This window comes from Electrona antarctica (assembly GCF_951216825.1).
Source record: "Electrona antarctica genome assembly, chromosome: 15".
Classification (NCBI taxonomy): domain Eukaryota; kingdom Metazoa; phylum Chordata; class Actinopteri; order Myctophiformes; family Myctophidae; genus Electrona; species Electrona antarctica.
Genome location: NC_136796.1, coordinates 5141168 through 5285346, shown reverse-complemented (window position 1 = coordinate 5285346; position 144179 = coordinate 5141168). Strand labels below are relative to the sequence as shown.

The following is a 144179-nucleotide window of genomic DNA, read 5'->3' as shown; positions in this document are numbered from 1 at the left end:
GTCTGTATCTCCACAGACATAGAAAGGTAGACGCCTCCTTCGGCTCTGGGGCGTCTGTATCTCCATAGACATAGAAAGGTACGCCTCCTTCGGCCCTGGGGCGTCTATCTCCATAGACATAGAAAGGTAGACGCCTCCTTCGGCTCTGGACCGTCTGTATCTCCATACACATAGAAAGGTAGACGCCGCCTTCGGCTCTGGGCCGTCTGTATCTCCACAGACATAGAAAGGTAGACTCGTCCTTCGGCTCTGGGGCGCCTGTATCCCCACAGACATAGAAAGGTAGACGCCTCCTTCGGCCCTGGGGTGTTTGTATCTCCATAGACATAGAAAGGTAGACGCGTCCTTCGGCTCTGGGGCGTCTGTATCTCCACAGACATAGAAAGGTAGACGCCTCCTTCGGCACTGGGGCGTCTGTATCTCCATAGACATAGAAAGGTAGAAGCCTCCTTCGGCTCTGGGCCGTCTGTATCTCCACAGACATAGAAAGGTAGACGCCTCCTTCAGCTCTGGGGCGTCAAGCTGTTCTCGAGAGGAGGCAAAGCTTTCCTGAGATTCCTTGCGAAGCACGAGCGGAAGCTTGCCAAGCTTCTGCGTGCGTCACAGAAGGGGAAGTTCCGTATATGTAGGCCAATCAGAGGCACGACTGACTCCCTCTTTCCCAGCGGCACCAAACGTTTGTTTTCCTGTCATGCAGTGTTGATTTCGTCGACTACCATTTTTCACTGATGAAAACTAAAATAAAAAAAAGTTATGACGACTAAAACTAAGACTAAATATATTGACAATTTCGTCAACAAATAAGAACTAGACTAAAATCATGTGGCCAGGTCAGGTTGTGGCCTCTTGGTGGCGCTATAATAGGCCAATGTGAAAAGGGTGCCATTTTTCCAAAAATGTGTTTTGCAAAAATTCACCTGTTGGTGGCGCTATAACAGGCCAATGTGAAAAGGGTGGGATATATTCCTCAGCCTAGTAGGAAAGTCCATGAAAGATTTCACGTAAAGTGCACGCTGCGTTCATGATTTGAGGCTTTTCGTTTCAAAAAGGCCAATCCTGCAAACTTTGAAAGCCAATGTTAGCCAATTAGGATGGAATATGAAATATCGGACAGATCCATCTTGAACACATGGCTATAGAGATAGTGTGTAACGATTTGCGGGATTTTTGGACAGAATTTGGAGGAGTAATATCAAAAAAATTGTTTTTCAAAAGTCTGCCTCCTGGTGGCGCTATAACAGGCCGTTCTGGAAATGTTGGGGCAGAGGTTCATCATAGGCATTCAGGGAGTGTGTGCAAAATTTGGCATCGACCGGGTCCAGAGACATTACAATTCATATACACATTTTTAAGTCACATTTACTCAAATAATAATTACCCACATAATAGTAATACATCGTACCCAATTTTCCACCAAAGTTGGTGTGTTCCCTACACAAACCCACAGTTGGCATGCTCCCTACATTAGAGTCAATACAATCAACAAACAAACAATATATCACTACATACATCATACAATACATACATTGTACATCAATACAAACAAATATCATTCTCTGCAACATAAAGAACTAGAAAAAGTGCCCTTCTGGGCACAGGTCTCCACCAGGAGGATAGGAGTGTGTGTGTGTGTGTGTGATGTTAGGCAAAATGTTTAGGAGTAATATAAACATTGTGTGTGTGTGTGTGTGTGTGTGTGTGTGTGTGTGTGTGTGTGTGTGTGTGTGTGTCGCATCTTGGCTTGGGCTACTCCTGAAAAGTTTAGAAGCTAATCGTAGCCAATCAGGGTGAATTATGAGAATTGAGAAATCAAACAAACCCGTCTTGATCACATGACTATGGAGAGCATGTGTACGGGGGGGGGGGGGGGGGGGGGGGGGGATACCTAGTCATTGGTTAGACGTGATATTTGGATTGGTAATATTAGAAAACGTGTTTTACATACAGTATGTCGGCCTCCTAATGGCTCTATAAAGAGCAGATGTGAAAAATTCTAGGCAAAGGTTTTTCCTTGGCCTCTAGGGAGTTGGCATACAAAGTTATCCACAGATCCGTGCAGTTAGAGGTAAAAAACACTAATCGGCCAGTTATAGCGCCACCATGAGGCTGAGTTGAAAATGTTCAAGTGGCATTTCTGCCTCGACCTAGTGGGAATGTGCGTGCAAAGTTTCACGGAAATCACACGACGTGTTCATGATTTGCAGCATTTTGTTTGAAACTGAGCACTCCTGCGAACTTTGGAAGCCAATCTCAGCCAATCAGGATGGAGTCTGAAAAATCTGAAAGACCCGTTTCGTTGAATGGCTCTAGAGAGACGGTGTACCAATTTGCGTGATGTTTGGACAAAATCTGTAGGTGTACCGTCCAAAAAATTGTTTTGCACAAAGCGGCCTTCTGGTGGCGCTATAAGAGGCCAATCTCAAAACCTTGGGGCAGAGGTTCAGCTGTGGCATTCAGGGAGTGTGTGCAGAGTATGGCTGCGATCAAGCCAACGGTGCCGGAGATTAGCTGTCCACAGACGGACGGACACACAGACACACAGACACACACGGACGGACGGAGTGCAAAACATACTCTCTCCCCATGCCTTCGGCCTGGTGGAGACAATAATTCAAACTTTAACCCTGTAAAATAACACGTAAACGTATTAAAGGTTGTTAAATTCAGCGTCAGAGGTGGGGTGAACTGCCACAGTGTACGTGTACTGTGTTGTTGTTGTTTTGCCTCAGACGCCTAACACTGACAAAATAGCTTTTCAAATGAACACTCAGCATTTTACTGCGCTAGCAGTTAGAGATGATGTCTTCCATGACCTTAATTCACTCTACCCAGAATGTGGTTGTGAAGGCAGATAACCCTCCTTATCACAGCATCACCGTTCCCCCAGAACAGAGCAACCTGCGTGGGGAAGAGTTCTTTGAAGTACCCTGCTTGAGTTGGGAGTAAGTTGGGAGGCCAATTAAAACAGTGATTCTCGGCCAATTAAATCAGTGATCCTTCTCAGTCCCGTATAGAGCGTCGCAGTCCCGCCCCCTACCATGGACCAGGAAATGAATCCCAATGCATTTTTCCCATAGACATTTCAAAAAGTATTTATTTAAAGACGGTTACGCCGCGGACAAAGCCAACTCGAGTCGTGACAACTCATGACAACACAAACAATATTTTGGACCAAACAAATAATTACAAAGAAGAAAAACAACAAAAAAAGTGTTGTAACCTGCCGTTTTTTTCTTCTTTCTAATTATTTGTTCGGCCCAAAAAATTGTGTTTGTTGTCATGATTTGTCACGACTCGAGTTGTCTTTGTCCGCGGCGTAAACGTCTTTAAATAAATACTTTCTGAAATGTCTATGAGGAAAATGAACGGAGAATCATTTCCTGGTCCATGGTAGGGGGCGGGACTGCGACGCTCTATAGCCGCTCTGCTCCAACCCCAGTGTCAATTTTGACAGAAAGTTATTTTTATTTAGTTTTAGTCATGATCTTTTTAATGAAATTGCATTCAGTTTTAGTCATATTTTAGTTAACTGAAAAGTTTTTGTTTAGTTTTAGTTGACAAAATATAAGGTTTTAGTCGACTAAGTCTAAAGTTGATTTTGTCGACAATTTTGTTTTTGGCAGGCCTTGATGGCTGATTTTAAACTTGGTTGCATGCTGCAACGCGTTGTGAACTTGTAGATAGCCAATTTTCAGAGCGCAACACCAGAGCCTAACCAAACATAAAATGAATGGTCTTTTAGTTCTACTTGATCTCTTCTCCACCAGTCCACCCGATGTAGTATGAATCCACCCATCGAATGCACAGGATTTACTCTAAAAGTCTCCCATCGAATGCGCCCAGATTGGATAATTCGCGCAGTCTGGGAGCTCAGAATTATCCGAATTACTGACAAAAGCCCATGATGGAATGCTCGAGTTCTACTAGTCCCTCCCTAACATTTTAGTCTAGTTTTTATTTGTTGACTAAATTGTCAAAATATTTAGTCTCAGTTTTTAGCTTATAGTTTTTAATTTAGATTTAATTTAGTTTTCTTCAGTGAAAAAAGGTAGTCGACAAACATTTTTCGTCATAGTTTAGTTGATGACATCAACACTGGCTAACAGGGTAGTTCCCATCTTTTCTTCTTATTGAACTTCTTTGATGTTCACTGATCCTTTGTTTGAGAGGCCAGACTCATCATGAAACACTGATGATTCCTATGGAAGCATAAGCCACCTGGCACCACGATAATGTATTCCGGCAAGCAGCTTGGAAACACTACTTAAGTTTCTCTATCAACGTCATATGAAACAGATTTCCATAATCCTCGCCAAACTGTCAACGTGTCAAGTGCACGTCGACTCTTCATTCCATTTGGCAACTTATAATATTCCACAAGTTATGCAGTACTTATAGCAAATAAAGTGTACAACACCAGCTGTTTGAATTTCAACTAATGCATCTACTATAACGAGAAACTATTTAAATAGAAACTTTGATTTACATTTTAGTTGAACCCTCTGATTTTGAGATGCAATTCAACACACACTTATAAGGCCTATTCATACTTAAGTTTCAGGTGATAAGGTGACGGTGGTTAGTAAAAACAGAAAGCTGTGTTCGGGTGAGCGGTAAATGGTGAATAGTGCATTTATATAGCGCCTTCATCCAAGGCGCTTTACATAGATTGTGCATTACAGCATTCACACACACACTCACACACCGATGGCGGAGGAAACCATGCAAGGCACCGATCTGCACATCGGGAGCAATTAGGGGTTCAGAGTCTTGCTCAAGGACTAACTCTGGTGGAGCCCGGGTTGGAACTGGGAACCTTTCGGTTCACATCCGGCCACTGTACCACTGAGCCACTGCCGCCCCCGATCAGTGAGTTATTTGTGGAGCGCTTTTCAAAGCACGAGAGAGAGAGAGGAATATGAAACCCATATTTTGGTTAACTGGACTGTCCCCGATGGTTCATTGGATAATCAAAAATAAATATGGGTCTGTAGTATAAAGGGCTGCACCATATTGGAAGATAAATGTGTAATATGCAGTGTCACTTTGCCGCTTTGCATAATTTCCTTTCAAATGGAGAGTCATATGATGTTGCAGAAAACGACTTGACAAATATGAATGAAAGAAAACAATAATAATAAAATATTCCCCACATTGTTGTATGGATCTTCTCAAGCCCCACATTTTTCCTAATGTCCTTCACCAGGGTTCCACATGTTCCATGTTCCAAACTCTGCTGTCATTTTAACCCATCAAAACTGGTCATATCTTTTTAGTTATAGTGAGGCTATTCAACGTTGAAGCTCTGGGCCCTAGTGGTAACGAGGGAAGGACTGCAGGCGGACCCCGTGGATTCATGACGAGGAAACCCCGTGCAGCTGGGCTTTAACACGTAGGACCATCACTCCCTACGTCACCCCGGACCTCAAATTTGAGGTCCGGAGGAGGTACTTCCGGCAGTCTTCCGGGTGCTTCAAAACGCCACTGAGCAACTCCATCGAAATGAATAGCTTGGGGGCGGGGCTAGTGCTCCAGTTCGGTCTCTATCCTTTATATACTCTATGCCGTTGACACACAGTTCAACAACCCTAATATTTACACTGACTGCAGAGATCACCTCTCTGGAATAGCAAAACCGCGCGCACGCACGCACGCACACGCGCACACCCCGCAACACGCACGCACGCACACACACACACACACACACACACACACACACACACACACACACACACACACACACACACACACACACACACACACACACACACACACACACACACACACACACACACACACACACACACACACACACACACACACACACACACACACACACACACACACCCTTCCAGCTGAATCGTCAGTGAGAAAGCAGGCAGTCGTTGTAATAGTAGTTTTCAAAAAATGCACTACACAATGTCCCGCACACCGTCTGCACTAGCAAAATGAACACTTTTTTTTAAGCAACGATTCAGTCACAGTCCGTCTTCAGGCATCTCAATACAGACCAATATGGATGTGCCCTTTCACATTTTGCACATTAGTTTATTGATGGGAATTCGCCACAAAACATTATTAACCAGTATTTTAAACTTTAGCTATTGAAAAATAGCAGATCTACAAGCTCATAGCCAATTACATATAATTGTTGGGGTCCTTGACATGAAATTTGAGAACTGCTGACGTAGAAACACAGGTTTTTCAGAAAACTCTCATGATTTAGAAGACATTTTGTAGAATCTGCAGGCCTCATAGTCCTAAATTGCATTGGTTAATTCACAGCTTGAAGCGTGAGCTCCATACCAGCCAATCAGAATAAACCTCACTGGCCTCTGATCCTGTCAGTGAGTGACAAGCAGCCCACCTCCGTCCTCAACTCCACCTCATTAAAACAGCCCCCCCCCCCCAGCCCACCTCCGTCCTCAACTCCACCTCATTAAAACAGCCCCCCCCCCCAGCCCACCTCCGTCCTCAACTCCACCTCATTAAAACAGCCCCCCCCCCCAGCCCACCTCCGTCCTCAACTCCACCTCATTAAAACAGCCCCCCCCCCCAGCCCACCTCCGTCCTCAACTCCACCTCATTAAAACAGCCCCCCCCCCAGCCCACCTCCGTCCTCAACTCCACCTCATTAAAACAGCCCCCCCCCCCAGCCCACCTCCGTCCTCAACTCCACCTCATTAAAACAGCCCCCCCCCCAGCCCACCTCCGTCCTCAACTCCACCTCATTAAAACAGCCCCCCCCCCCAGCCCACCTCCGTCCTCAACTCCACCTCATTAAAACAGCCCCCCCCCCAGCCCACCTCCGTCCTCAACTCCACCTCATTAAAACAGCCCCCCCCCCAGCCCACCTCCGTCCTCAACTCCACCTCATTAAAACAGCCCCCCCCCAGCCCACCTCCGTCCTCAACTCCACCTCATTAAAACAGCCCCCCCCCCAGCCCACCTCCGTCCTCAACTCCACCTCATTAAAACAGCCCCCCCCCCCAGCCCACCTCCGTCCTCAACTCCACCTCATTAAAACAGCCCCCCCCCCCCCACCTCCGTCCTCAACTCCACCTCATTAAAACAGCCCCCCCCCCACCTCCGTCCTCAACTCCACCTCATTAAAACAGCCCCCCCCCCCAGCCCACCTCCGTCCTCAACTCCACCTCATTAAAACAGCCCCCCCCCCCCAGCCCACCTCCGTCCTCAACTCCACCTCATTAAAACAGCCCCCCCCCCCCAGCCCACCTCCGTCCTCAACTCCACCTCATTAAAACAGCCCCCCCCCCCAGCCCACCTCCGTCCTCAACTCCACCTCATTAAAACAGCCCCCCCCCCCACCTCCGTCCTCAACTCCACCTCATTAAAACAGCCCCCCACCCCCAGCCCACCTCCGTCCTCAACTCCACCTCATTAAAACAGCCCCCCCCCCAGCCCACCTCCGTCCTCAACTCCACCTCATTAAAACAGCCCCCCCCCCCCAGCCCACCTCCGTCCTCAACTCCACCTCATTAAAACAGCCCACCTCCGTCCTCAACTCCACCTCATTAAAACAGCCCACCTCCGTCCTCAACTCCACCTCATTAAAACAGGCCCCCCCCCCCAGCCCACCTCCGTCCTCAACTCCACCTCATTAAAACAGCCCCCCCCCCAGCCCACCTCCGTCCTCAACTCCACCTCATTAAAACAGCCCCCCCCCCCCAGCCCACCTCCGTCCTCAACTCCACCTCATTAAAACAGCCCCCCCCCCCACCTCCGTCCTCAACTCCACCTCATTAAAACAGCCCCCCCCCCCCCCAGCCCACCTCCGTCCTCAACTCCACCTCATTAAAACAGCCCCCCCCCCAGCCCACCTCCGTCCTCAACTCCACCTCATTAAAACAGCCCCCCCCCAGCCCACCTCCGTCCTCAACTCCATCCTCATTAAAACAGCCCCCCCAGCCCACCTCCGTCCTCAACTCCACCTCATTAAAACAGCCCCCCCCCCCCAGCCCACCTCCGTCCTCAACTCCATCCTCATTAAAACAGCCCCCCCCCCCCAGCCCCCTCCCCCCCCAGCCCACCTCCGTCCTCAACTCCACCTCATTAAAAGGCTCATATTGTCTACAGTTGAGACGGAAGGATGGGTTCATTTGAGCTGCCAAGACGCTGGTGTCTTAAGACGGCGGGGTGGGAGGGGGGGGGGGGGGGTGTCTTAAGACGGCGGGGGGGGGGGGGGGTGTCTTCTACGTTAAATGTTTTGTTTGTATCAACACAATCTCTGTCCTATATCGAAACACTTAACGATCGTTGAACTGTGGATGGAACATGAGAAGGAACAAAAGCTTTGAAAAACAGCCCCCCCCCCCCCCCCCCCCCCGGGCAGGTTGTCAATGTGTCGCCTCTTTTTTACTGGTTGGATGTCAGGTCGTCGGCTCTGTAATTGTGGCCTAAGGGTGGCAATGGAGTGCAGGGTAAAACGAGTATATGTAGGTGGCTACCCAGAGTCTTGCTGTTCACACATTAGCCCCAAACTATTATTAAACAACTGTCAGTCTAATTAGTGGGTGTGGGCAGACGGACACGTGTACGCAGCCACGGGTCCTGCTCTGTCTCCAATGTAGATACATGCAGGCCATTGGATACGAGCCTATGGACACGCACGCACGCACGCACGCACGCACGCACGCACGCACGCACGCACGCACGCACGCGAAACTCGCTAACCCTAACGCAATCAGTGTCCCACACGGTAACAGGTACCGTCACCCATAATCCATCTCGCCCTCGTTTTTTTTACAGCCGACCTCACGCCGACCGCTCGGTTCTTGTATTCTTTATTAGGTTTCACTGAGAATAAGGTTAGAAATAAGTTCAGGGTTAGGCGTAGTTTTACTGGTGTTAAGGTGTTTAGGAATAGGGTTAGGTTTTGGCACCGTTTTACTGAGGCTAAGGTCAGGAATAAGGTTAGGTTTAACTGTTTAATCCATTGAAACCTGGAACGCATCCATGTCACGTTAGCGTTTAACCACATTAACCATTAACCCATTTTGGGGCAGGAACCCCTTTTGGTGTTTTAAACATTGTTATAATTTAGCTATTGAAAAATAGCAGATCTACAAGCTCATAGCGCGCCACCGAGTGGCGCGCTATTCGTTAAAATGTGCCTCAAATCTTTCCGAAAATGATTTAGAAAACTTTTTTTTTTTTATTTCGACGTCAGGCCTGAATGGGTTAAGCATAATTTACTTAGGTTACTTTAGGAATACCAGGCTGAGCAGTTCCGCCGGCTGTACGCGAGATGGTAAAAGGGCGACTTTGTTGGTATTCTCCCACACCATCACACGCAGGTCTTTGTTGGTATTCTCCCACACCATCACACGCAGGTCTTTGTTGGTATTCTCCCACACCATCACACGCAGGTCTTTGTTGGTATTCTCCCACACCATCACACGCAGGTCTTTGTTGGTATTCTCCCACACCATCACACGCAGGTCTTTGTTGGTATTCTCCCACACCATCACACGCAGGTCTTTGTTGGTATTCTCCCACACCATCACACGCAGGTCTTTGTTGGTATTTGTGGTGTATTTTCACACCCTAAAACTCACTAAACCGTAGTAAACTCTAGAGAGATGAACTAGGCTAACGCAAACTGTAGAGTAGTGAAAAACCTCGTCAAAGCATCAGATCGGATCGGAGAAACGCAGACAGAGAGATGAACTGAAGATCCATGTTGACCATTTATTGAAACCAAAGACAAAGGGAGAGAGCGTCCCGCGGCCCTGACCCGCGGGAGCTCCCAGCAGACTGACCGTGGTGGCCAGCCAGCTAACACTGAATGATTTTCACATTTGACAATTGACATGATATACTTTTGCATACTGAGTTGAATACAGGAAGGGTGGAGCTAAGTTTAACATACATCTCAACAAATGGCTCAAATTAGCAGATGGCTGTCCCACTGTGTGTTTTGATTCACACCTGTGACAAGCTTCAAGCAGTATAGAACAAAGGCTTAACCCCAGGGTACTTCATGAGAACTCCTATGTGTTTGCTTCTCAAGAGACCCAACTATTCTGACCAGACAATACGTCTCCACTTAACCTGTAGTACCAAAATGTAGTGTAGTTATTGACAGAATATAGCATTATGGCCATATGGACTATATTTACGATTCCACATATTCTCCCACACCATCACACGCAGGACGCAATGTGTACGAAAAATGGAGCAGATATACAGTACAAGCTTGTAGAACTACAAGCTTTTTGATCTGCTATTTTGAATCCTGAAAAGTCTGTTTTGGGACATACTGTATGAGGTTTCCATGCACTCAACGCTATAGGGTGTACCAAAACTCCTGGAGGGGGCGTCAACATATGTGTCACGTGGTAGCGGCCGCCATACTTGCTGGCTTGTCTGGTTTGTTTACATTGAGCGACTATCCGTGTGCTTGTATACGTTCTTTTTTTAAACTGACCTCACAATGGTGCAGACTTGCTCAGTAAATAAGTGCCACAGCAGGTCACGTCGAGGGAATGAGCCAGAAAAACGGAATTCGATTTTCAGCTTTCCAGCATGGAGACAGCATCAAGGAACCCAGATTGACGAGTTTACAAAAAGACGTAGAATGGCTTGGATCTCGGCTGTACGGCGCACGGGCGCAGAGACATAACGTTCAACAAAGTATCTAAGCACAGCCGTGTTTGTTCACAACATTGTCCTTGTCCTTGTAATGTATTTGGGCCCGACGTTCTTTCTATCCATCCTGGTGTTTGTTCACTAAGTTATCGCCAAGAACGAGCTCAATATTTACAAAAACATACCACTGTCACTCTATTCTGAGTGATGTGGGCTAGAATCTAATGCCCACGAGAGGGCCGTCCCTAGCTTTTCAGACGCCGCCCCCCTCTTGGTGACGTACACGTTTTCACACGCTATACAAACACATGCCATGGTGAGAACAGAGACAGGAGAGTGAAAGGGAGATATGGATAATAATAATATTTATTGTCCCCAAAGGGATATTCTTCACAAGCCTGTTCAACACCATCAAAAACAACACGTACACAAACATATCACCAAGACAATACATAAACATGAGGTCAACTGTAGAACCATCCTATCGGCGGGGCAGTTTGTTTAATGCCGCGGTGGCCGAGCGGACAAAACCCGTACTAAATCTGACCTTTTTCCACTTCAAGGTTCTTTATCTTTGTCCGGGTGGCATGAGGTAGGATGATCAGTGTCATGTGATATTGAAAGTGCTGACCGTGTGATGGCCTAATTGTTCATATCAGACAGTGTGGCTGTGGGAAGTCAGATGATCTTGGAAGCAATACGGTTAATACTGAAAAGCTTGGCATGGAGTATGGTGAAGAAACATGCGGAACAGGTTGAAAAATGCTTTTTGAATAATGCTTTTGTATATACGTATACTGCAACATGACGGATTAGATTACATTAAAAATGGTAAATGGTGCATTTATATAGCGCCTTTATCCAAGGCGCTTTACATAGATTGTGCATTACATTCACCCATTCACACACACATTCATACACCGATTGCGGCGGAAGCCATGCAAGGTACCAACCAGCACATCGGGAGCAATTTGGGGTTCAGTGTCTTGCCCAAGGACACTTCGACATGTAGACAGGAGGAGCCGGGATTCGAACCGCTGACCCATGGATCATTGGACGACCTGCTCTACCACTTGAGCCACAGTCGCATTCATTCATATTAGCGATGAGAACTCCATGCTTGTGCACGTGCCACGTATACCCCGACGGGGTGCACACGCCCCCAAGACAGAGGAAGGGGAAATTAATATAACGGCTGTCCAAGACCTCCTCCCACCTCAGCCCTATAGCTGCTCCAACCCCGGCGGCAATGCAGGCATCATCAATTATAGGCAAGTCTCACACTGTCCACAGAGGCAAAGAGAGACGCGCCACACTTAAGAGGTTAAAAGCCAAGCCTATGTATGGGTGTGGAGGTCCCATGATGTATACAGTACATGTCTATATGGCTGTGGAGGTCCTGTGTCTGTACTGTAAATTTAGAGGCCCTCATTTATGGAATTGCCTAGATGCTTCACTTAAATCCTCATCATCCTTGCCAATATTCAAGAAACATCTAAAGAAATATCTTATTTCTTCCTCTCTCTGTAGATGTGTTATATTTTCTTTTGTGTGTTTGTTGTTGTATTGTTTATTTCCCCTTTTCGTGCAGTCTGTGTTTTTATTTCGGTAACACTTTACTTTAACGGAGCATTCAGTGATTTGGGTGATTTGGAAAAAAACCCGGTCCACCCGGTAACAAGATGTGCACATGCACACGCTCTACAGTGGGGGAAGTACAACAGACCAACAGCACATGCACCAAGGCCTGCCCCACTCGATCATGATTGGAGGAAGGCCCCTCTCATCCTGATTGGATGAAGGCTTTGCCACCCAAAGCCCAAACCGAAACTAGGGTGTTTTGACCCCAGGGGTTAACTGGGGACATGAGGAACTCCTTATACGGTCAGCACACTTTCTAGTAGGGAGGATTATCCAAAAAATAAGAAAAAATAAGTGATATTTGAATTAAGTGAAATCACTGAATATACCTTTAAGGGACAAATTCATACACGTAATTAAGGCTTAATTAAGCCTTAATTGAGCCTATATTAAGGCTTAGGTGATGCATTAGTTATCATGAACTATCATTAATTACTTTTCCTCAATCAATTAATGCTTAAGTAACCCATTACTTAACCATTACTTAACCTCCGTTAATCTATCAGTAGTTAAGCCTGTTACTTAATGTGATGTGTTTGTAGATCTGTTATTATCGGTCAGTTCTATGCCCAGGATGAGTGCTCATAGGCACTTAGTGGATTAGTGAGTTGACTCGGTCTCCGAAACTGGTTCTAAAACTTCTGGGGGTCTCGCATGTTGGGCTGGCTCACCTGGGGGTCGCAGGAGGACCCCCAGGGGTCATTTTTAATCAATTAACTACCAGTTAATTAACGTTTAGTTAAGGGTTAGTTACTAGATGCTTGTCCTCCAAAGTAAAGTCAATTTCATATCATTATTAATTCTACGTGTCTCTCGATGAAAAAAAGCGATGAAAAAAGAGATGAAAAAAGCGATGAAAAAAAGCGATGGTAAAAAGCGATGAAAAAAGCAATGAAAAAAAGCTATAAAAAAAAGCTATAAAAAAAAGCTATAAAAAAAGCTATAAAAAAGCTATAAAAAAGCTATGAAAAAAGCTATGAAAAAAGCTATAAAAAAGCTATGAAAAAAGCTATGAAAAAAAAAGCTATAAAAAAGCTATAAAAAAAGCTATGAAAAAAGCTATGAAAAAAGCTATAAAAAAAGCAATACAAAAGCTATGAAAAAAGCTATGAAAAAGCTATGAAAAAAGCTATGAAAAAGCTTTTTTATAGCTTTTTACAAAAAAGCTATAAAAAAAGTGATGAAAAAAAGCTTCGTCATTGGTCGATTTTCCTTCCTGATTGGTTAGTCATTGCGACCGGGTTTTTTTCTACCAATGACAAAGCTTCTAGGAAAATCTTTGAATGCAGATTGCGGCCCCTAGATGTGTCACAGAGACAATTTCTTGGGGGGGGGGAGAGTTCTACCCATTGCTGGCTGTCTGAATACCAAAAAATAAATAAATAAAAAGGTCCTTACAATTTTGACATATTATTGCTTATAGCAGCTTTAAATACTCTATTACAAGTAAAAGTACGGATTTCAAAATGTACTTGAGTAAAAGTACTAAAGTTTTGTCCTCAATCAAAAAGTAAAAGTACTACTCATTGTATAGAATGTCCCATTTCAGACGGGTATACAAATCATTTGAAAATAGCAGTATAAGTAACTAAAGCCTCTGAGACATAATATGTCTCAGAGGCAAATATTTTACTTTTACTTCTACTCCACTATATTATAGTGGAGTAGAAGTAAAAGTATTGGAAATTGGAAGTACTCAAGTAAAGTACAAATACCTCAAAAGTGCAGCACTTGATTAAAGGTCCAATATTCAGTTCAGTGACCCTAGAGCTAAAGAAGCTTGGGTTCAGTGTTCAGTTCACGTTCACTTCTCCCATTGGAATGAATAGACTCCCCACCTAATTCCGGTCTCCTAAAAAGGCGGCTACCTGCGTCATACGGTCGGGGAAGTATAAACTCGCCGGATTTAGCTCGCTCGTTGGTGCCTCTCGGGCTCAAGCTTGCTTGAGAAGACGCACCTCCGTCGCGGTCAAAACAGTAGCCGTTAAAAAGAAAATATATGCATTTTGTAATGTGTGGACCCCCTTTGAAAACATCCTTCCTAATAAAGAATTTCAATCAGTAGCCATCATCAACCCACAGCATGACGACAAAACACAGACTGAGCTCGTCGGTTAGTATCTCACCTACTTAGACAACAACATTACAATTTACAATTTACAATTTAGGCATTTAGCAGACGCTCTTAATCCAGAGCGATTTACATTAGGCAAGAACAAAAGTATGGGAATACTTGGGAATACATCACATATATAAAATGCATTTATCAAGAAACATGCGTAAGCTAAGAACGTAACTAGAACATATCTATATAATGACACTATACATATTAACTATACATATTATACTATGCTATACATAGTACTATGATGTGCTATGCCTACATACAATGCAATTATAGTGCTGTCTACATGACATGCTATAAGTCTGTTTCAAATGCTATCTAAGTCTAAAAAGTGCTATCTAAGGGGGTAGGATAAGTGCTATGGTCCATGATGGAGTCTGAAAAGGTGGGTCATTAGAAACAATAGTCTGATATAATCTGATAATGTCCCTTTCAGTGCATTGACAGCATCCGAATGGGGTAGTATGATTCGGCCAGAGATTGAACCCTGACCTCCCAGTCTCAGGACTTATACATTCTTAACCACAAGGCCACTGAGCTGGCGTGGTGTGGCGAAATGACTACACTAGTCATTTCATACAGACGCAAGTGGGATGGGAAGTGTGGCACACATACAGGCAACAAGAACCACATATGGCCGACCTTAAGGTGCACCTACATACAAGACTCATATATCGGCGTGACAGCGGAGCTTACACACTGCAGCTCTAGCTCCAGACCATGATGTTAGACAGGAGGGAATGGAGGCCAGCGATCCAGGAGTGCAGAGTTCGAGTCGACCCGAAAAGGTAAGTTGCGCCATCACACTATACTGTACACCACCACTATGTCATCTCAGTCTATTCACAATGTAGGCATTTAGCAGACACTCTTAATCCAGAGCGATTCACTGTAAGCAAGGTAAACGCAAGATATAATACATCAAATGCATAGAGACAGTAAACTAGGATAAACAAAAGAAAGAAAATCTGTACATTGAAACTATACAAACTACTGTATAGGATGCCAGGTCGTTCATTTATGTAAAAAATACACGACATATCCTCCTGGCCAGGACAACAAATTAACTTGGCATCTGTCTACATAACATGCTGCCTAAATTACATTTAACCTTTGCATAAGCCTCCCTGGTCGTCAAGTGCTACGACGTGGGCTAACGTTGAGTCTGACAAGGTGAGTCTTCAGATTACGGAGGATGATCGGGGAGTGAGTCGGCAGTTTCTACAGAAACGGGGGAGTTCGTTCCAAAGTTTCCGTGGCAGTGTAACCAAACATTAAAACAGTATCATCCAAGATATCAATTAAGTGTTCAAAGCTGCATGTTCAAACATTTATCCTACACCAAACAATACCATTTAAGAGAGCCCGTGCAGCACAATGCCGTTTAATTTTTAATTTTCACAGACTGCAACTTCCCGGGGACATCGTTCACAGCAGTATAGCAAATGAAAGGCACATGAAAGATAAATGAGGAAATCAGCGCTTCATTCATATTTTATGTTTGGACTTGAGATGCATTACCCTCCCAACACAAACAAGCCACAGGCTGGCGGTGCGCTTGTGCGTGCGTGTGTGCCTGCCTGCCTGCTCAACTTTTTCTACCCTGGATTTGAACCCGGTTTCATGCGCGAGAGCTGACTACTTTATTTATGAGCTAATATAGAGCCTGCCTGCTTGCTCAGGGGATGAATTGAATCTTCACCATATAGTCAAAATGTGTGTCAGAACCTGTTGTGTCTATAGGTGAGAAGAAGAGAGAGAACATGACCTTTGACACTAATGTCTATAGAGCGCCAAAGTCCTGACATCACTCACGCATCTCCTGGTTCACGGAAGTTTTTCTCTATGGAGAATAAACATGGGGTCATCTTAAAATCGCCTCGTATAAGAATTGTGGTCCAAAAATAAACATACTGTCTCGGCGATATCGCAGAGGAGGGGTCTGTATCGTTTACGACATTCACTAATTTTCGCTATAACAGACTGTATCAAGTGACTGAGTGAAACGGCCAGGATGATTCGTTTATTTTTCAACAGTGAGTACCACAGACGAATAACAGTCTAAGTCCACACTATTGATCCATAATATATAAATGATAGATAAGGGTTCAGGACAACGAGGCCTTTTCGTGGAGGGGTCAGTCTGAAATTTGGACTTAGACTGTTTTTCGTCTGTGGTACTTACTGTACTGTATATGAGGCAATCTAAAATCCCCCTATGGGGATTACAATGCAAATAAAAAGTACACTACCGACATTGACCTGCGAGGTGCGCTATAGAAGAGTAGGGAGACAAAAGACCAATTGTATTAAAACCCATTTTGGGCGGGAACCCCTTTTGGTGTTTTAAACAAAAATAGCAAAAATAGAAGATCTACAAGCTCATAATGCGGCACCGAGTGCCGCTCTATGAACTTGTAGGTTTGCTATTTTTGAAAATTCGTGAAAATGTGCCTCAAATCTTTGAATATATATTATTACAGAGTGAACATTTTAACTCAAATCTTTGCTTCTGGAGGGTCCCTGGAACAACATATTTTCAGATGGGGGGGCGGAGGCATATTACATATAATTTTTGGGGTCCTTTGACGTGAAATATTGAGCACCAATGATACAGAAACAAGATTTTTCAGAAAACTGTCAGGATTTTGAAGACATTTTTTTAATTTCGACGTCAGGCCTAATACTCAATACAGATCGGACAAAATGTAATATTATTCATGAAAAAGTGGGTCCCGCAGCAATGTTTGCTAATTGAGCATCAAATCAGTTTAACCACTATATACATCGACTATTCGAAAGAAAAGCTGATCTAATAAACTCAGACGGCATCACATTTGCATAAATTAGTCACTGGAGAACTGAAATAATAACAGCAATCATAAAATGGTGAAACAAAATGCAATACGGTTGTGGTGGGTTGTCCCTTTTCATTAGGAACACCTGTTGGGTTGTCCCTTTTCATTAGGAACACCTGTTTATAGTCTGTTTATAGGTTGTGGTGGGTTGTCCCTTTTCATTAGGAACACCTGTTTATAGTCTGTTTATAGGTTGTGGTGGGTTGTCCCTTTTCATTAGGAACACCTGTTTATAGTCTGTTTTAGTGCTGTGACACACTTTACCAACCTAGCACTAACATTAATGTTTTTCATGCATACGCGAGCTGGTGACACTAACACACTAACACTCTAACCACAAGGCCACTGAGCTGGTGACACTAACACTCTAACACTCTAACCACAAGGCCACTGAGCTGGTGACACTAACATGCCAACACTCTAACCACAAGGCCACTGAGCTGGTGACACTAACATGCCAACACTCTAACCACAAGGCCACTGAGCTGGTGACACTAACACACTAACACTCTAACCACAAGGCCACTGAGCTGGTGACACTAACACACTAACACTCTAACCACAAGGCCACTGAGCTGGTGACACTAACACACTAACACTCTAACCACAAGGCCACTGAGCTGGTGACACTAACACACTAACACTCTAACCACAAGGCCACTGAGCTGGTGACACTAACACACTAACACTCTAACCACAAGGCCACTGAGCTGGTGACACTAACACACTAACACTCTAACCACAAGGCCACTGAGCTGGTGACACTAACACACCAACACTCTAACCACAAGGCCACTGAGCTGGTGTCACTAACACACCAACACTCTAACCACAAGGCCACTGAGCTGGTGACACTAACACACTAACACTCTAACCACAAGGCCACTGAGCTGGTGACACTAACACACCAACACTCTAACCACAAGACCACTGAGCTGGTGTCACTAACACACCAACACTCTAACCACAAGGCCACTGAGCTGGTGACACTAACATGCCAACACTAACACTCTAACCACAAGGCCACTGAGCTGGTGACACTAACATGCCAACACTAACACTCTAACCACAAGGCCACTGAGCACACTAACACTCTAACCACAAGGCCACTGAGCACACTAACACTCTAACCACAAGGCCACTGAGCTGGTGACACTAACACACCAACACTCTAACCACAAGGCCACTGAGCTGGTGACACTAACACACTAACACTCTAACCACAAGGCCACTGAGCTGGTGACACTAACACACCAACACTCTAACCACAAGGCCACTGAGCTGGTGACACTAACACTCTAACCACAAGGCCACTGAGCTGGTGACACTAACACACTAATACTCTAACCACAAGGCCACTGAGCTGGTGACACTAACACACTAACACTCTAACCACAAGGCCACTGAGCTGGTGACACTAACACTCTAACCACAAGGCCACTGAGCTGGTGACACTAACACACTAATACTCTAACCACAAGGCCACTGAGCTGGTGACACTAACACACCAACACTCTAACCACAAGGCCACTGAGCTGGTGACACTAACACACCAACACTCTAACCACAAGGCCACTGAGCTGGTGACACTAACACACTAACACTCTAACCACAAGGCCACTGAGCTGGTGACACTAACACACTAACACTCTAACCACAAGGCCACTGAGCTGGTGACACTAACACACCAACACTCTAACCACAAGGCCACTGAGCTGGTGACACTAACACACTAACACTCTAACCACAAGGCCACTGAGCTGGTGACACTAACACACTAACACTCTAACCACAAGGCCACTGAGCTGGTGACACTAACACACTAACACTCTAACCACAAGGCCACTGAGCTGGTGACACTAACACACTAACCACAAGGCCACTGAGCTGGTGACACTAACACACTAACACTCTAACCACAAGGCCACTGAGCTGGTGACACTAACACTCTAACCACAAGGCCACTGAGCTGGTGACACTAACATTCTAACCACAAGGCCACTGAGCTGGTGACACTAACACTCTAACCACAAGGCCACTGAGCTGGTGACACTAACACTCTAACCACAAGGCCACTGAGCTGGTGACACTAACACTCTAACCACAAGGCCACTGAGCTGGTGACACTAACACTCTAACCACAAGGCCACTGAGCTGGTGACACTAACACTCTAACCACAAGGCCACTGAGCTGGTGACACTAACACTCTAACCACAAGGCCACTGAGCTGGTGACACTAACACACTAACACTCTAACCACCACTGAGCTGGTGACACTAACATGCCAACACAGGGCGGGAGCTGAAATCCAACCCAGGAACCTCTCTGATTCCCATGTCTGCCTGCTGCAGAAATGAAAAACGCAGGGGGAAAAAAGAAAAAGAAAAAAAATCCAGCTAGATTAATAAGAAGTCGAGCGAAATGTAATTTTTGGAGAGGTAATCAGTCATACCTAGACGTTTAGAAAATTACCTTGCCAGTCATGCTGGCGGCACGGCACGGTATACGGTACACGACGCCAACTCCCCTCCATACACCCCACCCGCCCGCCCGCCCCCACCCCTGCATATGTGACATCGTACAAGGGCCTAAATAATAGCCGTGGCACTTGAGCTTGATGAGAAAGTGGAGCAATGAACGGTACGTGCTGCCAGAAGAGAAAGAAGCTGCCAAGGTCTATGAAAACAAGCCCGAAAGAACAAAGTGACTGTATATAGCAGGCCAAGTTTGACCACTTTGCATTGGAAACAGCAGATCTACAAGCTCACAACGTGTCGCATCCGCAACGCGTTGTGAGCTTGTAGATCTGCTATTTTCAAAAGATATTGAGAAAAGAAAAGTGAATTATATATATTTTTGTCACAAATCTTTGTCACAAAAATAAACTACACTTTAGAAACGACACATGCCCCGGTGTCGTCACACACTGCACACACCAAAAAATAGCCGATGTACAAGCTCACAGTGCGTTGCGGCCGCGACGCGCTGTGAGCTTGTACATCGGCGTGATACGGAGCGCAACATGGAACACACAAGAGTATAAATAAGGTGTTGTTGACACCCACATCCTGAGCGTGGCTCACATGCAGCGCGCTGTCGCTTTGAAGTCCCATTCAGTCAAAAAGAGAAAGGAAACCACACGTCCATGGAGAGCTACAGTACTCAGTACAGCACACAGCGTGCGTCAAGTGACAGCTCGGCTTACGTAAGTCAAATTATGCATTTTTATTTTCCATTTTTAGAGGCCCATATATATGCTCTTAGAACAGCTTACTACTCCCCCCTCCATCTCTCTCTCTCACACGCACGCACGCACAGTCTCTCTCTTGTCATGATACATACTGTACAGTACCATACTATCACTGTGCCTGGTTTAAGTGCAGTTATTATCAATGAGGCCTATTCAATATTTGGTCATATAGAAAAACGGGTGACACTAAAGGGCCTGACCATGGAGGTGACACTATATGTTAAAGGGCCTGACCATGGAGGTGACACTATATGTTAAAGGGCCTGACCATGGAGGTGACACTATATGTTAAAGGGCCTGACCATGGAGGTGACACTATATGGTAAAGAGCCTGACCATGGAGGTGACACTATATGTTAAAGGGCCTGACCATGGAGGTGACACTATATGTTAAAGGGCCTGACCATGGAGGTGACACTATATGTTAAAGGGCCTGACCATGGAGGTGACACTATATGGTAAAGGGCCTGACTATGGAGGTGACACTATATGTTAAAGGGCCTGACCATGGAGGTGACACTATATGGTAAAGGGCCTGACCATGGAGGTGACACTATATGGTAAAGGGCCTGACCATGGAGGTGACACTATATGGTAAAGGGCCTGACTATGGAGGTGACACTATATGTTAAAGGGCCTGACCATGGAGGTGACACTATATGGTAAAGGGCCTGACCATGGAGGTGACACTATATGTTAAAGGGCCTGACCATGGAGCTGTCATTATATGGTAAAGAGCCTGACCATGGAGGTGACACTATATGTTAAAGGGCCTGACCATGGAGGTGACACTATATGGTAAAGGGCCTGACCATGGAGCTGACACTATATGGTAAAGGGCCTGACCATGGAGGTGACACTATATGTTAAAGGGCCTGACCATGGAGCTGACATTATATGGTAAAGAGCCTGACCATGGAGGTGACACTATATGTTAAAGGGCCTGACCATGGAGGTGACACTATATGGTAAAGGGCCTGACCATGGAGCTGACACTATATGGTAAATGGCCTGACCATGGAGGTGACACTATATGTTAAAGGGCCTGACCATGGAGCTGACACTATATGGTAAAGGGCCTGACCATGGAGGTGACAGGTAAAGGGCCTGACCATGGAGGTGACAGGTGTTCCAATCCAACGTGGTGTAGAGCGTCTTCAAATGTTTCAGACCCAGTGAAAATAGCAGTTGTGAGCTTGTAGATCTCCTAATTAGACGCACTGTGGCGCGACCACTTAGCTAACAACACTGTAGGGGCTAGAGCTCAAGAACCTGATGTTACATAGTAATAGGATAGTGTGGAGGGCAGCGATCCAGGAGTCCTGTGAGTTGGTGTTGGCTAGACCACACTCTCGCATCAACATTTGACTATAGTTTGGGTCCCGGCCGGGAGACATAAAATGTCTCTTTTCGGTCACGGGCTAAAACGTTTGGGAACCACTGGTCTACACACGAACACAACTGGCCCGTGTTCGGGGCAGCGAGGCCGGGGCAGGGAGCGTTATATTTGTCGCTGGACGCACTCCTACGTAGCACATTTCAGCAGGGAGCACCGAACTTCCCGGTGGGGGCTCCTCACTGGCAGTCAGTAGGATACAACAGCAGTGACGACAGCACACAGTAATGTGTGTGGGGAGCAGGGGAAGAATGATTTGGCATAACTACTAAATTGAGAGAGAAAGGGGGATAAAAAGAAAATCTTAAAGAAAGAAATTCTTATGTTCTTGGTCTCGTGTGTTTTACACATGAACCCACATGGACCTCTTACACCTATTATACTTATGGGGCTCCCCAGGGCTCTGTATTTGGCACCTTTGGAAACAATGTTACAAGGTGCTGTACAGTGGACAACAATATAAAACAATCAAGTTAAAACAAGACACACAAGAGTAAAAAACAACAAAAAAGTAAGAGCAAAACATTGACCTGCAGAAATGTCAGACAAAATGATTACGAAATAATTATGTTTTATACCATGTTCTCAAAACTGTCAACAGACTAAGCATTTTCTATCACCAAGGGAGGGACGTTCCACAGTGTGGGAGCAACCACTGCAAAGGCCCGCCCCCCCTTATAGTTAGAGTCTGGTCAGGTATTAGCAGGTAAGTACACCAAATGGACTCTTACGGGTCCGTTTGGTCTCATTTTACACCCTCAAGAGTTAAATTATTGTTAAACATCGACATACTGTCCTGGGCCGTGGCTCAGCGGTCCAGGCACCTTGGCTGGTAATCCAGTCTGGCAGTGTGCCACAGGTTCGACTCCCGATCCCGACGGCCTTTACTGCATGTCACCCGCCCCCCCCCCATCTCTCTCCCCATTTCCTGTCAGCCTACAGTCTGTCCCTCCATAAAAAAATATAAAATAAAGGCGAAAGCCACAAAAACATTTAAACTTCGACATACTTAATTTGCAAGAAGTCTACACAATTAGAGAATGTAGAATAATTGTTGGCTGCGTTGTCTACTCTCTGAAATGAAATGAAATGAAATGAAATGAAATGATTACTATATTTACCCAGGGTATCTGGGCTAAGCTCAAGAACTTGTTTCCATCGTAGTGGTTCAATGCCTTGTTGAAGGGCACTTCAGCGGTGGTAATTTTAACGTGTCGGACCGCTGATTCGAACTGGCGACCTTCCGGTATCAAGACCGCTCCGCAATCCGTTCGGCCACCGCTGTGGTCTGTGGCTCAAATGCTAAATATTAAATAATAATAGAGCTTGGAAAAAGGTTGGTTCTACATTGGAGTATCACACCTGTGCTTCACACAGTCTGGTCCACCAGGGGGCAGCAGAGGCGCCTATTTTGAAAGGAGAGTAAAGGGGGTGGGGATGGGAGGGGGAGAGAAAATAAATGAATTAAAGATAAGGGCTGTCAAACGATTAAACAACAGCAATCAGATTAAACACAGTTCCGCTGTGATTAATTATGATTAATCACACCATTCATAATTGTGCCAAAAAATATGCCAATGTTCTCAGTAAATTGTGATATTGGAGGCAGGAGCAGAAAGAAAGAAAGAAAGAAAGAAAGAAAGAAAGAAAGAAGACTGATAAATAATAGTGACGTTTATAAACTAGCCTACTTACAGAATGGAAGAGAGCAGGGATTGTGTGCGTGCGTGGCGTGCGTCCGTGCATCATGCATGTGCGGTGTGCGTGGTCAGTAATGGATCCAGTCTCACAAATTAACTCACGGCTCACCTGCTGTAGAAAAAACACACATACCTGACTTGAGTAGATTAGGTCGATTAAAATATCTGACAAACTGTTAATGCATTAATTCCATGAATTATTCTTCCTGCAGGGTTAATGCACTTCTTTTGACAGCCTTATAAAAATATATTATTCAAATTGTGATACATGAGCATTCAATTACAAAAAAGGCAAACAAGCAAAAAGAAGAAAAATATAGCCGATCTAATATATATTATAGATTATTATTTTGTAATAACTTTAATAAACTTAATAAAAACTAAGCTATGATGACTAAATATTTTGACAATTTCATCAACAAATAAAAACTAGACACACATTTTTTAGATGGACTATAGAGCAGACGAGATCCAGTAGAACTAATATACAAGTCATGTTATGTTTGGTTTCACTCTGAAAATAATATCTACACGCTTGTGAGCTTGAAGATCTGTTTTTTTCCCAGCATGCAGCCAATGTGTAAAAGTGTAAAATCGGGCATTAGGCCTGCCAAAACACATTTTTGTCGACTAAATCAACCATAGATTTTGTCAACTATATATAAATATATGATATTCAGCCTACTAAAACTAAATTAAAACAAAAAAAAATCGAATTTGACTAAAACTAAATTAAACTAAATTAAAATAAAATACAACAATTTGCTGTCAAAATCAACGCTGATAACTTTCTACAAAGAACCAATTCAGAACCACCTCTGCGTGCGTATCTTTTCTTTATTTTTAGGATCACCATAGGATCAGAGGCGTGATGTGTTACACAACAGCGGCAGCGTTTGACAGCAGTTGTTGTTGTGGGCTCGATCGGCAGTGTTTTTTACAACCATGTCCTACGCATTTATTTCAGAAAACACCAACACAATATAGAGTGTGACGCAGAAGCCCCAGTATATCTCTGCCGAAGCATTTTCCTTCCCCGAGTGACATAACATAAAGGCTGTTTTTCCTCAAATAAGTAGAGCATGCTTGTACTGAATAACACCATTCAGTTGTCAAGAAGTTCATTCTAAAGTCACACAACTCCTATTCTCAATTTCCGCTGTCTCACTTCTCCTCTCTCTAGCTCTCTCTCTCGTACACACAGAGATGGAAATTGGATTGGAAACACTGGGCTAGTGAGATGCACCCTCGGAGACATTTATACTTCAAAGCCCAACAGTATTGCGCACAGAGAACAGCTGATATACAAGCTCACATCGCATCGCAGATGTAGTCCATGAGCCAGACCCCCCTAATTTGCGCGTTAATTACGAAATGGGTGGGCAAATTCTTGTTTGAATTTTTGACTAGCTGTACATCTCTTCTTCACATTTTTGTATGATAACAATCGCAGACTAGCAGCTTAGTGGTAGTTATCATGCATTGAGTACATGCACCCCTATATTGCCACATGCAAATTGTGACAACAAATATATGATCAACTTTTGAACCTTACTTTGTGCAGAGACCAATGAAACCACTTTTCTGCATAATTCAAATATGGGGAATTGATTGGAATGGTTATTTTACTTCCACAAAACTTCCATATATGCTTAAATTTAATTTAATGCAGTATTTTGCACACACATCTATGAAATTTAAAATAAGGCTTGCAAATATCCCCATTTTGGAAGTGTGTGCTAAGAACCAACATGTTCCTAATGGCTATAGAAAACTGCTCACCATTCTAAGCTTTAATATGAGCGGTAACATGTGTTTGTACGTTTTGTAACTCTAGAGATACAATCAGAAACACTATTATAGTGTGATAACACGAGCCAGGGCCATAGCTATAGAATCAAATCGGTGGGCAAAGCTGGTGTGATTTTTTTGACTTGTTGTGCATCTCTACTTCACAGTTTGGCATGATAACCATTGCAGACACATAGCTTAGTTAGTGGTCGTTATCATGCATTGAATATATTACCACACACATTCTTACAAAAATATATGATAAACGTTTGAGCCATTATTGTGTAGAGACCTATAATCACACCTTTCTGCATAATTCAAGTATGGGTAATTGACTGGAATAGTCATTTTACTTATTCAATACTTTCATATATGCTTAAAACTCGCTGAAGAAGTTCCTCATGCAGAAGACCCCAACACGGTGTAGTGTCTGGCCCTGAGACTTATTGACAGTCATGCCGAAGCAGGGTCTCACTGGAAACTGGTGGGGCAGAGTGAATGGATAGATGATGTTGGTTGGACACAGGGTGATGCGTGGCCGTGGACTGAGAGTGCATCCCGCATTGACACCAACCACAGATCTTGCAGCTTTAGGCGTGCATCTCGTGCTTTGTCTGACTCAGCTCTCTATGCACGTTGTTGTGCGTCACGCATCCGGTTGCAGTATAGGCTCGGGTACCTTTGGGCATATTGGCATGTAAAAAAAGGTGATCTGTAACTGCCATCTATTAGCCAATTCATCGTTCTGTTGAGCTGGTCAAGTCATGGTGATGTCAGAAGTGATGTCAGCGGTATCACCTTTTATGCCCATCTTTGTCAGGCATGCCCAAATATGGGGTCTATGCAGATGTCAGAAGTCGGTGGGACGAACCCGTATTTAGGCATGCCCAAATATGGAGTTGCAGAGACAGAGGCCTTGTGATGTCAGCTGTGGCCCGGGCAGAGGCCTTTTGTGGCGGTTCTGGACAACCATGGGTCTCGACACCGGGCACTGCACTCCCTGTGGGGGTGTAGAACGTGTGTGTCGAATTTGAAGTAGGTGGGGCGAACGGTTTTGGTGTTACATGTATTACAGACGTACAGCTGTACAGACACAGAGACTTTGCATTTATAGTTAGATGATACATTGGCTACTATATGGACATTGAATATTCCCTCATTTAAAACCTTTGATTTTGACATGTTAACAAAATGAAATAAGAATGTTGACTCTGTCAATACAATATTCAATTGACAGAGTCATGCAAAATCAGGCATATTTTCCTATATAATGCCTATTTTGCATATTTAAATATACAATTTCAGAAAACTTGTAATACAATAAATCATTGTTTTCATGTAATTAATCAACTATAGGCCGTGTTGGGACCCCAGAAAAAGTGCCTAGAAAATGAATTTCGTTCCCGCGTCATGGGCACTACTCATTCAATGCATTTTTTCAAATCAACCTGGGGACCACTATTGTGTTGGGTGGGGATATGGGCTAAGATTAGTGCTTTTGTAACTTAACACTTGCTATGCATCCCATGTGTATACAACATCCCACTGTTTCTCAACCGTTGACTACTACTGGTAAAAATACCTAATAATAATGACTCAACCAGACAATCCGGTGCACTTCCCCTTTCTTGAGATTCTAACTCCCTTTTTCTGTTGAATTTCTTGAACTCCAACTTGTCAGTAAATGACTACATGGATGGACTCATCATAGGTCACCAGCAGGCCCGCGGGAAGTACTTTACACTCGCAGGGGTTGAGCATCTAGTAGGGGGTGCGCGCGCGTGCACGCGTGCACGCGCATCATGCACGCGCATTTTAGCGCATTTTCACTCGCAAACGTGGCCTTTACTTTCCCTCTCCACACGCAAGTTATATGAACGAACTGACACAGGCAATTAACCAGGATAAGGTGCCAATACTGTGATACAGCATATTTATTTATCTTTTTTTTTCCTTCCCCTCCTGTTCGAGGGGGGGCTGTGCCTGGGGGGAGGGGGTGCTACAGCCCCCCCAGCACCCCTACTTCCCTCAGCCATGGTCACCAGGTAATTCACTGCACTTCCCCTTTCTTGAGATTCTAACTCCCTTTTTCTGTTGAATTTCTTGAACTCCAACTTGTCAGTAAATGACTACATGGATGGACTCATCATAGGTCACCAGGTCATTCAGTTCACGGTTTCTCAACTAGTGTTTCTGATTGTGCAACCAATTAAGGGCCTGCAGTCTACCAACATTACATAACTGTGTCAGATACTGTAGAGATTTACTAGACGGTCTCAAAGATTCTGTCAGATAATGTCCAAAGAGCAAGGACAACTGCCGCCACGGATACCTGAGCATTCTATTCCTGGCCAAAACAAATGTAAGGATAATGCCATTGAAAAGTGGGGTGTATCGCATTATAAATCGCATTATAAATTTGACCGAAAGAATAAGGTCGCGAATACAAGCGGCCGAAATGAGTTTTCTTCGACGGGTGGCTGGCATCTCCCTTAGAGATAGGGTGATAAGTTCAGTCACACGAGAGAGACTCGGAGTAGAACCGCTGCTCCTTCGCCTGGAAAGGAGTCAGCTGAGGTGGTTCAGGCATCTGGTTAGGATGCCTCTCGGGCGCCTCCCTAGGGAGGTCCTCGACGCACGTTCCACTGGGAGGAGACCCCGGGGCAGACCAAGGCGCAGTTGGAGTAAATACATCGACTCACTGGCCTTGGAACGTCTCGGAATCCCCCAGGAGGAAGTCACTAATGTTGCTCTGGAGAGGGAAGTCTGGAGCTCTCTGGTGGAGCTGTTGCCCCCGCGACCCGACTACGGATAAGCGGTTGAAGATGGATGGATGGAAAAGATTATTTTTTAAATATAAAAGAAAGTAACCTTAACCCCAAACACAAAACACAATTATTTTTAAGAATGTCAAAAATGTAATGTTCAGAAAAATGTCCACAAAAGTGACCACAGCCTTGTAGATTGGCTATTTTCACTATGTTTTAGAGGGCTTCATTATACAGCCTGTCTGTGTGTGTACATTCGGGTCCCGGGGAGACACCAGATGTCTGGAGCTGAAACGTGTGTGAACCAACTGGCTCTGGATGAAAACGCATCATCTGTCAGCAGCTCATGTTTTAACCCATTTTGGGCCCCCCTTTAGGAACCTCTTTTGGTGTTAGCATTATGTTATGCTTTAGCTATTGAAAAATAGCAGATCTACAAGCTCATAGCGCGCCACCGAGTGGCGTGCTACGAGCTTGTAGGTCTGCTATTTTTGAAAAATCGAAAAACGACTGACATAGAAACACAGCTTTTTCAGAAAACTGGAGGATGTAGAAGACATTTTTAGAATCTGATCTCAGGTCAAAATGGGTTAAAACCATGTTTCACAGCATGCAGGAGATGATGGCCTCACCTGAAATGACGGGCAGAAACCTCGTATGTCCATATTTTAACTTTGTGTGTTTTTATTGGGGGTTTTTTGTGTGCAAATGAACACACTATAATTGATCCTTCTTCGGAACCACACGAACGTATCAAAAGTAGCAGATCCGCAAATCAAGCTCGAAGCGCAGCGCTTGTAGATCTGCTACTCTTGCAATTTCTGAATTTGAACCTTAGAACCTTGATATATTTGCACAGTGTGGGTAGGATAATTATTTTTTGTACTATGAACTGTGTGTGTGTATGTATGTATAACGCTGTCTCTTGGTGCCCAAGACAAATTTCTCCTCGGAGACAATAAGGCTGTCAGTAAATGACATGGATGTGTGTGTGTATGTATGTATAACGCTGTATCTTGGTGCCCAAGACAAATTTCTCCTCGGAGACAATAAGGCTGTCAGTAAATGACATGGATGGACTCATCATAGGTCACCAGGTCATTCAGTTCACGGTTTCTCAACTAGTGGAAAGAACATTTAAAACAAATCAACAAATCCTACATTACTAAATGCATGGTCAGGTTATAATAGTTGTCATTTACTGACAAGTTGGAGTTCAAGAAATTCAACAGAAAAAGGGAGTAAGGCTATTGAATTGAATTAATGTCTAGAATTTGAGCTTCCTCCTTTTTGGCTGTGGGTGAAAGCAGGTCACTCACTCACTCACTCACTCACTCACTCACTCACTCACTCACTCACTCACTCACTCACTCACTCACTCACTCACTCACTCACTCACTCACTCACTCACTCACTCACTCACTCACTCACTCACTCACTCACTCACTCACTCACTCACTCACTCACTCACTCACTCACTCACTCACTCACTCACTCACTCACTCACTCACTCACTCACTCACTCACTCACTCACTCACTCACTCACTCACTCACTCACTCACTCACTCACTCACTCACTCACTCACTCACTCACTCACTCACTCACTCACTCACTCACTCACTCACTCACTCACTCACTCACTCACTCACTCACTCACTCACTCACTCACTCACTCACTCACTCACTCACTCACTCACTCACTCACTCACTCACTCACTCACTCACTCACTCACTCACTCACTCACTCACTCACTCACTCACTCACTCACTCACTCACTCACTCACTCACTCACTCACTCACTCACTCACTCACTCACTCACTCACTCACTCACTCACTCACTCACTCACTCACTCACTCACTCACTCACTCACTCACTCACTCACTCACTCACTACTCTCACACACACACACACACACACACACACACACACACACACACACACACACACACACACACACACACACACACACACACACACACACACACACACACACACACACACACACACACACACACACACACACACACACACACACACACACACACACACACACACACACACAGAAGGTGGGGTAAAGTGGGAGTGGCACACACAGCAGGACTGGTATATAAGTTGAGAACTTTCACAGTAATGTGCATTTATCCTCAAATCTGAGAAGACACCACAACTATTTCTTCACCCGGCCACTTCGAGGACTTTTGAAAGGAGCTGCAATAAAGGTTAGTTTGAGTAAATTTCCTACATTTTCAACTCTCAACATATATTGAACTGCTTGTGCATCTAAACTTTGCAGAAGTAGTACGCTTTTAACAATTAAGTAACTCAAATCACACTATGTCATACATGTTGGTGGTTTGCCAATGGATAGAACCATGTGAATAATTTCGCAAATGAATCGTCTGAAGTATTATTCTAGTCATTATTTTCTAAAATGGTGGCTGTGGGTAAAATTAACCAAATGTCCGGGGGTAAATTGAGCCAATTTTCTAAATGTGAATCACTATTCATATTTTTATTAAGTCTTTGCGACTCAAATTATACTGAATGAACTTTCATTTGGATGTGTATACTCATTGAAAGGGATAGTTCAGATTTTTTTAACTTAAGCTGTATGAAATACTTGCCATTAATATAGTGGTTGCAACTGTATTAATTGATTGCCCGAGTCCCGTGGTGGGAGTTCTGTTCTGGTTTTGGTGAAATATTAAGTAGTTCCGGTCATTCTGTGGGGGGGCACAGGGGGCCACGCATTAAAAGTAAATTAATCCACAAAACTATCGTCATTTGTATTGTTGACCTATTTCTAAAATATTAGCGCAACTTTCGTTCATTTTTGACCCCTCTATCACACAGAACTATGTTTTCTGTGTCCATATCACTACGCCCATAAAATAGTTCCATGTGATAGGGGGGTCAAAGTTGAACGAAAGTTGCGCTAATATTTTAGAAATAGGTCAACAATACAAATGTTAGTTTTGTGAATTCATTTACTTTTACTGCGGTGCACCAAGGTTATAATAGTTAACTAAAACTATATTACATATACACACAAACACCCCCCCCCCCCCCCCCCCACACACGCACACACACACCTAGTGAAAACCTACACCTTCATCCCTGTAGCTCATTAAAATCATGTCTTTGAGCTTAAGTTTAAACATTTTCATGTTTGCACATATTTTTAACTCCACCGTAAAACCATTCCATAACCTCACGCCATAATTTGAAATCCAAAAACCTTTTCTGGTTGTACGCCTAAATTGAACTTTAAAGTTGTGATTTGATTTTCCCCTTAAATTATAATCCCCCTCCTGGTCTCTAAACAGTTTTTGAATGTTACCTAAGCAGTAACATATTGTTAGCTTTGTACATTATTTGTGCTGTTTGATAGTCCACAATGTCAATAAATTTGAGAAGTTTTGACTCTAAAAAAAGCTTGTTAGTATGCTCCTGATAACCCACATTGTGTATTATTCGTATTGCTCTTTTTTGAAGGGTTATTACTGGATTTAAAGATGTCTTGTAGTTATTTCCCCAAACCTCTACACAGTACTGCAAATAGGGCAGGACTAAGGAGCAATATAATGTGTGGAGTGATTTCTGGTCCAATACCTTCCTAGCTTTATTGATAACTGCAATACTTCTTGATATCTTGTTCTGTACATGTTTTATATGTGCTTTCCAGTTCATTTCTTCGTTGATGGTTACCCCCAGAAATTTTATTTCCTTAACTCTTTCAATTTCAATCCCATCAATTTTTACCTTTACTTGTGTGTTTGTCATGTTATTGCCAAATAAAATTATTTTTGTCTTTTTCACGTTTAATGATAACCTGTTTCTGTCAAACCATAATTTTAATTTATTAATTTCTGTATTTATATCCTCCTGTAATTGAATTACAGGAAGGGTATGGGTATTTGTGACATGGGGTGCCGGAGCTAAAGGAAACTATTACTAAAGTACGGCTTTCCCGGTGGATTGTGGAGGCCATCCAACTGGCTTATGCCAGTACAGGGTTGCAGCCTCCTGAAGGCCTGAGGACCCAGGATGCTGCCATACCCTGCGTAGAGCAAAACAACTATATATATATATATATATATATATATATATATATATATACGGACATACGAACAACGTTCACTGGGGTTCACTGCGTTGTTGTGGAGCATTTGCTATAACAAATTAGATAGACTAAACCCCATTAGTGGCATTGCTGTAACTTGGTATCTGCAATGTGATGCTGTTGCTGCATTGTGAACTATGGGTAGTATAGTATAATGCTACCCACCCCAAATCACCACCAAATCACCACTGGAGGGAACACAGGGTCTGTTTTGGATTGAGGGAACATAGGGCTGAGGGAACATAGGGCTGAGGGAACTTGGGTACGGTCCCACAAATAAACTAAAACTAAACTATAACTAAACTAAAACTATTAAAGCATTTCACCAAAATAAAAACTAAATAAAAACTAGCAAACCCGCTCTGAAAACTAACTAAAACTAACTGAATTAGAAGAAAAAAAAGTCAAAACTAACTAAAATTAACTACAATGAAAAAACCAAAACTATTATAACCTTGCGGTGCACTGCATGAACTATGGTCGTATATTTCCGTTGTGAACTTGTGAATCTGGCCCTAGGTGTTCTCGTGAGGTGTTTGAGTGTATTTTATGACCATAAACAAACATTTGGCATTTAATTATTACTCACTGTTTAGATTTTAAACGCTGGAAGGTTGAGGAAGAAATGCCACCCTTTCACATTGGAAATGCAAGCCTAATAAAACTTAGGCACCTTTAGGCTATTGTACTGTGACAGGCTGACAGCCAGCCATACTATTGTAGGCCCAGAGCCATAGAGTAAGAGAGTTACGACATTGAGGGGGCAGAAAAAAGCCTGTTCACGTGGTTCATGTACTCGCACGAGCCCATAGACTCCAATGCATCCGTAAACTTGTCCAGTTGTCCCTATTTGTTGTCGTATAACTCTGTCTTACTCTATGGCTCTGTGTAGGCCTAAGTATGCAGTCAGATTGGAATCAACACAACACAATTATGTTTTATTGTGGGCTCACTCCAGCGAGCCCACACTAGTTATCTACACTTTATGCTTCTTCTTCTTCTTCTAAATTCCAACACTTTTTCACATCCTACTACTTCCACATACTTTATGCATGTTCAACTTTATGCATGCTTGTATTTTTCACTTTACACATTTTTATACTTTATAAACTTAAAAAAAAGAATTAAATTCTTTAAATTCTTTTTTAAATCTTTTTTCTTCAGCTTAATTTTCCACTGTACCTCATATACATCGTGGGTTTTCAGCAAGCCCACGCAGTTTCTGCAGGAACTGCTTTTCTAGTTATAGATAGGGCTACATTTGTCTTCTTAACTAAAGAGAGGTATCGTCATACATTACATGTGAAAGGACCGCGACTGCATGGCTGAATGCAGGGAATGCTGTACATTTTTGTGATGACAAAGACGACTACGTTTATAATGTAATGTATTATGTAATTCAGACACAACTCACCTCTGTTATATACATTGGCAAGGCAGCAGAGCTGGGTTGCAGGACTGATGCAGGGACTGTGAATGGATATTAGAACAGGAGGAAAAAAAACAATGCATTATGCTTTAAGTAGCATGTAACGTGTCAAAATATACGGTAGGGTTTTTCCGTGATACTGCATCCATTCTAAGCATTTGTTTTGCATGTGTGGTCTCGCAATAGTCCATATCTATACAATACAATATTCATAATAATTAGGCTATGCCAATAACAATGTTCAACTAAATTTCGGTCACTATGTGCTTATTCAATGGTTAGTGGGAGAGAAGACATGCATGTCTGGTCAGAATAGCTGGCCTGAAGCTCAACACCTATTCCACCCTGCATTATTTTGACTATGTTTCTAACTGCTTAAAAGTGGATCCAATGTAAGCATTTCACTAGTCTTAACTGTGGAGGTTTGGAGTGACTCATAGGAATAGACTATGTGACAACCAGGTATAGTCTGGTGACCACCGGAGAGACGGGTGACAGCCAGAATGTAGTTCATCTCTCTGCCTGCCTTTTTTCATCTGATGCCATGGTTTTTCACTACTCTGCCTGGTAGTTTTTGACAACATTATTTCATCTCTGGTCTGGTTTCGTTAGTAGGCTATAGCTTAGAATGGTATTTATGCCATTTCTAATTTACGACACATGAAAAACACTCCTTGGGCTACATTTGGCCATCGCCACTTGCTTGTTAACTATAGCTGTGAGTCTGCTAAATCCTGAATCCATTTGTCCCGTCACTCAAAACGACAGGCAGACAAATTCTCAGTTCCTGATTGGTTAGTAATCAGAGAAGTAGTGGAGGGGAACCGCCTCAACTCAGTTTGAATTTAAGCTGTAAAAACTGTTCATTCAGTGTGATTACTACCCCTCGTCATTAATTGGACTCAGACGTGGGCCATCTTCTCCATTTTGTAACATGTGACTTTTTCCATGTCGATTCTGTAAATGGTGTGTTTGTTGGAAATAAAGTGTCCGACTTATTTTCTATCATATGACAAAGTCTGTCCCTGTTTTCATTGAGCAATTCTTACTCCATTTGAACAGAAAACCACATCAGAACCACACAGAGCAACCATGGGTCATGGGTCTTCTAAAGCAAAGGTTAGTGAACCGACGGTCTGAGGACGAAACGTCCACTCTCTGTGTCACTTTTTTGTACTTTTTTCTGTATCAAACTGGAAACCGATCTGATGCTCTCAAAGGTATCGTTCTACTTCTCTACTTTCTCTGCTTCTGATTTTCCAACCCCAGCCAAAGAAGGGAGACATGATTGAGTTCTTCAGAGGTCATCCCGTTAACTTCCAACACTGGGCTGTTTACATTGGGGATGGTGAAGTAGTGCATGTCACCAACGACGACGACCGTGAGTCTGTTATGTACATCAATCAATCAATCAATCAATCACATTTTCTTGTCACAACTGGAGTTGCTCCGATTGATTGGGATCAGTCGATTTTTGTAATTCCTAGATATAATGATCAGGGAATTCCGACAATAATTAAATTCAACAAATCCGATCAATAACATATCCCTGAGCTCTCAGCTGCTACACTCTCCTTTGGTAGATCTATTTTGATGGTAGGCAAATTACTTTGTGACAGGCAGGCAGCATGAAGCAGATGTCTCTCAAAGCATGCACATACTGACATACTGTATAGGCATTCTATGGAAAAAGGGGGTCAACCTCAAACAAATTGTAACAGACTCTTTCAAAAAAAAAGGTTTCATAAATATTAATATGTTCGTAACAACATATAAAAAATCCTAAGACATCCCAGTGGTGGAACATATTGAAAAATGATAAAAATAGGTGATGGTACCAACATATTAAGGCAAAACTCTTATTTTATTTTATATGAATTTAAGTAGCATGTGACATGTCAAACTAGGGGGTTTTCATGATTCTGAATCCATTGCAAGCATATATTTTTTTCACGAAAAACAATCCTTGGGCTAAAAACAGCCATAGCCACTTGCCCAAATGTGATGATACATTGATAACCATCACATTTGCTATGGCCGTTTTTAGCCCAAGGGCACATCCTTATAACCTGACTCCGCCAGATGGGGCAGCAGAGAGTACACTGGGTTCCCCCCTCCTGCTCCCATCTGGGAACTCTCAGGCAGATTTGATGCCCGGCCACAAAACGGCCTGGCCAATCAGTGGCAGCTAGAGGCGGGATCAAGGCAGCACTGTGTATGCCTTGATCCCGCCTCTGCCTGAGAGTTCCCAGATGGGAGCAGGAGGGGGGAACCCAGTGTACTCTCTGCTGCCCCATCTGGCGGAGTCAGGTTAACATCCTTACATGTCTCCCTCAATTCAAATTCTGGTAAATACCAAACAACAATGCATATAAAATAACATTTTATTTCATTTTTATTTCATTGTAATTTGTTTTTCTGCAGGAACATACCATGAATATATTGAAAATATTGTCTCTTTTTAACATTGTAACCACTCATCTGTTTCTCTGTACTTAATTCAGCTAATTCAGGAGAAATTAGTATGGGGATGTCGTCTGTCGGCAACAAAGCTGAGGTAAAGAGAGAGAGACTGGAGAGCGTGGCTGGGGATGACAAGTGGCAAATCAACAATTACCTGGACACGGACAGTAAATTTAAGTTGCGACCAGCAAATTATATTGTCAAAGATGCCCTTGCACGGGTGGGCGAGGAGGTTTCTTACAACCTTGCAACAAATAATTGTGAACACTTTGCCACTGAGCTGCGCTACGGCAAGCGACATTCTCAGCAGGTAGATAGCATTTCATTGTCTTACATAAAATGTCAGTGAACTTTGCATTAGACCTACATTACAGTCAGTGGCGGCCTTATATATGTTTCAATCGTTTCAATTGAAACGGGCATCGAGCCTCCAGGGCCTCCCAATTCTTTTTCCCTTTTTTTGTAAAAAAAAAATAGTTGTAGTAGGCCTAGTAGTAGTAGTAGTAGTAATAATATTGCATTGCATCGCAGCCTTCCAAGCCTTGTCAATTATTCGGCCTCATCCTGTACGTCCACTTACCACTAGTTGGTAGCAGCTAATATTCACTGTCATGACACGTTGACCTGTGTTGTTTGTTTGTAATTGTTCCCACTTCCCAGTGTGTGAACTCACTGCACTAGCAGCGCTGAGAGTTTCGATTGCATCATTATGCTGAATCCCAGTTATACCTTACAGTAATTTCAAGACAAAGTAAAAATTGTTTAATCAAGCTGCTTTTGTATATTTTTGTACTTGGTACTTTGTACTATGCTGTTCATGCTTAATACACACTGACACATACAAATATATATATTACAATTATGACGTCATGAACGGGGCCTCCCGATCCTTACCTCCCTGATTGCAGTGCATGTGCTTGCTAGCCTGCACTCGTGTGCACACAATATAGACATAGAATTCAGTGATATGAATGGTTCATTAATACATTTGACCAACAGGTTGAAATACTGTACTGCACACAAATAGTATGGAGCTGACATTCATGAACTATAGGGAGTCTGTCTGTCTGTCTGTCTGTCTGTCTGTCTGTCTGTCTGTGGTATGAACAGCTGTAATACCAATGGGTGACCTAAAGTGGCACTGTTGATCAGCCTAAAAGGGCGTATTGCTTGATCCCGTCTTATCGCTGCTTGCAGCTATATTATTGTCATTTAATTTAGCTGCCATTACAAATTACAGTACATTTCTACCTACTGCATAAACATGTTGTTACTCTGTCTTCTTTGTTTGTGTGTCAACTTCCTGCAGGTGGATACTGCAGTAGAAGTTGCAGTAGAAGTTGCAGTAGGATTTCGAGGGTGGCTGAAAAATCTTTTTGATCCGATGCCAAAACCCACACCTACACTCGACACATTTTGATTGACTCTGCCTTGTCTTCTTGATCTTTGAAAAAGAAAAAAAGTAAAGAAAATAAATAAATAAATAAAGTGTTTTGAAAATGATGTTTTGCCAAACGTTTTATATAGATTCATAGATTGCCAGATATGTGTATCACTGTATCAATTTACCTTACAGTATATTCAAACTGGGTGTACTTTAGTCTATGTCCTACCGATGGGGGCTCCTCACCGGTAGGTGAAGTGACGACACAGAAAAGTCTGTGGGGAGGAATCTATAGGTGGTATGCACGTGACATCATCATCATACCCGTTACCCGGACCTTATGCGGTAGGCTAACGCCTACTGAGTGGCAAACAACTACCTTCTGGCCTTGACAGCCCATATAGTACATCCAAACAGAATAGTCTGTTTAATCTGATTGCATTAAATGACATTAAGCAACATTAAAACTCCCTTTGCCACTCGGTATACTTCATGCATGCGTATACAACCTATTGGAATAAATTTGGGAGAAAGGTGGTAAAAAACACAAAAAAAAAAGAAAAAAAGTATGAACATTGCATATAAACAAATTAAACATGGAAATTATTATGTCAAATAATTATGATTATCTCAAATAAATAATGACAGTCCGAGTCTAAGTGTAAAAAGTTGAATCTGACAGCACACAACAGGACAAGGCCCTGCTTTTATGTAATGTCATGGCACCATGGTAGCTTTACTCCAGTAGGATGAATAAGGTGCCTGTGTACGAGGCTATTCACAAGGAGGAATTATTCTGACAATACACATAATGGAATCGTGAAATATGACAAAATAAATAAATAAATATGTCTACAAACAAATGCACAATACATAATCTGTACAGCACTTTGCTCAGTAAGAGGTGTTTTTAAATAATACATAAATAAATGGACTTCCTCTCATTCTGTAGGGAAGTGGTATAGGTTTTCGGGTTCTTTGCCGAGTTCTTTTTATGTCACTTTGTAATGCTATACTGACGTTTGCACACAACACTCTTGAAAACAAAGCATTGCACATTGTGGGTTTGCCGGGCCAACAGGTTGGCCTGGGCCGTGGCTCAGCGGTCCAGGCACCTTGGCTGGTAACCCAGTCTGGCAGTGTGCTGCGGGTTCGACTCCCGATCCCGACGGCCTTTACTGCATGTCTTCCCCCCATCTCTCTCCCCATTTCCTGTCAGCCTACTGTCTGTCCCTCCATAAAAAATATAAAATAAAGGCGAAAGCCGCAAAAAGAAACTTGATGTCAATCAATCAAATCACCTTTAAATCAATTGGCAGATGGCGAAAAGATTAGTTTTGTGCTTCTTGTTTATTTAGGGGAATGTCATGTGGGAATGTCACCTCCACAGCCTTTGTGATATTTCTGGGCAGTTAGCCTCGCAGCGGCCAGACGTGAATCTGCCGGCGGCAGTGGCTCAGGGGTAGAGTGACCGGATGGGAAGCGCAAGGTTTCCAGTTGGAACCCGGGCTCCCCCAGAATTATAGTGTCAAAGTGTCCTTGAGCAAGACACTGAACCCCTAATTGCTCCCAATGTGCAGGTTGGTGTACCTTGCATGATTTCCTCCGGCAATGTGAATGTGTGTTTGAATGGGTGAATGAAATGCCCGATCTATGTAAAGCGCCTTGGATAAAGGCGCTATATAAATGCACCATTTACCATTTAGGAAAATAAATTAAAATGACTTTGGTGGTGTGATAGGAGTCTGGCCAAGAAGCCAGTCTAGTAGGCAGGCCAGAAACCTTCAGATTACCAGACAGCCTCTAACTTCACTCAGCCACAGCTGCTATAAGCAATAATACAGTTGGGTGCCACCGATATTGTCCCTTATCATTTGACCCATTTAGGCCTGACCTCAAAATTAAAAAAAAATCCTCCAGTTTTCTGAAATAAATATTTTCACGATTTTTCAAAAATAGCAGACCTACAAGCTCATAGCGCGCCACTCGGTGGCACGCTATGAGCTTGTAGATCAGCTATTTTTCAATAGCTAAATTATAACATAATGTTTAAAACACCAAAAGGGGTTCCCGCCCAAAATGGGTTAACTGTCCTTTTGCGCAGATCACGCAAACCTCAGCAAAAAGAAAAGGACAATATCGATGGCCTCCAACTGTGTGTCAAAATTTGAATGAACTTTTTATTTTTTATGTTTTTGGTATTCAGACAGCCAGCAATGGGTAGAACGCTAGAACGAAAATGTAGTCTCTGTGACACATCTAGGGGCCGCAATCTGCATTCAAAGATTTTCCTAGAAGCTTTGTCATTGGTCGATTTGCCTGTCTGCTTCCTGATTGGTTAGTCACTGCGACCGGGTTTTTTTCCGACCAATGACAAAGCTTCTAGGAACATCTTTGAATGCAGATTGCGGCCCCTAGATGTGTCACAGAGACTAAAATATTTGTGGGAGCGTTCTACTCATTGCTGGCTGTCTGAATACCTACAAAATAAAAAGGTCATTAATATTTTTGACATATTATTGCTTATAGCAGCTTTAACACAGATTCTATAAATTAGAATGGAAATTATTATTGTTTGGGTAGACAGTAGACTGCATTTGGGGCTGATGAGCCCTGTGACCCATGAGCATTTAATAACCTCTCCTTGCTTGACCATCACTAGGCTGGATGTCATGTTATTATGATATAAAATAACATAACATGACATAACTGTTACAGAACACCAGTGATGGAAAAAGCTACTCAAATGTTAAAAGTATCAATACTGCAATATACGTAGAAATACTACAAGTAAAAGCCCAGAATTCAAAATGTACTTGAGTAAAAGTATTTGAACCAAAATGTACTAAAAGTACGAAAAGTAAAATAACTCATTATACAGGAGGTCCCATTTAAAGTTTTCAAATCTATAAAAAATATTTTGAAAATAGCAGATCTGACGCATCGTGAGCTTGTAGATCGGCTATTTTAAAATCATAGATATGGCACAAATGGCCCAGCAGATGGCGTGAGGCCACTGAAAGGAGAAATGCTTGTATATGTCACTCCAACCAACATTACTGTCTGTGTGATGATCCATGCTGGGACTTACTTATCTGGCTATTTAGAGGGGGGGCTAATGAATCTTGGTTTACATAGAAGTCAGTTAATTGGGCTTGTTTTGAGTGGGGGGCTTAGGGGAGCCGTCCCTGGTTGTCCTAGGTTTCCCCCTTGCCAATATAGGCTCCATCTCTTCATGGCGAAGATAGTGCGGCTGGGAACTGTTCCATCCAGTGGCACTTAAAAGTTAAACATATCACTGCACAGGTCTCTACTTCTGACCCGACCAGGACAGCAATGGATTCTTTGGATAATTAAAGTCTAGCGGCGATAGTATATCTGATGATGGGGGCAGGTTAGAATGAACTGGCAGCCTCTCCCTGCACGTCAGCGATACAGGGCTCTATCAGCTGGGATTTGAGTGGCAGCTGATTTCGGCAGACCCCAAAATGACTGATCAGCCCCATTTAGGAGCCACACTGCTCACCCCAAAATTGGGGGAAGGCCTAGAAAAGGTGGCCTAAACATTGCCCCCCCCCCCCACACACACACACGCGCACACACACCTAGTGAAAACCTACACCTTCTTCATCCCTGTAGCTCATTAAAATCATGTCTTTGAGCTTAAGTTTAAACATTTTCATGTTTGCACATATTTTTAACTCCACCGTAAAACCATTCCATAACCTCACGCCAGAATTTGAAATGCAAAAACCTTTTCTGGTTGTACGCCTAAATTGAACTTTAAAGTTGTGATTTGATTTTCCCCTTAAATTATAATCCCCCTCCTGGTCTCTAAACAGTTTTTGAATGTTACCTAAGCAGTAACATATTGTTAGCTTTGTACATTATTTGTGCTGTTTGATAGTCCACAATGTCAATAAATTTGAGAAGTTTTGACTCTAAAAAAAGCTTGTTAGTATGCTCCTGATAACCCACATTGTGTATTATTCGTATTGCTCTTTTTTGAAGGGTTATTACTGGATTTAAAGATGTCTTGTAGTTATTTCCCCAAACCTCTACACAGTACTGCAAATAGGGCAGGACTAAGGAGCAATATAATGTGTGGAGTGATTTCTGGTCCAATACCTTCCTAGCTTTATTGATAACTGCAATACTTCTTGATATCTTGTTCTGTACATGTTTTATATGTGCTTTCCAGTTCATTTTTTTGTTGATGGTTACCCCCAGACATTTTATTTCCTTAACTCTTTCAATTTCAATCCCATAAATTTTTACCTTTACTTGTGTGTTTGTCATGTTATTGCCAAATACAATTATTTTTGTCTTTTTCACGTTTAATGATAACCTGTTTCTGTCAAACCATAATTTTAATTTATTAATTTCTGTATTTATATCCTCCTGTAATTGAATTACAGGAAGGGTATGGGTATTTGTGACATGGGGTGCCGGAGCTAAAGGAAACTATTACTAAAGTACGGCTTTCCCGGTGGATTGTGGAGGCCATCCAACTGGCTTATGCCAGTACAGGGTTGCAGCCTCCTGAAGGCCTGAGGACCCAGGATGCTGCCATACCCTGCGTAGAGCAAAACAACTATATATATATATATATATATATATATATATATATATATACGGACATACGAACAACGTTCACTGGGGTTCACTGCGTTGTTGTGGAGCATTTGCTATAACAAATTAGATAGACTAGACCCCATTAGTGGCATTGCTGTAACTTGGTATCTGCAATGTGATGCTGTTGCTGCATTGTGAACTATGGGTAGCATTATAGTATAATGCTACCCACCCCAAATCACCACCAAATCACCACCAGCCCCTACTGGAGGGAACACAGGGTCTGTTTTGGATTGAGGGAACATAGGGCTGAGGGAACATAGGGCTGAGGGAACTTGGGTACGGTCCCACAAATAAACTAAAACTAAACTATAACTAAACTAAAACTATTAAAGCATTTCACCAAAATAAAAACTAAATAAAAACTAGCAAACCCGCTCTGAAAACTAACTAAAACTAACTGAATTAGAAGAAAAAAAAGTCAAAACGAACTAAAATTAACTACAATGAAAAAACCAAAACTATTATAACCTTGCGGTGCACTGCATGAACTATGGTCGTATATTTCCGTTGTGAACTTGTGAATCTGGCCCTAGGTGTTCTCGTGAGGTGTTTGAGTGTATTTTATGACCATAAACAAACATTTGGCATTTAATTATTACTCACTGTTTAGATTTTAAACGCTGGAAGGTTGAGGAAGAAATGCCACCCTTTCACATTGGAAATGCAAGCCTAATAAAACTTAGGCACCTTTAGGCTATTGTACTGTGACAGGCTGACAGCCAGCCATACTATTGTAGGCCCAGAGCCATAGAGTAAGAGAGTTACGACATTGAGGGGGCAGAAAAAAGCCTGTTCACGTGGTTCATGTACTCGCACGAGCCCATAGACTCCAATGCATCCGTAAACTTCCAGTTGTCCCTATTTGTCTTACTCTATGGCTCTGTGTAGGCCTAAGTATGCAGTCAGATTGGAATCAACACAACACAATTATGTTTTATTGTGGGCTCACTCCAGCGAGCCCACACTAGTTATCTACACTTTATGCTTCTTCTTCTTCTAAATTCCAACACTTTTTCACATCCTACTACTTCCACATACTTTATGCATGTTCAACTTTATGCATGCTTGTATTTTTCACTTTACACATTTTTATACTTTATAAACTTAAAAAAAAGAATTAAATTCTTTAAATTCCTAAATTCTTTTTTAAATCTTTTTTCTTCAGCTTAATTTTCTACTGTACCTCATATACATCGTGGGTTTTCAGCAAGCCCACGCAGTTTCTGCAGGAACTGCTTTTCTAGTTATAGATAGGGCTACATTTGTCTTCTTAACTAAAGAGAGGTATCGTCATACATTACATGTGAAAGGACCGCGACAGGTTCATCTGTCACACACTGCATGGCTGAATGCAGGGAATGCTGTACATTTTTGTGATGACAAAGACGACTAAGTTTATAATGTAATGTATTATGTAATTCAGACACAACTCACCTCTGTTATATACATTGGCAAGGCAGCAGAGCTGGGTTGCAGGACTGATGCAGGGACTGTGAATGGATATTAGAACAGGAGGAAAAAAAACAATGCATTATGCTTTAAGTAGCATGTAACGTGTCAAAATATACGGTAGGGTTTTTCCGTGATACTGCATCCATTCTAAGCATTTGTTTTGCATGTGTGGTCTCGCAATAGTCCATATCTATACAATACAATATTCATAATAATTAGGCTATGCCAATAACAATGTTCAACTACATTTCGGTCACTATGTGCTTATTCAATGGTTAGTGGGAGAGAAGACATGCATGTCTGGTCAGAATAGCTGGCCTGAAGCTCAACACCTATTCCACCCTGCATTATTTTGACTATGTTTCTAACTGCTTAAAAGTGGATCCAATGTAAGCATTTCACTAGTTTTAACTGTGGAGGTTTGGAGTGACTCATAGGAATAGACTATGTGACAACCAGGTATAGTCTGGTGACCACCGGAGAGACGGGTGACAGCCAGAATGTAGTTCATCTCTCTGCCTGCCTTTTTTCATCTGATGCCATGGTTTTTCACTACTCTGCCTGGTAGTTTTTGACAACATTATTTCATCTCTGGTCTGGTTTCGTTAGTAGGCTATAGCTTAGAATGGTATTTATGCCATTTCTAATTTACGACACATGAAAAACACTCCTTGGGCTACATTTGGCCATCGCCACTTGCTTGTTAACTATAGCTGTGAGTCTGCTAAATCCTGAATCCATTTGTCCTGTCACTCAAAACGACAGGCAGACAAATTCTCAGTTCCTGATTGGTTAGTAATCAGAGAAGTAGTGGAGGGGAACCGCCTCAAGTCAGTTTGTATTTAAGCTGTAAAAACTGTTCATTCAGTGTGATTACTACCCCTTGTCATTAATTGGACTCAGACGTGGGCTATCTTCTCCATTTTGTAACATGTGACTTTTTCCATGTCGATTCTGTAAATGGTGTGTTTGTTGGAAATAAAGTGTCCGACTTATTTTCTATCATATGACAAAGTCTGTCCCTGTTTTCATTGAGCAATTCTTACTCCTTTTGAACAGAAAACCACATCAGAACCACACAGAGCAACCATGGGTCATGGGTCTTCTAAAGCAAAGGTTAGTGAACCGACGGTCTGAGGACGAAACGTCCACTCTCTGTGTCACTTTTTTGTACTTTTTTCTGTATCAAACTGGAAACCGATCTGATGCTCTCAAAGGTATCGTTCTACTTCTCTACTTTCTCTGCTTCTGTTTTTCCAACCCCAGAAGCGAGAGCTAAAAGAGGGAGACATGATTGAGTTCTTCAGAGGAAAGTACTACAAACACTGGGCTGTTTACATTGGGGATGGTGAAGTAGTGCATGTCACCAACGCCTGTGAGTCTGTTATGTACATCAATCAATCAATCAATCAATCACATTTTCTTGTCACAACTGGAGTTGCTCCGATTGATTGGGATCAGTCGATTTTTGTAATTCCTAGATATAATGATCAGGGAATTCCGACAATAATTAAATTCAACAAATCCGATCAATAACATATCCCTTGAGCTCTCAGCTGCTACACTCTCCTTTGGTAGATCTATTTTGATGGTAGGCAAATTACTTTGTGACAGGCAGGCAGCATGAAGCAGATGTCTCTCAAAGCATGCACATACTGACATACTGTATAGGCATTCTATGGAAAAAGGCGGTCAACCTCAAACAAATTGTAACAGACTCTTTCAAAAAAAAAAGTTTCAAAAATAATAATATGTTCGTAACAACATATAAAAAATCCTAAGACATCCCAGTGGTGGAACATATTGAAAAATGATAAAAATAGGTGATGGTACCAACATATTAAGGCAAAACTCTTATTTTATTTTATATGAATTTAAGTAGCATGTGACATGTCAAACTAGGGGGTTTTCATGATTCTGAATCCATTGCAAGCATATATTTTTTTCACGAAAAACAATCCTTGGGCTAAAAACAGCCATAGCCACTTGCCCAAATGTGATGATACATTGATAACCATCACATTTGCTATGGCCGTTTTTAGCCCAAGGGCACATCCTTATAACCTGACTCCGCCAGATGGGGCAGCAGAGAGTACACTGGGTTCCCCCCTCCTGCTCCCATCTGGGAACTCTCAGGCAGATTTGATGCCCGGCCACAAAACGGCCTGGCCAATCAGTGGCAGCTAGAGGCGGGATCAAGGCAGCACTGTGTATGCCTTGATCCCGCCTCTGCCTGAGAGTTCCCAGATGGGAGCAGGAGGGGGGAACCCAGTGTACTCTCTGCTGCCCCATCTGGCGGAGTCAGGTTAACATCCTTACATGTCTCCCTCAATTCAAATTCTGGTAAATACCAAACAACAATGCATATAAAATAACATTTTATTTCATTTTTATTTCATTGTAATTTGTTTTTCTGCAGGAACATACCATGAATATATTGAAAATATTGTCTCTTTTTAACATTGTAACCACTCATCTGTTTCTCTGTACTTAATTCAGCTAATTCAGGAGAAATTAGTATGGGGATGTCGTCTGTCGGCACCAAAGCTGAGGTAAAGAGAGAGAGACTGGAGAGCGTGGCTCGGGATGACAAGTGGCAAATCAACAATTACCTGGACACGGACAGTAAATTTAAGTTGCGACCAGCAAATGATATTGTCAAAGATGCCCTTGCACGGGTGGGCGAGGAGGTTTCTTACAACCTTGCAACAAATAATTGTGAACACTTTGCCACTGAGCTGCGCTACGGCAAGCAACATTCTCAGCAGGTAGATAGCATTTCATTGTCTTACATAAAATGTCAGTGAACTTTGCATTAGACCTACATTACAGTCAGTGGCGGCCTTATATATGTTTCAATCGTTTCAATTGAAACGGGCATCGAGCCTCCAGGGCCTCACAATTCTTTTTCCCTTTTTTTGTAAAAAAAAAATAGTTGTAGTAGGCCTAGTAGTAGTAGTAGTAGTAATAATATTGCATTGCATCGCAGCCTTCCAAGCCTTGTCAATTATTCGGCCTCATCCTGTACGTCCACTTACCACTAGTTGGTAGCAGCTAATATTCACTGTCATGACACGTTGACCTGTGTTGTTTGTTTGTAATTGTTCCCACTTCCCAGTGTGTGAACTCACTGCACTAGCAGCGCTGAGAGTTTCGATTGCATCATTATGCTGAATCCCAGTTATACCTTACAGTAATTTCAAGACAAAGTAAAAATTGTTTAATCAAGCTGCTTTTGTATATTTTTGTACTTGGTACTTTGTACTATGCTGTTCATGCTTAATACACACTGACACATACAAATATATATATTACAATTATGACGTCATGAACGGGGCCTCCCGATCCTTACCTCCCTGATTGCAGTGCATGTGCTTGCTAGCCTGCACTCGTGTGCACACAATATAGACATAGAATTCAGTGATATGAATGGTTCATTAATACATTTGACCAACAGGTTGAAATACTGTACTGCACACAAATAGTATGGAGCTGACATTCATGAACTATAGGGAGTCTGTCTGTCTGTCTGTCTGTCTGTCTGTCTGTCTGTCGTATGAACAGCTGTAATACCAATGGGTGACCTAAAGTGGCACTGTTGATCAGCCTAAAAGGGCGTATTGCTTGATCCCGTCTTATCGCTGCTTGCAGCTATATTATTGTAATTTAATTTAGCTGCCATTACAAATTACAGTACATTTCTACCTACTGCATAAACATGTTGTTACTCTGTCTTCTTTGTTTGTGTGTCAACTTCCTGCAGGTGGATACTGCAGTAGAAGGATTTCGAGGGTGGCTGAAAAATCTTTTTGATGCGATTGATGCAAAACCAACACATACACTCGACACATTTTGATTGACTCTGCCTTGTCTTCTTGATCTTTGAAAAAGAAAAAAAGTAAAGAAAATAAATAAATAAATAAAGTGTTTTGAAAATGATGTTTTGCCAAACGTTTTATATAGATTCATAGATTGCCAGATATGTGTATCACTGTATCAATTTACCTTACAGTATATTCAAACTGGGTGTACTTTAGTCTATGTCCTACCGATGGGGGCTCCTCACCGGTAGGTGAAGTGACGACACAGAAAAGTCTGTGGGGAGGAATCTATAGGTGGTATGCACGTGACATCATCATCATACCCGTTACCCGGACCTTATGCGGTAGGCTAACGCCTACTGAGTGGCAAACAACTACCTTCTGGCCTTGACAGCCCATATAGTACATCCAAACAGAATAGTCTGTTTAATCTGATTGCATTAAATGACATTAAGCAACATTAAAACTCCCTTTGCCACTCGGTTTGTCACTCACTTCATGCATGCGTATACAACCTATTGGAATAAATTTGGGAGAAAGGTGGTAAAAAACACAAAAAAAAAAGAAAAAAAGTATGAACATTGCATATAAACAAATTAAACATGGAAATTATTATGTCAAATAATTATGATTATCTCAAATAAATAATGACAGTCCGAGTCTAAGTGTAAAAAGTTGAATCTGACAGCACACAACAGGACAAGGCCCTGCTTTTATGTAATGTCATGGCACCATGGTAGCTTTACTCCAGTAGGATGAATAAGGTGCCTGTGTACGAGGCTATTCACAAGGAGGAATTATTCTGACAATACACATAATGGAATCGTGAAATATGACAAAATAAATAAATAAATAAGTCTACAAACAAATGCACAATACATAATCTGTACAGCACTTTGCTCAGTAAGAGGTGTTTTTAAATAATACATAAATAAATGGACTTCCTCCCATTCTGTAGGGAAGTGGTATAGGTTTTCGGGTTCTTTGCCGAGTTCTTTTTATGTCACTTTGTAATGCTATACTGACGTTTGCACACAACACTCTTGAAAACAAAGCATTGCACATTGTGGGTTTGCCGGGCCAACAGGTTGGCCTGGGCCGTGGCTCAGCGGTCCAGGCACCTTGGCTGGTAACCCAGTCTGGCAGTGTGCTGCGGGTTCGACTCCCGATCCCGACGGCCTTTACTGCATGTCTTCCCCCCATCTCTCTCCCCATTTCCTGTCAGCCTACTGTCTGTCCCTCCATAAAAAATATAAAATAAAGGCGAAAGCCGCAAAAAAAAACTTGATCAATCAATCAAATCACCTTTAAATCAATTGGCAGATGGCGAAAAGATTAGTTTTGTGCTTCTTGTTTATTTAGGGGAATGTCATGTGGGAATGTCACCTCCACAGCCTTTGTGATATTTCTGGGCAGTTAGCCTCGCAGCGGCCAGACGTGAATCTGCCGGCGGCAGTGGCTCAGGGGTAGAGTGACCGGATGGGAAGCGCAAAGTTTCCAGTTGGAACCCGGGCTCCCCCAGAATTATAGTGTCCAAGTGTCCTTGAGCAAGACACTGAACCCCTAATTGCTCCCAATGTGCAGGTTGGTGTACCTTGCATGATTTCCTCCGGCAATGTGAATGTGTGTTTGAATGGGTGAATGAAATGCCCGATCTATGTAAAGCGCCTTGGATAAAGGCGCTATATAAATGCACCATTTACCATTTAGGAAAATAAATTAAAATGACTTTGGTGGTGTGATAGGAGTCTGGCCAAGAAGCCAGTCTAGTAGGCAGGCCAGAAACCTTCAGATTACCAGACAGCCTCTAACTTCACTCAGCCACAGCTGCTATAAGCAATAATACAGTTGGGTGCCACCGATATTGTCCCTTATCATTTGACCCATTTAGGCCTGACCTCAAAATTTAAAAAAAATCCTCCAGTTTTCTGAAATAAATATTTTCACGATTTTTCAAAAATAGCAGACCTACAAGCTCATAGCGCGCCACTCGGTGGCACGCTATGAGCTTGTAGATCAGCTATTTTTCAATAGCTAAATTATAACATAATGTTTAAAACACCAAAAGGGGTTCCCGCCCAAAATGGGTTAACTGTCCTTTTGCGCAGATCACGCAAACCTCAGCAAAAAGAAAAGGACAATATCGATGGCCTCCAACTGTGTGTCAAAATTTGAATGAACTTTTTATTTTTTATGTTTTTGGTATTCAGACAGCCAGCAATGGGTAGAACGCTAGAACGAAAATGTAGTCTCTGTGACACATCTAGGGGCCGCAATCTGCATTCAAAGATTTTCCTAGAAGCTTTGTCATTGGTCGATTTGCCTGTCTGCTTCCTGATTGGTTAGTCACTGCGACCGGGTTTTTTTCCGACCAATGACAAAGCTTCTAGGAACATCTTTGAATGCAGATTGCGGCCCCTAGATGTGTCACAGAGACTAAAATATTTGTGGGAGCGTTCTACTCATTGCTGGCTGTCTGAATACCTACAAAATAAAAAGGTCATTCATATTTTGACATATTATTGCTTATAGCAGCTTTAACACAGATTCTATAAATTAGAATGGAAATTATTATTGTTTGGGTAGACAGTAGACTGCATTTGGGGCTGATGAGCCCTGTGACCCATGAGCATTTAATAACCTCCCCTTGCTTGACCATCACTAGCCTGGATGTCATGTTATTATGATATAAAATAACATAACATGACAGAACTGTTACAGAACACCAGTGGTGGAAAGCTACTCAAATGTTAAAAGTATCAATACTGCAATATACGTAGAAATACTCTGCTACAAGTAAAAGCCCAGAATTCAAAATGTACTTGAGTAAAAGTATTTGAACCAAAATGTACTAAAAGTACGAAAAGTAAAAGAACTCATTATACAGGAGGTCCCATTTAAAGTTTTCAAATCTATAAAAAATATTTTGAAAATAGCAGATCTGACGCATCGTGAGCTTGTAGATCGGCTATTTTAAAATGCCCAATATGTATACTGTAGGGCCGAATGTTAATGTATGTTTTGTAATAATAATACAAATCTACAAAGTAACCATAGCAACTAAAGTTTTCAAATAATATTGTAGTGTAGTAAAAGTACAATAATTGCCTAGAAGTTGAGTAGGAGTACTTTCAACCACTGCATAACATAAAATGAATGACCAGAGAGAAGCAGTAGGCAAAGATTACCCCTCCCCCCCATCAAATACAAGCGTACATTTCTCTACTTCACTTGTAGTAATGTTTTTCTCTAGCTCAGGGGTTCTCAACGTTTTTGGCCGGGGACCCCCGGAAATGCTTTGGCAATATCTCGGGACCCCCGCCCCGCCCCCTCCCGACCCCCAATATAAATTAATTTAGCTAATGAAAAATAGCAGATCTACAAGCTCATAGCGCGCCACCGAGTGGCGCGCTACGAGCTTGTAGGTCTGCTATTTTTGAAAAACCGTAAAAAAAAGAAAAAAAATGAAACATTTTTTTTTTTAAATAATTTGGGGACCCCCTAAAATAATTTGGCGACCCCCCCCGAGGGGTCGCGACCCACGGGTTGAGAACCCCTGCTCTAGCTAGTAAAAAAAATAGGTGTTGTGCCATGTTCACAAACCGCTACTCTTGCTGGCTGCTTGGTGAATGTGGGGGGAGAGAAAGGGGCCATAGAAGGGGCCATAGAAGGGGCCATAGAAGGGGCCATAGAAGGGGCCATAGAAGGGGCCATAGAAGTGAGACACATAATAGTGACAGACTATGTGATAGGCTCCCAAAACAAGGCGATCGAAATACAAACGTACAAATGAGCTGTGCCAAACAAAATACACTTGCAAGAGCACTGCAGCACCTAACACTAAAAGCTCTTGGCTGGCAAGGTGACGTGGGTAAATAATATTACATAGTAGCACATACGCTGAATATCTGCTCCCATAGGAAACTTTTATTGAAGAGTAACAAACAACGTTTCGGGTCAGGTATCCTTTCTCATTGTACGTATTTTTTGTTCAGCACCTGTAGAATCTTTTGAGATGTGCATGCGTTTGAACCTTCCTCTGGGAATTCAGGCACGACTAGTCTAGTCTAAACTTCTAAAACTTTAAACATTTCAAGGGTACTTTTGATCAGAGTTACAGATCAGTGAGCAAATAATCCATTTGGAGCCACTTCAAGGAACCCTGAGGGTCACTAGTGTCGAACTTTGAGAACCACTGCTGTGACGATGAATCACCTTATCTGCTCTGCTCCCCAGTACCGTTCCCCAGTACAGCAGGTATTTATGGGGTAAAAACACAGTAACAAAACACACTACTGTAAATAAATAACAAAATTAGTTTTGCTTTTCTTTATACACTGTCTAATCAAAATTAGACTTGTCATTAACGTGTGTGTGTGTGTGTGTGTGTGTGTGTGTGTGTGTGTGTGTGCGCTCTCTCTCTCTGGTGGGTAAATGGTGCATTTATATAGCACTTTAGAGAGATTGTGCATTACATTCACTCATTTACACACCGATGACAGAGGAAGGCACATCGGGAGCAATTAGGAGTTCAGTGTCTTGCTCAAGGACACTTCGAAACTAACTCTGTGGGAGCCCGGGTTCGAACTGGCAACCTTTCGGTTCCCATCCAGCCACTCTACCCCTGAGCCACCGCCACCCCTTGAGGTGTAGGGTGCCGGGTGTAGTGATGCGTCTAGTGCAGCATGCTAGAGAGACGTTGCATGTTGGGATGCATGTGACCCGACACTCCCTTAGTTCCTACTGCTGGCCAAGGTTTATTAAATCAGGTTAGGAAGCGAAGACCGTACGGTGGACTCCATGTTGCTCCCTGGAAGGAAAGAAACACGTGCAATTGAGACCAGGAAGTTGTACATGCACAAATCATAGATATGGCACAAATGGCCCAGCAGATGGCGTGAGGCCACTGAAAGGAGAAATGCTTGTATATGTCATGTCCGACCAACATTACTGTCTGTGTGATGATCCATGCTGGGACTTACTTATCTGGCTATTTAGAGGGGGGGCTAATGAATCTTGGTTTACATAGAAGTCAGTTAATTGGGCTTGTTTTGAGTGGGGGGCTTAGGGGAGCCGTCCATGGTTGTCCTAGGTTTCCCCCTTGCCTATATAGGCTCCATCTCTTCATGGCGAAGATAGTGCGGCTGGGAACTGTTCCATCCAGTGGCACTTAAAAGTTAAACATATCCCTGCACAGGTCTCTACTTCTGACCCGACCAGGACAGCAATGGATTCTTTGGATAATTAAAGTCTAGCGGCGATAGTATATCTGATGATGGGGGCAGGTTAGAATGAACTGGGAGCCTCTCCCTGCACGTCAGCGATACAGGGCTCTATCAGCTGGGATTTGAGTGGCAGCTGATTTCGGCAGACCCCAAAATGACTGATCAGCCCCATTTAGGAGCCACACTGCTCACCCCAAAATTGGGGGAAGGCCTAGAAAAGGTGGCCTAAACATTGCCCACTGCTATTAAAACCCATTCTGTCAGTGTGCATATTTTAGAAGAACCAAATGAAATGTTGCTCTGTGTCCCCCTATAAAACATAAATAGAACATAAATCAACAAGGCCCAACAAATGTCAAGTCCTCTCTCTCCCTGCCCATGGCCCCCGGGGCCCCAGAATTCTGAGGTGTCGTCTTCAACACATCTTTATACCCGGAGATGCTCTCCCTAAATAGTGATATAATAGATATAATATGAACAGCCTAGATACTATAAGTCAGTCCTCAAACTTTTCAAGCAGTGACCCCCCAAATCATTATTTGAATGGGGTCCACGACCCCGACAACTTCGGATGTAGGAGTTGAGGCATTACACATAGTTTGACTTGAATGCACCGATAAAGGAAGCGATAGGTAAAGGTAATTATTAACTAAGCCGACAGTATTCACAGTAAATGGAAAGTTAAAGCAGATGAAGGATTATAAAAGGATCACACAGATGAAATCTGAAAGAAGAAAGCAACCATGTCTCCAGCAAAGGTTAGTGAACGGATACTCTGAGGACGAAACGTCCACTCTCTGTGTCACTTTTTTTCACCATGTCACCAAGTGTGAGCCTTTTTGTTGTTTACACAGATGCTTTATATTTTTTGTGTAGTATTGATATTTTCTTAATACAGGACATTTTGTAAAAATGTATTTAAATTTGGGCTAACACTGTATTCAAACTGACACCCATTTGATGATTTTAAAAGTATCGTTCTACTCCTTTCTCTGCCTCTGTTTTTCCAACCCCAGAAGCGAGAGCTACAAAAGGGAGACATGATTGAGTTTGTCAGAGGAAAGTACAATCACTGGGCCGTTTACATTGGGGATGGTGAAGTAGTCCATGTCATCAACACCTGTAAGTCTGTCTATGTCCATCAATCAATCACATTTTCTTCTCACAACTGGAGTTGATCCGATTGATTGTCCAGTGATTGGGATCAGTCGATTCTGATAATAATTCAATTCACCAATCCGATCAATAACATATCCCTTGAGCTCTGATGCTGCGCCCTGCTGCTACACTAGGGTAGATCTATTTTAGGCAAATGACTTCATGATATGTATTCTCTCAGTCTCTTAAAGCATGCACATACTGACATATAAATTAGTTTTATGCATTCTATGGAAAAAGGGGGTCAACCTCAAACAAATTGCAACAGAAACTGTTTCAACTGTTCTTTGTTTCATAAATATTTTAGCAACAACATAAATATCCTAAGAAATCCCAGTGGTGGAACATAATGTGATGGTACCATTAAACAACCTATTAAGGCAAATTCTGAAAATGTTATTAATTTAAGTAGCATGTGACGTGCCAATTGGGTTTTCATGATTCTGTATCCATTGCAAGCATTTGGTTTGCATGAAAAACAATCCTTGGGATAAAAACGGCCATAGCCACTTGCCCAAATGTGATAATAACATTATTGGCCATATTGCCGTTTTTAGCCCAATTAAGGATTGAGTTTCTGTTACAAATTGTTTGAGGTTAAACCCTATAATGTCTAGACTAATACTGTAGGAGTAAGGGTGACCATGGTCTCAAGTCATTCAGGCACATATCTCTACATGTCTCCCTCAACTCAAATTCTGGTAAATACCAAACAACAATGAATAGAAAATAACATTAATTTGATTTAATTTATTTGTCATTTGTTTTTCTGCAGGAACATACATGAATATATTTTAAGTACTGTCTTTTTGAGATTCTAACTCCCTTTTCCTGTTGAATTTCTTGAACTCCAACTTGTCAGTAAATGACTACATGGATGGACTCATCATAGGTCACCAGGTCATTCAGTGCACTTCCCCTTTCTTGAGATTCTAACTCCCTTTTTCTGTTGAATTTCTTGAACTCCAACTTGTCAGTAAATGACTACATGGATGGACTCTTCATAGGTCACCAGGTCATTCAGTTCACGGTTTCTCAACTAGTGTTTCTGATTGTGCAACCAATTAAGGGCCTGCAGTCTACCAACATTACATAACTGTGTCAGATACTGTAGAGATTTACTAGACGGTCTCAAAGATTCTGTCAGATAATGTCCAAAGAGCAAGGACAACTGCCGCCACGGATACCTGAGCATTCTATTCCTGGACAAAACAAATGTAAGGATAATGCCATTGAAAAGTGGGGTGTAACGCATTATAAATCGCATTATAAATTTGACCGAAAGAATAAGGTCGCGAATACAAGCGGCCGAAATGAGTTTTCTTCGACGGGTGGCTGGCATCTCCCTTAGAGATAGGGTGATAAGTTCAGTCACACGAGAGAGACTCGGAGTAGAACCGCTGCTCCTTCGCCAGCTGAGGTGGTTCGGGCATCTGGTTAGGATGCCTCTCGGGCGCCTCCCTAGGGAGGTCCTCGACGCACGTCCCACTGGGAGGAGACCCCGGGGCAGACCAAGGCGCAGTTGGAGTAAATACATCGACTCACTGGCCTTGGAACGTCTCGGAATCCCCCAGGAGGAAGTCACTAATGTTGCTCTGGAGAGGGAAGTCTGGAGCACTCTGGTGGAGCTGTTGCCCCCGCGACCCGACTACGGATAAGCGGTTGAAGATGGATGGATGGAAAAGATTATTTTTTAAATATAAAAGAAAGTAACCGTAACCCCAAACAAAACACAATTATTTTTAAGAATGTCAAAAATGTAATGTTCAGAAAAATGTCCACAAAAGTGACCACAGCCTTGTAGATTGGCTATTTTCACTATTTTTTAGAGGGCTTCATTATACAGCCTGTCTGTGTGTGTACATTCGGGTCCCGGGGAGACACCAGATGTCTGGAGCTGAAACGTGTGTGAACCAACTGGCTCTGGATGAAAACGCATCATCTGTCAGCAGCTCATGTTTTAACCCATTTTGGGCCCCCCTTTAGGAACCTCTTTTGGTGCATTATGTTATGCTTTAGCTATTGAAAAATAGCAGATCTACAAGCTCATAGCGCGCCACCGAGTGGCGTGCTACGAGCTTGTAGGTCTGCTATTTTTGAAAAATCGAAAAACGACTGACATAGAAACACAGCTTTTTCAGAAAACTGGAGGATGTAGAAGACATTTTTAGAATCTGATCTCAGGTCAAAATGGGTTAAAACCATGTTTCACAGCATGCAGGAGATGATGGCCTCACCTGAAATGACGGGCAGAAACCTCGTATGTCCATATTTTAACTTTGTGTGTTTTTATTGGGGTTTTTTTGTGTGCAAATGAACACACTATAATTGATCCTTCTTCGGAACCACACGAACGTATCAAAAGTAGCAGATCCGCAAATCAAGCTCGAAGCGCAGCGCTTGTAGATCTGCTACTCTTGCAATTTCTGAATTTGAACCTTAGAACCTTGATATATTTGCACAGTGTGGGTAGGATAATTATTTTTTGTACTATGAACTGTGTGTGTGTATGTATGTATAACGCTGTCTCTTGGTGCCCAAGACAAATTTCTCCTCGGAGACAATAAGGCTGTCAGTAAATGACATGGATGGACTCATCATAGGTCACCAGGTCATTCAGTTCACGGTTTCTCAACTAGTGGAAAGAACATTTAAAACAAATCAACAAATCCTACATTACTAAATGCATGGTCAGGTTATAATAGTTGTCATTTACTGACAAGTTGGAGTTCAAGAAATTCAACAGAAAAAGGGAGTAAGGCTATTGAATTGAATTAATGTCTAGTATTTGAGCTTCCTCCTTTTTGGCTGTGGGTGAAAGCAGGTCACTCACACTCACACACTCTCACACACTCACACACACACACACACACACACGCACACACGCACACGCACACGCACACGCACACGCACACGCACACGCACACGCACACACACACACACACAAGGTGGGGTAAAGTGGGAGTGGCACACACAGCAGGACTGGTATATAAGTTGAGAACTTTCACAGTAATGTGCATTGATCCTAAAATCTGAGAAGACACCACAACTATTTCTTCACCCGGCCACTTCGAGGACTTTTGAAAGGAGCTGCAATAAAGGTTAGTTTGAGTAAATTTCCTACATTTTCAACTCTCAACATATATTTAACTGCTTGTGCATCTAAACTTTGCAGAAGTAGTACGCTTTTAACAATTAAGTATCACATGTCACACTATGTCATACATGTTGGTGGTTTGCCAATGGATAGAACCATGTGAATAATTTCGCAAATGAATCGTCTGAAGTATTATTCTAAAGTCATTGTTTTCTAAAATGGTGGCTGTGGGTAAAATTAACCAAATGTCCGGGGGGTAAATTGAGCCAATTTTCTAAATGTGAATCACTATTCATATTTTTATTAAGTCTGTGCGACTCAAATTATACTGAATGAACTTTCATTTGGATGTGTATACTCATTGAAAGGGATAGTTCAGATTTTTTTAACTTAGGCTGTATGAAATACTTGCCATTAATATAGTGGTTGCAACTGTATTAATTGATTGCCCGAGTCCCGTGGTGGGAGTTCTGTTCTGGTTTTGGTGAAATATTAAGTAGTTCCGGTCATTCTGTGGGGGGGCACAGGGGGCCACGCATTAAAAGTAAATTAATCCACAAAACTATCGTCATTTGTATTGTTGACCTATTTCTAAAATATTAGCGCAACTTTCGTTCATTTTTGACCCCTCTATCACACAGAACTATGTTTTCTGTGTCCATATCACTACGCCCATAAAATAGTTCCATGTGATAGGGGGGTCAAAGTTGAACGAAAGTTGCGCTAATATTTTAGAAATAGGTCAACAATACAAATGACGTTAGTTTTGTGAATTAATTTACTTTTACTGCGGTGCACCAAGGTTATAATAGTTAACTAAAACTATATTACATATACACACATACACCCCCCCCCCCCCACACACGCACACACACACCTAGTGAAAACCTACACCTTCATCCCTGTAGCTCATTAAAATCATGTCTTTGAGCTTAAGTTTAAACATTTTCATGTTTGCACATATTTTTAACTCCACCGTAAAACCATTCCATAACCTCACGCCAGAATTTGAAATGCAAAAACCTTTTCTGGTTGTACGCCTAAATTGAACTTTAAAGTTGTGATTTGATTTTCCCCTTAAATTATAATCCCCCTCCTGGTCTCTAAACAGTTTTTTAATGTTACCTAAGCAGTAACATATTTTTAGCTTTGTACATTATTTGTGCTGTTTGATAGTCCACAATGTCAATAAATTTGAGAAGTTTTGACTCTAAAAAAAACTTGTTAGTATGCTCCTGATAACCCACATTGTGTATTATTCGTATTGCTCTTTTTTGAAGGGTTATTACTGGATTTAAAGATGTCTTGTAGTTATTTCCCCAAACCTCTACACAGTACTGCAAATAGGGCAGGACTAAGGAGCAATATAATGTGTGGAGTGATTTCTGGTCCAATACCTTCCTATCTTTATTGATAACTGCAATACTTCTTGAAATCTTGTTCTGTACATGTTTTATATGTGCTTTCCAGTTCATTTTTTCGTTGATGGTTAACCCCAGAAATTTTATTTCCTTAACTCTTTCAATTTCAATCCCATCAATTTTTACCTTTACTTGTGTGTTTGTCATGTTATTGCCAAATAACATTGTTTTTGTCTTTTTCACGTTTAATGATAACCTGTTTCTGTCAAACCATAATTTTAATTTATTAATTTCTGTATTTATATCCTCCTGTAATTTAATTACAGGAAGGGTATGGGTATTTGTGACATGGGGTGCCGGAGCTAAAGGAAACTATTACTAAAGTACGGCTTTCCCGGTGGATTGTGGAGGCCATCCAACTGGCTTATGCCAGTACAGGGTTGCAGCCTCCTGAAGGCCTGAGGACCCAGGATGCTGCCATACCCTGCGTAGAGCAAAACAACTATATATATATATATATATATATATATATATATATATATATATATATATATATATACGGACATACGAACAACGTTCACTGGGGTTCACTGCGTTGTTGTGGAGCATTTGCTATAACAAATTAGATAGACTAGACCCCATTAGTGGCATTGCTGTAACTTGGTATCTGCAATGTGATGCTGTTGCTGCATTGTGAACTATGGGTAGCATTATAGTATAATGCTACCCACCCCAAATCACCACCAAATCACCACCAGCCCCCACTGGAGGGAACACAGGGTCTGTTTTGGATTGAGGGAACATAGGGCTGAGGGAACATAGGGCTGAGGGAACTTGGGTACGGTCCCTCAAATAAACTAAAACTAAACTATAACTAAACTAAAACTATTAAAGCATTTCACCAAAATAAAAACTAAATAAAAACTAGCAAACCCGCTCTGAAAACTAACTAAAACTAACTGAATTAGAAGAAAAAAAAGTCAAAACTAACTAAAATTAACTACAATGAAAAAAACAAAACTATTATAACCTTGCGGTGCACTGCATGAACTATGGTCGTATATTTCCGTTGTGAACTTGTGAATCTGGCCCTAGGTGTTCTCGTGAGGTGTTTGAGTGTATTTTATGACCATAAACAAACATTTGGCATTTAATTATTACTCACTGTTTAGATTTTAAACGCTGGAAGGTTGAGGAAGAAATGCCACCCTTTCACATTGGAAATGCAAGCCTAATAAAACTTAGGCACCTTTAGGCTATTGTACTGTGACAGGCTGACAGCCAGCCATACTATTGTAGGCCCAGAGCCATAGAGTAAGAGAGTTACGACATTGAGGGGGCAGAAAAAAGCCTGTTCACGTGGTTCATGTACTCGCACAAGCCCATAGACTCCAATGCATCCGTAAACTTCCAGTTGTCCCTATTTGTCTTACTCTATGGCTCTGTGTAGGCCTAAGTATGCAGTCAGATTGGAATCAACACAACACAATTATGTTTTATTGTGGGCTCACTCCAGCGAGCCCACACTATACACTTTATGCTTCTTCTTCTTCTAAATTCCAACACTTTTTCACATCCTACTACTTCCACATACTTTATGCATGTTCAACTTTATGCATGCTTGTATTTTTCACTTTACACATTTTTATACTTTATAAACTTAAAAAAAAGAATTAAATTCTTTAAATTCTTTTTTAAATCTTTTTTCTTCAGCTTAATTTTCCACTGTACCTCATATACATCGTGGGTTTTCAGCAAGCCCACGCAGTTTCTGCAGGAACTGCTTTTCTAGTTATAGATAGGGCTACATTTGTCTTCTTAACTAAAGAGAGGTATCGTCATACATTACATGTGAAAGGACCGCGACTGCATGGCTGAATGCAGGGAATGCTGTACATTTTTGTGATGACAAAGACGACTACGTTTATAATGTAATGTATTATGTAATTCAGACACAACTCACCTCTGTTATATACATTGGCAAGGCAGCAGAGCTGGGTTGCAGGACTGATGCAGGGACTGTGAATGGATATTAGAACAGGAGGAAAAAAAACAATGCATTATGCTTTAAGTAGCATGTAACGTGTCAAAATATACGGTAGGGTTTTTCCGTGATACTGCATCCATTCTAAGCATTTGTTTTGCATGTGTGGTCTCGCAATAGTCCATATCTATACAATACAATATTCATAATAATTAGGCTATGCCAATAACAATGTTCAACTACATTTCGGTCACTATGTGCTTATTCAATGGTTAGTGGGAGAGAAGACATGCATGTCTGGTCAGAATAGCTGGCCTGAAGCTCAACACCTATTCCACCCTGCATTATTTTGACTATGTTTCTAACTGCTTAAAAGTGGATCCAATGTAAGCATTTCACTAGTCTTAACTGTGGAGGTTTGGAGTGACTCATAGGAATAGACTATGTGACAACCAGGTATAGTCTGGTGACCACCGGAGAGACGGGTGACAGCCAGAATGTAGTTCATCTCTCTGCCTGCCTTTTTTCATCTGATGCCATGGTTTTTCACTACTCTGCCTGGTAGTTTTTGACAACATTATTTCATCTCTGGTCTGGTTTCGTTAGTAGGCTATAGCTTAGAATGGTATTTATGCCATTTCTAATTTACGACACATGAAAAACACTCCTTGGGCTACATTTGGCCATCGCCACTTGCTTGTTAACTATAGCTGTGAGTCTGCTAAATCCTGAATCCATTTGTCCCGTCACTCAAAACGACAGGCAGACAAATTCTCAGTTCCTGATTGGTTAGTAATCAGAGAAGTAGTGGAGGGGAACCGCCTCAACTCAGTTTGAATTTAAGCTGTAAAAACTGTTCATTCAGTGTGATTACTACCCCTCGTCATTAATTGGACTCAGACGTGGGCCATCTTCTCCATTTTGTAACATGTGACTTTTTCCATGTCGATTCTGTAAATGGTGTGTTTGTTGGAAATAAAGTGTCCGACTTATTTTCTATCATATGACAAAGTCTGTCCCTGTTTTCATTGAGCAATTCTTACTCCATTTGAACAGAAAACCACATCAGAACCACACAGAGCAACCATGGGTCATGGGTCTTCTAAAGCAAAGGTTAGTGAACCGACGGTCTGAGGACGAAACGTCCACTCTCTGTGTCACTTTGTTGTACTTTTTTCTGTATCAAACTGGAAACCGATCTGATGCTCTCAAAGGTATCGTTCTACTTCTCTACTTTCTCTGCTTCTGATTTTCCAACCCCAGCCAAAGAAGGGAGACATGATTGAGTTCTTCAGAGTTCTTCCCGTTCCCTTCCAACACTGGGCTGTTTACATTGGGGATGGTGAAGTAGTGCATGTCACCAACGACGACCGTGAGTCTGTTATGTACATCAATCAATCAATCAATCAATCAATCAATCACATTTTCTTGTCACAACTGGAGTTGCTCCGATTGATTGGGATCAGTCGATTTTTGTAATTCCTAGATATAATGATCAGGGAATTCCGACAATAATTAAATTCAACAAATCCGATCAATAACATATCCCTTGAGCTCTCAGCTGCTACACTCTCCTTTGGTAGATCTATTTTGATGGTAGGCAAATTACTTTGTGACAGGCAGGCAGCATGAAGCAGATGTCTCTCAAAGCATGCACATACTGACATACTGTATAGGCATTCTATGGAAAAAGGGGGTCAACCTCAAACAAATTGTAACAGACTCTTTCAAAAAAAAAAGTTTCATAAATAATAATATGTTCGTAACAACATATAAAAAATCCTAAGACATCCCAGTGGTGGAACATATTGAAAAATGATAAAAATAGGTGATGGTACCAACATATTAAGGCAAAACTCTTATTTTATTTTATATGAATTTAAGTAGCATGTGACATGTCAAACTAGGGGGTTTTCATGATTCTGAATCCATTGCAAGCATATATTTTTTTCACGAAAAACAATCCTTGGGCTAAAAACAGCCATAGCCACTTGCCCAAATGTGATGATACATTGATAACCATCACATTTGCTATGGCCGTTTTTAGCCCAAGGGCACATCCTTATAACCTGACTCCGCCAGATGGGGCAGCAGAGAGTACACTGGGTTCCCCCCTCCTGCTCCCATCTGGGAACTCTCAGGCAGATTTGATGCCCGGCCACAAAACGGCCTGGCCAATCAGTGGCAGCTAGAGGCGGGATCAAGGCAGCACTGTGTATGCCTTGATCCCGCCTCTGCCTGAGAGTTCCCAGATGGGAGCAGGAGGGGGGAACCCAGTGTACTCTCTGCTGCCCCATCTGGCGGAGTCAGGTTAACATCCTTACATGTCTCCCTCAATTCAAATTCTGGTAAATACCAAACAACAATGCATATAAAATAACATTTTATTTCATTTTTATTTCATTGTAATTTGTTTTTCTGCAGGAACATACCATGAATATATTGAAAATATTGTCTCTTTTTAACATTGTAACCACTCATCTGTTTCTCTGTACGGGGATGTCGTCTGTCGGCACCAAAGCTGAGGTAAAGAGAGAGAGACTGGAGAGCGTGGCTGGGGATGACAAGTGGCAAATCAACAATTACCTGGACACGGACAGTAAATTTAAGTTGCGACCAGCAAATGATATTGTCAAAGATGCCCTTGCACGGGTGGGCGAGGAGGTTTCTTACAACCTTGCAACAAATAATTGTGAACACTTTGCCACTGAGCTGCGCTACGGCAAGCGACATTCTCAGCAGGTAGATAGCATTTCATTGTCTTACATAAAATGTCAGTGAACTTTGCATTAGACCTACATTACAGTCAGTGGCGGCCTTATATATGTTTCAATCGTTTCAATTGAAACGGGCATCGAGCCTCCAGGGCCTCCCAATTCTTTTTCCCTTTTTTTGTAAAAAAAAAATAGTTGTAGTAGGCCTAGTAGTAGTAGTAGTAGTAATAATATTGCATTGCATCGCAGCCTTCCAAGCCTTGTCAATTATTCGGCCTCATCCTGTACGTCCACTTACCACTAGTTGGTAGCAGCTAATATTCACTGTCATGACACGTTGACCTGTGTTGTTTGTTTGTAATTGTTCCCACTTCCCAGTGTGTGAACTCACTGCACTAGCAGCGCTGAGAGTTTCGATTGCATCATTATGCTGAATCCCAGTTATACCTTACAGTAATTTCAAGACAAAGTAAAAATTGTTTAATCAAGCTGCTTTTGTATATTTTTGTACTTGGTACTTTGTACTATGCTGTTCATGCTTAATACACACTGACACATACAAATATATATATTACAATTATGACGTCATGAACGGGGCCTCCCGATCCTTACCTCCCTGATTGCAGTGCATGTGCTTGCTAGCCTGCACTCGTGTGCACACAATATAGACATAGAATTCAGTGATATGAATGGTTCATTAATACATTTGACCAACAGGTTGAAATACTGTACTGCACACAAATAGTATGGAGCTGACATTCATGAACTATAGGGAGTCTGTCTGTCTGTCTGTCTGTCTGTCTGTCGTATGAACAGCTGTAATACCAATGGGTGACCTAAAGTGGCACTGTTGATCAGCCTAAAAGGGCGTATTGCTTGATCCCGTCTTATCGCTGCTTGCAGCTATATTATTGTCATTTAATTTAGCTGCCATTACAAATTACAGTACATTTCTACCTACTGCATAAACATGTTGTTACTCTGTCTTCTTTGTTTGTGTGTCAACTTCCTGCAGGTGGATACTGCAGTAGAAGGATTTCGAGGGTGGCTGAAAAATCTTTTTGATGCGATTGATGCAAAACCAACACATACACTCGACACATTTTGATTGACTCTGCCTTGTCTTCTTGATCTTTGAAAAAGAAAAAAAGTAAAGAAAATAAATAAATAAATAAAGTGTTTTGAAAATGATGTTTTGCCAAACGTTTTATATAGATTCATAGATTGCCAGATATGTGTATCACTGTATCAATTTACCTTACAGTATATTCAAACTGGGTGTACTTTAGTCTATGTCCTACCGATGGGGGCTCCTCACCGGTAGGTGAAGTGACGACACAGAAAAGTCTGTGGGGAGGAATCTATAGGTGGTATGCACGTGACATAATCATCATACCCGTTACCCGGACCTTATGCGGTAGGCTAACGCCTACTGAGTGGCAAACAACTACCTTCTGGCCTTGACAGCCCATATAGTACATCCAAACAGAATAGTCTGTTTAATCTGATTGCATTAAATGACATTAAGCAACATTAAAACTCCCTTTGCCACTCGGTATACTTCATGCATGCGTATACAACCTATTGGAATAAATTTGGGAGAAAGGTGGTAAAAAACACAAAAAAAAAAGAAAAAAAGTATGAACATTGCATATAAACAAATTAAACATGGAAATTATTATGTCAAATAATTATGATTATCTCAAATAAATAATGACAGTCCGAGTCTAAGTGTAAAAAGTTGAATCTGACAGCACACAACAGGACAAGGCCCTGCTTTTATGTAATGTCATGGCACCATGGTAGCTTTACTCCAGTAGGATGAATAAGGTGCCTGTGTACGAGGCTATTCACAAGGAGGAATTATTCTGACAATACACATAATGGAATCGTGAAATATGACAAAATAAATAAATAAATATGTCTACAAACAAATGCACAATACATAATCTGTACAGCACTTTGCTCAGTAAGAGGTGTTTTTAAATAATACATAAATAAATGGACTTCCTCTCATTCTGTAGGGAAGTGGTATAGGTTTTCGGGTTCTTTGCCGAGTTCTTTTTATGTCACTTTGTAATGCTATACTGACGTTTGCACACAACACTCTTGAAAACAAAGCATTGCACATTGTGGGTTTGCCGGGCCAACAGGTTGGCCTGGGCCGTGGCTCAGCGGTCCAGGCACCTTGGCTGGTAACCCAGTCTGGCAGTGTGCTGCGGGTTCGACTCCCGATCCCGACGGCCTTTACTGCATGTCTTCCCCCCATCTCTCTCCCCATTTCCTGTCAGCCTACTGTCTGTCCCTCCATAAAAAATATAAAATAAAGGCGAAAGCCGCAAAAAGAAACTTGATGTCAATCAATCAAATCACCTTTAAATCAATTGGCAGATGGCGAAAAGATTAGTTTTGTGCTTCTTGTTTATTTAGGGGAATGTCATGTGGGAATGTCACCTCCACAGCCTTTGTGATATTTCTGGGCAGTTAGCCTCGCAGCGGCCAGACGTGAATCTGCCGGCGGCAGTGGCTCAGGGGTAGAGTGACCGGATGGGAAGCGCAAGGTTTCCAGTTGGAACCCGGGCTCCCCCAGAATTATAGTGTCCAAGTGTCCTTGAGCAAGACACTGAACCCCTAATTGCTCCCAATGTGCAGGTTGGTGTACCTTGCATGATTTCCTCCGGCAATGTGAATGTGTGTTTGAATGGGTGAATGAAATGCCCGATCTATGTAAAGCGCCTTGGATAAAGGCGCTATATAAATGCAATACCATTTAGGAAAATAAATTAAAATGCCTTTGGTGGTGTGATAGGAGTCTGGCCAAGAAGCCAGTCTAGTAGGCAGGCCAGAAACCTTCAGATTACCAGACAGCCTCTAACTTCACTCAGCCACAGCTGCTATAAGCAATAATACAGTTGGGTGCCACCGATATTGTCCCTTATCATTTGACCCATTTAGGCCTGACCTCAAAATTTTAAAAAATCCTCCAGTTTTCTGAAATAAATATTTTCACGATTTTTCAAAAATAGCAGACCTACAAGCTCGTAGCGCTATGAGCTTGTAGATCTGCTATTTTTCAATAGCTAAATTATAACATGTTTAAAACACCAAAAGGGGTTCCCGCCCAAAATGGGTTAACTGTCCTTTTGCGCAGATCACGCAAACCTCAGCAAAAAGAAAAGGACAATATCGATGGCCTCCAACTGTATGTCAAAATTTGAATGAACTTTTTATTTTTTATGTTTTTGGTATTCAGACAGCCAGCAATGGGTAGAACGCTAGAACGAAAATTTAGTCTCTGTGGCACATCTAGGGGCCGCAATCTGCATTCAAAGATTTTCCTAGAAGCTTTGTCATTGGTCGATTTGCCTGTCTGCTTCCTGATTGGTTAGTCACTGCGACCGGGTTTTTTCCCGACCAATGACAAAGCTTCTAGGAACATCTTTGAATGCAGATTGCGGCCCCTAGATGTGTCACAGAGACTAAAATATTTGTGGGAGCGTTCTACTCATTGCTGGCTGTCTGAATACCTACAAAATAAAAAGGTCATTAATATTTTTGACATATTATTGCTTATAGCAGCTTTAACACAGATTCTATAAATTAGAATGGAAATTATTATTGTTTGGGTAGACAGTAGACTGCATTTGGGGCTGATGAGCCCTGTGACCCATGAGCATTTAATAACCTCTCCTTGCTTGACCATCACTAGGCTGGATGTCATGTTATTATGATATAAAATAACATAACATGACATAACTGTTACAGAACACCAATGATGGAAAAAGCTACTCAAATGTTAAAAGTATCAATACTGCAATATACGTAGAAATACTACAAGTAAAAGCCCAGAATTCAAAATGTACTTGAGTAAAAGTACTTGAACCAAAATGTACTAAAAGTACGAAAAGTAAAATAACTCATTATACAGGAGGTCCCATTTAAAGTTTTCAAATCTATAAAAAATATTTTGAAAATAGCAGATCTGACGCATCGTGAGCTTGTAGATCGGCTATTTTAAAATCATAGATATGGCACAAATGGCCCAGCAGATGGCGTGAGGCCACTGAAAGGAGAAATGCTTGTATATGTCACGTCCAACCAACATTACTGTCTGTGTGATGATCCATGCTGGGACTTACTTATCTGGCTATTTAGAGGGGGGGCTAATGAATCTTGGTTTACATAGAAGTCAGTTAATTGGGCTTGTTTTGAGTGGGGGGCTTAGGGGAGCCGTCCCTGGTTGTCCTAGGTTTCCCCCTTGCCAATATAGGCTCCATCTCTTCATGGCGAAGATAGTGCGGCTGGGAACTGTTCCATCCAGTGGCACTTAAAAGTTAAACATATCACTGCACAGGTCTCTACTTCTGACCCGACCAGGACAGCAATGGATTCTTTGGATAATTAAAGTCTAGCGGCGATAGTATATCTGATGATGGGGGCAGGTTAGAATGAACTGGCAGCCTCTCCCTGCACGTCAGCGATACAGGGCTCTATCAGCTGGGATTTGAGTGGCAGCTGATTTCGGCAGACCCCAAAATGACTGATCAGCCCCATTTAGGAGCCACACTGCTCACCCCAAAATTGGGGGAAGGCCTAGAAAAGGTGGCCTAAACATTGCCCCCCCCCCCCCACACACACACACGCGCACACACACCTAGTGAAAACCTACACCTTCTTCATCCCTGTAGCTCATTAAAATCATGTCTTTGAGCTTAAGTTTAAACATTTTCATGTTTGCACATATTTTTAACTCCACCGTAAAACCATTCCATAACCTCACGCCAGAATTTGAAATGCAAAAACCTTTTCTGGTTGTACGCCTAAATTGAACTTTAAAGTTGTGATTTGATTTTCCCCTTAAATTATAATCCCCCTCCTGGTCTCTAAACAGTTTTTGAATGTTACCTAAGCAGTAACATATTGTTAGCTTTGTACATTATTTGTGCTGTTTGATAGTCCACAATGTCAATAAATTTGAGAAGTTTTGACTCTAAAAAAAGCTTGTTAGTATGCTCCTGATAACCCACATTGTGTATTATTCGTATTGCTCTTTTTTGAAGGGTTATTACTGGATTTAAAGATGTCTTGTAGTTATTTCCCCAAACCTCTACACAGTACTGCAAATAGGGCAGGACTAAGGAGCAATATAATGTGTGGAGTGATTTCTGGTCCAATACCTTCCTAGCTTTATTGATAACTGCAATACTTCTTGATATCTTGTTCTGTACATGTTTTATATGTGCTTTCCAGTTCATTTTTTTGTTGATGGTTACCCCCAGACATTTTATTTCCTTAACTCTTTCAATTTCAATCCCATCAATTTTTACCTTTACTTGTGTGTTTGTCATGTTATTGCCAAATACAATTATTTTTGTCTTTTTCACGTTTAATGATAACCTGTTTCTGTCAAACCATAATTTTAATTTATTAATTTCTGTATTTATATCCTCCTGTAATTGAATTACAGGAAGGGTATGGGTATTTGTGACATGGGGTGCCGGAGCTAAAGGAAACTATTACTAAAGTACGGCTTTCCCGGTGGATTGTGGAGGCCATCCAACTGGCTTATGCCAGTACAGGGTTGCAGCCTCCTGAAGGCCTGAGGACCCAGGATGCTGCCATACCCTGCGTAGAGCAAAACAACTATATATATATATATATATATATATATATACGGACATACGAACAACGTTCACTGGGGTTCACTGTGTTGTTGTGGAGCATTTGCTATAACAAATTAGATAGACTAGACCCCATTAGTGGCATTGCTGTAACTTGGTATCTGCAATGTGATGCTGTTGCTGCAGGGTGAACTATGGGTAGCATTATAGTATAATGCTACCCACCCCAAATCACCACCAAATCACCACCAGCCCCTACTGGAGGGAACACAGGGTCTGTTTTGGATTGAGGGAACATAGGGCTGAGGGAACATAGGGCTGAGGGAACTTGGGTACGGTCCCACAAATAAACTAAAACTAAACTATAACTAAACTAAAACTATTAAAGCATTTCACCAAAATAAAAACTAAATAAAAACTAGCAAACCCGCTCTGAAAACTAACTAAAACTAACTGAATTAGAAGAAAAAAAAGTCAAAACGAACTAAAATTAACTACAATGAAAAAACCAAAACTATTATAACCTTGCGGTGCACTGCATGAACTATGGTCGTATATTTCCGTTGTGAACTTGTGAATCTGGCCCTAGGTGTTCTCGTGAGGTGTTTGAGTGTATTTTATGACCATAAACAAACATTTGGCATTTAATTATTACTCACTGTTTAGATTTTAAACGCTGGAAGGTTGAGGAAGAAATGCCACCCTTTCACATTGGAAATGCAAGCCTAATAAAACTTAGGCACCTTTAGGCTATTGTACTGTGACAGGCTGACAGCCATACTATTGTAGGCCCAGAGCCATAGAGTAAGAGAGTTACGACATTGAGGGGGCAGAAAAAAGCCTGTTCACATGGTTCATGTACTCGCACGAGCCCATAGACTCCAATGCATCCGTAAACTTGTCCAGTTGTCCCTATTTGTTGTCGTATAACTCTGTCTTACTCTATGGCTCTGTGTAGGCCTAAGTATGCAGTCAGATTGGAATCAACACAACACAATTATGTTTTATTGTGGGCTCACTCCAGCGAGCCCACACTAGTTATCTACACTTTATGCTTCTTCTTCTAAATTCCGACACTTTTTCACATCCTACTACTTCCACATACTTTATGCATGTTCAACTTAATGCAGTTATTTATGCTTGTATTTTTCACTTTACACATTTTTATACTTTATAAACTTTAAAAAAAGAAATCTTTAAATTCTTAAATTATTTTTTAAATCTTTTTTCTTCAGCTTAATTTTCTACTGTACCTCATATACATCGTGGGTTTTCAGCAAGCCCACGCAGTTTCTGCAGGAACTGCTTTTCTAGTTATAGATAGGGCTACATTTGTCTTCTTAACTAAAGAGAGGTATCGTCATACATTACATGTGAAAGGACATCTGTCAGAATAGCTGGCCTGAAGCTCAACACCTATTCCACCCTGCATTATTTTGACTATGTTTCTAACTGCTTAAAAGTGGATCCAATGTAAGCATTTCACTAGTCTTAACTGTGGAGGTTTGGAGTGACTCATAGGAATAGACTATGTGACAACCAGGTATAGTCTGGTGACCACCGGAGAGACGGGTGACAGCCGGAATGTAGACGGCACCCCGGGAGCAGTATGGGTTAGCGCCCCTGCTTGCACCCACCGTGAGGAGGAAGCCCAAAAACATTCGATGAGGCCTTTAGGAGGGCCGCAAGTGGAGTCTGCAGTACTACCGTTGCCCAGCGGTGGAGTCTGCAGAACCACTGCGGCTCAAGAATCCACCACTCCGGAATGAAGTGTCTGGTGCTGGGAGTCTGGTGCAACGCACAGGTCCTCGCGGTACTCCTGGTGAGAGCAGGAGTGGACCTGGTGAGACGTAGGAGGGGCCCGGACAGGAGGCAACCCACAAAGCCTCCACTTACCAGAATAGTACCTCTCAGTCCCGGCATAGTAGTTCCGGAGTGGTTCCAACGGATTGTGCGGCCCTGTCTTTCCCTAGTGGTCTGATCGAGGGTAGCCACTGGGACGTAAGTCGGGACTTGATCACCCCGGCTGGGTCACCCGAGTGAGGGGTATGATGTTCGCGAGACCCGAAACCCCGATGACCTTGGGATACATCACTGAGGATACGTCCCAGTTGCATCCAGGCGATGTTATTTTCGAACTGGCCGCGTCCTGCGGTCAGTGGTATGGGGTACTGAGCTCCATGCTGAAGCTCTCTCTGTTTTTGTTTCAATAAATACAACCCCGATTGAGACAGTTCATCTCTCTGCCTGCCTTTCTTCATCTGATGCCATGGTTTTTCACTACTCTGCCTGGTAGTTTTTGACAACATTATTTCATCTCTGGTCTGGTTTCGTTAGTAGGCTATAGCTTAGAATGGTATTTATGCCATTTCTAATTTACGACACATGAAAAACACTCCTTGGGCTAAATTTGGCCATCGCCACTTGCTTGTCAACTCAGTTTGTATTTAAGCTGTAAAAACTGTTCATTCAGTGTGATTACTACCCCTAGTCATTAATTGGACTCAGACGTGGGCCATCTTCTCCATTTTGTAACATGTGACTTTTTCCATGTCGATTCTGTAAATGGTGTGTTTGTTGGAAATAAAGTGTCCGACTTATTTTCTATCATATTATGACAAAGTCTGTCCCTGTTTTCATTGAGCAATTCTTACTCCATTTGAACAGAAAACCACATCAGAACCACACAGAGCAACCATGTCTTCTGCACAGGTTAGTGAACCGACGGTCTGAGGACGAAACGTCCACTCTCTGTGTCACTTATTTGTCTCCACCAGGCCGAAGGCATGGGGAGAGAGTATGTTTTGCACTCCGTCCGTGTGTGTGTGTGTCCTTCCTTCCGTCCGTCCGTCCGTCCGTCCTTCCGTCCGTCCGTTACCAGCTAATCTCCGGCACCGTTAACCCGGTCGATGCCAAACTTTGCACACACACTCCCTGGATGCCAACGATGAACCTCTGCCCCGCATTTTCCAGAACGGCCTGTTATAGCGCCACCATGAGGCAGCTTTTCACATTGTTTACCTAAAACTGCACCGATCTGCGTGAAACGTTGCATGCACACTCCCTAGAGGCCAAGGACAAACCTTTGACCTGCATTTTCCACATCTGCCTTTTATAGCGCCACCAGGAGGCCGAATTTTGTAAAACACATTTTTGGATATTACTCCTCCAGATTCTGTCCAAAAATCTCAAAAGTCGTTACACAGTATCTCTATGGTCATGTGCTCAAGTCGGATCTGTCCGTTATTTCATATTCCATCCTAATTGGCTATAATTGGCTTTCACAGTTTGCAAGATTGCCCCGTTTTGAACAAAAGCCTCAAATCATGAACGCAGCATGCAATTTACGTCAAATCTTTCACACATTTTCTTACTAGGCTGAGGAATATATCCCACCCTTTTCACATTGGCCTGTTATAGCGCCACCAACAGGTTGATTTTTGCAAAACACATTTTTGGAACAAAATGCCTCAAATCATCCAATTGCCATCAAAGGCAAACATATTACTTATTTATATTACTCCTAAACATTTTGCCAAACATCTCACACAGTCCTATCCTCCTGGTGGAGACCTGTGCCCAGAAGGGCACTTTTTCTAGTTTGTACTTTTTTCTGTATCAAACTGAAAACCGATCTGATGCTTTCAAAGGTATCGTTCTACTTCTCTACTTTCTCTGCTTCTGTTTTTCCAACCCCAGAAGCGAGAGCCAAAGAAGGGAGACATGATTGAGTTCTTCAGAGCAGGACCCTACAATCACTGGGCTATTTACATTGGGAATGATGAAGTAGTGCATGTCACCAACGACTGTGAGTCTGTTATGTACATCAATCAATCAATCAATCAATCAATCACATTTTCTTGTCACAACTGGAGTTGCTCCGATTGATTGGGATCAGTCGATTTTTGTAATTCCTAGATATAATGATCAGGGAATTCCGACAATAATTAAATTCAACAAATCCGATCAATAACATATCCCTTGAGCTCTCAGCTGCTACACTCTCCTTTGGTAGATCTATTTTGATGGTAGGCAAATTACTTTGTGACAGGCAGGCAGCATGAAGCAGATGTCTCTCAAAGCATGCACATACTGACATACTGTATAGGCATTCTATGGAAAAAGGGGGTCAACCTCAAACAAATTGTAACAGACTCTTTCAAAAAAAAAGTTTCATAAATAATAATATGTTCGTAACAACATATAAAAAATCCTAAGACATCCCAGTGGTGGAACATATTGTAAAATGATAAAAATAGGTGATGGTACCAACATATTAAGGCAAAACTCTTATTTTATTTTATATGAATTTAAGTAGCATGTGACATGTCAAACTAGGGGGTTTTCATGATTCTGAATCCATTGCAAGCATATTTTTCTTTCACGAAAAACAATCCTTGGGCTAAAAACAGCCATAGCCACTTGCCCAAATGTGATGATACATTGATAACCATCACATTTGCTATGGCCGTTTTTAGCCCAAGGGCACATCCTTATAACCTGACTCCGCCAGATGGGGCAGCAGAGAGTACACTGGGTTCCCCCCTCCTGCTCCCATCTGGGAACTCTCAGGCAGATTTGATGCCCGGGCACAAAACGGCCTGGCCAATCAGTGGCAGCTAGAGGCGGGATCAAGGCAGCACTGTGTATGCCTTGATCCCGCCTCTGCCTGAGAGTTCCCAGATGGGAGCAGGAGGGGGGAACCCAGTGTACTCTCTGCTGCCCCATCTGGCGGAGTCAGGTTAACATCCTTACATGTCTCCCTCAATTCAAATTCTGGTAAATACCAAACAACAATGCATATAAAATAACATTTTATTTCATTTTTATTTCATTGTAATTTGTTTTTCTGCAGGAACATACCATGAATATATTGAAAATATTGTCTCTTTTTAACATTGTAACCACTCATCTGTTTCTCTGTACTTAATTCAGCTATTAATTCAGGACAACAATCTGGCATGGTGATATCGGCTGTCGGCATCAAAGCTGAGGTAAAGAGAGAGAGACTGGAGATCGTGGCTGGGAATGACAAGTGGGAAATCAACAATTACCTGGACAGTAAATTTGAGTCGCGACCAGAAAATGTCATTGTCAATGATGCCCTTGCACGGGTGGGCATTGTTTCTTACAACATCACAACAAGTAATTGTGAACACTTTGCCACCGAGCTGCGCTACGGCAAGCGACATTCTCAGCAGGTAGATAGCATTTCATTTTCTTACATAAAATGTCAGTGAACTTTGCATTAGACCTACATTACAGTCAGTGGCGGCCTTATATATTTTTCAATCGTTTCAATTGAAACGGGCATCGAGCCTCCAGGGCCTCCCAATTTTTTTCCCCTTTTTTTGTAAAAACAATAGTTGTAGTAGGCCTAGTAGTAGTAGTAGTAATACTATTGCATTGCATCGCAGCCTTCCAAGCCTTGTCAATTATTATTCGGCCTCATCCTGTACGTCCACTTACCACTAGCAGCTAATATTCACTGTCATGACACGTTGACCTGTGTTTGTTTGTAATTGTTCCCACTTCCCAGTGTGTGAACTCACTGCACTAGCAGCGCTGAGAGTTTCGATTGCATCATTATGCTGAATCCCAGTTATACCTTACACTACAGTAATTTCAAGACAAAGTAAAAATTGTTTAATCAAGCTGCTTTTGTATATTTTTGTACTTGGTACTTTGTACTATGCTGTTCATGCTTAATACACACTGACAAAGAATATATATATAAATTAAAATTATGACGTCATGAACGGGGCCTCCCGATCCTTACCTCCCTGATTACAGTGCATGTGCTTGCTAGCCTGCACTCGTGTGCACACAATATAGACATAGAATTCAGTGATATGAATGGTTCATTAATACATTTGACCAACAGGTTGAAATACTGTACTGCACACAAATAGTATGGAGCTGACATTCATGAACTATAGGGAGTCTGTCTGTCTGTCTGTCTGTCTGTCTGTGGTATGAACAGCTGTAATACCAATGGGTGACCTAAAGTGGCACTGTTGATCAGCCTAAAAGGGCGTATTGCTTGGTCCCGTCTTATCGCTGCTTGCAGCTATATTATTGTCATTTAATTTAGCTGCCATTACAAATTACAGTACATTTCTATTACAGTACATTTCTACTTACTGCATAAACATGTCGTTACTCTGTCTTCTTTGTTTGTGTGTCAACTTCCTGCAGGTGGAGGATTTTAAAGAAGAAGCTACTTTTTGGAGTAAGATAGTAGGACTTTTCGGAATCGGACTCACCGCCAGCGCTACCGTCATTGGCGCTGTTAAGAGGAGTTAGAGGGTGGCTGTTAAATTGTTGTGATCCGATGCCAAAACCAACACCTATACACTCGACACATTTTGATTGACTCTGCCTTGTCTTCTTGATCTTTGAAAAAGAAAAAAAGTAAAGAAAATAAATAAAGTGTTTTGGAAATTATGTTTTGCCAAACGTTTTATATAGATTCATAGATGTGTATCACTGTATCAATTTCCCTTACAGTATATTCAAACTGGGTGTACTTTAGTCTATGTCCTACCGATGGGGGCTCCTCACCGGTAGGTGAAGTGACGACACAGAAAAGTCTGTGGGGAGGAATCTATAGGTGGTATGCACGTGACATCATCATCATACCCGTTACCCGGACCTTATGCGGTAGGCTAACGCCTACTGAGTGGCAAACAACTACCTTCTGGCCTTGACAGCCCATATAGTACATCCAAACAGAATAGTCTGTTTAATCTGATTGCATTAAATGACATTAAGCAACATTAAAACTCCCTTTGCCACTCGGTTTGTCACTCACTTCATGCATGCGTATACAACCTATTGGAATAAATTTGGGAGAAAGGTGGTAAAAAACACCAAAAAAAAAGAAAAAAAGTATGAACATTGCATATAAACAAATTAAACATGGAAATGATTATGTCAAATAATTATGATTATCTCAAATAAATAATGACAGTCCGAGTCTAAGTGTAAAAAGTTGAATCTGACAGCACACAACAGGACAAGGCCCTGCTTTTATGTAATGTCATGGCACCATGGTAGCTTTACTCCAGTAGGATGAATAAGGTGCCTGTGTACGAGGCTATTCACAAGGAGGAATTAAACTGCTGGAGTGAGGACTTTTAAAGCACTCCTAAGAAATCTAATGTTTAAATTTATGAAAAGGCTGAATGTGTCAACAAACAGTATCATTGTAGCGCTTTCAAGACCCTCAGTGAGCTGTTCACGTTATACATCTAGTTTAAGGGTACACTGGCTAAAATGCCTGTATGTTCTACCTGTGGGTTAAGTTATGTAAGTTTTGCATTTGTTTTACATGCTTTTATGATTTTTATTGCCTGTTGTATCTCTTGTATGTTAACCCCGTGTATGTATCCCTATGGACCTGAGTCTGCTAATAAAGTTGAATTGAATTGAATGGAATCGTGAAATATGACAAAATAAATAAATATGTCTACAAACAAATACACAATACATCATCTGTACAGCACTTTGCTCAGTAAGAGGTGTTTTTTAAATAATACATAAATAAATGGACTTCCTCCCATTCTGTAGGGAAGTGGTATAGGTTTTCGGGTTCTTTGCCGAGTTATTTTTATATCACTTTGTAATGCTACTGACGTTTGCACACAACACTCTTGAAAACAAAGCATTGCACATTGTGGGTTTGCCGGGCCAACAGGTTGGCCTGGGCCATTGCTCAGCGGTCCAGGCACCTTGGCTGGTAACCCAGTCTGGCAGTGTGCTGCGGGTTCGACTCCCGATCCCGACGGCCTTTACTGCATGTCTTCCCCCCATCTCTCTCCCCATTTCATGTCAGCCTACTGTCTGTCCCTCTATAAAAAATATAAAATAAAGGCGAAAGCCGCAAAAAAAAACTTGATGTCAATCAATCAAATCACCTTTAAATCAATTGGCAGATGGCGAAAAGATTAGTTTTGTGCTTCTTGTTTATTTAGGGGAATGTCATGTGGGAATGTCACCTCCACAGCCTTTGTGATATTTCTGGGCAGTTAGCCTCGCAGCGGCCAGACGTGAATCTGCCGGCGGCAGTGGCTCAGGGGTAGAGTGACCGGATGGGAAGCGCAAGGTTTCCAGTTGGAACCCGGGCTCCCCCAGAATTATAGTGTCAAAGTGTCCTTGAGCAAGACACTGAACCCCTAATTGCTCCCAATGTGCAGGTTGGTGTACCTTGCATGATTTCCTCCGGCAATGTGAATGTGTGTTTGAATGGGTGAATGAAATGCCCGATCTATGTAAAGCGCCTTAGATAAAGGCGCTATATAAATGCAATACCATTTAGGAAAATAAATTAAAATGCCTTTGGTGGTGTGATAGGAGTCTGGCCAAGAAGCCAGTCTAGTAGGCAGGCCAGAAACCTTCAGATTACCAGACAGCCTCTAACTTCACTCAGCCACAGCTGCTATAAGCAATAATACAGTTGGGTGCCACCGATATTGTCCCTTATCATTTGACCCATTTAGGCCTGACCTCAAAATTTTAAAAAATCCTCCAGTTTTCTGAAATAAATATTTTCACGATTTTTCAAAAATAGCAGACCTACAAGCTCGTAGCGCTATGAGCTTGTAGATCTGCTATTTTTCAATAGCTAAATTATAACATGTTTAAAACACCAAAAGGGGTTCCCGCCCAAAATGGGTTAACTGTCCTTTTGCGCAGATCACGCAAACCTCAGCAAAAAGAAAAGGACAATATCGATGGCCTCCAACTGTATGTCAAAATTTGAATGAACTTTTTATTTTTTATGTTTTTGGTATTCAGACAGCCAGCAATGGGTAGAACGCTAGAACGAAAATGTAGTCTCTGTGACACATCCAGGGGCCGCAATCTGCATTCAAAGATTTTCCTAGAAGCTTTGTCATTGGTCGATTTGCCTGTCTGCTTCCTGATTGGTTAGTCACTGCGACCGGGTTTTTTTTCGAACCAATGACAAAGCTTCTAGGAACATCTTTGAATGCAGATTGCGGCCCCTAGATGTGTCACAGAGACTAAAATATTTGTGGGAGCGTTCTACTCATTGCTGGCTGTCTGAATACCTAAAAAATAAAAAGGTCATTCATATTTTGACATATTATTGCTTATAGGAGCTTTAACACAGATTCTATAAATTAGAATGGAAATTATTATTGTTTGGGTAGACAGTAGACTGCATTTGGGGCTGATGAGCCCTGTGACCCATGAGCATTTAATAACCTCCCCTTGCTTGACCATCACTAGCCTGGATGTCATGTTATTATGATATAAAATAACATAACATGACAGAACTGTTACAGAACACCAGTGGTGGAAAAAGCTACTCAAATGTTAAAAGTATCAATACTGCAATATACGTAGAAATACTCTGCTACAAGTAAAAGCCCAGAATTCAAAATGTACTTGAGTAAAAGTATTTGAACCAAAATGTACTAAAAGTACGAAAAGTAAAAGAACTCATTATACAAAAATATTTTGAAAATAGCAGATCTGACGCATCGTGAGCTTGTAGATCGGCTATTTTAAAATGCCCAATATGTATACTGTAGGGCCGAATGTTGATGTGTTTTGTAATAATAATACAAATCTACAAAGTAACCATAGCAACTAAAGTTTTCAAATAATATTGTAGTGTAGTAAAAGTACAATAATTGCCTAGAAGTTGAGTAGGAGTACTTTCAACCACTGCATAACATAAAATGAATGACCAGAGAGAAGCAGTAGGCAAAGATTACCCCTCCCCCCCATCAAATACAAGCGTACATTTCTCTACTTCACTTGTAGTAATGTTTTTCTCTAGCTCAGGGGTTCTCAACGTTTTTGGCCGGGGACCCCCGGAAATGCTTTGGCAATATCTCGGGACCCCCGCCCCGCCCCCTCCCGACCCCCAATATAAATTAATTTAGCTAATGAAAAATAGCAGATCTACAAGCTCATAGCGCGCCACCGAGTGGCGCGCTACGAGCTTGTAGGTCTGCTATTTTTGAAAAACCGTGAAAAAAAAAAAAAAAAAGAAACATTTTTTTTTTAAATAATTTGGGGACCCCCTAAAATAATTTGGCGACCCCCCCGAGGGGTCGCGACCCACGGGTTGAGAACCCCTGCTCTAGCTAGTAAAAAAAATAGGTGTTGTGCCATGTTCACAAACCGCTACTCTTGCTGGCTGCTTGGTGAATGTGGGGGAGAGAAAGGGGCCATAGAAGGGGCCATAGAAGGGGCCGTAGAAGGGGCCATAGAAGTGAGACACATAATAGTGACAGACTATGTGATAGGCTCCCAAAACAAGGCGATCGAAATACAAACGTACAAATGAGCTGTGCCAAACAAAATACACTTGCAAGAGCACTGCAGCACCTAACACTAAAAGCTCTTGGCTGGCAAGGTGACGTGGGTAAATAATATTACATAGTAGCACATACGCTGAATATCTGCTCCCATAGGAAACTTTTATTGAAGAGTAACAAACAACGTTTCGGGTCAGGTATCCTTTCTCATTGTACGTATTTTTTGTTCAGCACCTGTAGAATCTTTTGAGATGTGCATGCGTTTGAACCTTCCTCTGGGAATTCAGGCACGACTAGTCTAGTCTAAACTTCTAAAACTTTAAACATTTCAAGGGTACTTTTGATCAGAGTTACAGATCAGTGAGCAAATAATCCATTTGGAGCCACTTCAAGGAACCCTGAGGGTCACTAGTGTCGAACTTTGAGAACCACTGCTGTGACGATGAATCACCTTATCTGCTCTGCTCCCCAGTACCGTTCCCCAGTACAGCAGGTATTTATGGGGTAAAAACACAGTAACAAAACACACTACTGTAAATAAATAACAAAATTAGTTTTGCTTTTCTTTATACACTGTCTAATCAAAATTAGACTTGTCATTAACGTGTGTGTGTGTGTGTGTGTGTGTGTGTGTGTGTGTGTGTGTGCGCTCTCTCTCTCTGGTGGGTAAATGGTGCATTTATATAGCACTTTAGAGAGATTGTGCATTATATTCACTCATTTACACACCGATGACAGAGGAAGGCACATCGGGAGCAATTAGGAGTTCAGTGTCTTGCTCAAGGACACTTCGACACTAACTCTGTGGGAGCCCGGGTTCGAACTGGCAACCTTTCGGTTCCCATCCAGCCACTCTACCCCTGAGCCACCGCCGCCCCTTGAGGTGTAGGGTGCCGGGTGTAGTGATGCGTCTAGTGCAGCATGCTAGAGAGACGTTGCATGTTGGGATGCATGTGACCCGACACTCCCTTAGTTCCTACTGCTGGCCAAGGTTTATTAAATCAGGTTAGGAAGCGAAGACCGTACGGTGGACTCCATGTTGCTCCCTGGAAGGAAAGAAACACGTGCAATTGAGACCAGGAAGTTGTACACAAATCATAGATATGGCACAAATGGCCCAGCAGATGGCGTGAGGCCACTGAAAGGAGAAATGCTTGTATATGTCACGTCCGACCAACATTACTGTCTGTGTGATGATCCATGCTGGGACTTACTTATCTGGCTATTTAGAGGGGGGGCTAATGAATCTTGGTTTACATAGAAGTCAGTTAATTGGGCTTGTTTTGAGTGGGGGGCTTAGGGGAGCCGTCCCTGGTTGTCCTAGGTTTCCCCCTTGCCAATATAGGCTCCATCTCTTCATGGCGAAGATAGTGCGGCTGGGAACTGTTCCATCCAGTGGCACTTAAAAGTTAAACATATCACTGCACAGGTCTCTACTTCTGACCCGACCAGGACAGCAATGGATTCTTTGGATAATTAAAGTCTAGCGGCGATAGTATATCTGATGATGGGGGCAGGTTAGAATGAACTGGGAGCCTCTCCCTGCACGTCAGCGATACAGGGCTCTATCAGCTGGGATTTGAGTGGCAGCTGATTTCGGCAGACCCCAAAATGACTGATCAGCCCCATTTAGGAGCCACACTGCTCACCCCAAAATTGGGGGAAGGCCTAGAAAAGGTGGCCTAAACATTGCCCACTCTGCTATTAAAACCCATTCTGTCAGTGTGCATATAGTGTGCATATTTTAGAAGAACCAAATTAAATCTTGCTCTGTGTCCCCCTATAAAACATAAATAGAACAAAAATCAACAATGTCAAGTCCTCTCTCTCCCTGCCCATGGCCCCCGGGGCCCCAGACTTCTGAGGTGTCGTCTTCAACACATCTTTATACCCGGAGATGCTCTCCCTAAATAGTGATATAATAGATATAATATGAACAGCCTAGATACTATAAGTCAGTCCTCAAACTTTTCAGGCAGTGACCCCCCAAATCATTATTTGAATGGGGTCCACGACCCTGACAACTTCGGATGTAGGAGTTGAGGCATTACATATACGTAAATAGGTTTGAATGGGGTTTCTAGGTGTAAGTATGTAGGACTAGTAGCATGCCAAAGTTTGTGCTATTGCCATTGAGAATGCATTGGGCATTTAAGTTAAATACTGGGGGGGGGGGTCATATTTTGACAGCAGAAACTGCGTGTCATAATTTCACCCCCTCCCTATTCAAAAGCCCCCCCAGGTACATTATATATTTAAACTATTTTCAGCAATGGTACAATTCTTTTTTCAGTGGGTAGATCTTGTTGAGCTCATCATTTTGAAAGTAGATATCACGTCATAAATAAATACATAAATGTGTGGGCACCCCTGATGTAGGACTAGTAGCATGCCAAAGTTTGTGCTATTGCCATTGAGAATGCATTGGGATGCATTGGAACACTTTTGATTGACCCTACCATGTCTGCTTGATCTTAAAAAAAAAGAAGAAAGAAATAACGTTCCGTAAGGAGAGACATGTTGAGACTAAACTGAGGTGACAAGATTTATAGAATGCCAAATAGTATGTGTATCACTATCTTATTTCCCATACATTCAAATGTGTAGAACAGTCTAAATGAATGATCTTGTTTAGATTTGACTGTAGCCGTCAATAAACAGCTGACTCCCCCCATGGACTGTACATGGACGTCCTTAAAGGACCACTTCACCACTTTTCAACTTCTCTTCCTATAATTGGTCCTAACTAATGTTCATGATAAAATGCCACCATTTTTTCCTACTCAGTCTGTGTCTCATAGGAAGGCTGTGGGCAGTTCAGAAACCCGTCCACCAGTGACATCATCAATGGTGAATCCAAGCTAATAGAAACGGCAGGCTTTCTTTTCCTGAAAAGTTGCAATGCAAAAGTTGAAGCCATCGTTCTCACGATAATACAAATCTAAATATATTTTAAAACAAATCTTGTTTAAAAAAGAAATATGCCTAATGATGATGTCACTGGTGGACGGGTGTCCGAACTGCCCAAAGCCCTCCTATGAGACACAGACTGAGTAGGACAAAATGGTGGTGTTTAAATATACAAATGGACTCCAGGGGTAGGGCCCTCCAGGGGTAGGGCCCGACAAGCCTATGGCTTCTCCCTAGCCCTTTTTCGGATATCGGACAGGACATGAGCAACGGACACTCAAAAGGAGTAGAGAGGGGAAAAAAAAGGAAATTATGTGTGCTATGTATGAACTATATGTCCACCATTCCGAAAATAAAACTAAACTGAACTGAAGTATAGCCTGTTCATATTTATCACCATTTAGGGAGAGCATCTCTGGGTAAAAAAGGGGAAAAAAAGAAAAAAGAAATGACACCTGCAGAAGGCTTGGGCCTCCTGACTTGGGCCTCCTGACTTGGGCCTCCTGACTTGGGCCTCCTGACTTGGGCCTCCTGACTTGGGCCTCCTGACTTGGGCCTCCTGACTTGGGCCTCCTGACTTGGGCCTCCTGACTTGGGCCTCCTGACTTTGGCCTCCTGACTTTGGCCTCCTGACTTGGGCCTCCTGACTTGGGCCTCCTGACTTGGGCCTCCTGACTTGGGCCTCCTGACTTGGGCCTCCTGACTTGGGCCTCCTGACTTGACAGCAGGTCCAAATGGTCTAGCAAGCCTAGGCATTTTTACAAGCCCACAATAATCTTACGAAATCAATTTAAATTAAATTAGTATATATGCTTTGATTTCTTTTTTTCCACCCCATGTCCCTCTCCTTTACAATTTGCCCCCATAGCGCACTCTGGTGGCCCCTCATGGCCACAGCCCCCACTTTGACAACCTGTGGCCTAAACATACCACTGGAACTGAACTGTTTTATATTGGGTACGTATTTGCACAATATCTTACTGTACAGTCTTAATGTATTCACAACCGTGATCAATTCAGTACACCCGTTATACTGCCAGAGATAGGAAAAATACATTCAAAATAAAACACTCCCAAAACAAGGCGATCAAAATACAAACGTACAAATGATCTGTACCAAAAGATTATTATTACATTTAAATGCTGGCATTTTATGAACAAAATACACTTGCAAGAGCACTGCAGCAGCTAACACTAAAACACTTGTCTGACGTGAAACGATGACAAGCTCTTGGCTGGCAAGGTGACGTGGGTAAATAATGTTACATAACATAGCCTTTGAACCTTCCTCTGGGAACAGGCACGACTAGTCTGTCTAAATTTAACTTCTAAAACTTTAAACATTTCAAGGATGTAGAGAGAGTAGGCCTACAAACGGAACCACTTTGTCATTGTGTACACCCTCAGAGTTACAGATCATTGTGTACACCCTCAGAGTTACAGATCATTGTGTACACCCTCAGAGTTACAGATCATTGTGTACACCCTCAGAGTTACAGATCATTGTGTACACCCTCAGAGTTACAGATCATTGTGTACACCCTCAGAGTTACAGATCATTGTGTACACCCTCAGAGTTACAGATCATTGTGTACACCCTCAGAGTTACAGATCAGTGTGTACACCCTCAGACCCACAGATCACCCTCAGAGTTACAGATCAGTGACCAAAGGATCCATTTGGATCCGCTTGAACTCCCCTTTGAGAACCATGTGCTGTCACGATGCATCACCTTATCTGCTCTGCTCTGCTCCCCAGTACCGTGTCCCGGTACAGTAGGTATTTATGGAGTAAACACAGTCACAAAACACACTAAATACATGACAAAACGAGTTTTGCTTTCCTTTATACACTCACTGTCAAATCAAAATCGGACTTGTCATTAACAAATACTAGCAATGTTACAAGCATTTCGATGATGCATGACAAACACTGAGATAAAAAATGAGTGATATTGTGTGTTGTGCGTGTGTGTGTGTGTGTGCATGTGTGTGTGTGTGTGTGTGTGTGTGTGTGTGTGTGCGCGTGCGTGTGTTTGTCTATAGCCACAGCTGGGTTAATGAATCACTAGCATACCGGTACTAGATGGCCTACAGTAAACACTGAGCTGAAACTCACACTGTGAAGCAACGCTGTTACATAATCAGGTGACACTTTACATGAGGGGAGAAAAATGTATACACGTCATTTATTCTTTCTTTATTCTTTATTCGGATCCACGTAATTCATTGACGATTAATTATAATTAATCTCTGTAGTTATGGTTATATGGAAACCTAAGCAGAACTTAATTGGTTCTTCAAAGTTCTGGGTTCTGGAAAGTTCTGGTTCTGGTTCCACCCTATAGTGGAAAAGGGGCTTTTGAGAACTGGACTAGAGTTCCAACTGCACTTTGACCGTGCACTTTTTTGCATCTCCAAAAATAGCAGATCTAAATCACACAGAGAGCTTGTAGATCAGATTTGTGGATGTTTCCCACCGAATATGGACTCCGAGGTTGAAGTGGTTAATGAGTTCACAACACATGAATTAATGTATACTGTGTGAGTTCATCATTACAGTTTTAGGTTGTTATTAGAGAAAGTAAAATGTGTTATTTTTATTTTTTATTTATTTTTGAGGGGCACTAGCCCCTCCTATATACAGGTTTAATGTTTGTTTTTAGTCATCTTGTCCCTAACACAAACATTAAATGCCATTAACAATAAAGATAATTTAATGTTTGTGTTGGCACCGTTTGTTTTACATCACCTAATCAACATGAGTTAGACTTTGATATATTAGTGCCCCTCACTTCACACATGTGTGATTTTTTTCTTCATTTTATTTCAACGATTTTAGCTATTTTACAAAATATTACAGCAATTTCTTTATTGTTGTTTACTATAGTCCTACTAGACCCCAGGAAATTACATCTGACCACAAAAGATTACGGCATCTACTGAATGTGAAGGGAATTCAGGGGAATGTGACAAACTGACATATTGAGCCTATACGACACACAGTATAGCCAGACATCCCCCTAGTAGTCAGGTGTTTGTTCAGGGCAGGCACACGGAAAACAACTACTTTGGCCAGATGTAATTTCCTGGGGTCTAGTAGGACTATAGTAAATAATGATAATGAAATCTGCGTAAAATGTAAAAAATAAATAAATAATACATATTTATCAACTTGTTTGAATGCCCCCGCCCCCCTGTCAAAAATAGCTAAAATCACTAAAACGAAAGAAAACAGCAAATGAAAAAAATAACACTCTTACTTTCTCTAATAACATTAACAACCTAAAACATGAACCTTGGTTGGAAAAAAAAAACTAAGTTGTCCTTTAAGTATCATTTTATTTATGTGTATGAACTTTCCCCCTCGAGTCAAGCGCTGCCCATAAATCCATGAATTTTTTATGGAAATTGTCATGCGTGCAGGTGTGGACACAACTTCACACAAGTGAAGCAAAAAGGATAATCACTTGGTCTCATGACCGTGTTACTTTTTGTCTCAACCACACCACACATGACATATGTTAGAAATCTGACTTAGAAAACATGCTGATGGATGCTAGGTTCATCGTTTACCTGGTATCCTAGTTTCTTTGAGGACATATTGGAACAAATAATTCCTTTTCCTGAAAAGAAACGGTTTTAGACACAAAGTACAAGGTTTCCATCCGACACCAACGATATATGCTATACGTCATTATACATAAGGAACAGGTCAGCAAAAACGTGTGAACACACAGCTGCTAGATACTACTGTACATTAGGACCAATGACTGTATGCCAGCTGAGCAGACACCCTCTGTGGAGCAGATATAAAAATACAAGCATTTCCAGTAAGACAGCGACAGAGACTCCAATCCGAGCTCCGCTGACAGAGAGACAACCTCAGGCTGACATGTTACCGATTCCTCATCTCCTATGCCTGCTGGGCCTGCTGGCACTAGACACCGTGCACGCTAGTCCCTTGACTGAGGTGCAGCTACAGAATGAAACCCTGGCACCAGACAACATGAACGCTGACGCCTTGGCTGAGGTGAAGCTACAGACCGAGTCCTGTCCAAAGTACTGGTACGGCTACAAAGGTCTCTGCTACAAGTACGTCGCTACAGATTTAAGCTGGGCCGACGCAGAGCAACACTGCGTCTCTCAACGTGCCAACCTGGTGTCGATCCACAACAGTGCGGAGCAGAACTTTGTCCAAGACCTGATCCGTACGTTTGACATAGGCCAGGGACACACCTGGATTGGAATGACCGACATCCACAAGGAGGGTTGGTGGACGTGGACCGATGGCTCCAAAGTGGGCTACACCTTTTGGTATAGTAAAATGCCAGACGGCGGCGCAATGCAGAACTGTGTGATCACAAACTATAACGCTAAATGGAACGACTATCCATGCTCTTCTACTCACCCTTCCGTTTGTAAATCTCGTATGGTGTGTCCCTAATGACTGCATTGTCTGATTCAATCCCACTGAATTGTACTGGGTCCCCGTAATAAATACACTTTAAACATTCATGCGTTTACTGGTGTAATCAATTCCAGTGTGTCTCCATTGTAAAGGATACAGATTCAATTAGTAAAGTGTATAGAGCAATTATTTAAATTTTCTCCCCAGTTCCTCGATCTTATCTAATTCATTTTCTGTAATTTAGTCATTACCCTATCAAGCTATCGCAAAAAAAAATGAAAGAAAATAAAGCACTGCGTGACATTATCTGATAATCATTATGGTCATTAGACTGTGAATAATTCAAATAATCTTGTTTGAAAAAAAAGTATATCAAACCACAAATCAAATCAGATAAAACCCACACACAACATCCATGGATCAAACTCAGACTATAGGCAAAACAAACACTAGCGTGACGCCCCTTCTCTTGATCGGAAGATGACTCTTTAAATTGCAGGCATCAGGTTCAAATCTATTTAACAAACTGGTGTGGTGAGGAATAATGGATCATGTACATCACTTACTTATCCAGTAACGTCAAAACAAATGTGGGAAAGGCTGGGAGCAAGTAGCCTAATTTATTTAATCCATGACTAGAATGTAGAGCTGGATTGCCTTCCACAACCTGAGCTTTCCAGCTGCCACTCGAGGCTCAGCCAATGAGAAAGGTAACTTTAGCCAGTGCAATATTGGTATTGTAGGTATAGATTTTCAGAAGGCTCCACACCAAGCAGCAGAAGTGCATGAATTCGCATATCCTCCTATAGAAAGAAAGTTTTCCAACGGACAGCAATGATATTACTGTATACTTCATTATGTAAGGAACAGGTCAGCAAAATCGTGTGAACACACAGCTGCTAGATAACACTGTACATGATGACCAATGACTGTATGCCAGCTGAGCAGACACCCTCTGTGGAGCAGATAGAAAAATACAAGCATTTACAGTAAGACAGCGACAACAGAGACCTAACAAGAAGACTCCAATCCAAAGCCTGTCCCTAGTGACGGAATACTGGGTCTCAATAATAAATTCACAATAAAATATAAACTATAGTCTCTCTTAGTCTCTCTCTCTCTCTCTAGAAGAAAATATGTATGTATGTATACTAGTATGTATGTATGTATGTATGTATGTATACTTTTATGCACAAAGAGTAGTGCGTGCATGCTTTGTGTGTGTGTGTGTGTGTGTGTGTGTGTGTGTGTGTGTGTCAAGAGCCACCATTCTAGGACTGAAGCGATCAGAAAGTGCACAACACTGGACCAGTCTGAGGCTGCAGGGAAAACTGGCTCTTCTTCCCTTTGCAAACCACTCATTATCACACTCTGTACTGTCAAATAACACCATAGGTGAGGACATTCTTATTTTCACTATTAAACAGGTGTTGCCGACCAAGTTCAACTTGGCAACCTGGTACCCAATAGGCACACGACCCACACTGCATCCTACATCCAGTACCACATGACAAAGAAACAGTCGCACACATCTTAAATGGCTGCAGCCACTATAAAGGACTGTACATTGCCAGACATGACCGTCTGGTGGACCTGGTCTCAGACAAGATCAGAGGAGTACAGGACAGGATAGCCCGTCTCCGGACCCCCCGGGTTGAGCTCCTTTGGACCCCTACCACGTAGGGTCCGGTATCACCGGCTTCAAGCGACATGGGATGCAATCTGATTTACCCTGACTTAGCCCTGTGCTGCGCTGTGGGTGTCACGCTGACATATTCCAAACGAAGCATATGAACGCTATAGGAGACAACGAACCATCTGACCCCCCCCGCGAACGGCTCAGAAGCCGTTAAGTATTTTTAATGTTTGTACGACCGTTTTGGCAGCTACCTGCGACAGAGGCAGGAACGCGCAGATAGCCAGTTCCGGCGCTCTGTCGCAGGTGATGGAGGCGGTACAATAGGATGTCAATAAGGAAGTCAAGGAAGGAAGGAAGAGAGCTGCCAAACGGTCGTACAAACATTAAAAATACTTAACGGCTTCTGAGCCGTTCGCGGGGGGGGTCAGATGGTTCGTTGTCTCCTATAGCGTTCATATGCTTCGTTTGGAATATGTCAGCGTGACACCCACAGCGCAGCACAGGGCTAAGTCAGGGTAAATCAGATTGCATCCCATGTCGCTTGAAGCCGGTGATACCGGACCCTACGTGGTAGGGGTCCAAAGGAGCTCAACCCGGGGGGTCCGGAGACGGGCTAAGGACAGGACAACAAGAATGTATAAACACAGCACTGTAAAAATAGACTGGTTTGATCAAAATGACACACATGTCAATTCACTACAAGATATTCCAAATACCCCAGATATTGTGTTCATCAATGAAATTAGAAAAACTGTCACTATATTTGAAATAGGCTGCCCATTTGATTTGTATATGGACATTTGTTTTACATCCAGTGCAATGTGTTCCTTAACCGACTTAAAACTGCAGCAGTTAAAGACATGAACACATTCAGCAGCTTTTCAAACAACAAGCATGTACATAAAATAAAAACAATTTCACCAACCATTTGGCGTCTTTGGATAGAACCCGCAAGTAGATCTTGGAGCTTCTTCTCTTTAGTATTTGACTGAATGCTCCTTTCAAACATTTCCAGGTGTTTGTACCATATACTGTAGTTAGGTTCCTATAGTCAGGTTACCTGACTCAAGTAGGCTACTAGTCAGGTAAACAAGCAGCCATCTTGCTGCTGCACCCTGGGAAGTGTAGTTATTTGAGTGTTGACCATACATGGAAGATGCCAGTGGCAATAATGCTTTTTCCTGAGTTTTGACTCAACACCAAACTTACAAAAACACATAAATTGTGTAGTTGGCTTTAGTTTCATATCATACCGTTAACATTAACGGCATGGCTCATTTTAATCCTGCAATGACTGCTGCACTTACTTACTTACGCCTGACACATGCATGATTTTCCCATCAGGACACGCCCCCCTCATCTAGACTGAGTGGCAAAACATTGAGCAGCATGGGGTGTTGCGGTTTGGAAGCGCTCGTTGGAAATCACTCAACCGTCCTGCGTACCACCTGTTTCTAAATGTCACATAATGCAGGAGGCAGTAAAATGTTGTGTTATTGAAAAACAAGCACTTCCAAAGACTGACACTTGGAAAAATAATCAAATGCAGGGCATTTCTTGACAAAGTAGCTCATAACGTTTCTATGGTTGATTTTTATGAAACAAAAACTTTGCAGATATAGAAAGAGGATAGATAATTCAAGCTTTTCGTACAGCTGCTGTTGGTGAGTTTAACATTGTTTAATGCAAACAGACAGGACTTTTCTGTTTGGATGAATGGGCTGTCAAGGCCAGAAAGTAGTTTTTTGCCACTCAGTGGGCGTTCCCGCATAACTTCCAGGTACGATGATGTCATGTGCACACCCTCTATAGGCCGTCTCGACAAGGGTCCTCCAGAGTTCTCGGTCACTGGCATTCTTCTCTATGTGCGACCAGGTGCATCCCAGCTTCTTGGTGTCTGCCTGGAAATCCCGCCGCCAGCTGTTTTTTGGCCAGCCTCTGTTTCTCTTCCCCTGAGGGTTCCAAGTCAGAGCCTGTCTGGTCGTATTCGACACTGGCTTGCGCAGTGTGTGACTGCTGTGCTATTGAGCAACTGTTTGTGTTCAAGGTCATGGGCACAAACTCAAAGGCCCTCGATCCCTCGTTCATAACAGAGGGTGATCTTTTTTTATGGGTTAAAGTGTGAATCAGGGTTGCTATAGTTAACAAAAATAAATTAAATAATGCCTACTAGAATAGACAAAAACTATTTAGTTAACTGAAACAACCTAGAGAGAGAGAGAGAGAGAGAGAGAGACAGAGACAGAGACAGAGACAGAGACAGAGACAGAGACAGAGACAGAGACAGAGACAGAGACAGAGACAGAGACAGAGCGAGAGAGAGAGAGAGAGAGAGAGAGAGAGAGAGAGAGAGAGAGAGAGAGAGAGAGAGAGAAACAGAGAGAAACAGAGACACAGACAGACAGAGGTGGGGGGTTTACAACCAATCAGATTACATCAGCTGTGCAGACGCCCTCTGTAGAGCAGAAATAAAGACAATCAGTAGACAAAAAACATCTGCAAGATACAGACATCAACAGAGAGACATCAAGAAGACTCCAATCCAAGCTCCACTGACAGAGAGACAACCTCAGGCTGACATGTTCCTGATTCCTCATCTCCTATGCCTGCTGCTGGGCCTGCTGGCCCCTGACACCGTGCACACTGCTGTTGCCCCGGCTGCGGTGCAGCTACAGCAAGGAACCTGTCCACAGTACTGGTTCAGCTTCAACGGTCGCTGCTACAAGTATGTCGCTTCACATCTAAGCTGGGCCGACGCAGAGAGGAACTGTGTCTCTCAAGATGCCAACCTGGTGTCCATCCACAACGTTGAGGAGCACAACTTTGTCCGAACCCTGATCAATAACTTTGACGTGAGCCAGGTAGTCACATGGGTTGGACTCACTGACATTCACAAGGAGGGTTGGTGGATGTGGTCTGATGGGTCCAAAGTGAGCTACACCTTGTGGCAGCACGGAGAGCCAAACAACAATCACCACCGACATGGACAACACTGTGGAGTTACAAATTGTGGAACTGATTGGTGTTGTGGAAATGAATGGTGTGACACCGAATGTTATCAAACGTATGCTTCGGTTTGTGAAACTCGTACGTGTTCCTAATGACTGGATTGTCTCATTCAACCCACTGACTTGTACTGAGTCTCTGTAATACATTTATATTAAATATACCTGTAGTAAACCCTAGCTTCATTTACATTGATAATTTCTCTCTCTTTACTTTAATTATCCTGAAATGTGTAGGTTATGGATTTGGTTACTTACTTACACATCCCTGTAAAGTTGAGGTGTGCATTAATTGCTTTAGTGGTAAACCAGACGATGGACAACAATCTATTATGAATAGTGATAAAGGCAATTAGAGGGAAGAGGAAACGAATGAACCAATGGGGCATAACTAAGGCACATACAGTTGGAGGCCATCGATATTGTCCTTTTCTTTTTGCTGAGGTTTGCGTGATCTGCGCAAAAGCACAGTTAACCCATTTTGGGGCGGGAACCCCTTTTGGTGTTTTAAACATTATGTTATAATTTAGCTATTGAAAAATAGCAGATCTACAAGCTCATAGCTTGTAGGTCTGCTATTTTTTTAAATCGTGAGAATATTTATTTCAGAAAACTGGAGGATTTAGAAGGATTTTTTAAAATGTTGAGGTCAGGCCTAAATGGGTCAAATGATAAGGGACAATATCGGTGGCACCCAACTGTACTGTATGTCAAGATGAGGTACAGATGAACCAATGGGGCATAACTAAGGCACATTCTGTATGTCAAGATGAGGTACAGATGAACCAATGGGGCATAACTAAGGTAGCCTGGCTAATAAGCCAGACTAATATCACACAACACTGTCGCGGTATATTAGTCTGGGCTGGCTCCACTTGGAGGGGGCGGGTTCAAACATTTTCTCTTTGACGCAATTGGTCAGAGCTACTGTCAGTCAAAGGTCTCAAGCATTGAACGTCACTGTACCAAAGCCCGCCCATATTGCATACCGTGTCCCGATTGGCCCGACCTGTTCTCGGTTGTAGGAAAGAGGCGTGCTACTGAGCCTCGCCAGACCCTAATCCGCTGGCAGGCAAAACACATTTTGCCAACGGCTGATTCGGTCTGGTTTATTAACCAGGCTATAACTAAGGCACATTCTGTATGTCAAGATGAGGTACAGATGAACCAATGAGGCATAACTAAGACACATTCTGTATGTCAAGATGAGGTACAGATGAACCAATGGGGCATAACTAAGGGACATTCTGTGTGTCAAGATGAGGTACAGATGAACCAATGGGGCATAACTAAGGGACATTCTGTGTGTCAAGATGAGGTACAGATGAACCAATGGGGCATAACTAAGGGACATTCTGTATGTCAAGATGAGGTACAGATGAACCAATGGGGCATAACTAAGGGACATTCTGTGTGTCAAGATGAGGTACAGATGAACCAATGGGGCATAACTAAGGGACATTCTGTATGTCAAGATGAGGTACAGAATGATGAACCAATGGGGCATAACTAAGGGACATTCTGTGTGTCAAGATGAGGTACAGATGAACCAATGGGGCATAACTAAGGGACATTCTGTATGTCAAGATGAGGTACAGATGAACCAATGGGGCATAACTAAGGCACATTCTGTATGTCAAGATGAGGTACAAATGAACCAATGGGGCATAACTAAGGCACATTCTGTATGTCAAGATGAGGTACAGATGAACCAATGGGGCATAACTAAGGCACATTCTGTATGTCAAGATGAGGTACAGAATGATGAACCAATGGGGCATAACTAAGGCACATTCTCTATGTCAAGATGAGGTACAGATGAACCAATGGGGCATAACTAAGGCACATTCTGTATGACAAGATGAGGTACAGATGAACCAATGGGGCATAACTAAGGCACATTCTGTATGTCAAGATGAGGTACAGATGAACCAATGGGGCATAACTAAGGCACATTCTGTATGTCAAGATGAGGTACAGATGAACCAATGGGGCATAACTAAGGCACATTCTGTATGACAAGATGAGGTACAGATGAACCAATGGGGCATAACTAAGGCACATTCTGTATGGCAAGATGAGGTACAGATGAACCAATGGGGCATAACTAAGGCATATTCTGTATGTCAAGATGAGGTACAGATGAACCAATGGGGCATAAAAACATTTCTGTTTTTACTATGTCTGCTTACAAAAACATTAGATATATAACATTATATATACAAAACATGTAGAAAACATGACTCAGTGAACACAGAAGCAATGTAAACAACAATGACCCTAAAAGCCTGCTGACTCTGCATTTTGCCCAATCTTAACATCTCTCTTCTACTGTGGTTGATGATTAATCAAATCATTTACAACTTCTGGTAAACGGTGTTGCACGTGATTTCACGGATATCTTATCTTTGTTTATCATATAAAGTACAGTGTCATCATAACCCATGCAGGTCATTGGTTGGCCACAGACCGTCTACAGTAGAGGATGTCTGGGTGGACCTGGAGGAGGGGAGGTGTCTGGGTGGACCTGGAGGAGGGGAGGTGTGGGTTACTGAGCTATAGGATGTCTGGGTGGACCTGGAGGAGGGGATGTGTGGGTTACTGAGCTATAGGATGTCTGGGTGGACCTGGAGGAGGGGAGGTGTCTGGGTGGACCTGGAGGAGGGGAGGTGTGGGTTACTGAGCTATAGGATGTCTGGGTGGACCTGGAGGAGCGGAGGTGTCTGGGTGGACCTGGAGGAGGGGAGGTGTGGGTTACTGAGCTATAGGATGTCTGGGTGGACCTGGAGGAGGGGAGGTGTGGGTTACTGAGCTATAGGATGTCTGGGTGGACCTGGAGGAGGGGAGGTGTCTGGGTGGACCTGGAGGAGGGGAGGTGTGGGTTACTGAGCTAAGATGAAAGGTTTACCGTGTTTACCATGTGGTAAATTATGAATCATATAAGCATATATTCTACTTGAACATACAATGTTAAGATTGGACAGTTACAGAGAGGTTTCATTTTAGTAGACTGACGACTCCTATTTACCATGAGTAAAGTATGTTTACACTTCAACGAGCGGGACCAACAGGCTATTGTTAATGTCTGTGTGGAATCTGAGAATCAATAATTCTTACAATATCTCATGTTCTTGGGCATAGCATATGGTGATCTGTTTATTCAGTAGGTATAGTTAATTGCACTAGTCAGTTCGTCTCCAAAGTCTGTGACTGTCTTTCCCACACACCCGGTCCCATGTGGTGAGGGCCTTGCCATTTGCTATGTGCCTTCCTGGGGCTATTTGTATGACAAAAGGAGTTTGTTGACATGAAGGAACAGACTGATTGATCAAAGGGTCTCTACCTATCTAGGGGGGTGGCCAGCTGTCTGGAGCTATGTGTATTGTGATATCGTACTTAATGCCATGCAATTGAATGTAACCAGTTCAGTCAGTCTGGCCAGTCACTATACCTGGTGGCTGGTCAAGGCCATCCAGGCCTATGCCATGCTTTGCTGTATGCTGTGTACTTCAAAATAAACCAACATCTCTGAGGAACATCACTCTGCTGTCTGCTGCGTCTCACAATTCTCTTGCTCTCCCGTTTTGGTTAAGTAATTCGTAGTGTTTCGTGTCTATCAGATACGACATCTGAAGCTAGCAACACCTTACGAAGATAGGATGCAAATCCTTTTGTTCTGAGCTCCTTTGAAGCCGACAGAAGGTGTGAAGACAGACAGACGGCTAGTTTTACTGCAGTATCTTATTTCTGCTTGGGTCTAATGCATGTTGACTCTAAAAACATTCTATGTTGGATTGACTTTCTTAAAATGTCTTAAAACACTCTTCTGTCATTATATAATAAAGATAAACGCTAGGAAACTAATACATAGACTGGTTACTAAACTATTAGAGTGCATTCAGTACTAATCTAAAATGTACTCTTAAACATAGGGTTATTTCAGGAATATAATTTTATGTACCGAGTTAAATGGCTCATTCATTTCTTAAACATAGTCAGTTCAGTTTTATATACTTTCATTATGTTACTACAGTTTTATTGTATTCTCATTTCACCAATGGAACAAATGTATTTTTAGGACTGTATATTTCTTGCTCCGTTAAAAGTTTACCATGAGACTTGCCCTTTGTCTAGAAATGCCCGCCTCTAACAGGAAGCCAGGCTCAGACCTCATTGGTTAGAAGTCAGGAAGTGTTTATGCCCAGAGTGGAGAGGGACTTCTGGGAGGAGGCAAATCTTGTGTGTATATAATACCATGTCTGTCAACATTTCAGGGCTGTATCGACTTAGTCTCACTTTGGACCGGAGGCTGATATGAGACAGACCAAGGCGTGTACTTTTGTATATGCATGTTCTGTTACGACCTGACTTCTGTGTTTAACAAATAAATGCGGAATGTCATGAGATCATCATCACGGGTTTTCCTTTGTTCCTTTCTCCTGCTCCGTCCAAGGCGACACACACACACTTCGAGATTCCACAACCACAGATAACTTATCAATGTGAAGTGTCCTACTTAGCCTTATGTTTATAGTATGTCTATTCAGTAATGTTAGAAATATATACGTTTTAAGTTTATTACTGACCTGCACCATGGAAATTATGGGAGGAGGTATTAAACTGCCTTTTAGGTGATTTGGTAAGAATATTGGACGATACAGACAGGCTACAGACATCTGCTGCTTTGGCAAGTTAATTTATAACTAGACAATAGTGTACAGTATAGAGCGTACCTGGTTGAACCCAGTCTCAGTGATACCCAGCAGTGACTCACCCTACCTCCTTGAGCACTTTTAGAGTGTCTGCAACATCTTTGAATATTAAAGTTGAACCTATACAATATACTATACTTAAGCTGCCGTTTGGTTTTTAGATAGATATTTAATAAACTGAACTTCTTGCTTTTAGATCACAGTTACATTTTCTTTCCTTCACCCTGCTACAACCTGTTACTGAGAGTCAGCCAATGAAACAACAACAAATATAGCCAGTGAATATTGTACAACAGGTAGATAAACAGAATAAGTGAAGATGATCGCATATCCTCCTAGAATCTAGCGGTAGTCAGTACTACTAGGTCAGCAAATGACCTGAGAGAGAGAGAGAGAAAGTGAGTGAGCCTGTGCGTTTGCACCTGTGTGTGTATGTGTGTGTATGTGTATGTGTGCGTGTGCGTGTGCGTGTCTGTGTGCGTGTGTGTGTGCATAGATATAAGAAAGCTAGATGGCTCACCCGCGCTACTGGCCAATGAAAGCGACGTTGCTACGTGGCGGCCATCTTACCGAGGGGCAGCATAACGATTTTAAACGGTTTGGTTTGTTATAAACGTCAGAGACGTCCGCATACTTAGGCCTATATGCTTTTATATGACATTTTTATAAAAAAATAAAATTAAGCAGATAAGCGTCCTGAATCATATCCACGTTGATAACGTTTGTATTAAACCAACCCGTTTGTAAATCCGTCAAGATTTGAGCGAGTTATGACTATCTTTGTTTGAGCTGCGAGCAGCTGAGAGAGAGAGAGTGCCCACAGGTGTGTGGGCATGGGGAAATCATTGAATGGTTTGAACTAAGAAAATGTAAAAATAAGGCATTTTCCCAAATTCCAGTTTTAGAATCTGACTTTTTATTTCACAACATATTCCCCAATTTCCACTGAGATTATGGTGAATGAATGTGGCAACAGACACATCTTCTCTTTCTGTCATAGTGACATTGTCCTGCATCAGATCATGTGTCCCTATCCAAATCAGGTTCTCCAATCTCCAATCTCCAGTAGCCCAGTAGTTTTTTGAAGATTTTTTGAGTCCCTTACAGAGCTATGTGTGTGGCTGGCTGGCTGGCTGGGTCTGAGCACGAAAACAGCATGGTTGTTTTTCACCACCTGTGCGCAACCTAACACACACACACAAACACACACGCACATAAACTGTATGATTTCGGGTGTGCCAGTACAGTACAGTGACAGTATAGAAGAGGGACCCCGACACGGTAGCTCTGTCATTTCTCAACCGTTTCGGACACGGGGCGGCACACCGGAACCGGCCCAGTCCCCCGGGCGCGTTCCTGGGGGTCTGGATGTTCCGGGGACCCCCCAGGGCCCCCCACATGGTAACTCTGTCATTTCTCTACCGTTTCGGACACGGGGCGGCTCGCCGGAACCGGCCCGGCAGCCAAGTCCGGACCCCCCCCCCCCCCCGGGGACCCCCACACAGAGTTGCACCACTTATTTTTTTTCTAGGGTGGGATGTCTGTATTCCTCTAAATCAATGTTAAAAAGGCCAAATCGACATTAAAAAAGGCCATTCTTTTGGGCCTTTTGCGCATTAGGCACTAAAGTCTCAATCTTGGCATTTTCTGAAACTTGGCAGCCCTGTGTGCTAGTGAGCAACTGTTTGTGTTCAAGGTCATGGGCACAAACTCAAAGGCCCTCGATCCCTCGTTCATAACAGAGGGTGATTTTTTATGGATTAAAGTGTGAATCAGGGTTACTAAAATAGTAACTAAAAGTAACTAAAATAAATTAAATAATGACTACTAGAATAGACTATTTAGTTAACTGAAACAGCAGGCACACAGACAGACAGACAGACAGACAGACAGACAGACAGACAGACAGACAGACAGACAGAGGTGGGGGGTTTATACAACCAATCATATTACAACAGCTGTGCAGACGCCCTCTGTGGACAGTGTGGAGCAGATATAACGACAAGCAGAGAGACAACCTCAGGCTGACATGTTCCTGATTCCTCATCTCCTATGCTTGCTGGGCCTGAGACACCGTGCACACTGCTGTTGCCCCGACTGAGGTGAAGCTACAGCATGGACCCTGTCCAATGTTCTGGTCCAGCTTCAACGGTCGCTGCTACAAGTACGTTGCTACAGATTTTACCTGGGCCGATGCAGAGTGGAACTGCTTGTCTCAAGATGCCAACCTGGTGTCCATCTACAGTGTTGAGGAGCACAACTTTGTCCGAAACCTGATCCAGAACTTTGACCCAAGACAGGGATTGACTTGGATTGGACTGACTGACATTCACAGCGAGGGCAGATGGACGTGGTCTGATGGGTGCAAAGTCACTTTCACCTTGTGGGATTCTCACCCTTTTTCTCAGCCAGACAATGCTGGTGGAATAGAACATTGTGTGGAGATAAACTACGGTGGAAGTAAATGGAATGACCGGCCATGCGCTGTTACTTATCCTTCTGTTTGTGCATCTCGTACAGTGTGTCCGGGTGTCCCTAATGCCTAGATTGTCTGATTCAACCTGCTGACATGTTCTGGGTCTCCACAATAAAATGTACTTTAAAGTAAACTCTTTCGTAGCCTCATTTAGAGTAATTACTTGTCTCTTTCTCCCGAGTTCCACGAACTCGTAATGCTCACTTAGTCTTTACTGTATTAACCAATTGAAAATGCATCTGTATCAATGATGTGTATTGTGGTCATACTGTAGGCTGTGAAGACATCAAATAATTGTACATAAAGTCAAAAGTGTAGTAGATAAATTAATTTCACCTGCAAGGGTGCAGGTGAAATGAAAAATTGAAAATGAAATGAAAATGATTAATGATCCACTAGCCCACTAGCCAAGCCAACCAAGAAGACGTGTATCTATTCAACTGGACAGGTATTGGTTGATTGATTGAACATTATATTAACAGTTTGCAGGACATACAGTTCAAGGAAAGTACAGGGTCAATACAAAAACTGCTAAGAAGATAAAACCAGAAAAAGCACTAGTATTTACACAAGGGTCCTCCATTTTCAATACATCAGAACATTTAAAGACAAAAAAACAAATGATCATATACACAGTTAGAAAATAAAAAGGGAAAACATGTACAGTAGGGGGGACGGACTTTGACATTTTTTATAGGGGCCAGTTCCTAATTGCAGCTCAGCCACCCACAAGTGCTCTTTGAGAGGTTTTGAAGGTGGATAGGAAATCTAGGGACTCACATTTCTTAACGGCTGTTGGTAGGGCGTTCCACATTCTAGTTGCATAGGAGCAGAATGAATTTAACCCCTTGTTTGAGCCGAATCTGGGTTGAACGTGGTTTGTGGAACACCCCCTGGTGTTGTGATCTTGGACTTCGTTGACATTAAGGAAGTATTTTGACAGGTGACAAGTACAGTGTCTTAGTGGTGTAGCGAACCGTGTAGACCAGGCGCATTGCAAGTTGCTGTACTCTGTTGTCAACCCTAAGCCATCACAATGGGCAGGGGTGAGGTGGGTCTGGGAGTACGGAAAAGTAGTACGTAGCCTGACCAGAGTTTGTTGTATTCACACACAAACCACATATTGTATCCATGTATTAAACACTGACAGCTGAAACTTAACACTATTGAGTTGGAACAATAATGTTGAACAATATACATTCATGTGAGGTCGTGTGTTTTGATCAAAATAGGACTCCATTCAAATCTATTTGAACAAGTTGGTTTAGTGAAGAAAAATGGGTACTTATTCAGTAATGTCATCACATCTAATGCATCCAACCATAACATGTAAGATTTCATAGAAAATGCGACCTGCAGTCGCAACTAAGTTAAAGATTGCGAACCACTGATAAGTGATAAATGGTGCATTTATTTAGCGCCTTAACCAAGGTGCTTTTCATAGATTGTGCATTACAGTACGTACATTCACCCATTCACATACACATTCATACGGGAGGAATTAAATCATGCAAGGCACCAACCTGCTCATCAGCAGGAATTAGGGCCTCAAGGACACTTCGACACTAATGGGGAAGCCCGGGATCGAACTAGTAGGAACCCCTGATATAGAGATACACCACTGTAATGGTAATATATCAATAAAACTATGAAGTAAAGAGAAAATCAGTTAGTTTAGTATGCATTATGTACATTTTGTACTGTACGTATGTGTTTGAACTCTCATACCTGTTGTCTTTAAGACAGGCTCAAACGTGTCCCGACCCTTAGTCAAGTTGGGTAACAAACATTTTATTCCATGTAATTGTATCGATCACATCTTATCTTTATCTTAAAGTATGCTCGTCGTAACCCACGCAAGGCCGTTGGGTTGGCACCAATCAGTGATAGCTGCTGGGAAACAGTCGTATTCCACATAATGATATCAATTATATCTTATCTGTATCTCTCATATAAAGTGTGTTGGTCATCATAACCCATGCAGGTTGGCCACAGACCGTCTCCAGTAGAGGACCTGGAGGAGGGGAGGTGCATGTGGGTTACTGAGCTAAGAGGAAAGGTTTATCTATATCTTCCTTTCCTATCTTTAACAAGTGCATTATTCAGCACTCTAGGTTAGAAATAGTATTAAATAAAGTACTGTACAGTTGGGTGCCACCGATATTGTCCCTTATCATTTGACCCATTTAGGCCTGACCTCAAAATTTTAAAAAATCCTTCTAAATCCTCCAGTTTTCTGAAATAAATATCTTCACGATTTTTCAAAAATAGCAGACCTACAAGCTCGTAGCGCGCCACTCGGTGGCGCGCTATGAGCTTGTAGATCTGCTATTTTTCAATAGCTAAATTATAACAATGTTTAAAACACCAAAAGGGGTTCCCGCCCAAAATGGGTTAACTGTCCTTTTGCGCAGATCACGCAAACCTCAGCAAAAAGAAACGGACAATATCGATGGCCTCCAACTGTACATTAGAACAGGGGTTCTCAACGTTTTTGGCTGGGGATCGCCGGAAATGCTTTGGCCATGTCTCATGACCCCTGCCCCGCCCCCCTCCCCACCCCCAATACAAATTGGCCGCTATACAATAACCATAATAATAGCAAAAATACATCATAAATAAATACTGAAACCAGATATAATCATTAAGGAAAGTTTATGCATGCACTATGTGTACGTAAACTCTTAATTACCATTTTCCATGCCATCAGTTTAAAATAAAAAATTGAGGATCCCCCAAAATAATTGAGAACCCCTGCATTAGAATGTGTGTATGTTTTAAGTTAATTCTAGTTCTAGTATCATGTTCCCTGGATGTAAAAGCTTTTTTTTTTTGAGGGAAAGGGCACTTTGAGGCAAAAGGGCAGGGGCTCAAGCCCCCCTAGCGCTATAGTGATTCTACATTAACGTTAGCTCATTTTTTATCCTGCAATGCTACAGAGCAACTGGGAAATGAATGCTGTTCAGCAACTGTTTGTGTTAAAGGTCATGGGGTTCAATGGCAAACTCAAAAGCCCTCCCCTTGTTCCACACTAACTAAAACAAAGGAAAACTAGAATTGATTAACAATATATTAACTGAAAAAGCTGAAGTTGTGTGTTAAGTGAAAATAGCTAATCTAAATCTGGGAGAGGGAGAGGAGAGAGAGAGAGAGAGAGAGAGAGAGAGAGAGAGAGAGAGAGAGAGAGAGAGAGAGAGAGAGAGAGAGAGAGAGAGAGAGACTTACAGTATTGTGGGGATGGGGGGTGGTCTGGCCTATATATGCAAAACATGACTCAGTGAACACAGAAGCAATGTAAACAACAATGACCCTAAAAGCCTGCTTCTGGTAAACGGTGTTGCGCGTGATTTCACGGATATCTCATCTTTGTTTGTCATCATAACCCATGCAGGTCATTGGTTGGCCACAGACCGTCTCCAGTAGAGGATGTCTGGGTGGACCTGGAGGAGGGGAGGTGTCTGGGTGGACCTGGAGGAGGGGAGGTGTGGGTTACTGAGCTATAGGATGTCTGGGTGGACCTGGAGGAGGAGAGGTGGGGGTTACTGAGCTATAGGATGTCTGGGTGGACCTGGAGGAGGGGAGGTGTCTGGGTGGACCTAGAGGAGGGGAGGTGTGGGTTACTGAGCTATAGGATGTCTGGGTGGACCTGGAGGAGGGGAGGTGTGGGTTACTGAGCTATAGGATGTCTGGGTGGACCTGGAGGAGGGGAGGTGTGGGTTACTGAGCTATAGGATGTCTGGGTGGACCTGGAGGAGGGGAGGTGTGGGTTACTGAGCTATAGGATGTCTGGGTGGACCTGGAGGAGGGGAGGTGTCTGGGTGGACCTGGAGGAGGGGAGGTGTGGGTTACTGAGCTATAGGATGTCTGGGTGGACCTGGAGGAGGGGAGGTGTGGGTTACTGAGCTATAGGATGTCTGGGTGGACCTGGAGGAGGGGAGGTGTGGGTTACTGAGCTATAGGATGTCTGGGTAGACCTGGAGGAGGGGAGGTGTGGGTTACTGAGCTATAGGATGTCTGGGTGGACCTGGAGGAGGGGAGGTGTGGGTTACTGAGCTATAGGATGTCTGGGTGGACCTGGAGGAGGGGAGGTGTCTGGGTGGACCTGGAGGAGGGGAGGTGTGGGTTACTGAGCTATAGGATGTCTGGGTGGACCTGGAGGAGGGGAGGTGTGGGTTACTGAGCTACAGTATAGGATGTCTGGGTGGACCTGGAGGAGGGGAGGTGTCTGGGTGGACCTGGAGGAGGGGAGGTGTCTGGGTGGACCTGGAGGAGGGGAGGTGTCTGGGTGGACCTGGAGGAGGGGAGGTGTCTGGGTGGACCTGGAGGAGGGGAGGTGTCTGGGTGGACCTGGAGGAGGGGAGGTGTCTGGGTGGACCTGGAGGAGGGGAGGTGTGGGTTACTGAGCTAAAATGAAAGGTTTACCGTGTTTACCACAGATAACGTATCAATGTGAAGTGTCCTACGTAGCCTTATGTTTATAGTATGTCTATTCAGTAATGTTAGAATGTTTGCTGAAGTATGTTTTAAGTTTATTACTGAGCTGTACCAAGGAAATTATGAGAGGTATTAAACTGCCTTTTAGGTGATTTGGTATAAGGATATTAGACAATGCTACAGATACAGACAGGCTACAGACATCTGCTGCTTTGGCAAGTTAATTTATAACTAGACAATAGTGTACAGTATAGAGCGTACCTGGTTGAACCCAGTCTCAGGGATACCCAGCAGTGACTCACCCTACCTCCTTGAGCACCTTTAGAGTGTCTGCAACATCTTTGAATATTAAAGTTGAACCTATACAATGTAATATATATAAGCTGCGTCTTGTTTCTTTCAGTTGTTTTTAGATCAGTATAAGTTTTATTTAATTCACTCTGCTTCTACAACCTGTTACTGAGAGTCAGCCAATGAAACAACAACAAATATAACCAGTGAATACTGTAAATCAGGTAAGATTTCATAAGAAGCTCCACACCAAACAGCAGAAGTGAAGATGATCACATATCCTCCTAGAATCTATCGGTAGTCAGCACTACTAGGTCAGCAATGACCTGAGAGAGAGAGACTGAGAAAGTGAGTGAGCGAGTGAGTCTGTGCGTTTGCGCGCGCATGTGCGGTTTGTGCGCGCGCGTGTGTGTGTGTGTGCACACGCATCCATCGACCCACTGATTTGTACTCCAGGGTAGGTCAGAGGTCTCCATGTTATAATTTCATTAAACATAGTAAACACTTCTACAGCTTAAAAATTTCTAATTCTCTCTCTCTCTCTCTCTCTCGTGGTCATAAACTGTAAATTATTTGAATAATCTACTTGTAGTAGGGGAAAACTGGATTTAGCTTGTCTCCTTTTGTGCAGGTATTGGTTGATTGATTGAAAATTATATTAACAGTTTGCAGGACATACAGTTCAAGGAAAGTACAGGGTCAATACAAAAACTGCTAAGAAGATAAAACCAGAAAAAGCACTAGTATTTACATAAGGGTCCTCCATTTTCAATACATCAGAACATTTAAAGACATACAAATGTACAGTACTAGGCAAAAAAACAAATGATCATATACACAGTTAGAAAATAAAAAGGGAAAACATGTACAGTAGGGGGGACGGACTTTGACTTCATTTTTTTATAGGGGCCAGTTTCTAATTGCAGCTCAGCCACCCACAAGTGCTCTTTGAGAGCGGTTTTGAAGGTGGATTTGGAATCTAGGGACTCACATTTCGGCTGTTGGAACGCCCTACCAAAGGCGTAGTTGCATAGGAGCTCCTAGTTGCATAGGAGCAGAATGAATTTAACCCTTTGTTTGAGCCGGATCTGGGTTGAACGTGGTTTGTGGAACACCCCCTGGTGTTGTGATCTTGGACTTCGTTGACATTAAGGAAGTATTTTGACAGGTGACAAGTACAGTGTCTTAGTGGTGTAGCGAACCGTGTAGACCAGGCGCATTGCAAGTTGCTGTACTCTGTTGTCAACCTTAAGCCATCAAAATGGGCAGGGGTGAGGTGGGTCTGGGAGTACGGAAAAGTAGTACGTAGCCTGACCAGAGTTTGTTGTATTCACACACAAACCACATATTGTATCCATGTATTAAACACTGACAGCTGAAACTTAACACTATTGAGTTGGAACAATAATGTTGAACAATATACATTCATGTTAGGTCATGTGTTTTTATCAAAATAGGACTCCATTAAAAATCTATTGAACAAGTTGGTTTAGTGAAGAAAAATGGGTACTTATTCAGTAATGTCATCACATATAATGCATCCAACCATAAAATGTAAGATTTCATAGAAAATGCGACCTGCAGTCGCAACTAAGTTAAAGATTGCGAACCACTGATAAGTGATAAATGGTGCATTTATATAGCGCCTTAACCAAGGTGCTTTTCATAGATTGTGCATCACAGTACGTACATTCACCCATTCACACACACATTCATACGCCGCTGGCGGAGGAAATAAATCATGCAAGGCACCAACCTGCTCATCAGCAGGAATTAGGGCCTCAAGGACACTTCGACACTAATGGGGAAGCCCGGGATCGAACTAGTAGGAACCCCTGATATAGAGATACACCACTGTAATGGTAATATATCAATAAAACTATGAAGTAAAGAGAAAATCAGTTAGTTTAGTATGCATTATGTACATTTTGTACTGTACGTATGTGTTTGAACTCTCATACCTGTTGTCTTTAAGACAGGCTGAAACGTGTCCCGACCCTTAGTCAAGTTGGGTAACAAACATTTTAATTTTATTCCATGTAATTGTATCGATCACATCTTATCTTTATCTTAAAATATGCTCGACGTAACCCACGCAAGGCCGTTGGGTTGGCACCAATCAGTGATAGCTGCTGGGAAACAGTCGTATTCCACATAATGATATCAATTATATCTTATCTGTATCTCTCATATAAAGTGTGTTGGTCATCATAACCCATGCAGGTTGGCCACAGACCGTCTCCAGTAGAGGACCTGGAGGAGGGGAGGTGTCTGGGTGGACCTGGAGGAGGGGAGGTGTGGGTGGACCTGGAGGAGGGGAGGTGCATGTGGGTTACTGAGCTAAGATGAAAGGTTTATCTATATCTTCCTTTCCTATCTTTAACAAGTGCATTATTCAGCACTCTAGGTTAGAAATAGTATATTTTCGGAATATTAAATGAAGTACTGTACATTAGAACAGTGGTTCTCAACGTTTTTGGCTGAGGACCCCTGGAAATGCTTTGGCCATGTCTCATGACCCCTGCCCTGCCCCGCCCCCCCCTCCCCACCCCCAATACAAATTGGCCGCTACAATAACCACAATAATAGCAAAAATACATCATAAATAAATACTGAAACCAGATATAATCATTAAGGAAAGTTTATGCATGCACTATGTGTACGTAAACTCTTAATTTCCATTTTCCATGCCATTCAGTTGCAAAAAAATAAAAAATAAAAAATTGGGGATCCCCCAAAATAAATATGTGATCTGCCGGGGGGTCACGACCCACGGGTTGAGAACCCCAGCATTAGAATGTGTGTATGTTTTAAGTTAATTCTAGTTCTAGTATCATGTTCCCTGGATGTCAAAGCTAAAACAAAACCCTTTTTTTCCCCTTTTTTTTTGAGGGAAAGTGCACTTTGAGGCAAAGGGGCAGGGGCTCAAGCCCCCTAGCTACACATTCCTCCCCAGCTAAGCACCCCTCAAGTATATCATAGAACCCATGTTGGTCAGGCGGTCTATAGACGGTGCCAACTAATACTGATTTAGCTTTTTTTTATTAATTAATTCAACCCACACAGTTTCAATTTCATCATGCTGCAAGTCAGTATGAGTAATGTACTCAGTATCTTTGTGAATATACATGCACACGCCTTCTGTCCTTCCTAATGATATAATAGTTCTCAATCTCTGGGTCCTATAGACTCATCAAGTTTTGTTTCAGAGAAATTCAGGATGTTTGCCTTACCGCTTTGATTCATTTTACTGACCTAGCAGTTCCTTCACCCTGCACAACACAGAATCAACACTGACCCTAAAAGGCTGCATTTTGCCTAAATGCATGAAATGAAATGAAATGAAATGAAATTATTACTATATTTACCCAGGGTATCTGGGCTAAGCTCAAGAACTTGTTTCCAGCCAGGCCCTGCTCATAGAACACATTTCATCGTAGTGGTTCAATGCCTTGTTCAAGGGCACTTCAGCGGTGGTAATTTTAACGTGTCGGACCGCTGATTCGAACTGGCGACCTTCCGGTATCAAGACCGCTCCGCAATCCGTTCGGCCACCGCTGCCACTGACTTAGTAAATGCACACATTACTGACATGCTGGTTCCCAGTGAGCCAGAAGGCAGGGTCTCAGGCAGAGGCCTCCTCACTGTTCCTTAATCCAGGTTCAAATCCAACTGTCAGCTTGCACATGAATCTCCAAGGTTAAATTCAATTTACATTACATTCATGAGCAACATTTTAATGATCCATTTCTGATTAGTCCTTAATATTTTATTATGTCGTAGTTTGTTTAGTTTAATTAATACTCTGCCCTAATTGACCTATTTTTTACTTCCTTGTTGTCTTTATCTTGAATGTGATTTCCTCCATTCCCTCTTATCCATTATGTTGGCAGTTCTTTATCTCTTTAGATTACATTTAGTACTTCCAATGTATCACCAATATTAGGACCAATCATATGCCAGCTGAGCAGACACCCTCTGTAGAGCAGATATAAAGACAAGCAGTCTAACGTCTGCAAGATACAGACATCAACAGAGAGACATCAAGAAGACTCCAATCCAAGCTCCACTGACAGAGAGACAACCTCAGGCTGACATGTTCCTGATTCCTCATCTCCTATGCCTGCTGGGCCTGCTGGCACTAGACACCGTGCAGGCCAGTCCCTTGACTGAGGTGCAGCTACAGAATGAAACCCTGGCACTAGACACCGTGCACACTGCTGCCTCGGCTGAGGTGAAGCTACAGAATGAATCCCTGGCATTAGACACCGTGCACACTGCTGCCTCGGCTGAGGTGAAGCTGCAGCGTGGATCCTGTCCGATGTTCTGGTACAGCTTCAATGGTCGCTGCTACAAGTACGTTGCTACAGATTTTACCTGGGCCGATGCAGAGTGGAACTGCTTGTCTCAAGATGCCAACCTGGTGTCCATCTACAGTGTTGGGGAGCACAACTTTGTCCGAAACCTGATCCAGAACTTTGACCAAAGACAGGGATTGACTTGGATTGGACTGACTGACATTCACAGCGAGGGCAGATGGACGTGGTCTGATGGGTGCAAAGTCACATTCACCTTGTGGAATGCGAAGGAGCCAAACAATGCTCATGGAAAAGAAGATTGTGTGGAGATAAACTACAAAGGAAGTAAATGGAATGACCGGCCATGCGCTGTTACTTATCCTTCTGTTTGTGCATCTCGTACAGTGTGTCCCTAATGCCTAGATTGTGATTCAACCTGCTGACTTGTTCTGGGTCTCCACAATAAAATGTACATTAAAGTAAACTCTTTCGTAGCCTCATTTAGAGTAATGACTTGTCTCTTTCTCCCGAGTTCCACAACCTCGTAATGCTCACTTAGTCTTTACTGTATTAACCAATTGAAAATGCATCTGTATCACTGATGTGTATTGTGGTCATAGGCTGTGAAGCCATCAAATAATTGTACATAAAGTCAAAAGTGTAGTAGATAAATTCATGCACAAAGGGTGCAGGTGAAATGAAAATTTGAAAATGAAATGAAAATGATGAATGATCCACTAGCCCACTAGCCAAGCCATCCAAGAAGACGTGTATCTATTCAACTGGACAGGTATTGGTTGATTGATTGAACATTATATTAACAGTTTGCAGGACATACAGTTCAAGGAAAGTACAGGGTCAATACAAAAACTGCTAAGAAGATAAAACCAGAAAAAGCACTAGTATTTACATAAGGGTCCTCCATTTTCAATACATCAGAACATTTAAAGACAAAAAAACAAATGATCATATACACAGTTAGAAAATAAAAAGGGAAAACATGTACAGTAGGGGGGACGGACTTTGACTTCATTTTTTTATAGGGGCCAGTTCCTAATTGCAGCTCAGCCACCCACAAGTGCTCTTTGAGAGCGGTTTTGAAGGTGGATAGGGAATCTAGGGACTCACATTTCTTAACGGCTGTTGGTAGGGCGTTCCACATTCTAGTTGCATAGGAGCAGAATGAATTTAACCCCTTGTTTGAGCCGGATCTGGGTTGAACGTGGTTTGTGGAACACCCCCTGGTGTTGTGATCTTGGACTTCGTTGACATTAAGGAAGTATTTTGACAGGTGACAAGTACAGTGTCTTAGTGGTGTAGCGAATCGTGTAGACCAGGCGCACTGCAAGTTGCTGTACTCTGTTGTCAACCCTAAGCCATCACAATGGGCAGGGGTGAGGTGGGTCTGGGAGTACGGCAAAGTAGTACGTAGCCTGATCCGGGGTTGGTTGTATTCACACACAAACCACATATTGTATCCATGTATTAAACACTGACAGCTGAAACTTAACACTATTGAGTTGGAACAATAATGTTGAACAATATACATTCATGTGAGGTCATGTGTTTTGATCAAAATAGGACTCCATTAAAAATCTATTTGAACAAGTTGGTTTAGTGAAGAAAAATGGGTACTTATTCAGTAATGTCACATCTAATGCATCCAACCATAACATGTAAGATTTCATAGAAAATGCGACCTGCAGTCGCAACTAAGTTAAAGATTGCGAACCACTGATAAGTGATAAATGGTGCATTTATATAGCGCCTTAACCAAGGTGCTTTTCATAGATTGTGCATTACAGTACGTACATTCACCCATTCACACACACATTCATACGCCGCTGGCGGAGGAATTAAATCATGCAAGGCACCAACCTGCTCATCAGCAGGAATTAGGGCCTCAAGGACACTTCGACACTAATGGGGAAGCCCGGGATCGAACTAGTAGGAACCCCTGATATAGAGATACACCACTGTAATGGTAATATATCAATAAAACTATGAAGTAAAGAGAAAATCAGTTAGTTTAGTATGCATTATGTACATTTTGTACTGTACGTATGTGTTTGAACTCTCATACCTGTTGTCTTTAAGACAGGCTGAAACGTGTCCCGACCCTTAGTCAAGTTGGGTAACAAACATTTTATTCCATGTAATTGTATCGATCACATCTTATCTTTATCTTAAAGTATGCTCGTCGTAACCCACGCAAGGCCGTTGGGTTGGCACCAATCAGTGATAGCTGCTGGGAAACAGTCGTATTCCACATAATGATATCAATTATATCTTATCTGTATCTCTCATATAAAGTGTGTTGGTCATCATAACCCATGCAGGTTGGCCACAGACCGTCTCCAGTAGAGGACCTGGAGGAGGGGAGGTGTCTGGGTGGACCTGGAGGAGGGGAGGTGTCTGGGTGGACCTGGAGGAGGGGAGGTGCATGTGGGTTACTGAGCTAAGATGAAAGGTTTCCTTTCCTATCTTTAACAAGTGCATTATTCAGCACTCTAGGTTAGAAATAGTATTAAATGAAGTACTGTACATTAGAACAGTGGTTCTCAACGTTTTTGGCTGGGGACCCCCGGAAATGCTTTGGCCATGTCTCATGACCCCTGCCCCGCCCCCCTCCCCACCCCCAATATAAATTGGCCGCTATACAATAACCATAATAATAGCAAAAATACATCATAAATAAATACTGAAACCAGATATAATCATTAAGGAAAGTTTATGCATGCACTATGTGTACGTAAACTCTTAATTTCCCTGGATGTCAAAGCTAAAAACAAAAAAAATGGAAAGTGCACTTTGAGGCAAAAGGGGCAGCTGCAGGGGCTCAAGCCCCCCCCCCTGCACGTGCCTGCAAATCAATACAAAACTGTTAACTGTGGACGACACCATAAAATATTACAGTTATTTACAATAGGGCCCACCATGTTCAATTCATCATCACAATTCATACCCATTCGGAGCTAATATGAGTAGCCTTTCCACTAGATCGGATTAAACACATTTATACAACTGAATAAACGTATTCTACGTATTTTGGCAGCGTCGCTTCCCGACAAATAATGCAGGCTACGTTTTTTGGTGGAGAAAAGGTTAACATGCTACCGTACTAAAGGACCGTAGAGTTCTACATTAACGTTAGCTCATGCTGTTCAGCAACTGTTTGTGTTTAAGGTCATGGGTTCAACGGCACAAACTCTATTCATAACAGAGGGTGAATTATTACCAGTTAAAGTGTGAACCTGGGTGATAATAACTAAAACAAATTAAATAAGGAAAACTAGAATTGATTAAAAAATATATTAACTGAAAAAGCTGAAGTTGTGTGTTAAGTGAAAATAGCTAATCTAATCTGAGCGAGAGCGACTTACAGCTCAATGATGATTAATCAAATCATTGACAACTTCTGGTAAACGGTGTTGCACGTGATTTCACGGATATCTCATCTTTGTTTGTCATCATAACCCATGCAGGTCATTGGTTGGCCACAGACCGTCTCCAGTAGAGGATGTCTGGGTGGACCTGGAGGAGGGGAGGTGTCTGGGTGGACCTGGAGGAGGGGAGGTGTGGGTTACTGAGCTATAGGATGTCTGGGTGGACCTGGAGGAGGGGAGGTGTGGGTTACTGAGCTATAGGATGTCTGGGTGGACCTGGAGGAGGGGAGGTGTCTGGGTGGACCTGGAGGAGGGGAGGTGTGGGTTACTGAGCTATGATGAAAGGTTACAGTGTTTACCACAGATAACTTATCAATGTGAAGTGTCCTACTTAGCCTTATGTTTATCTATTCAGTAATGTTAGAAATATATATTTTTGCTGAAGTATGTTTTAAGTTTATTACTGACCTGTACCAAGGAAATTATGAGAGGTATTAAACTGCCTTTTAGGTGATTTGGTATAAGGATATTAGACAATGCTACAGATACAGACAGGCTACAGACATCTGCTGCTTTGACAAGTTAATTTATAACTAGACAATAGTGTACAGTATAGAGCGTACCTGGTTGAACCCAGTCTCAGGGATACCCAGCAGTGACTCACCCTACCTCCTTGAGCACCTTTATAGTGTCTGCAACATCTTTGAATATTAAAGTTGAACCTATAAAATGTAATATATATAAGCTGTGTCTTGTTTCTTTCAGTTGTTTTTAGATCAGTATAAGTTTTCTTTAATTCACTCTGCTTCTACAACCTGTTATTGAGAGTCAGCCAATGAAACAACAACAAATATTACCAGTGAATATTGTAAATCAGGTAAGATTTCATAAGAAGCTCCACACCAAACAGCAGAAGTGAAGATGATCACATATCCTCCTAGAATCTATACCGGTAGTCAGCACTACTAGGTCAGCAAATGACCTGAGAGAGAGAGAGACTGAGAAAGTGAGTGAGCGAGTGAGTCTGTGCGTTTGCGCGCGCGCGCGCGCGCGCGCGCGTGCGTGTGTGTGTGTGTGTGTGCACGCATCCATCGACCCACTGATTTGTACTCCAGGGTAGGTCAGAAGTCTCCATGTTATAATTTCATTAAACATAGTAAACACTTCTACAGCTTTTCGTTAGTGGTAAACAAGACAATTGCAGACAGTGGTACACAAGACAATTACAGACATCAACAGAGAGACACCAAGAAGACTACAACCCAAGCTCCACTGACAGAGAGACAACCTCAGGCTGACATGTTCCTCATCTCCTATGCTTGCTTTATTATTTTTTTCAATAGACAACTCCGTTTAAACTCTGAGATCAAGTTCAATCTTTCGGTTAGGTGTGTCTGTGGGTTTTATTAATAATGAACCAATTAAAAGTAACACAAGCTTGTATGACTAAATTATAAGTTAATAACTATACATTGGATCCAATGGAACACATGGTTTTAGACAATAAGTAGGCTACAATGTTTCCATCGGACGGACACCAACGATATGCTAAACTTCATTATGTAAGGAACAGGTCAGCAACATCGTGTGAACACACAGCTGGTAGGTAGATACTACTGTACATGAGGACCAATGACTGTACAGTATAATTATGCCAGCTGAGCCGACACCCTCTGTCTGGAGCAGAGCAAGCATTTCCAGTAAGATACAGACAACAACAGAGACCCACCAAGAAGACTCCAATCCAAGCTCCAATGAGTCTGTCTCTAATGACTGAATACTGGGTCTCACCAAGAAGACTCCAATCCAAGCTCCAATGAGTCTGTCCCTAATGACCCACCAAGAAGACTCCAATCCAAGCCCCAATGAGTCTGTCCCTAGAGACCCACCAAGAAGACTCCAATCCAAGCTCCAATGAGTCTGTCCCTAGAGACCCACCAAGAAGACTCCAATCCAAGCCCCAATGAGTCTGTCCCTAGAGACCCACCAAGAAGACTCCAATCCAAGCTCCAATGAGTCTGTCCCTAGAGACCCACCAAGAAGACTCCAATCCAAGCCCCAATGAGTCTGTCCCTAGAGACCCACCAAGAAGACTCCAATCCAAGCCCCAATGAGTCTGTCCCTAATGACTGAATAGACCCACCAAGAAGACTCCAATCCAAGCCCCAATGAGTCTGTCCCTAATGACTGAATAGACCCACCAAGAAGACTCCAATCCAAGCTCCAATGAGTCTGTCCCTAATGACTGAATACTGGCTCTCAACAACAGAGACCCACCAAGAATACTCCAATCCAAGCCCCAATGAGTCTGTCCCTAATGACTGAATACTGGCTCTCAATAATAAATGCATGTTAAATAAACTATTTTATAGGCTCATTTAGGGTCATCTCTCTCTCTCTCTCTCCTTGTGAAACAATTGAAAACAAACCTTTATCACTGTTATCATCTGTATTATGGTCACACTGTTAATGTGACAGAAATAATAATTACAGAAATAATATTAAACGTGTGTTATTTATGCACAAATAGTGGTGCATGCACCTGTGCATGTGTGTGTGTGAGTGAGTGAGTGAGTGAGTGAGTGAGAGAGAGAGAGAGAGAGTTGTGGGTAAAATGAATATGGGAACACCACAGCTGCTAAAGCATTACGACCAATCATATAATGCCAGCTGAGCAGAGCAGACCCTCTGTAGAGCAGATATAAAGACAAGCAGTCTAACGTCTGCAAGATACAGACATCAACAGAGAGACATCAAGAAGACTCCAATCCAAGCTCCACTGACAGAGAGACAACCTCAGGCTGACATGTTCCTGATTCCTCATCTCCTATGCTTGCTGGGCCTGCTGGCACTAGACACCGTGCACGCCAGTCCCTTGACTGAGGTGCAGCTACAGAATGAAACCTTGGCATTAGACAACGTGCACACTGCTGCCTCGGCTGAGGTGAAGCTGCAGCGTGGATCCTGTCCGATGTTCTGGTACAGCTTCAACGGTCGCTGCTACAAGTACGTTGCTACACATTTAAGCTGGGCTGATGCAGAGCAGAACTGTGTCTCTCAACGTGCCAACCTGGTGTCCATCCACAGCGGTGCGGAGCACAACTTTGTCCGAAACCTGATCAATAACTTTGACATACACCAGGGATACACCTGGTTTGGACTGACTGACATTCATAAGGAGGGTTGGTGGACGTGGTCTGATGGGTGCAAAGTGGGCTACACCTTGTGGTATGACGTAGAGCCAAACAATTGGAATGGAATTCAACACTGTGGGATTACAAATTGTGAAACTAAATGGTGTGACACGATGTGTTCTAGTGCTTATCCTTCAGTTTGTGCCTCTCGTACAGTGTGTCCCTAATGGCTGGACTGTCTGATTCACTGTCTCTGTAATAAATTCAAATTAACATAATAACCTTGTATATCCTCATTTAGTTATTAACTTAGTTATAATTGAAAACAAACCTGTATCACTGTGAAGTATTGCAACAATCAATAATACTTTATAGATCAAACAAATATTAGCTTGTGTACTTTGAATGCGGGTGTGTGCATGTGTGTTTGTCTTATTATTTTGTCATTTATACTTTGTAATTTGTACTTTTCAAACACAAAAATGTAATACAATTTCACTGCCTAGTGTGTTTGAAACACACACACACACACACACACACACACACACACACACACACACACACACACACACACACACACACACACACACACACACACACACACACACACACACACACACACACACACACACACACACACACAATTTGCAACTCTAGATTTTTTTATATTGGGATGAATCTAGAGTTGCAATACCCTCCATTGACTCCCCACTCATCCAATTTGCGTTTGCGATCTGCTTGTATTAAACGACGTTAAACTCACCAACATTGCAGCTGTAGGGCAAGCTTGAATTATCCTCTTTCAATCTGCCGAGCATTTGATTTGTGTCATAAAAATCCACCGTAGACATGTTATGAGCTACTTTCTGTCAATACATCCTCTGCAGGTGATTCTTTTTCTAAGTGTTGGAGTTTGGAAGCACTCGTTTTTATTAAGGGGTCGTGCTGCTGCCTCCTGCATTATGTGCAAATGTGAAACAGATGGCACGCAGGGCCGTTCAATGACTTACGACGAGCGCTTCCAAACTCCAACACTTAGAAAAAGAATCACTGGCACATCATTTCTTGACAGAAAGTAGCTCATAACATGTCTACGGGGGATTTTTATGACACAAAAGCTCGGCAGATTGAAAGAGGATAATTCAAGCTTGGCCTAGAGCTGCAATGTTGGTGAGTTTAACGTAGTTTAATACAAGCAGATTGCAAACGCAAATTGGATGAGTGGGGAGTCAATGGAGGGTATCGCAACTCTAGATTCCTCCCATTATAAAATGATCTAGAGTTGCAAATTGCGGCTAACACGTACAGTAGCAGTTAGAACATGAACACATTCAGCAGCATTTCAAACAACAAGCAATCAATTTCACCGACCATTTGGCGTCTTTGGATAGAACCCGCAGGTAGATCTTGGAGTTTCTTCACTTTAGTGTTTGACTGAATGCTCCTTTCAAACATTTTCAGGTGTTTCTACCTCATAGTTAGGTTCCTAGTCAGGCTACTAGTCAGGTAAACAAGCAGCCATCTTGCTGATGCACTCTGGGAAGTGTAGTTATTTCAGTGTTGACCATACATAGAAGATGCCAGTGGCAATAATGCATTTTCACGAGTTTCGACTGAACACCAAGCTTACAAGAACACATACATTGTGTAGTTGGCTTTAGTTTCATATCATAACATTAACGTTGGCTCATTTGAATCCTGCAATGCTACAGAGCTATACTGTAATGACTGCTGTGCTATTGAGCAACTGTTTGTGTTCAAGGTCACTCATAACAGAGGGTGATTTGTTTTTATGTATTAAAGTGTGAATCAGGGTTATTATGGTTAACTAAAATAAATGAAATAATGACTACTAGAATAGACAACAACTAATAACTATTTAGTTAACTGAAACAACCTGGAGAGAGAGAGAGAGAGAGAGAGAGAGAGAGAGCGAGAGAGAGAGAGAGAGAGATGCTAGGGAGGTGTGCATTGCTTTAGTGGTAAACCTGACGATGGACAACAATCTCTATATGAATATTGATTAAGGTAATTAGAGGGAAGAGGAAACAAATGAACCAATGGGGCATAACTAAGGCACATTCTGTATGTCTTTGCTTTGGTTGTAAACGAGACTGATGGCTTTATAATTAAGATAAAACCAATTATAAGGCTCGAAGACCCATTTGATACATAAATTGTCAAGATAACAGATAAGGGAAGGCCAATTAGTTGCATATAAAATGCAGAAGGGACAATTAATGATTCACCAAGGATATAAAGGACTGTATATCTGAATTATTGAGCTGCACAGGGCTAAACTATAAAAATACTTTTAAGAAAGTATTCAAAAGTACTGATAAATACTCAGCACCACAACACTAGGCAGAGAGCCTATGACCAAGTTAACAATTAGCTTTAACAGGATTACTTTAAGCAGAAAGATCAACTTCCAAATGTTGATCTGAGCAGGAAATATTCTTTTAGAAAAATACCTTACGTAGTCAATTAAAAAGATGAAACCAACAGAAGAATGATTGTCGAGTCAGAACAATTATGGTTTAGTTAATTCATTTTCCAGATCTGAGAGACAGAATGATACTCACATACAGCCAAATAACTCTCCCCTGTACCCCCAAAAGACACAGGGTAGTCTCTCACGAACAATTCATTTCACAGGCATTAATACTGTAGAATACGTCAATTGTTGATACACTTTCATTGGCTGAATACACAGTTAGTTTCCGCTATTCCACGCTGGCACTGGTTGTCAAGCGCTCATTGGACCAGCACATGGATGATGAGACTGATATTGTGACAGCTCCCTTAGTTCCGTCATTGAGAGCCATAAACCGGGAAAGCACTGAGGCTGGCGTTGCTATGGCAACCTGAAGATAACATTCCTTTCCCTGTTCGCTGTAAACTCTCGACAGAGAGAAATACTCTTATCTACTTTCTCACTAGGCACCAAGGTCAAATACATGCAGTGTTATATCCAAATAGACCTCTCAGTATGCCAGCTAACTTTTGACTGGGGACAGACAGTGAATCTTAACTTGGCGTCAGGCAATCCATAATATAAATAATATAATAATATAAAGGATAATATAGGTCTGAGATGATTAGGCCTGTGGATGGTGACATGACATAAATAGGATAAGGAGAACAACCCAGAGTAAACAGGCAGTAGGCTAGGAGTACTGATGACAAAATATGAACACGGTCTGGGCCAAAGGGACATTGACAATTCCATCCACAAAAATACCAAAGTAACAGATCTATCATAACTCAAAATTATCTATCAGAGACAACAAGCCAAATATGTAACATTATCATCAGACTGTTTTTCTGTTTCTACTTTGTCTGCTTACAAAACATTATTGTCGTTTATATCTCCTTTAATTTACAATTTACAATTTAGGCATTTAGCAGACGCTCTTAATCCAGAGCGACTTACATTAAGCAAAAACTTACATGCTACCAAAGGACCCTACTAGTGATTCTACATTAACGTTAGCTCATTTTTATCCTGCAATGCTACAGAGCTACTGGGAAATTAATGCTGTTCAGCAAATTGTTTGTGTTCAAGGTCATGGGGTTCAACGGCACAAACTAAAAAGCCCTCCCCTCATAACAGAGGGTGAATTATTACCAGTTAAAGGGTGAACCAGGGTTATAATAACTGATACAAATGAAATGAGGAAAACTAGAATTGATTACAAAATATATTAATTTAAAAAGCTGAAGTTGTGTGTTAAGTGAAAATAGCAAATCTAAATGAGAAGAGAGAGAGAGAGAGAGAGAGAGAGAGAGAGATAGACTTACAGTATTGTGGGGATGGGGGTGGTCTGGCAAAACATACAGAAAACATGACTCAATGAACACAGAAGCAATGTAAACGACAATGACAACCTTCTGTCAAGACATTTTGTCCAATCTTAACATCTCTCTTCTACTGTGGTTGATGATTAATCAAATCATTGACAACTTCTCGTAAACGGTGTTGCGCGTGATTTTACGTGCATGTTTATCATATAAAGTACAGTGTGTTTGTCATCATAACCCATGCAGGTCATTGGTTGGCCACAGACCGTCTCCAGTAGAGGATGTCTGGGTGGACCTGGAGGAGGGGAGGTGTGGGTTACTGAGCTATAGGATGTCTGGGTGGACCTGGAGGAGGGGAGGTGTCTGGGTGGACCTGGAGGAGGGGAGGTGTCTGGGTGGACCTGGAGGAGGGGAGGTGTCTGGGTGGACCTGGAGGAGGGGAGGTGTGGGTTACTGAGCTAAGATGAAAGGTTACCGTGTTTACCACAGATAACTTAACAATGTGACACTTCACATTGTGTCCTTATGTATTATAGTATGTCTATTCAGTAATGTTAGAAATATATATGTTTGCTGAAGTATGTTTTAAGTTTATTACTGACCTGCACCAAGGACATTATGTATTAAATTGCCTTTTAGGTGATTTGGTAAGGATATTGGACAATGCTACAGATACAGATATCTGCTGCTTTGGCAAGTTCATTTAAAACTAGACAATATGGGTGTACAGTAGAGTGCAAGTCTTCACTCTCAGGGCTCCTCGGCTGTGGAACTGCTGGTCCATGAATCTGAGGTTTACATAAGTCCAAATATTTTAAATTACTTGAAATTACTTGAAAATAAAATACTTTTCAGACCCATTTCTTCTTTGTCCCTTTGTCTGATTTTACAGTTTGTTATGCTCTGTGTTGCCACATTTTATCCACGTTATAGGCTATATTTGATCTATTTTTATTTCCTCATTATCTTTATCTTGAATTATCCCTTATGTTGGCAGTTTTTAATCTCTTTATATCATCTTTATCACTGCCAATGTATCACCAGCATTACAACCAATCATATTACATCAGCTGTGCAGACACCCTCTGTGGATCAGATATAAAGAGAAGCAGTCTAACGTCTGCAAGATACAGACATCAACAGAGAGACATCAAGAAGACTCAGTGGCGTGCACAGACATTTAGAGGGGCAGGTGCTCAAGTAAAAAAAGGGCACCTTGTGCAGCCCGTGGAACCGGCCGGTTGCCTTAACCCATTTTGGGCGGGAACCCCTTTTGGTGTTAGCATTATGTTATGCTTTAGCTATTGAAAAATAGCAGATCTACAAGCTCATAGCACGCCACCGAGTGGCGCGCTACGAGCTTGTAGGTCTGCTATTTTTGAAAAAGAAAAAAAATAGATTTTTTTTTTCTTTCAAAAGGGCACATTGCCAAAAGGGCAGGGGGTGCTCTAGCACCCCCTAGTGTCTATCTGTGCACGCCACTGAGAAGACTCCAATCCAAGCTCCACTGACATAGAGACAACCTCAGGCTGACATGTTCCCGATTCCTCATCTCCTATGCCTGCTGGGCCTGCTGGCACTAGACACCGTGCACACCAGTCCCTTGACTGAGGTGCAGCTACAGAATGAAACCCTGGCATTAGACAACGTGCACACTGCTGCCTCGGCTGAGGTGAAGCTGCAGCGTGGATCCTGTCCGATGTTCTGGTTCAGCTTCAATGGTCGCTGCTACAAGTACGTTGCTACAGATTTTACCTGGGCCGATGCAGAGTGGAACTGCTTGTCTCAAGATGCCAACCTGGTGTCCATCTACAGTGTTGAGGAGCACAACTTTGTCCGAGACCTGATCAAGAACTTTGACCCATTAGAGGGATACACCTGGATTGGACTGACTGACATTCACGAGGAGGGTAGATGGACGTGGTCTGATGGGTGCAAAGATGACTTCACCTTGTGGGATGCAAAGGAGCCAAACAATTTAGGTGGACATGAACACTGTGTGGAGACAAACTTTTACACTAAATGGAATGACAGGGCATGTTCTGCTACTAGGCCTTCTGTTTGTGCATCTCGCACAGTCTGTCCCTAATGACTTGTTCGTCTGATTCTTCACTGACGCTTTGTGTCTGTAATACATTAAATTCACATTAAATATAGCCTCATTTAGAGTAATTATTTCTCTATTTCTCCCCAGTTCCACAATCCTCTGTAATTCTCATTAAATCATTGCATTATTAAGCAATTGAAAACACACGTCAAATAATTGTAATTAGAGTCAAAAGTGTAGTGTGTGTGTGTGTGTGTGTGTAAAGGTGCAGGTCAAATGAAAATGTGTACACCATATATACAGTAGCTGCTAGATTAATGATCCACTAGCATACTAGCCAGGACAGTTCTTCACTCACACAAACCACATATTGTATTAAACACTGAGAGATGAAACTCACACTACTGAGTTGGAACGATCATGTTAACAGTAAACATTCATGTGAGGTCATGTGTTTTGATCAAAAGACGACTCCATTAAAAATCTATTGGACAAATTGGTTTAGTGAAGAAAAATGGGTACTTCACATGTAGTGCATCCAACCATTTCTATTTTAATACAATGTTTAAAATGACAAACCAAGCGTTTGTCATTTTATGCCTGCTATGCCTGCTGGGCCTGCTGGCACTAGACACCGTGCACGGCAGTCGCTTGACTGAGGTGCAGCTACAGAATGAAACCCTGGCACTAGACACCGTGCACACTGCTGCCTCATCTGTGAAGCTACTGCTGCGTGGATCCTGTCCAAAGTTCTGGTACAGCTTCAACGGTCGCTGCTACAAGTACGTTGCTACAGATTTAAACTGGGCCGATGCCGAGCGGAACTGTGTCTCTCAAGGTGCCAACCTGGTGTCAATCCACAGCGGTGCGGAGCACAACTTTGTCCAAGACCTAATCAGTAACTTTGACATACACCAGGGGTGGACCTGGATTGGACTGACTGACATTCACAAGGAAGGTTGGTGGATGTGGTCTGATGGGTCCAAAGTGAGCTACACCAATTGGAATGACGGACAGCCAGCCAATGAAAGTGGAGATCAATGCTGTGGGCATACAAACATGGAAACAAAATGGAATGACTTTAGATGTTCTTCTACTTATCCGTCTGTTTGTGCATCTCGTACAGTATGTCCCTAGACTGGATTGTCTACTTATCCTTCCGATTGTCTGATTCAGAGATTTGTACTGGTGCATTGTAAATTGAAAATGTATAGTATGTTTTTCATGACTGCATCTGCATGGCACTCTGAATAAAAAGATTATAAAAACATGGATTTGTACTGGTCTCCATAATACATGTACTTTATGGTAACCTCTTCTTAAGCCTGATTTAGAGTCATAATTTCCCTCTCTCCACAGTTCTATGATATTCTGTAATTTGTGTGTGTGTGTGTGTGTGTGTGTGTGTCGCTCTCTCTCCCCAATTCCAAGATTCATTTTCATCCAATTGAAAACAAACCATCTCTGATATCTGTATTATGGTCATAGACAGATTGGAGTACAGGGGGCTTTCAAACCTGTATCAATGGGATACAAACTCTGTAGTGAATTACCCCTAAACCTATTTGTAATCTTTTACCATTTCGAAAAACATTTTAAAATAGCACGTCCAATTCAGTAGCATAATGCCAGCTATGCTATACCATTGACAACCTATAAGGCAAAAAAAATCAAATTCAGCCCAAGGAGTGTTTTTCATGCAAAACTAATGTTTGGAATGGATTCAGAATCATAAAAAAACCCTAGTATAGCAGGCTATTTCCCACTATTCACCAGAAGAAAAAGTAACTAAATATGTCTGTTAGTTTTCTGCCCGACAGTAACAATGTTGGGTAACAACATCTTCAGACAACTATTCCACAATTCCACAATCCGTACCCGAACACTAGTATGGAACTACACATCCTGAATGCTAGAGTCTGGAACTACACCTCACGAAAGCGAAAAACAGAAGCCATCACCGGTTTGTCATTTCCATTCACAAAAATGTTTACTTTATATTTTAGAATGTCCATTTCTGATAAGCAGCAAGCTATATAGGCTTTTATCAATTTGAAATTACAGGAGGAAACATTTGCGTGACTGTAAAGACGAAACGGAAGTGGGAGGGGAGGTGTCACATCCGCATTATCGTCTGATCGTTTTCAGCTTCCGTTGCTCCAGACTGTATGACTGAAGCATTTGAAATGTGTTGGAGGCTCGTGAGACTCAAGCAATATGGCAATGATTGTTCGTGCGTGCGGACAGACAGACTCAGACAGACAGACAGACACAGACACACAGGATATGTTAATGGCAAATAAAGACAAGACAAAATAAGCCATTACTTAGCTTTTTACTTTGAAATAACGGGGAAACATTTTCTTTGATATCAAATGTGGTCCATTCAATGGAGCCAGCAAGTACAAAATAAAACAATCTTTGAGTCCTTTAATTCGCTGATGGCAGTTTAAGGCCAAAGGACAAGACAAGAATATTTGACAGCAATGTAAACCACCCTCACTGCAGAGTGGAAGTCCAGCATAATATTATGTGTGTAAAGACATGTTCTTAACAGCGCCTCAATACATTGATATGTTACTTCTGGGGTTTGTAAACTGTCCTCAGCGTTTTAAATCAGAGGTTCTCAAATGTTTCCTTCGTGTCAGGGACTCTATTTGGTCACATCTGGAAGAAAAGAAAAGTGTTGACGGACTGTTTAAAAAAAAAAGTCTTTCAAAAGATCTTTTGAAAATAGCCAACGTTAAACTAGTTAAACCGATTTGTTTTGGCTATTGAACCCCCCCTAAGGACCCCTCCTCGGGGTTCCCGGCACGGACCCTCTCACTTTGAGAACCACCGTTTTAAACAGCGTTGCAATAATGGCCCATAATTCGCGTCCCGCTCAGCAGCGAGACGAAACACAAAACAAAACAAAAATTAAATAACGACGGTTTGAGGTGCTCCGGCAGCGAGTCATGCACGCGGGGTCCGCATCCCTGGAACATCGCCGCATTTTATGACATATCCCCCACCCCACTTATATGACCTGTCAGAGAGATATGATCCCCAACGGGCAATTTTTTTTCTTTTTATTGCAGCCCCCCCCCCTCCGGTGTACCATATCAAATTAGCATACAATATAATGCCATAAAAGGTGCTTTACTATGAAGGACATGCCTGGAGGCCACGGGGGACGATAAATAAGGCTCTTTAACCCATTTTGACCGAAGTTCGATTCTACAAATGTCTTCTAAATCATGACAGTTTTCAGAAAAAAACATGTTTCTATGTCAGTGGTTCTCAACGTTTTCATGTCAAGGACCCCAAAAATGTTCTGTATTTGGTCGCCGACCCCCATCTGAAAATATGTTTTTTCAGGGACCTCCCCAGGAGCAAAGATTTGAGTTAAAAACGTTGAAAAAAATATATATTCCAATTTTGCGCCACATTTTTACGATTTTTTAAAAATAGCAGACCTACAAGCTCGTAGCGCGCCACTCGGTGGCGCGCTATGAGCTTGTAGATCTGCTATTTTTACAATAGCTAAATAATGCTTAGTTAAAACACCAAAAGGGGTTCCCGCCCAAAATGGGTTAATAAAGAGGCGCGTGGATCATTTATACCACACACTGGGGGGACCGCAGGAACGTGTCTTTTTATTGTAAAGATGCAAATGGATGGAAATAATGGGGGAGACAGAAAGAGAGATAGAGCGAGAGACAGAGAGAGACAGAGAGACAGACAGAGAGAGAGAGAGAGACAGAGACAGAGAGAGAGAGAGAGAGAGAGAGAGACAGAGAGAGCGAGAGAGAGAGAGACAGAGAGACAGAGAGAGCGACAGAGAGAGAGAGAGAGAGAGAGACAGAGACAGAGAGAGAGACAGAGAGAGAGAAAACTCTTTGCTTCCCTAGTGTCTGACGTATATCGTCGCTGTCGGGCAGAGACCTATTATCTCTGTATTTAAACCTTTTTTTTTTTTGCTTGCATGTTTTGCTGCTTTTGCCATTTTCTTTATTTGAATCCTGAAAAGTGACAGTTTTGGACCAGCAATCCAGCCAATTCACAAAATAAAAAATAATGTAAATTACGCTTAGCATAAAAGTGATTGTATAATGCTGCTACTATTGCAGTTTTGCTGCATTCCAAAAAGTCCATGTTTTCTTTGTTGTTTTGTTTTTGTTTCATTTTTTTGGGGGGGGATATAACCTCATTGTCAGCTCTGTAGCAGTGGCCGGCAAACTGTGTTCTTCTGGATTGGACTAGTGAAGAAACACGGGGAAGGTTGCCGTATATTAGATCAGTCGATGGGTGGGGGTAGGGTTAGGGGGTGGGGGGGGGTAATCGTGCGCTGCTCATAAAGTCTGCACACATTACAGTATAAAGGCCTGCCGCCTTATCCATGGGAATAAATGCCTCACAAACCCTGAAGGCCCCCCGATTCATCCACCACTATATTATTCCTCAGAGTGATAGAGATATAACGCTCAGCCGCCTAAAGGAGAATTCAGCATTAAGCTTCCGTAAAAAGGCAAACTACTAGCGTAAGGCCCAGCGTGCATGCATGCTCTCATTGCTCTGAGCTGCTTTGCACATGCATGTCATTTGGCCGTACATACCACTCAATCTCATTATCGGATGTATTAACAGATTATCGTACGAAAATGCTTAATATAATCTGGACTTCTCCTTTAACCCATACCCATACATACTTCTCCTTTAACCCCTTTTGGTGTTAGCATTACGTTATGCTTTAGCTATTGAAAAATAGCAGATCTACAAGCTCATAGCGCGCCACCGAGTGGCGCGCTACGAGCTTGTAGGTCTGCTATTTTTGAAAAATCAAAGAACGACTGACATAGAAACATAGCTGTTTCAGAAAACTGTTAAAATGTAGAAGACGTTTTTAGAATCTGATCTCAGGTCAAAATGGGTTAAGCCGTGTCAAATATAGCCTAGTTGGAAGGTGTGAAAGGGAAAGTTGCTGAATGCACCCGAGTGCAGACACCGACAGATGTCTACTATGGTGCTAAACATAGACTATGGTTCCATGTCTTTTTCAACAACAAGCCCGCCATTATCCCGACGATCGAAAGACGATGAGCTTTGCTGTCGACGCTCCCCTACAACGTGTGACAGGAGGACGCGACGGATGGTCTACCACCATGCATCGCACAGTGTTTTAATTGAAGTCCTTATTATTTTACAAAAGAATTACAAAAATAAATGTAAACAAAACATTTCATGTTATCATTAATAACGGGGGGAGAGAGAGAGATGGGGGGGGGGGGGGGGGGGGGGGGGGCGTGGGCAAAGAAAGTTGTCACTGTCAAAAACTAACTCACACCTCTCCCTCTCTCTCAATGACACAGCCGTCGGGGGTAATGGTGGGGGGGGGGGGGGGGGGCGGGGAGTTGATGACAAAGTATTGGGAGGTGGGCAGGGAGCGAGGCATCAATCAGGATCCCATCTGGTGTCATAGCGCTCTGGGCATGTCAACAGCTGTCCTGCCCCCCCATCCACACACACCCCCCCCCCCCCCCTTTCGGTCCCAATACAGCTTTAGTTTGGGAGACACAGGGTAACTGCGGAGCGGTGATTAATATGCGAGTTAGTTATTTTCCGACGAAGAGCAGGACAAAGTCGTGTCCTCCCTGGTAGAGTTGGGATCCCAAAATATCTTTAGAGAGATTTCCATTTCTGCTAAGCCGCAAGCTATAGATGCGTAGATGATTTCTATTTATATTAGAATAAATTAACGGGACTGAAAAAGACGAAACGGAAGTGCATGGATGAGGAGGCTCCACTTCCGCTTTATATTTGACTCATGATCAGAGCTTCCGTTGCTCCAGACTGTATATGTACGGAAGCATTTGAACATTGCGAGAGGCAACAGTCTGGCAACGCGAGACTAGTCTGAGCTGGTTTATGTGGACTTCACATCTTCTATACAATTACAATACCCGCGGTTCTCAAACGGTTTAATTTCAAGAACCACCATAACTGTGAGAGTGGAACCAGTTGGACCCTTACGGGTCCATCACTGTGATTTGAGTCGAAGCCAGATCCAGCCACTGATAAATATGTGCTTTGTAGTTTGTAATGCAAAAAATAGCCAAAGAATTGCGTTCCGAGCTTGTAATCACACATCTTTTTGTCGTCTTATCTCGACTGCTGCTGTGGTGGATTCAAGATCTGTCTCTATCCATCTAATGAGCATTGATCCAAGTACATATTCTATCCATCTAATGAGCATTGGTCCAAGTACATATTCTATCCATCTAATGAGCATTGGTCCAAGTACATATTCTATCCATCTAATGAGCATTGGTCCAAGTACATATTCTATCCATCTAATGAGCATTGGTCCAAGTACATATTTGGGTCTCTATGTGCTTGGTCCAAGTACATATTCTATCCATCTAATGAGCATTGGTCCAAGTACATATTTGGGTCTCTATATGCTTGGTCCAAGTACATATTCGTGTCTCTATGTGCTTGGTCCATTGGTCCAAGTACATATTCGTGTCTCTATGTGCTTGGTCCATTGGCCCAAGTACATATTCGTGTCTCTATGTGTTTGGTCCATTGGTCCAAGTACATATTCGTGTCTCTATGTGCTTGGTCCATTGGTCCAAGTACATATTCGTGTCTCTATGTGCTTGGTCCATTGGTCCAAGTACATATTCGTGTCTCTATGTGCTTGCGGCAGGTAAGGCACCTTGAACAGCTCCAAGACGGATGCGTTGATACAGCATGATGAGGTTCAAACGGTTAGAACATAGCGTGTTACAGTTTGTAAAGAGCGAGATACTGTAATAGATTTCCTGCATCAGATTTCCAAAATAATAAGGTCTCATGGTTCAACATTCAAAGAGTTCCACGTATCGTTCAAAGAAAGACATTATTATTACCCAGGTAATATCTCAAGCATGAACTTTGATGCCCTTTTACTCATAATAATCAATTACACGTGGTTAAAAATATGATGTGACTGAAAAGTATGTTGATTTGTAGAGATCAGATTAATGATAATAATAACTATTTATAAAGCATTTATCTTATTATTGTAACACACTACTATGTATTTTTTTTACAATGTGTTATTTGGGACTCTTACAATTAATTATTTCCCGTATGCTGTATTTGCACAGAGCAGTACTGTCAAATCCACTGAAAAGGAATGCGAGTATACACTTCCAAGTCAGGATAGCTATATAAATTCTGCTCAGACCCGACTCCTACATTGGTTCTGTGGAGCCCGTCTGTCACACAGGGAATGTGGGTGTACGATGAAGAGGTGTGCCAATAAGGCTCTACAAGATCTTTGATGAGATCCTTGTGAATGTGGGTGTACGATGAAGAGGTGTGCCAATAAGGCTCTACAAGATCTTTGATGGGATCCTTGTGAATGTGAGTGTACGATGAAGAGGTGTGCCAATAAGGCTCTACAAGATCTTTGATGAGATCCTTGTGAATGTGGGTGTACGATGAAGAGGTGTGCCAGGGCTCTACAAGATCTTTGATGAGATCCTTGTGAATGTGGGTGTACGATGAAGAGGTGTGCCAGGGCTCTACAAGATCTTTGATGAGATCCTTGTGAATGTGGGTGTACGATGAAGAGGTGTGCCAGGGCTCTACAAGATCTTTGATGAGATCCTTGTGAATGTGGGTGTACGATGAAGAGGTGTGCCAATAAGGCTCTACAAGATCTTTGATGAGATCCTTGTGAATGTGCCGACAACCTATACCTCAAACCATAGACATATGTGACCAGATTTGACTGAGAGACTGCCATCGCGCACATTCCAGCTTTTCACCAGAGGAGAAAAACTTTTTTTTTAGTTAATAGCACAGACAGACTCTTCACATACTAGAGCATGTCTGAAATAAGTGTCAGAGCTGAAATCGACATGTAAATATGAAATAAATGCTTAAACATGTAGCTAGGTGTAATGTTAGAGACCACAGAAGTGAACCTTTCAAGCCTGTTTTCTCAACTCGCTGTTTCTCTGCAAGACATTACTCTATAAGCCATATCTCCAAAACTGGTGGGTCAAACTGAACAACCAATATGTGGGGGCAACATTTTCCTGAGATTCCTTGCGAAGCACCGCGGAAGCATGAGCGTGCGTCACAGAGCGCATGTTCTGGTCTGATAAGTCCCGGAAAAGATGCGCTGTGATTGGCCAGTAGTCACTTGAGTGGCAGCGTGACGTAACGTGCCTTCCACTCTTCTGGTGTACTTCCTCCCCCAGTGTAAATTATTCCGCCCCTCCTTCAACACACGTCGCTCCAACGAACTGCAGCGGCCAATGAGGCATCTATTTTTGAGTGGTGTAAACCACTCCTACGACTGGCTTTGTTAGTTTACGTGTCTGTCTGTCTGTTCGTACCAAAAAATGAGCATGGTTGCTACGGTCACCCAGTTCACCCGGGTGTGATTTCATTACGTCAGACATTATGTCAGACCACAGCTGATCAGGCTATATAAGACATTACACCACTCAGTTCACACGGGTGTGATTTTTTTAATATCTATGCTTCAAACCCTAACCTAACCCTAACCGCAAGCACGGAGCTGCGCATGTCCGACCGCATGTCCGACCGTTGTTTCCGCATGTCGGTCCGTCCGTTGGTGTGTCTAATCTGCGTGTGCGTCCCCCTGGTGAATGCTGCCGACAATAAGCAAAGGGACGTGAAAATGTCCTGCATCAAGATCAACGTTGACCCCGAGAACAAACATCATCAGCGTGTGGAACAATGGAGAACAAACATCATCAGCGTGTGGAACAATGGAGAACAATGGAGAACAAACATTATCAGCGTGTGGAACAATGGAGAACAATGGAGAACAAACATTATCAGCGTGTGGAACAATGGAGAACAATGGAGAACAAACATCATCAGCGTGTGGAACAATGGAGAACAAACATCATCAGCGTGTGGAACAATGGAGAACAAACATCATCAGCGTGTGGAACAATGGAGAACAATGGAGAACAAACATCATCAGCGTGTGGAACAATGGAGAACAATGGAGAACAAACATCATCAGCGTGTGGAACAATGGAGAACAATGGAGAACAAACATCATCAGCGTGTGGAACAATGGAGAACAATGGAGAACAAACATCATCAGCGTGTGGAACAATGGAGAACAAACATCATCAGCGTGTGGAACAATGGAGAACAAACATCATCAGCGTGTGGAACAATGGAGAACAAACATCATCAGCGTGTGGAACAATGGAGAACAAACATCATCAGCGTGTGGAACAATGGAGAACAAACATCATCAGCGTGTGGAACAATGGAGAACAAACATCATCAGCGTGTGGAACAATGGAGAACAAACATCATCAGCGTGTGGAACAATGGAGAACAAACATCATCAGCGTGTGGAACAATGGAGAACAAACATCATCAGCGTGTGGAACAATGGAGAACAAACATCATCAGCGTGTGGAACAATGGAGAACAAACATCATCAGCGTGTGGAACAATGGAGAACAAACATCATCAGCGTGTGGAACAATGGAGAACAATGGAGAACAAACATCATCAGCGTGTGGAACAATGGAGAACAAACATCATCAGCGTGTGGAACAATGGAGAACAAACATCATCAGCGTGTGGAACAATGGGAATTTGTGTAAAATGCTCGACAGTTTTACTGTGTAGATTCTGGTTGCAAAGAGCACGGGTTCTCAACGTTTTTCGCTGGGGACGCCCGGGAAATGCTTTGGCCATGTGTTGCTGTCCATTTACTTATTTAATTATTATTACTTTTATTATTTAAATAATCTGGGGACCCCCCAAAATAATTTGGCAACCGCCTCGACGGGTCGCGACCCACAGGTTGAGAACCCCTGGCATAGAGAATACAACCAATCAAATGGAGGGGGGGGGGGTCTGTGGGCCTAAAACATGTCAAACTGGGGGGCGGGGTCCTTCTCAATCAAATGGAGGGGGGGGGTCCGTGGGCCTAAAACATGTCAAACTGGGGGGCGGGGTCCTTCTCAATCAAATGGAGGGGGGGGGTCCGTGGGCCTAAAACATGTCAAACTGGGGGGCGGGGTCCTTCTCAATCAAATGGAGGGGGGGGTCCGTGGGCCTAAAACATGTCAAACTGGGGGGTGGGGTCCTTCTCAATCAAATGGAGGGGGGTGGTCCGTGGGCCTAAAACATGTCAAACTGGGGGGCGGGGTCCTTCGAAAAAGAAAAAAAAGTTGACTTACAAGAAAGTCTACAATATGGCTGTGGAACAAAATAAACTGGAAACGGTGACATCGCATCACAACATCCCAAGGAGTGTTGGTTCCACTTTTCAGCAGACAAGCACACAGCAGACTGCAGGAGAGGGAGGGGGGGAAAAGAAAAGGAGTACTGGCTCCCTCTACAGGGTAAGAGTGGAACTGTACACAGTGACTGGTGTGATGCAGTGAGAGACACAGAGTCACTCCATACTAGTGCCATCATGCAGTCAACAGCTGCTGCCACACGCTTCCGGGCGTGTGTGTGTGTGTGTGTGTGTGTGTGTGTGTGTGTGTGTGTGTGTGTGTGTGTGTGTGTGAGTTTAACTCTCACCCAAAAAGGTATTACAAGAGGACTAGTCTCACAAAGCCAGACAACAATTCCACAGTGTTTGAATTCTATATAGTCTGGAACTACACCTACGAGAGATGAAGCTGTCATTTCCGTTCACGAAAACATTTGAAAATATCTATTATTTATTTGTTTTTTTGCTTTGATGATTTTAATTTATATTAGGATAAATGTGCGCGACTGTAAAGACGAAACGGGAGTGGGGAGGACGCTTCACAATAATTCTTCACTTAAATCATTAAAAGAGTTTCCGTGACCCAACTGCATGATTTGAAATGTGTGTGAGGCAACAGTCTGGCCACCCGAGACTACAAGTGGAAAGGACATTAATTTAGCCCGTGACGGGAAATATAAACAAGATAAAACTACCAGCATGTGCGATTAAAAGAAACGTTGAATAATACAAAATATATATACTGCACATATGGTCCATAATATTCCAGTCGGCTCCAGTCTCCCAGAGGTTTGCACCACCAGCATTATCGTGCAATGAAAGGAAGAACAAAAATAATAATCCCAGAAAGTCTTCCTTCATGAATTTGCACGTTTCTCAATGAACTCCAGCAGGCACAAAAAAAGAGAGAGTGTGCAAACGTTAATGCCGCAAAAACAGGCGTACACGTGTCTTCTCGTTTTGAAAACAAGGGCATCGTCTCTGTCGAAAAGCTGTGACTTTTCCGGATTCAAATTCAAAAGTAGCAGATCTACAGACCGGCCCAGGCGGGTGGAGACAACGGTGTAGGGGTCATTTGCACAAGTAGAGGGCCTGGGGGCAGCCATACATTTGCATACCTACGGGCGCTCTGCGCCTGTCTGTCTGTCTGTTGCCAGCGGTACGCCTTTTGAAAAAAAAGGTGTTCAAGGTGGTCCTTTTAAGGGGTCAATGACTCATTTTGACCCCCCTCTGGCGCCAGGGCTGTCTAGAGAGCTTGTAGATCTGCTGCTTTTGATGCTTTTACACGTTCATTTACAAAAAAAAGACTTGAAAAAAGAGTTTGAATACGGCGATACGAGGTTTCTACCCAGACAGCAACGTTTTCCTTTTTTTTTAGTTCAACTCAACAGCATCCGCAGATATCAGCATTCTTGGATCATACTACAGCACAGGTTCTCAAGGTCCGGTCGGTTCGGGACTTCGAGAACCACCAGGGACCACCTCTCTCAGATGGACGGTGGACTATAGTTCTCAAATTCTGCCAGAACCTGACCCGACGTTTTCGGGCCGGACCGGGCCTAAAATATATGCTAATCAGTAGGGCCGGGCCAGACCTTGGGCTCCATGAAAAAATATATATGTATATATATATTGTTTTGTTTTTTATAATAAAATAGTTCTATTCTGTCTGTGTATTTATCTATTATGAAGATGGTGCTGACTGGTTTCACTTTTACTCTGTGATAGAGTTCTCAAATTCTGCCAGAACCCGACCCTACCCAACTTTTTAGGGCCAGGTCGGGCCTAAAATCTATGCTAATTAGTCAGGTCGGGCCAAGCTTCGGGGCCGGACAACTTAGGGCCCAGTTAGGGCCAGGCCTTAATTTTCAGGCCAGTAGAGAACTCTACGGTGGACTCTACGGTGGACCCCCTCCCACCCCCATTACACATCTGTGAACCGAACCCTTCTTTCTTCTCCCCTCTGGTCCGGTCCGCTACGACCCCCTCTCCTCGAAGAACCACTTCTGGTGCGGGGAGTCCGGCAGGCAGGGCCGCAGCGCCGGGGCCGGGCTGCCGTTGTCCGTCTCCTCCACGGCCTGCACACACTGGCCGCTCATCACGTGGTACAAGCTGCCGTCCTGGAGGGAGATGGGTTTGTTAATCTCCTTGACTAGTAAAAACTATGGCCGAAAGATTTTCGGCGACTACCTCGACTATCTCTAGTGGAGAAGAGATCCAGTAGGACTGGAAAGACAAGTCATTTTACACACCAACAGTATGTTTGGTTGCGCTCGGGTGATGCGCTCTCAAAATAGCAGATCTAGTAAATGGTAAATGGTGCATTTATATAGCGCATTTGCTCACAACAGGTCGCAGAGCTTGTAGATATTTTCAGCATGCAACCAAGTGTAAAAGAAGGCATTAAGACACCATCAAGGCCCACTAAATTACATTTTGTCTACAAAATCAACTGTAGATTTACTCTACTGAAACTAGACTGAAACTAAATGGAATTTTATTCAAAAGATTATGACTTAAATTAAATTATACTACACAGTAATACTGTATAACTCTGGCTCTTGCCAATGGGTTGCGTTGGTCATTCATCAAACCGAATACTCACAAAAGGTCACGTGTGATCTCCACTGCCCTTCACGCACATAAAAGGGTGATTCTAGGTTCGTGAAATGTTAACCCATTTTGGGCGGGAACCCTTTTGGTGTTTTAAACATTATGTTATAATTTAGCTATTGAAAAATAGCAGATGTACAAGCTCATAGCGCGCCACCGAGTGGTGCGCTACGAGCTTGTAGGTCTGCTATTTTTGAAAAACCGTGAAAATATTTATTTCAGAAAACTGGAGGATTTAGAAGATTTTTTTAAAATTTCGAGATCAGGCCTAAATGGGTTAAGATGAATAGCATCACAGCTGCCTCTAGCCTTTTGATCACCACGTGTGAACCTAATGGTTTTTAATAGAGAGAAACGCTCTCTCAAGAAGTGACCTTTCATCAAACATGGACTAATCGAAAGCACGAGGCTGAGCAGCAAACTGAAGTTTTCCAGTACATTTTCCCAATAAGTTATATGGGTTATTTTCTCAGTGATTATTCGAATTGATTTAATTATCGGACTAAACCTTGAAGTCCAGGTGTCCTCAAGGTGTTTCAGGCCAAGGGCCCCTTAGGTGCGTGAGAGAGAGAGAGATGAAGCGGGGTTTAACCGTAATTTACTTGGGTTACTTTAGGAATACCAGGCCGAGCAGTTCCACCGGATGTACCCCCGGGGCGAGTTGGTAAAGGGGTGACTCGTCTGGTATTCCGGTGCATATCCCACGCTTTCCATCAAAACAGGCCACCAAGCCCCATCTCAAAATATTTAGTTGCAGATTCTCCCAGAGGCAAATATTTGAGTAAAAAAAATAAAATAAAAAAATATTCAGTTTTGCACAAAAAAATAAAAATAGCAGATCTACAAGCCCATAGCGAGGCACAAAGTGACGCTCTATGAGCCTTCTATATCTGCTATTTTTTATAATAATAATAATTAATTGCATTTTTATAGCGCTTTTCCAAGTGCTCAAAGCGCTTTACAATGGTTCATTCATACATTGGGAGGTGAAGCAGGAGGTGAAGCAGTCGACGCCAGCGTCCTCACTTCCCACATTCACACACCAATGGTGGCAAGTTTACACCGACCGACTCATTGGAGGCAATGTAGGGTTCAGTGTCTTGCCCAAGGACACTTCGACATGTGGACAGGAGGAGCCAAGCGAGCGATGCATGCTTTTTCAGATTAAACGGGTTAAAAAAAACACCTGCCGTCCATATTTTGGGTATGTCAATACAGGCACATCCTTTTCTACCAATTATACTGCATATTTAGACAGCATGTGTGATTCACTGCATATTTAGACAGCATGTGTGATTCACTGCATATTTAGACAGCATGTGTGATTCACTGCATATTTAGACAGCAGGTGTGATTCACTGCATATGTACACAGCATGTGTGATTCACTGCATATTTAGTTAGCATGTGTGATTCACTGCATATTTAGACAGCATGTGTGATTCACTGCATATTTAGACAGCATGTGTGATTCACTGCATATTTAGACAGCATGTGTGATTCACTGCATATTTAGACAGCATGTGTGATTCACTGCATATTTAGACAGCAGGTGTGATTCACTGCATATTTAGACAGCATGTGTGATTCACTGCATATTTAGACAGCAGGTGTGATTCACTGCATATTTAGACAGCATGTGTGATTCACTGCATATTTAGACAGCATGTGTGATTCACTGCATATTTAGACAGCATGTGTGATTCACTGCATATTTAGACAGCAGGTGTGATTCACTGCATATGTACACAGCATGTGTGATTCACTGCATATTTAGTTAGCATGTGTGATTCACTGCATATTTAGACAGCATGTGTGATTCACTGCATATTTAGACAGCATGTGTGATTCACTGCATATTTAGACAGCAGGTGTGATTCACTGCATATTTAGACAGCATGTGTGATTCACTGCATATTTAGACAGCAGGTGTGATTCACTGCATATTTAGACAGCATGTGTGATTCACTGCATATTTAGACAGCATGTGTGATTCACTGCATATTTAGACAGCATGTGTGATTCACTGCATATTTAGACAGCAGGTGTGATTCACTGCATATGTACACAGCATGTGTGATTCACTGCATATTTAGTTAGCATGTGTGATTCACTGCATATTTAGACAGCATGTGTGATTCACTGCATATTTAGACAGCATGTGTGATTCAATGCATATACTGCATATTTAGTTAGCATGTGTGATTCACTGCATATTTAGACAGCATGTGTGATTCACTGCATATTTAGACAGCATGTGTGATTCACTGCATATTTAGACAGCATGTGTGATTCACTGCATATTTAGACAGCATGTGTGATTCACTGCATATTTAGACAGCAGGTGTGATTCACTGCATATTTAGACAGCATGTGTGATTCACTGCATATTTAGACAGCAGGTGTGATTCACTGCATATTTAGACAGCATGTGTGATTCACTGCATATTTAGACAGCATGTGTGATTCACTGCATATTTAGACAGCAGGTGTGATTCACTGCATATTTAGACAGCATGTGTGCTCATCAACTGAAGTTGTTGGTTGTCTAGTTTGAGAGATGAGTTTGGCAGGCGTAACGTTTACTCTAAGAACCTGCAGAGCACCTGCTCTGAATAGTGAGTACAGGGTTGTCACTTGCCCACTACTTTAAATTCAACGTGGCTGTGCGTCCCATATTTCCAAGACAAATATGGGACGCTCCAGAAAAAAAAGATACAATCTCAGTGTATACATTTACAGTTTGCTGTCATTCATTGATTCCCCAAAAATAAGGAACGAGTCTGTATGTGAGCTTGTAGATTGGCTATTTTCGGAGCACAGCCAAGCATGAAACGACTTGTGTCTTTTAATTCTACTGGATCTCTTCCCCACTAGTCAATAACATTTGAGTCTATTTTTGTATTTGTTGACGAAATTGTCAATATAATTATGTAGTCTCAGTTTTAGTCATCATAGCTTGATTTTTATTTTATTTTTATTTCGTTTTCGTCAGTGAAACGAACAACGACGAACACTTTTAGTCGACAAAATCAACATGACTGACACGTTTGGAAACCGTAACTCTCAGTATCAGGTGACAGGTGTAGGCTATAGTAAATAACGTGTGGGGGGGGGGGGGGGGGGGGTAATTGCAGGAAAGGAAACCTGGTATGTTCAAGCCGTACCTCCCCTGGACCTCACGGTGGCCCTCCCAGTCCTCCCCTGGACCTCACGGTGGCCCTCCCAGTCCTCCCCTGAACCGGTTCCCATTGGGAACCAGCGTCTTACCTTCCTGAGGATGAACTTGTGGTCCTGTGGTAGGGGCTGCCCTGGTCGCCTGCACAGCGCCACCGTCAGGTAGGTGGAGATGTTGTCTCCCACAATGCACCCCGCTGGCTCCCGTGTGTTGTAGCGGAGCTCGCCGTCCGAGGAGTACTCGAAGAACTGCGGGAGGTAAAACCCTGCGTGTCAGGGAACGTGTGTGTGTGTATATACCACACACACACACGTGTTCCCAAACTTTTCAGCCCGTGACCCAAAACAGAAATTAGATATTCGCCTCGGGACCCAAACTAGTGAAAACAGCAGATCTACAAATATAGTATAGTATATAAAGTATAATATTTGTTCTAATTTATGGAATTTTATTTATTACATTTATTCATGACATGAACAAATCTTTGGATTTTTGTTATTAATTCATGAAAAGTTTCGCTTTTTTGGGAATGTGTTTTTTGAAAATGTTTTGAAATAATAATTAAAAACCAAATGTAGGAGACGAAAACTAAGCAGACCCATAACAATGTGTCCGCGTCCCACAAATGGGTCCCGACCCACTGCTTGGGAAACAGTGCCATAGAGTAGACACAGTAAAAAGTATGGACCGAGGGAAACCGAAGGCTTTGAAGACACTTTTTCAGTGAATTCAAATCCGCCATCTTGGAATTTCCATCTGCTGAAAGTGGAACCGGAAGAGACTGCTATTGGCCTCACTCAACCAGTAGAAGCAACATCCTACTTCTATCATTAACTTTAAAATGGAGCCTGGAAACAAGACAAATCTGCCAAAACAACCAGGGCTCAATATGAAAATATGTTCCGTTTTTCTTTTTTCAATCACTTTTCTTCTTTTTTCACTCACGCGCACGCACGCGTGAGTCGTGCGAATGTGCGTGCGTGCATGCGTGTGTGTGTGCGCGGGGATATGCTGTAACACAGGCATGGTGTGTGGGTGTTTGTAGTACTAGTAGTAGTAGTGTGGGTTACGCAGGTGAGTGTGACGAGTGTTGTTGTTGAGTGAGCTGGTGGTATTCCCCTAGTGTACACTCTGTGTGTGTGTGTGTGTGTGTGTGTGTGTGTGCGTGCGTGCTGCACTCCCACACACACACCCCAGCAGTGCGCAGCAACAACAAGGCCCCGTTCCCGGTGAAGAGGGCATCAGCGCGAGCCTCAATTAAATAGAAATCCAAAATGCAGGATGTGAAAATGCACAGGCCATTCCTGGAATGCACAGGAAAAGAATCCCTGCTTCACTTATACCCAGTCGTACCGGCAGGGTCACGCGCCTACATACAAGCTCACAACAAAACATACGGTAGTTGTATATTGTTGCTGTAGGGCAGAAACCGCTTATCTCCAATTTTTTATTATATATTTTTTTGTAAATGAACGCCCTACTTGATCATACTGTAGCATCACACAAAAGCATAAAAATAGCAGATCCACAAGTTCTAAACGCTGCGCGAAGCAACACATTTCTTTGCAGATCTGCTACTACAGTATATAGATACTGCACTATGCACTACTGTATAACCCTGCACTTTATATTTATTTCCCTGCACGGTGTCTGTTGGTATTTGTGAAAAAAGAATTGAATGCACTCATGTTATGTCAAAGAAAATTCCTATGTGTGTATACACAAATGGCAAATAAAGGTATCTGAATCTGAGATGCTTTCGAATTTGAATAACAACTTGTTGTGATTTGACACTTTAATACAATTGAATTGTCTGAAGGCAGATGTACCTGGTTCTGGCCCATGCCATGGCAGGTGTACAGGATGACCCTGTGGCCGGTCACCAGTTCGTCTGGAGGGTTGTAGTCGAAGCAGTAGTTCACTTTGCCTCGATTCTTCAGCTGTAAACAACCAACAAGTTCACAATCTCTAACACCAGGGCTCCACCGGGCGCGTCAGCGTCACGTCTCCGTCACCGTCAGGGAATGTTCCCTTTTTAATCAATGAAGGGTGGCTCCACTGCCCGCGTTGCATTGACGGAGACGCGACGCGTGCATTAAAATTGAACCGGTGCGTTTTTTGACGCACGCGGCGGAGACGCAACGCGTCCGGTGGAGCCCTGGCGTAAGTTATATATATCGTCTGACAGTTGGAAACATCATGTGATTCAAAAATAGCAAAAAGTAGCAGATCTACAAGCTCAAAACGTGCCGTTTCATGCCCTATTTTGAGCTTGTAGATCTGTTACACAAAAAGATTCATACAGGGTCCGAGGCCAAGGGGTCCGAGGCCAAGGGGTCCGAGGCCAAGGGGTCCGAGGCCAAGGGGTCCGAGGCCAAGGGGTCCGAGGCCAAGGGGTCCTTGACGCGAGTCAGTTTGAGAACCACTGCTTTACTCTAAATGTGGCCACTGGCCATGCAGGACGCCAGAAATGAACGCGTTCACAATGACGTTCATCAGGCAAAAATACAGTACGTTCAGTTCACGTTCACCCAAAATATGAACACGTTCGTGAACGATCGTTCTTTGAACGTGTTCAGGGACAACACTGTCCATCCCATTATAAACTGTGATTGTAAACTGTTCTCCCTCACCATCCCATTATAAATTGTAAACTGTGATTGTAAACTGTTCTCCCTCACCATGCAATTATAAATTGTAAACTGTTCTCCTCACCATGCCATTATAAATTGTAAACTGTTCTCCTCACCATGCCATTATAAATTGTAAACTGTTCTCCCTCACCATGCCATTATAAATTGTAAACTGTTCTCCCTCACCATGCCATTATAAATTGTAAACTGTTCTCCTCACCATGCCATTATAAATTGTAAACTGTTCTCCTCACCATGCCATTATAAATTGTAAACTGTTCTCCCTCACCATGCCAAACATCCCCGGGCGGTCCTGTGGGACGTGGATGTCAGGGTAGATGTTCTCCAGGTACCAGCGGAAGTCCTTGCAGCCCAGACGCTCCCTCAGCCTCCTGCGCTCCGTCACGTCTCCGTACGCCTCCTGGAAACAAACATTATCATGATAGATTACGGCTTACGGTATTGTTCCATCTTGTTCATTATTACCCTACCGCCATTTCACAAACCTGATTAAGCCATTCAAACCGTAAAAGCATCCGTGTCATTTTGCGAAAATAGCCGATCTGCATGCTCACAACACGCCACACGGTGCCACGTTCTGCACTTGTAGATCAGCTATTTTTGAGACACATTTGGGGGCCTCTGCTGTTCACCGTTTCATTTTGACACAGCAGCATGCCTGCACCATCTGTGTGCAACAGCACCATCTACAGCTCTGTCCGCAACACTACAGCAAGCAATCACAACATTTTGAAGAACTAAATGGTGCATTTATATAGCGCCTTCCCTTTATCCAAGGCGCTTTACTTAGATTGTGCATTACATTCACCCATTCACACACACATTCATACACTGATGGCGGCGGAAACCATGCAAGGCACCAACCAGCACATCAGGAGCAATTAGGGGTTCAGAGTCTTGCTCAAGGACACTTCGACACTAACTCTGGGGGAGCCCGGGTTTGAACTGGCAACCTTGCGGTTACCATCCGGCCACTAAGCCACCGCCGCCCCTAAGCATACAAGCGTAACTAAGCGTGCAAAGCCAGGCTTGTATGAGCATTTGCTCAGCTGTGTGTGTGTGTGCGTCATCTGCAGGACTATGAATGGACAAACTATATTGTGTGTGTAATGCGCGCGCGCGCACACGCACGTGCACACGCACACGCACACGCACACACACACACACACACTTTCAGAGCAAAATTACTAACATTTTAGTAAAGTTTTTATCCGTTGCCGACATTGTCAAAATATATAGTCTCAGTTATAGTCACCACAGCATAGTTTTTATTTGGTCAATTTTGTTTAGTTTTCATCGGTTTCTGTCGACGAAATTAACACTGGGGACATGGATACTGAAAGAAGTGGCTTTGTGATCAGAAAGTAAACCTCCCCGGAGGACAGCAGGGCATCCGGACGGACAGAGAAACCCTCTCATTGGACGCCGATCTATTATGCAGGTGTGATTGTGTGTTTTCACAGCCTGTGGTTTGACTGTTTTGCACACTGAGAAAAAGGGAGCCTGCTGCGTCCGTGTAATGTTCTGCCATTTCCCAAAACGTCCGGGAGGCACCGAGCGTCCATCAGTGCTGGATAAAGTACTCACATTTTTTACTTAGGTAAAAGTACCAATGCTGCAAATAATATGTTACAAGTAAAAGTCAGGAATTCAAAATGCACTTGAGTAAAAGTACAAAAAGTATCAAAATGTACTTAAATTACGAAAAGTTGAAGTACTCATGATGCAGAATGTCCCGTTTCGAGTTTTCAAATGTAGAAAATGTTTTGAAAATAGCAGATATACAAGCTCGCAATGTGTCGCATCGCGACGCAGTGTGTGTGTGCGTGCGTGCACATGTGTGCGTCTCAGTGTGGTGTAGTTAAGAGAGAGAGGCCATCCAAACACGGATCAGGTGTCACTCGCTCACTCTCTCAACTCGTCTCCCTGAGAGGAGGTGTCTGTGACTCTGTGCCAAGGTGTTCGTGCCAGGGCAAACCCAATCTGCCACGGCAAACACAAACTAAACCCAACGCACGCACGCATGCACGCACGCACACACGCACGCACAGTTTGTTGAGTACCTGCCATTGACCTTCCATCGTCTACATTTCTTTCCCAACCTTTAACACATTTAGACCTGAGGACGATTCTACAAAATGTCTTCTAAATCCTGACAGTTTTCTGAACAACCCATGTTTCGATGTCAGTGGTTCTCAAAGATTTTCATGTCAAGGACGCCCAAAAATATATGTAATTGGCTGCCGACCCGTATCTGAAAATATGTTGTTCCAGGGACCCCTCCCAGAAGCAAAGATTTGAGTTAAAAAGTTTGCTCCGAAAGAATATGCATTAAAAGATTTGCGCCACATTTTCATGATTTTTCAAAAATAGCACCGAGTGCTGTGCTATGAGCTTGTAGATCTGCTATTTTTCAATAGCTAAAGTATAACATAATCCTTAAAACACCAAAAGGGGTTCCCGCCTGAATGAGTTAATCAGAACATAGCTTGAATCTCACCTTCATTTCTTAACCCATTCAGACCCGAGGCAAAGACCAAAACATAAAATAAATAAATAACGTCTTCGGATTCTTCTAAAAGAGTTTTATGAATAACGTACTGTATATTGCTATCAGTGGTGCTCAAACCTTTTCATGTCAAGGACGCCCAAAACTATGTATTTGGTCACCGACCCTCATCTCAAAATATTGTGTTCCAGGGACCCACAGAAGCAAATATTTGAATGAATAATGTTGGCCTTTATCTCAGCGTCTGTGTCGTCCCTCTTCCAGCACAAATCCTAACTATTGAGCGGATCGTTGCTTTGACAAATGAACACTAAAGCACAGAGAAAGGCACCGTGATTATCATCGGTCGGACTGGAGGATAGTGGAGATAAATATTCGGTGACTCCTTCAAATGTAAGGAAAACAGAAAATCGCAGGCAGGGGATGACGTATTTATTAGTTAATAGTCCACTTGCCAGAATGTGAACCCAGGCATGTTCAGTACACCAAAGTTTTATGTTAGAAATGTTGAGTATGATGTTGAGTATGGGTCCCCAGCATGTAGAAACTGATGTTATAAATGTTGAGTATGGGTCCCCAGCATGTAGAAACTGATGTTATAAATGTTGAGTATGGGTCCCCAGCATGTAGAAACTGATGTTATAAATGTTGAGTATGGGTCCCCAGCATGTAGAAACTGATGTTATAAATGTTGAGTATGGGTCCCCAGCATGTAGAAACTGATGTTATAAATGTCGAGTATGGGTCCCCAGCATGTAGAAACTGATGTTATAAATGTCGAGTATGGGTCCCCAGCATGTAGAAACTGATGTTATAAATGTCGAGTATGGGTCCCCAGCATGTAGAAACTGATGTTATAAATGTCGAGTATGGGTCCCCAGCATGTAGAAACTGATGTTATAAATGTCGAGTATGGGTCCCCAGCATGTAGAAACCGATGTTATAAATGTCGAGTATGGGTCCCCAGCATGTAGAAACCGATGTTATAAATGTTGAGTATGGGTCCCCAGCATGTAGAAACTGATGTTATAAATGTTGAGTATGGGTCCCCAGCATGTAGAAACTGATGTTATAAATGTTGAGTATGGGTCCCCAGCATGTAGAAACTGATGTTATAAATGTTGAGTATGGGTCCCCAGCATGTAGAAACTGATGTTATAAATGTTGAGTATGGGTACCCAGCATGTAGAAACTGATGTTATAAATGTTGAGTATGGGTCCCCAGCATGTAGAAACTGATGTTATAAATGTTGAGTATGGGTCCCCAGCATGTAGAAACTGATGTTATAAATGTTGAGTATGGGTCCCCAGCATGTAGAAACTGATGTTATAAATGTTGAGTATGGGTCCCCAGCATGTAGAAACTGATGTTATAAATGTTGAGTATGGGTCCCCAGCATGTAGAAACTGATGTTATAAATGTTGAGTATGGGTCCCCAGCATGTAGAAACTGATGTTATAAATGTTGAGTATGGGTCCCCAGCATGTAGAAACTGATGTTATAGATGTTGAGTATGGGTCCCTAGCATGTAGAAACTGATGTTATAAATGTTGAGTATGGGTCCCCAGCATGTAGAAACTGATGTTATAAATGTTGAGTATGGGTCCCCAGCATGTAGAAACTGATGTTATAAATGTTGAGTATGGGTCCCCAGCATGTAGAAACTGATGTTATAAATGTTGAGTATGGGTCCCCAGCATGTAGAAACTGATGTTATAAATGTTGAGTATGTGTCCCCAGCATGTAGAAACTGCCGGGTGCAAACTTAGCATAATGTGACCATACCATTAACAAAAAAATCTAAATTTCATCATGCTTTATTAAAGTAGCAGGTGACGTGTCAAACTAGGGGGTTTTCATGATGCTGAATCCATTCCACAAAAAACACTCCTTGGGCTAAAAATGATGTCAGCACATTTGGGTAAGTGGCTATGGCCGTTTTTAGCCCAACATGTGTTTTTTTTATATGGTCACATATTATGCCAAATATACAAATTGCTCAACATATGCAAGTTAGCATCCGGCAGTTTCTACATGCTGGGGGACCCATACTAAACATTTCTAACATAAAACCTTGGTGTACTCAACATGTCCGGGTTCACGATGGGGCTCTATGGGTTGGCAAGTAGACGATAATGGGTTGAGCACTATTGTACTGTACGACGGGTCTGTGCAAAAATAGGCGCTCAATACGAGCTCACGGCGTGCCACGAACCGCAACGTGACCGCGACATGTGATCTGCTCATTTGGATATCCTGGAACGACCTCGCAGTTACAATATTAACGCTTCTGATGAACGTGAAAGTAATGATCGCGGCAGATCAGATTTTCTTACTTTGGGATGAATTTCGGGGGTTTCTAAATAAAAGGCCTCGTGCATCCTAGAAAGATTGTCCTCATTCTCAAAAAAGGTATGTACTGTACTAGAATTTCGCGGGCCTTCGGCCCGCTCATCCCAGAGTTGCGTTGCCCCGCGTTGCGATACAGAAGTCCACAGATACAGAAGTCCACAGTGACACGCGTTTTATGCAGCTGTTTTGTGTTGCAGCGCGTGCGCGCGCGCGCGTGTAGTGTTGTTGTTCTTATCCATATATGCGCCTCGGTTCGTCCCGTTTGTTCCACGCCAGGTGTCGACGCAGTCGTTCGTGCGATTTGCGTGTTTGCATTATTTTAACTGTGTAGGCATACCATATTCTGAATTACCAAAAAGAGGACACATGCGCGCGTGCATGTGGATGTGGATGTGCACATGCGCGTGCACGTCGTGCACGTCGTGCATGTGCCGTGCGTGGGCGGTTGTGTTAAATGGAGATGTCAAAAGAATCTAGAGCCTAACAATAAATGCATCAAATATGCTCTATATTAGTTATGTATTTATTTAAAGCAGTGGCTCTGAAAGGTGTGATCCAGGGACCCTCATGGTTCCTTGAGGGGGTTCCAAATGGACCCATTATAGGTCTGTAACTCTGAGAGTGTAACACATGGACCCAAATGGACCCTTACAGGTCTGTAACTCTGAGAGTGTAAAAATGTAACCAAATGGAGTCTTTTATAACTGTTAACTCTGATACTGTGGAAATGGAATGAAATGGGACTGTTATGGGTCCATTTGGTTTGACTCTCAGAGTTATGGGGGTCCTTGAAATTAAAAAGTTTGAGAACCTGTATGCAATGGCTTATCTGTTGTAAAAAGAGAGACCAGCCTATTCTCCAAACCATCATATCTTATGCTTTGCTAGGTTGTACAAAATAATATTGGGTCATTATAATTTGCAGGACTCACCGCGCGCACAGCTGCCTTGTCTGTGTTGACATGACATGGGCTTGCAGGACAGAACTTGTATTTGTGACAGACACATAGTTCCTTTGCAGACAATACAATGTGCTTCTCATTGGTCAGTCAGAAAGCTGAGAAAACAGCAGGCTACTTTTTCTGCATGTCAATGATGAGATAGTTCTCCGCTGTCTGTCTATCTGCAGACAGCGGAGCAGCCAGCGAGCCTTTC

At 42.6% G+C, this 144179-nt stretch overlaps 2 protein-coding genes and 2 long non-coding RNA genes across 5 annotated transcripts in view; 1 reads left to right on the top strand and 3 right to left on the bottom strand.

Moving 5' to 3' along the window:
* The first annotated feature begins 34778 nt into the window (after positions 1 to 34778).
* LOC306938540 (phospholipase A and acyltransferase 3-like) lies at positions 34779 to 37592 on the top strand. The gene is made up of 4 exons (XM_079522766.1): positions 34779 to 34817; positions 34968 to 35079; positions 36203 to 36471; positions 37471 to 37592. Exons 1-4 carry the CDS (start codon positions 34791 to 34793, stop codon positions 37579 to 37581), a joined length of 519 nt encoding a protein of 172 aa, XP_079378892.1. The 5' UTR covers positions 34779 to 34790; the 3' UTR covers positions 37582 to 37592.
* On the bottom strand, positions 37387 to 46125 carry LOC306938542. The gene is made up of 3 exons (XR_013791743.1): positions 46063 to 46125; positions 43618 to 43673; positions 37387 to 37605 (listed from the first exon to the last, which is right to left on the bottom strand). It is a non-coding gene; the product is annotated as an uncharacterized lncRNA (long non-coding RNA).
* A 1334-nt stretch (positions 46126 to 47459) lies between these two features.
* On the bottom strand, positions 47460 to 88950 carry LOC306938541. Its single transcript, XR_013791742.1, has 4 exons — positions 88796 to 88950; positions 62714 to 62835; positions 60261 to 60316; positions 47460 to 47515 (listed from the first exon to the last, which is right to left on the bottom strand). It is a non-coding gene; the product is annotated as an uncharacterized lncRNA (long non-coding RNA).
* Positions 88951 to 121775: 32825 nt separating this feature from the next.
* The window catches only part of galnt12 (UDP-N-acetyl-alpha-D-galactosamine:polypeptide N-acetylgalactosaminyltransferase 12), a 56624-nt gene continuing 34220 nt past the window's right edge, over positions 121776 to 144179 (bottom strand). The window contains exons 8-11 of one of the 2 annotated variants that reach the window (XM_079523416.1): positions 138431 to 138562; positions 137338 to 137448; positions 135601 to 135756; positions 121776 to 122124 (exon numbers count right to left, since the gene is read on the bottom strand). In XM_079523416.1, the coding sequence (XP_079379542.1) occupies positions 122119 to 122124; positions 135601 to 135756; positions 137338 to 137448; positions 138431 to 138562 (405 nt within the window). In that variant the 3' untranslated portion in view covers positions 121776 to 122118. Of the gene's footprint in view, positions 122125 to 129586; positions 131839 to 135600; positions 135757 to 137337; positions 137449 to 138430; positions 138563 to 144179 lie in introns of those variants that run through there. The other variant, XM_079523415.1, reaches the window with a different exon arrangement.

What these genes read in the sequence shown, in the direction of transcription:
- LOC306938540 (XM_079522766.1), top strand. Translation starts at nt 34,791, where the DNA reads ATGGGTCATGGGTCTTCTAAAGCAAAG. An exon ending in TGTCACCAACGACGACGACC is followed by an intron (nt 35,080 to 36,202) that starts GTGAGTCTGTTA and finishes TACTTAATTCAG; the next exon opens with CTAATTCAGGAGAAATTAGT. An exon ending in GCAAGCGACATTCTCAGCAG is followed by an intron (nt 36,472 to 37,470) that starts GTAGATAGCATT and finishes AACTTCCTGCAG; the next exon opens with GTGGATACTGCAGTAGAAGT.